This window comes from Magnolia sinica, chromosome 14, assembly GCF_029962835.1.
Source record: "Magnolia sinica isolate HGM2019 chromosome 14, MsV1, whole genome shotgun sequence".
NCBI lineage: Eukaryota > Viridiplantae > Streptophyta > Magnoliopsida > Magnoliales > Magnoliaceae > Magnolia > Magnolia sinica.
Window position 1 is genome coordinate 78,735,722 of NC_080586.1, and position 144,179 is coordinate 78,879,900.

General features: G+C 39.9%; 4 protein-coding genes across 4 annotated transcripts; 2 read left to right on the forward strand and 2 right to left on the reverse strand.

Moving 5' to 3' along the window:
* The first annotated feature begins 10,353 nt into the window (after positions 1-10,353).
* Positions 10,354-32,760, forward strand: LOC131224652 (pre-mRNA cleavage factor Im 25 kDa subunit 2). Its single transcript, XM_058219926.1, has 7 exons — positions 10,354-10,544; positions 14,353-14,398; positions 24,972-25,065; positions 25,234-25,307; positions 29,706-29,792; positions 29,895-30,005; positions 32,166-32,760. Exons 1-7 carry the CDS (start codon positions 10,423-10,425, stop codon positions 32,235-32,237), a joined length of 606 nt encoding a protein of 201 aa, XP_058075909.1. The 5' UTR covers positions 10,354-10,422; the 3' UTR covers positions 32,238-32,760.
* Positions 32,761-41,180: 8,420 nt separating this feature from the next.
* LOC131224653 (acetyl-coenzyme A carboxylase carboxyl transferase subunit alpha, chloroplastic-like) lies at positions 41,181-70,332 on the forward strand. The gene is made up of 11 exons (XM_058219927.1): positions 41,181-41,510; positions 44,240-44,690; positions 48,273-48,347; positions 48,603-48,710; positions 48,832-48,992; positions 51,635-51,749; positions 51,879-52,033; positions 60,144-60,195; positions 60,280-60,348; positions 66,130-66,207; positions 68,483-70,332. Exons 2-11 carry the CDS (start codon positions 44,316-44,318, stop codon positions 69,500-69,502), a joined length of 2,208 nt encoding a protein of 735 aa, XP_058075910.1. The 5' UTR covers positions 41,181-41,510; positions 44,240-44,315; the 3' UTR covers positions 69,503-70,332.
* A 1,129-nt stretch (positions 70,333-71,461) lies between these two features.
* LOC131224655 (pentatricopeptide repeat-containing protein At3g06430, chloroplastic) lies at positions 71,462-80,637 on the reverse strand. Its single transcript, XM_058219930.1, has 4 exons — positions 80,564-80,637; positions 75,102-75,215; positions 74,636-75,010; positions 71,462-72,800 (listed from the first exon to the last, which is right to left on the reverse strand). Exons 3-4 carry the CDS (start codon positions 74,996-74,998, stop codon positions 71,703-71,705), a joined length of 1,461 nt encoding a protein of 486 aa, XP_058075913.1. The 5' UTR covers positions 74,999-75,010; positions 75,102-75,215; positions 80,564-80,637; the 3' UTR covers positions 71,462-71,702.
* A 2,010-nt stretch (positions 80,638-82,647) lies between these two features.
* LOC131224654 (26S proteasome regulatory subunit 7A) lies at positions 82,648-93,732 on the reverse strand. Its single transcript, XM_058219928.1, has 10 exons — positions 93,571-93,732; positions 91,968-92,049; positions 91,572-91,663; positions 91,394-91,471; positions 91,237-91,298; positions 88,638-88,782; positions 86,781-86,999; positions 86,461-86,642; positions 85,754-85,929; positions 82,648-83,067 (listed from the first exon to the last, which is right to left on the reverse strand). Exons 1-10 carry the CDS (start codon positions 93,658-93,660, stop codon positions 82,910-82,912), a joined length of 1,284 nt encoding a protein of 427 aa, XP_058075911.1. The 5' UTR covers positions 93,661-93,732; the 3' UTR covers positions 82,648-82,909.
* Positions 93,733-144,179: the final 50,447 nt, after the last annotated feature.

A 144,179-nucleotide genomic window follows, 5' to 3' on the forward strand; every position in this document is an offset into this window, starting at 1 on the left:
TCTTCTGTTATAGCTAAGGTCTCTATTGTTATTTTTTCCTTGTAGGAATCCGAATGTCTGACGAAGATGATCAGATTTCTGCATCAACAATTAACACATTAGTACACACCGTACTTGAGAATTGATACTAAAACCTCCTAACGTCTGACAAAGATGACTAGATTTTTGCATCAACAGTTAGCATGTTAGCACACACACCATACTTGATAATTAATACTAAAACCACACTGTCGAAATGAGGTTATCTTCATCCAATCACTTGAGATATGGATCATGTGTGGTGAATTATTACTTGGGAAATCAAATATATAGTATATTACTAGGGCTGTCAACATGTCTAGTTGGAATTGAGTCCCATCGGATCCATGCTAGGGCTAATCTAGTTCGTGTTTCACTGGTCTGGATGGAGTCTTGGTCTAATTCGTAAATGCCTAGAGTCAAAAACCTATTATGTCTTTCAATCTATGTTTTAAATTGAATTCAAGAAATATAAGAGCATGTACATGGTTCGGCACTCTCAGTAGATGGATTACATCGCACATCTGTGTGCCCACTTTGCACACAAGTGTGCTAATTTTGGAACATGTATGGTATGTAATTGGGCTCTTCGTATGGTTTATAAATGGAATTTCTTATATATGAGCAACTAGGAAACCTATTTTGTTACTAAAATCATTAATATATATATAACCATACCAAAAGAATAACTAATTAGACCTGAACTGGTCCTGACTGGACTTGGCCTGACCGGACTTTAACTGGGTCTATGGACCTAAACCCAAATAGACCTAATTTTTAATGAGGTCCAAAAAGTAGCACCCAGACCCAACCAATTTATTAAACAGTACCAAAAGAAAAAAACCTGGACTTGCTAAAATTGGGGTGGGATCATCAGGTACCCATTTACAGCCCTATGTTTAGGGGGTTGCTAAACTCCAGCTCCTTATCTGGCCTGCTTGTATGGGTGCAACTTGGGTCGGTTCAACCCCAACCCAAGGGCCTAACTCTAACTTTGGATTGGATTGATGTTGAGTTGTACTTGAATATCTTCAACCCATCTAATTTCCTTAACCATTACAATTGATTTGTTGATTAGAATACTATACTTGGTGTGATTTTCACACGCTAGCTTATGAATTGTGTGCTGAGTTACGTAGTAGCGTACTTAGTAAATTCTATGTGGCCATTTTCAGGCATGAGCCCACAATTAAAGAATATCTAAAGCTCAAGTGGACCATACCACACGAAATAGTGTGAATTAAACGCTTACCGTTGAAAACTTCTTCGAGGCTACAAAAGTTTTCAATTAACGTGATATTTGTGTTTTCCTTTCATTCGGGTTTGTGTGACCTACTAAACATGTTGGGTTGACAAAAAACCAAAAAAAAAAACAAAATCACTATGGTCCTTAAAAAATGTTCCAACCGTGGACATCATTATCCCACTGTTTCCAGTAGTGTGGTCCACTTAATCTTTAGATATGTTTCAATTTTTGTAACGTCTTGAATTTTCACTGTTTTGGATTTCCAAAAAAATCCTTAATTTGTTTAATGTAATTAACTTATATTATCACTTACTGACCATTGGCACTCAACGATAGTTTATACACGGGTGGAACCCGTAAAGAACCGCACCAAGTCCGATTAATTAATCGTAGGAAGCCAACGAATCCACCCGATCACTTAAATATCAACTTTAGCCCCATAATTTACTCACATAGGGCCCAAATCTAACTGACTCATCACTGTAACGTCTCGGAAAAATCCGTACAAGGACCCGAGTACCACCTCAGGCAGAAATTACCTAAGACCAAAACCTTTAGAAAATTAGGTTAATGTTAGCAAATGCTAAACTAGAGTGCTTATAAAATTAGCACTAATCAATTTAAATATGATCTGTAAGACCCAAAACGTGCAGAATCATTGACGCTACATTACCCTGAAATTTAGAATCCATCCTTAAACCCGATTGCTCTTGGGTGCACACCAAAACTCCGTATCGGACCTAGACCACACGTTGAAAGTCCGATTACCCCGAAACTATATGGATATAACCGCATTACTGGACTTGACAACCCCCTCGAAAATCAAGTCTTGATTGTGTTTAGAAATGCACAACTTGAGCCCGGAGCAAAGTGTATGAGAAATGTGAAAATATTTAGAAAAAAAAATCTGAATTTAAATAATCTGAGTCGTGTCGCTTGCGGGCCAAATATAAGGATTCAGACCGTCAGAATCTGACCTAAATATACTCTCGGATCAGGAGAAATGTCCTACACGTGCCGGTGTACCTGTGACCCTGATCGAGTGACCGTGACCGTTGAACTGAAACTGGTCCGCCACGGCTGATCTGTAAATCCGATTGGAACGGAAACTCAGCCTAACCTAGATCCATAGTCAGGGAGCTTAAGTCCGACCGTACGTAGAAAAGGGGCCACCAGAAGTGCTCTGTTAGACTGGAACAGTCCGTATTTGGATATAACCTGAGTATACCTTGGACCTGGGGCCATTTCCATCAAACCTGGGCCTATATAAGGACTTTAAACCCTCTCTCATTCACTCCATACGAATTTGAGAAAAAAAATCATAAGAGAGAGAAGAGAATAAAGAGAGAGAAAATGAGAGAGAACTTGGAGAAGATTCCTGGTATTATACCCTGCCTCTTCCCGTGCTTATTCATCACTACCGGATCGCTATTCCGGCGAATTCCATTCCACTATTGGGTAAGGAATCCTAACCCTAATCCGTTCTAGGGTTTTCATTAGTTAAGGTAACGAAGTAACTAACTTATTTCATGAAATAGGTTGCCGTTGGGCCGTAGATGGAGCGTGAGTGAATGAACTGAGTTCGTTACGTGTCTACCGGCATAAGGTGCGGATTATAGACGTATAGGTTATGGTTTTCAAAGCTTTCAATGTTGGTTAATGATTTATAACTGACGTGGGTGCTATTTTACATGCGAAATGCGTCGTCTGTTTCGTTTTACAAGTATATATGAACTATGTGACATATATGTATTCTATGTATATGTTGTGATATTTAAATACGTATGGAATTTGGATTTGTGCCTAACATGATTATCTGTCGTGGATATATGCTTGTTATATATGCGACAACTCCTTAGCGAAATGACTTGCCCTAAATCACGCCACGACCAATGTACGTTATATATGTTAAAGTGTGTAGCCCAAGTGTTTGTGGAAATGATTAAATGAATATGGAACCCGGATTCATGCATGCCATGATTATCCGCCGTGGGTATATGCGTGTGGTATAAGGGGCAATTCCCTAGTGAAAGGATTTGGCCTAATACATGTGTAAGCAACATACATCATGTACGAAGATGTATGTTGACTAAGTGTTTGTAGAAATGTCTGAATGAGCTAGTTGTTACTAATGAGTAATTTGTTTGAGGGTTGAGATATGAATTTCGACTACCTTAATTATGTATATGATTTCCTCCATGTATGTTACACTATGATGTTTGTTTCATTATAGAATGAATGTGTGTAAATTCATCTTTATGTTGATTTTCATTACATGCTCATATGATAGTAGAAATTGAATTATTGTCAGTTATTGCTTTGACGGTCTCGTATGATTACTTGTGGAAACTGAATGAGGTTGGGACTATGATATAGTTCACGCAATTGGTAATAGGCCCTGATTTGGTGGCTGAGGTTGTTTTCGCCACATTGGACGTGTTAGGTGAACCCGAGTCGTGCTTTGGTCGTTAGCAGTGGTTAGGCCACATGAAGTGCTTGCGCACTTCATGTCGATCGATTCGATGTGCGCTCGTACTAGTCGAGCTCGTCAAGTAACCCGATTGGCCCTATTGTATGTTCACCATGTATAGACGCTACTATTTGAACCTAAGGTACCAACCTTACCAGTGAAACTCCGTTAACCTTGGTACCTCGATCCGCTAAGACTCATGAGCCGGACATGGTGGTATGGGACACCGTGGTCGAGCTGTCGGCCTACGCTGGGGCGACGAGACTCCTCGTAGTGTCCATTGAGCAATATAGACTCGTGAGCCGAATACGGTGGTATGGGACACTGTATTCGAGCTGTCGGCCTACACTGATAAGGTGACGAGCCTTTTGTAGTGACCTTAAGCGTACGCTAAGACTGCGTAGAGGCGACGAGCCCTTACGTAGCAACAAGAGTACACTAGGCCTGCACTGATGAGGTGACGAGCCCTTTGCAGTGACCTAGAACCATATCTTCCTATAAGATTTACTAGGATTGACGACCGTAGAATGAATCATCGTTTGAGAATTGATACAAGGGAGGTACCTTAGATTCTCAATCCTACTGTATGAAAGGGACTAATAATAACTCGGTAATCACGCTCATTCCATCGCACTGCATGTGCCCCGGGTTGAAGAGCACAGAGGGAAGAAAGCATGCCGCGACCATAAGATGGTGTCGCATGAGGGAGTGTAAGCGAGGGCATGCATCATACTTACATTTCATCCTTGCATTAATAAGAGTATCTAGGAATGTCTGATATGTCTGCTTTATCATTACTGCTTGATTGAATTGATAACATGTTAACCTTTGCTCTATTGTTCCACTGAGTTGATCACTCACTCCCACGTTCTGGGACGGTGTTCTGAACACCCACCAGACTCTATCTTAATTGCAGATGACGATGTGACTCAGGAGGCGGAGCCCGATTACTATGACGATCAGGATGAGTTCTCATATATGCAATTCTCCGGTGGTTTCGCTTAGGCCATCCGGATCGACGAGGCTTCAGGGTTATACTTGTAGTGAACTATCACATTTTTTACGTTTTGTATTTTGAAACAATACATGTAATTATTGACCTGGCAATGCATACATACTTTGGGGACCTATGCTGTGTTATAACGTTATACGTATTTGAGTAAGTCTTCCGCTTGCGTATTACAACTGTCCCTGGATTATGTTTTGCTGCTTTGACTTAATCTCATTCATGTTTTATGCATTAATACAGACAACATTTAATCATCATTATCTATGTTGCATAAGTGATGCGTTGGAACTCGTGGGTTGAGTTTATGCTCGACATCCGATTTTCAGGGCGTTACAATCACTAACTAATCAAGACAAGTATAACTAAATTAAAGATCTAACCGAAGCCGAGTCAGATAAGGCCCGGATCTTAACTAATAGACCAAATCAGCCCCGTTATTCTTTTAGCCTAAAACCAATGTGCTAGAGTAATCATATCCAAATCTCTACTTTCACTAGTTATAAATAGACCACACTATAAACATAGCTAATTCAAAATCTAACCATTGCCCACGAGAAATCTCACTACCAAATTCATTCCATAAATGCCTCGATTTTCTGAACAATTTCTAGACTGCTCGTTAGTGGGCCACTAGTTCCAAAACTATACGATAATATCCGTCTTACTGGGATTGACGTCCATCGCGGGAGTCAGACCTGGGTGCTGTCCAGAACCGCTCAACTTGAGCTAAAGGACGAATGCATGAGAAGTGCAAATACCCTAAAGGAATGAACTGAAACTTAAGTGAATTGTGTCGTCCACTCTTATGCAAAGTTAAGAATTTCAGACCGTAAGTTTACGACCAAACTTTACCCGTGGAGTAAGGATATTTTCCTGCTCATATTTGTATAGTCGCGGCCCTGATCAACTATCGGTGACCGTTAAACAGACTTCTAATCATATTTATCGATCGGCGCATCCAAATGGTGGGCCGATCATGTCCATACGTAGATCATCATTGAGGCTAACTATCCTATGATGTATACAATATGTACACCCCGTAATGGACCCTAGAGGTTAGAAAGACCCTCCCATAAAGCTAGTATAGTAAAAACCCAACACTTGGGGCCATTTGCACCAAAATTGGCAATATAAAAGGTGTTTCTTTTAAGCACCCCTCTCTCTATACGAATTTGCCCTAGAGAAAGGAAAGAGAGAAGAGAGAAAAGGGAGAAAAGAAAGGAAGAAGAGAGGAAGGGCGAGTGAAGAAGGGAGAGAGTGTTTGTGTGAGTGAGGGAAATCTTGATGCTTGTAAGGTTGGTATTTTCTCAACCAAACCGGTGACTATTACAAAACCTTCACCAAACCCACCCATGCCAAGAAGCAAAGGTAATAATGATATATTTTCCTTTCAATAGAGCAATTTAGTGTAGATTTTTAGGCATTAATGTTGTCTTTCTTGATTTTGATTTAGGAATTGGCAATTTACCCAAATCCCCAAACCCTAATATCTCAAAGAATGAAAATCTCCCTTAAGGTGCAGACTATTATTCTTAGGTGGTCTATCACCAATTTTATTATGAGTCTAATGAATTTGATTGCTTGGATGATGTATTTGGAGGATCTAGAGAAAACCTAGGAAGAACCTTACCTTTGATCATTTCAATCAACATGGAGTAGTTATGGAATATTGTTGTTGCTCACATATTTGGGTAGAAATTGAATGTTTGCATATTCATGTCTTGTTGATTCGTGTGTGATGTTCCTTATAATATGTTTGTTGCCTCTCTTATGTTTGGGGTAGAAATTTAATGTTTGCATATTCATGTCTTGTTGATTCGTGTGTGATGTTCCTTATAGCATATTTGTTGCCTCTCTTATGTTTGGGCATAAATATAATGTTTGCATGTTCATGTCTTATTGATCCGTGTATGACGTTCCTTATAGCATGTATGATTCATTAACCCTCGTGCATTATGTTCCTATGACGTATGAAATGCTTAGCTTCCTCACTAACTCACACAATACACATGCACCTTTAGTTCACAACATGATTAACTTTACTTGGTAGAGAAACATGAGATTTTATGTTAGAAAATATGAACGCATGCTATTACTTATGCTAGTTGATAACCTTGATTATTGGCATGGTATGAACTACCATCAAAACCCTCGGGTTGCTCAGGAATCTGAGGAGAGATACAGTAGTCCCGTTGGTAGGACTATCCTGAGATTAAACCCATGGATTTGGGTGGGTGTGTATGGGCGACAGTAGTTCGACTACATGGGTTGCTCGTACCTGATGTCGTCCGTCACGTACTTGCCTGAACTCGTATGGTCTAATCTACTTACTGGACAACATTGTCTGTTGACCCTGTTTGCTCACATATGTATAGAACCTGGAACACCATTCAACTATTGGAGCCCATTGCTAACCATTTGAAGCCGATCCACCGACTTGTGAGCCGGACATGGTGGAATGAGACACTGTGTCCGAGCTGTCGGCCTATGCTGGGGTGATGAGCCTCCCCGTAGTGACCGCGAGCGATCCCCTTTTCTCATCACTTCTCATGTGCTTGAAGTCGGGGATGGAGAACTCGACGGGATCAAGAATCGCGGTGCCCTGGCCTCGCACGTTGAGGGGCCTTGACATCGAACCAGTTGAGGGCATTGATACGTGGGGTGTATCAGTTTTCCCAACCTCTTGGATGAATGAAATTAATTAAGAACTTAGTTAATACTACCATCACATCGCATTAGCTAGGTTGGCGACTCGGTAGTCGAGGTCGCAATAAGGGAGTGTTGTTCATACGCGATCGTTAGACGGAGTCGCTTGAGGGAGTGTTGTAGCAAGGGCGTGCATCATATCATCTATCATGCATATGTAGTAACAAGATTAGTTATGTGTTTATGAATGATTGCCTTTTATTAAGTTCATAATGTAATTGTTGCTTGTTACAACTCAAGACTAATAGCACCCACTGAGTTGATCATTCAATCCTACTTTGGGACGGTGTTTTAAAACACCAACCAGACTCTCCCGTAGATGCAGGTGACATAGAGTATGAGGAACTTGGCGGCGCGAGTCTCGATGAGGAGGACGAGCTATCCTACTTTCAGTTGATAGGCGGTTCTCCATCAATTTAGGAGACTAGATTCTAGATCACTGAGTAGTGGGGTCAGCGCACCATTCCTTTGGACATATGATTCTTTTTGTGCTTTTGTTGGGCAACGCCTTATGCGACCCATTTATATTCTTTTGGACCTGTATATATTGATCTCTTTCATTCCAGTATACTAGTTGTGATTGTGCTTCATGTTCCAAGTAATTCCATACTGCGCATTTAAGTCTAATTAAAAGCAATTTGTAAAATCGGTTATAAGTGATACCCGGGAACTTGAGAGCCGAGCGTATGCACGACCCCTAATTTTTAGGGTGTTACAATTTTACACCCTGATCCATAACTCAAGTGGTAGATTGAGTGAAAGATACCTCATTTCAACACTAAGGTCTTGGTATTGATCCTTGGTGGGGGTGGCTAACAGTAAAGTGTGAACTGACAGTAGGGTGCCAGTGGGGAGTATAACAAACTAACAAAAAAAGAAGAAGAAGATATGTTCAATTTTGGGCTCATGCCATAAAATGAGCTGAAAATGGATGGATGACATGGATAAGACACATACATTCATAGTGGCCCCACAATACCATACCAATTGTTTAGTTGAGCTAACCAAGTCTCCTGATTCAAAAAGGAGAACTACCAATGAATATATTATGTTTCAAGAGAGTTTCTTGGTCCATATACCTTGTGCAGCCCTTTTCTTAGTCCGTACACCTTGTGCAGCCTTACTCATCATCCGCCTGGCCCACATCAAGCCTGCTTGGTCTGATGTATTAGGCTTGAGGCCGGGCTAGGCCTAAATATAAGCCTGTTTTTTAATTGGCGAGCCCGATCTATGTAAAAAACCTATCAACTTACATGATCTAGTGGGTAAGTACACGAAAACCTTTACATTCAAAAAGTTTCATTTGGACTCATTGGCATCCACATCACCCGATTGGAATTGTCAATTATAGGTCCAATCCACTCTTCATAGGTTGTATTGAAAAAATTATACTAATGGGATAACCCAAACCATCCTGTAAAAAAAGGATGATTATGACCATCTTATTAATGCTATTTTTACACACTACTGGGAAAGAGTGGACCATAATCTAGATAAGTGATGTAGATGCTAATGAACTACATGCACGGAAATGTTTTCCAAATTTAATTAAGGCTCGTTTCAACACAGTCATGCATGAGGATTTTGCAGATGGGATTTTTATTTCTGCTTTTTTAGTCATCTTAATGAAATGGCTTAGGACCTATTTTGCCTGACAGTAAATGAGGTAGGATTTACAAGTGCATCTAAACTTACAATGCAAAATAAGGTTTATTACATGTTTTAACTTTGATTAGTTTATCCACAACATTTCAGATTTTTTCTATTTTGGATTTTTCAAAAACTTTTGATTTTTTTTTTTTTTTTATAATTATTTTACATTGTCACTTCCTGAATCTTGACACTCGAGGTAAGTCTATACGTGGGTGGTACTAATAAAGAATCACACAAATCAGATTAATCAACCGTAAGAACTAATCCGTCTGATTAATTAAACCACGAATTTAGTCTCTTAATTTGTTTATCTAGGGCTCAAATATCGTCGACCTATCACTAATTAATTAAGACAACCTTAATTAAATAAAAATCTACCAAAAGCCGAGATAAATAATGGTCAAATTTTAATTAACAAATCAAACTAATCCAATTATTTCTTTTGCATAAGAATCAACAGTCTGGGATCGCTAATATTGAATCACAATTTTCACATATTACGAGTAGATTACGCTATGAACTTATATCTATCATTTTTCTAACATACATATCTAATGACTACAATGGCTTAAAAGATTGGTACTATGGAATCAAACTCGGTTTGTATCAAATGGATGGATTCGCGAGTAAACGCATTCCTGTGTAAACAATCTTAACCGTCTATATTAAAGCCCATTAATATGGGAGATTAGGCGCGAGATAGCCGGTTTTTCAAAGGCACGAAAATCCAAACAGTGTATCCCACCTGATGAAAGGCTAAGATCTTGCAAACGTGTTGAACATTGCCACATGTGCCTTGGATGTGCAGCTGAGTGGGCAAGACTCTGCTGCATACCAGACATGTTAGTTACGTTAGTGGTGTGCCATCTAATGGTGGAGACTCTTCCAGCACACATGGGACATTTGGACTAGGATCCCTCTAATTGCAAACCAGCATGACTTAAATATTGCTCGAAAAGATAATACTATCCATATGATCCAGTGAAAATGAAAACACCAACCATCCGATTTTTCCAATGAATTTTGCCTGACTCATTATAAGCCATCCATTTGATAGCCAATATTGGATGACGAAGATTATTTCATCAATGTAATATTAAACATCTTATCCATCCACATTAACACCCACAATTTGGATGGTCTGGATAGCCCAACATCTGTGCCCCATGTGAAGAGGACGAGTCACTACCACTTTTAAAATGGTGCAAGACTAACATTAGAGTCATTTGATTGTATGTAGTAGTATAGTCCGCCGTCGGCGTAAGAGACAGAGAGAGAGATTTGAGTATTTTTGAGAGAGAGAGAGAGAGAGAGAGAGAGATGGTGTCTTCATCGCCGGTGGTGAATACATACCCTCTGTCGAGCTATACCTTCGGAACGAAGGAGCCGAAGATGGAAAAAGACACTTCTGTTGCAGATCGTCTTGCTCGAATGAAAGTCAAGTAAGCTTTTGTCTCTCCAATAAATAAAAAAAACCCTATTTTTTAAATTTTATTTTTGGCAAAACATGCAATTAGGGTTCTTCTTCCTTTTCTAGAAACCCTAAGGGGTCGTATGCCAATCTTACGGTGTATGTTCTGCTGTTTTGCTTTTTTTTTTTTACCCCCCCTCTTTTTTATTTGAGTTTCTTTCATTGGTAAGGAAAAGGAGAGGAGGAATTTTATAATGCGGGACTGGTTTTTTATGTGGACCGTTCATCTGGTGCCCCCCTTGTTATGGATGTGATATCACTAGGGAATCTCTTTGTTTGGGTTATATTAACTCTTTTGGATTAATCGACCGTAAATGGACGTTACCCGATCAGCCAATGATCCATGTTTGGTTAGAAAGAGAGATCGTTTCACTTCTGTGGTACTCAGGATCAGCTGCATGAAAATGGTAGGATAAATGGGTGCTATTTTGAATGGCCCATGATTCACTAGTCATGCTGAGAAAATTTCCTGTCCATTGATTTATTTGAGTTGAATATGATCCATTGAAATTTTTTCCATTTCAACGGTCTGCATTCATCGACATGTGTCATGTGCAAAATCATCTGCTCAGCATAAGTTTCTTAGTCTGTTCCATCTGCAGTAGCACCCAAAACGTGGATGGTTTTGATCTTCCAACCATCTTTGCTTGTGGGCTCCGGTGGGGCAGCACATGTGGATGATCCTGAATTGTGATATGGGCTAAACAAACTCTTAGAAGAATGCAGTGATTGTGTGGAATTTTCCGTTGTAGTAGGTCCTTTCTGGTACATGATCCAATCATCATTGGTTTGACCTGATGAATGTCCGGTGAAGGTGAAGAAGAGCTGATACCGTGATGATTGATGAATAGCTTGAGTACCACATAATATGTATCTGCTGCACATGTGGCATTGATGCCACCAGGTTATCAAATCAATGAGGTTTTGATACCAAAATCGCATGAATGGATGAAGAACACACCAACAAGAATGTTGGAATAGAGGAATAAACAATTTCATTGATATTCAAACTTCTATTTACAAGTACTAAAACAAAAACTTTGATAAATAAGAAATTTGAATGCCTTACCTCCTAGACCACTCCCCTTTCTATAGACCCTAAAAGACAATCCCTATGAATATTTAACAAAGTTCACTCAACTATTAAATTGAGTTCATGTCAATCTAATCTAAGATAGCAACAAAAAAGATTTGGCCCTAAAAATATTAAAAGTAAATCTACTAAATAAATATATATATATTTTTTGATGTACCAAATAATCCCCAATATCTTCAGAAAATCAATCAGCGTATCTTCAAAATCAGCCCCCTCTATCTTCCAAAATAGTAAATGTGGTCTGGTCTCTGACATTTAGCTCCCCATAACTTGCAACAAACACCACAAATTTCAGCACATGGTGGCCCCATGGTGGGCCTGTAGCTTGCATCAGGCATGCATTAATGGTGATTGGAACAATTGATTTAGTGGGACATATTTCAAAAGCCAAGGTGATTGAGTATTGTGGCCATCTGATTTGTGGCCTACAAATGGACAAGTATGAAAAACTTTTGAGGAAGGAAAGTTTCAAAATGTGATTCAGACATGAAATTTGGGCTTGTTTCATCCATGTGAGTTTTTTGGACGATTAACAAGAGAAGTTGAAAATTGCTCCAGGCAGAGCCCGCTGGATTCGTGTGATGGCCCACCAGAACAATAACTAGAAAGCATCACGTCGTAGTAGTTTACATATTGCAAGAGGCTGATTCTGATTCGTTGCAATGAACTATTCTTGATTCATTGCTATTCCCCATGGTAAGTGCGACTATATGGTTGGTGAACATAGGTAGTCCCTACACTGGGCCCTAGTATAGTAAGTGGCGATGTCAAAAACACAATGATCAAGCTATATTAATTATCTGATCTGTGAGCTTCGAGTGGATGATGGAACAAAAGGTTATGGTCCATGCTCAATAAGTTCATTAATCAAAAGGATAACATCATCCTACTACCAATTTGTTTTCCACTGTGCCCATCAATGGGATGACCTGCTTGATGGATAGTCTACATTCCCAACCATGTAGCTACATGCCTGGTGGTGAGTGACACAGAAACAAGTTTGGTTCAAGAGGGAGTGGAAAGCTCCTTGTGCAATACACTAGTTGTTTCCTATGCAGCAATAGCATAAACATCATTATCAATTTGAATCCGGCAAAGCTAGTCTAGGAATCTCAGTTTGTTAGCTCATTCCTAGAACCGTCAATGATTTAGGCTTGTGTTGGTTTGTGCCTGGATTTTGAATTGGCTGGGCTGGGCCTAGTGGGCTCCCCCATTCAAAATTTTAATTTTGCTCTGCCCTAATCCATACAGGTACCAATGGGCCTAATTAACACAGACATAATCTGTACAAGTACCAATGGGCCTAATTAACAGAGCCATACTCATTCTTTTGAAAATTGGCCATCACCTTTATGCAGTACAGGGGCGAACCGGTATTTTAGAAAAGGAGGGGGGCGCATTGGCCCGATACGCACCTTATTGGCACCGAGAAGTGGCCTATGACCATGAGTAGTCCATTTCAATTTTTTCAAATTTTATCTTAAAAAAAAAAAAAAATCTTTTGTCAAGCACTCATTAGATGTGCTGGTAGAGACAATGCAGTGTGTGAGAGTGATCTAGGGTTCAATCTCTAGTAGTGTTACTTTTCCCAAAAAAACATAAAACTAGTTTTTTTCCTTCCTTTTTCACTAGTTTTGTAATTTTAACAGAGGGAGCTTAAAACCTCATTTATATAAGTTTTGGGTGATACTTGATGAATTGAAGCAGTATGAACCATTTTGGGAAGTTGGAAGAATGGGAAAACTCTCTCTCTCTCTCTCTCTCTCTCATCTTCTTTTTATCCTATTTCAGTATAATGGGCACTAATTTATCAAAACATGCTTGATTTGTATTTGATTATTAGGAACTATATATGCTAATTGAAAGGTGTGTCAATTAATATACAAATGTTTATTGAAAGATGTGTCAATTAATATGCAAATGTTATCTTTTAAAAGAATAGAATAAAATCAAGCTTGTTTTAGGTGGGCTGGTGTGTGCACGTCCCTACTAGAGGGGGGACTCGATATTGAGTGCTGATGTACTTGTTTCACTCTTCCCTAAAATGATGATGTGCCCCTACCAGAGGGGAGACTCGATATCAAGTCCTAAAGATGTACTGGTTCCAGTCCTGCTTGAATGGATGATGTAATGCTGATTAAAAAAAGTAAAAAGCATTGAATGTGAAACTGTAACCAGGCAAATAGAAGCAAGTTATGGCAAATGATACCTATAATCTCCTGATTGATACACCCTTTCTTTTCTAGTCACGGTCATAAAATTTTACTATTTTATTAGCATATTTCCAAATCAAAGCCGGTGTGCAAATAGTGGCTCCGAACATTATAACCATATACATAGCGCACCAAATACCAAAATAGAAAGAAAAATTTCTTTTGATAGCCACGACTGAGCTGCACTTACAGTGCAGCATCATTGTTACACAAATTTATATGTATAGTCATTGGTTACCGCCATCTGACTGAGGTTTGAAGTGCAGATGGAATATATGAAACTATGACTAGTTATCACTGTCATCATCATCATCATTTGTTGTGGTTTCCAGTCCAAGGTTTGCAAAAAATGATTGCTAATAAGGCTTGTGTCGGGTGGACAACAGCTGAATTTTTTGCAAGTGGTATATGTTCTAGACGATTTATCAATATGTTGATTAATGCTGTTGGTGTGAATTTGTGATTGCCAGCTATATGAAAGAAGGTATGCGGACGAGTGTGGAAGCAATTCTGCTGGTCAGTAATAACATCTTTATCTGGATTCCAGATTATACAAGTTGTATTATCTCTTTAAGTTATCAGAAAGGCTTTGTTTTCTTAAAACATTTGATATGATGACATTGGTTTCTTTCGGCATGACACTGCTCTAATTTTCCTATATATTCAAGCTGAAACCTGAAGATGCCAGGTTGAATATGTTATTAGCTGTGTATACATTTGTGTGTCTGATAAGTTTGTTTAGTCATCAAAATAGGAAACACGTTCTCAATACAAATCAGACTTTCCTTATGCCCTTTTCGGCTGAAGTGTTGGCAATGTCATTGGCCTCTCTACCCCATGTGGGATTAAGCTCTCTTCTTCCAAGAATGCTTGATTTTGGACCACCAGTCGGTATATGCCCAATTAACACTGATTTAAAAAGAATTACAGGGCCTTGCGCCTCATTAGACATGTGTACCCATGTGTGTGTACAAATTAGTGCTTCTAGATATGGATATGTTGGTGCATATATTGCCTTACTATAATTTACCATTATCATAGTATAGTTGGCCTCACTGTATTGATGCATGCTTAGTAGTTTAGTGCCCGAGTAATATGAAAGGAATATCCACCATGACTATGTAAGCATTATGGAGTAAAGAGATGTAAAGCAATCTTAATACAACAACTTAGTAACCATGTGAAACAATTATTCTTAGAAATCAAATTACTAGATTACCAACCACACATGCTCCGGTTGCACTTCCTATGCAACTGACTGGACTACACATAATGTCTAGGATTAAGAAACAAAGACGTCACAGGTCGGGGTATTAATTTTTTTTCATGCATCCCACCACCAAGGTTTCCTCTCCCTCCCTCCCTCGCTAAGTGATAACTAGCAATTGATTTAAAAGGGGAAAGATACAATAATCCATCAGGATAATGGATGCAAGGATCTTGTAGACGGGTTATTCCAAGCGACACCTTGCTTTGCAAGGGCATTGCCCATGGAATTAACTTCTCTCGATGTGAGTAGAAATGACACTCAAATCAGAACATCTTTTTATAAGTTTGTTCTCAATGGGAGGTTGCTTCCAAGGGGACAAATTCCTCAAAGCCCACGCAATAACATTTCTGGAGCCACCTTTAATGATGAGGACTAGGGAAATTTAAGAGGAAAGGGACATTCCCACTTTAAAGTTACAATCAATTCCATTGGAAGGGCATCACCAAAGACAGAGACTAATGGGTATCACCAAAGACCATTGGAGTGATTGTTGGGCGGATGAAATTCCTCTAGCATAAAAATTCCCTCAACATTACTCAATATCGCCGTGAAACATTATGGTGAAAGATAGTTGTGAGGTTGTGGGAACCAAGACAGTTTGGTCCATCCAATATCGGACAATTGGATCTCGAAATCAAAATGGTAACAATACTTCTTGATTGATTGTATTAAGTGGCGTTTTGTCCATTTTAAGGAGATGTGAGTTTGGGTGCTCTACCCAAAAGGTAGTTTCTCTTACGAGATCTTTATAATAGCATTATGACCGACTACTAATCCCCAACTAACATGGATAAAAGTATGGGACACGTATGCCCCTCGGGTGGAGGTGTTCATGTGACTACAATGTCAAACAACCAAAGGGTAGTTTCTCTTCAGTGATCTTTATAATAGCATTATGACCGACTATTAATCCCAAACTGCCACGGGAAAAAGTTATGGGGCACATTTGCCCCTCAGGTGGAGGTGTTCACGTGACTACAACATCAAACAAAATTCTCATGATAGATGAGAACTATCTAGTAGATGTTGTGGCGTCTAACTTTGAGGTGCAGTTGAGGAACCGTAGATGTCCTTACAACTTCTTCTTTTGAAGCACGAAATATATCATTCGAGTGGAGGCAATAGAACATGGAAGAAGTATTTGGAAGATTTGGATCTCTTACATGTTCATCCCCTAGGATAAGAAATCAAGTAGGAGTAGAGGATTTATTTCTGTTAGATTTCCTTATAGAGATCAAGCTGAATTTGCCATTTAGATTTTTAAGGGGAAGGAAGTGGATGGGAGTATAATCATAAAGTGGGTAGGAAGAACCACCACTTTGTCTCGTTCTTCCCTTGGGTCATAGACTCTGGTCTTAAGTGAAACGAACTGCCCATTCTTCAGAGTAAAAGAGAATATGAAGTTTTTTGACAAATAATTTTCACAAATTGTCCTGTTACCATCGAAACCAAACCATTTCAGGTCGTCGCCAACATTGTTTAAGGATACTCTCAGACCCTCACGGTGATATCCCACCATTAGTTGGAGATCTAAAGTCGTTGGCTCGTTGCACATGCTCTACATGTCCTATAACGATCTTATAGGCCGAATTCCAGCATCATTTAAGAACAAAAATGATCTTGAGTTATTACATCTCTCGCAGAATAATTTGTCAAGTGTATTCCGTAACGGTAACAGTGACCGTAACGGCCACCACCGTTACCTTTACGATACGGGGTGTAATGGTCGTTACGGGGTCTGTAATAGTCTCCGTTTTCTTTTTTGAAAAAAGAACTCAAAAACGTGTATCGGCCCTGTATCAGACCATTATGGCCTTTACGGGGGGCATAACGGGCCGTTACGGAGTTTGTAGCGGCCTTTATGGGTCAATTTTTTCGTAACGGCCGTTATGACATTTATGACCTTGTAACGTGTAATGGTTACTACCGTTACCTTTACGTAATGGCCTTTATGATACATTATGTGTGAAAATTTCAACAGCTTATGGAGTTAACATTCCTTGTAGTGTTGAATCTTTCGTAAAACCACATCGTAAGTAGCATATACTATAAAGTCAACAGTTTCTTACATTCACGGACGAATTATTTTAAGGAAATTTGGGATAGTCCACTATCAAGAAAATGTGGAGATACCAATGTTTCACAACTATTAACACAATCAAAAAGCAAATATGACTGGTAATCTGCGTGGATTAGGTTTTAGAGTTAGATACAGAGTGGGAGTGGGAATGATTTATGGATTCACAAAGGTGGTGCTCAACTGATCAATGGTATCTCTCACGAAACATGTTACACTTCCAATTTTCAATCAGAGATAGGTTTTCTATAATAATTTAGTCTCCAAAACAAAAGGTGAAAACATGAAATATGTGACCATCAACATATAGTTAAATACATTAGATAGAAAAGTATAAATATAATCCTTCTTCCCTCGTGTATCTGTTCCCTTCAGTTATTTTGCTCCTCCTAGCTTCAATTCTCTTATTGTCTCTAAATTAGATCAAATGTCGTAGAGGGAAAATTCAACAAAAGCATTCTATCGATAAATAGAATATATTCTCTCATTACCTTTGTCCAAAGTGCTAAAGTCAAGAAAAGAATTTCCACTCTCACTCCGTATCAAATTCAAAACCCAATTCATACGGATCCTTAGTTGTATTTGCTTTTCGATTGTGTTGACAACAGTGAAACCTTGGTATCTCACATTTCTTTGATAGTGGGGACTGTATAATCCAATTTCTCTTGAAATGATTCATTTGTGAATGTAAGAAACTGTTGATTATATGGTATGCTATCCACGAGGTGGTTTTGTGAAAGATTCAATACTTCAAGGAATGTTAGCTTTGTAAGCTGCTGAAGATCTCACCTGACAAATTATTTTGCGAGAAATCTAATGACCCGGGATCATTTATGTTCCATAATAATGCTGGAATTCGTCCTATGAGACGGATGTAGGACGTATTGAGCATGCGCAATGTCTTTATATCTCCAACTAATCTGGGATATCCCCGTGAGGGTTTGAGGGTATCCTCAAATAATGTTGGCGAAGGCTTGAAGCGGTTTGGTTTCGATGGTAGAAGGAACCTTGTGCAAATTATTTACCAAAAAACTTCCCAATTTTTTTTTTTTCAAACTTTAAAGAAGAAGCACTTTGTTTCACTTAAGATTAGACGCCTCTCTTTGGAATCGGTGAGATATTGGTTTTTGTTTAATGTTTTGGCAAACTAAGGTTTGTGGATGTGCACATATCATAACCTAGCCCATGCATGGGTTGACTCTATGCCCATTGCAATGGGTTCTCAATATGAGGAAGTGTTGGATACACACACACACACACACACACACACACACACACACACACATCGACAACAAAAGTTACTTTTGCAAGGGTGAAAGTCAACATGGGGAAAGTTTTTTTTTTTTTTTACTTGAATTGGGTGCTCGATTTATGCCCAAATAGAAACCTCATCTTGGAATGGGTCAATCACAGCCATAGAATCAGATGGTGGAATCTTTGACATTCTTGTTGTAATTTTGTTGACTCTTTTTCAGTCGTAGAGCCAGCAAATCGGTGCGTGGCTGGGCTTCGACTGTTGGAGATGCATATATGGAGGCTCAGGCTTTTGCTGCTGCAGAGTCCATGGCAAATTAATTGCTGAGGCTGAGGCTGGAAAGGCTTTGGTTGGTGTGGATGCAAGTGAAGCCTCATGGGTGAGAATGAGAAGAATGCTTCTAGACCAGGATTGGTCGGGGTAAAGAGAAGGTTGGAGAAAATAGCAAAAATGTTGGGAATAGACATTGATGATAGGAAGAAAACTTTGGAATCATTCTAAAAAAATGGAAGGAGAATAAAAAACAAAGAGATTGTGAAGGGCAAGTCATAAGCCAAGAAGCATGAGCATTGGGGGATATGGTAAATTTAATTTTGATAGTTAGTTACGATTCAAGGGATATGATTCTTAGATCAATCAGGTTGGGGATCAGGTAGCGGTGATTATAGCTAAAAACCCTACTCTCTTATGATTAGACATGATTCTTAGATCAATTGGGTTGGGGATCGGGTAGTTGTGATTATAGCTAAAAAACCCACTATCTTACAATTATGAGGCAAGGCCCTTGTGGGGTCAAGCTGCAAAGCAGCTTGCAGAAACTGTGCATCAACGATCTGATCTGAAAGAGCAAAGCAGATATCCTGATATTGCAAGAAACTTACGAGGCAATTGAATTGACGCATCTAAGGTCCAATCTCTGTGGTGATGATTTTCACTTGTGGGACTGCTATAGGAAAGATTTATGGGCATTCTTGTAATGGTCTTGTTGATCATTGCTAAATTTGGATGTGTTTAAAGGTTATGTTCCCTATATATTCTATTCAAATGTGTTAAGTGTGGTTCCGTTGGAGCTTATCGGTGGTATATGGTCCAAATGATCCTAGCTTGTGCCAAATTTTTTGGCCAGAGCTAGTTGCGGTTCTAAGAAGGTGGATGTGATGGTGTCTTGGTGAGACTTTTAACATATAATCATCACAAATACGTGGGGTTTCTTGAATTTGTTAAGAAATGGGAACTATCGTTGCATGATCCTTTTAACTAGGTTTTGCTCGTGGATGTGCTGGTGTCTTGGTGAGAATTTTAACATATAATCATCACAAATATGTGGGGTTTCTTGAATTTGTTAAGAAACGGGAACTATAGTTGCGCGATCCTTTTAACTAGGTTTTGCTCCTGCTTCGAATTATGCTTCGGATTCGTACTCTAGCTCCCGCTTCCCAGATGTTTAGAGTTTCCAACATTTTGAAAAGTTTCTCAAACTGGTGCTTTTGTCAAATAACCAGGAGGCTCGGATCATGTGCCGGCTGTAGAGGCTTTGATTGATGCAAATGGGAAAACCATTTTCCAGAGCCTAACAAAGGGCTCCGAGAAGTGAGAAACCAACATCTAATCACAAACCAAATCTCTCTCATCATCCTTGGAATCATGGGGTCCCAAACCTTTTAGATTGCAGAACATGTGGTTACAACAATCATATTTCCTTGATACTGTCAAGGGGTGGTGGGAGTCTTCCCAAATCGATGGAAGGGCTGGGTAAAAAAAAATCATGGGTAAGCTCAGATTATTAGAGGTAAGTTGTGAGAGTAGAACAACTATACTTTTGGAGATGTCAACAGTTTGAAAGAAAATATCTGGATAAAATCAATCTATTTATAGGGAGGAGGAGTAAGACTGTTTTCCCAAGACTGTTTTCCCGAGAGTGTCTGGTCAAACAGAGAAGAGATGCAGCTTAAAATGGAATCCGTTTTGATTGGAAGAGATGACCTGGAGACATTGGGACCCGCTCTCTCCATATTCAGAATTGTGGTGGAGAGCTGGATTATGTTAAATGTCAAATGCTGTTGCTTTGGGTTTGGTGAGGGGTTTTGGTGTTGGTAGGTTTGATTGATAACATCCTACTTCCAGTTCACGAATAACACGCTTGTTTGATGCCTCTAGAACAATGTTGTCAAATTGCATATGCCATCATATATGACCAACATATGTTGTTCGCATATTTTGCTCTAGCCTTAATCATTTTTTTTTTTTTTGAAAAAAATCTAAAAAATTAGGAAAAACTATGCCTTATTACCAAAAGTGATTGGATTGGATTCTTTTACATATGTCATTGCAGTTTGAGACTATTAGACCATCTATAAATTAAGTTATATATATTTAATTATTAATATTATATTTACATAACATTTAACAAAACAATACCCGATTGCATATGGAGTATGCCATCGCATTCTTATCGTACAAAAAAAGTATGCCATCAGATACTATCTTGGAATGCATATGCCATAAAAAATGGCATATGTGATCCTTTCGAAAAAAATGGTATATGTGATTGCACACGACAACAATGCTTTAGAAACCAATGAAGAATCACAGAAGGTGTTCTCTGATGTCTTTGAAGTGATATAGGGTGTAAGGGTTAACTTGAGGAACAATGACCTCGGCATAGTTGGCCCAAAGGGGAAGAGAAGTTCTTATACTAGGTTTTTGGGGTGTAAGGCAATTGGTTTCCTGATGAAGTAACCTCCATTGTACATTCAGTCCCTATTTAAGATGCTGGTGGTTCTACCTAGAAATATTAACAAAATTCAAAGGGACTTCATTTGCAGGGAGGAGAAGAAGAAAAAGGTTTCATCTTACCAATTGGGAGGTGCAAAATTCGAAAAGGGATTGAGAGATTCGAATGGAAATTATCAAGATGGAAAGGGAGGTGCTTGTCTTTAGCCTAGCGCATCACCCTTATTAAATTGACCCTCTCTATTCTCCCATTGTATTTCATGTCCCTCTATAGATGCCTGAAATTGGTAATAGATAAACTCAAAAAGTTGCGAAGGGCATTTTTTGTGGCAAGGTGTGGAGGAAAAACATAAATTTCACCTCTTAAAATGGGAAGAGGTATGCTTACCCTTAGTCGAAGGGGGTGCAAGTCTGAGAGACCTTGATTCTATGAATGTGGCTTTGCTTTGCAAGTGACAATGGAGATTCTTTGTCAAAGAAGGAAAGCTTTGGAGGGAAGTAATAGTAAAAAAGTATGGGTTGGAAGAAAGAGGGTGGGAGATCAAGAAGACATCGCTCTACTGTGTATCGACCATTTGGAAGGCCATTGACTCCTCCCCCCGTCACTCATAGCTGCTTCATCATTTGATCTTGGGAACGGTTCCTGGATAAGGTTTTAGGAGGATACATGGTGTGGAGGAAGGCCTTTGATGAAGGTCTTCTATTCCTCAATGTCTCTATCTTCGGAGAAGAACATCACTGTAGATCGCCGCTACTCTTCCGAAGGAGGAGGGTTGCATGGTGTCCCCCATGTAGGAGGGGCCTTTTGGACTTAGAAGACTTTGCAAGCATACTGGCTTGTCTCTAGCATTATTCCCCTTTTCCGGACTTGTGCCACTCATTGGTATTATCGGCATCCTCTTCCGGCTCTTTCTCGGTAAAATCTTTTTACAATAAGATCCACCCCTTGTGGAATGCCCTGGAGAGCCTGATCATCCCTTTTGCATTTTGTGCCACACACACACACACAGGTTTCTTCCTTTACGTGGTTGGCGGGTAGGAAGCGGATTCGAACGATAAACAATCTTGAGAAGAGGGGAATGACTCTCCCGAACACTTGCCTTCTTTGTATGAGCAATGCCGAGTCAGTCAACCATCTTTTAATTCATTGCCCTTCTGCCAATCAGATATGGATTCACATATTTTGTCTATTCAAGGTGAAATGGACAATGCCACAATCAGTTCCGCAAATGCTTTGGTCTTGGCATGGTGTTCACTTGGTGAAAGATAGTCTAACAATGTGGTGGCTGATCCTTATGGCTTTCCTTTGGAACTTATGGGTTGAATGCAACGCTTGCTGTTTTGACAACAAGCTTAAACCTTGGGGTCAAGTTTTTTAGAAGGCAAAAAGGGATGTAGCTGAATGGGCCATTGAGTGTCTTCACGTTGATATTAATGTAGTTTGCTCTATTTTGGATATGTAAATTCTCTTCAGAGATTTTATTATTTATTTATTTATTTTTGTCTTGACAATTTTGTCAGTCAGGTTCCTAATAAAATCATCCATAGCTCTTCAAAAAATAAAAAAAAATAAAAAAATCAGAAAGGGACGGTGAACGGTGGGAGATGAAGGGAGAAAAATTGGGCCCTCGGTAAATGGTGGTGGAGATTTGGGGAAGAACATGAAGCTTTGTGGGGAGATGTTATTTTCTAGAAATATGGTTGTGCAGGGGGCGTTTATGCTTCGTTGAGAAGTGTGGGATTGAATGTTTGGAAGGAAATTAGTTGTATTGCAATAAGAGATGATCAGGAGGCTTGTGCAATCTCAAACAAAGTCGGTAGCTTGCTTGAAGAGGGGAGTCGCTTTGAGGTAGGTTGCAGTGATATACTTCGATTTTGAAAAGGTGTGGCTAGGGGCTGTTAAATTCGAAGTTTCTTTCGTTCTTTATTCACGCAAGCGATGGATAAAGAGGCTAAAGTTGCAGACTTTTATGAGTCCATTGGGGGCTCCTTTGTGCGGAATGTTCTCCTCAATAGAAAATCAAATGATGGGGAAATGAGGAATTTTGCTTTCTCATGAGCATTCTCCATGAGGTTAGCATTGATAAGTGCTCATTCTCCATTGGGGCCATTTCCTTTGTGTGGAATGTTCTCCTCAATAGAAAATCAAATGACGGGGAAATGAGGAATTTTGCTTTCTCATGAGCATTCCCCATGAGGTTAGCATTGATAAGTGCTCATTCTCCATTGGGGCCATTTCCTTGAGATGTTCAAGATTCAGTTGTAGAAAGATTATAGAAAGATTGGTCTCTAAGGAGTTTTTATGGAATAAAAGAAGAAGATATTTTTCTTTGGCTACAACATGCGATGTTTTTGGTTTGGCAAGTGTTGGTGTGTTGCCATGGTAGAAGAAGACCAGGGGTTTATTGCGATTGCTAACATAGAGTATCCTCGGTTGTTGGATATTAATCTACAACCTTTATTTTGCCTTTTTGTTGCATTGGAGAGGAAATTTAATTGGTTGATCTTCAAGAAAAGCTACATATCAAAATTGGTACTCTTTATTTTGATTTGGTTTTGTCAATCAGCCCTATATTTAATGTGCAAGACTTTACAGTTTATCTTGGGGTATTATGAAGACGAGCATAGAAGTATGAGCTATCCAAATACCCAAGGATCACGCTAGTCCAAGGAAGTCATTGAAGAAGTGTTGGATGATAAAATACAAATAGTTTCCACATGCCAAGAAAGATATCAAGTGGATGAGTCAACGGAGATCCCACAACATGTGGATCTTAGCGGACAATTTCAAGCACGTTATCCCACAGCTCTATGAGTATATCGCCACGAACTCAACAGATCCACATTCTTCCAAGCCAGGGGAATTGATGCAATCACATCTCATACTGTATGTGCAGGCTCCACATGTGTGCACAAGAAGAGGTCTGGATGGAGGCCTGCTTAAGCTCGTGTCGCAGGAGTCCCTTGGATGTTTCCATTTCCTCTTTTATTAAAGCTTTCTTGGTGTTTCTTTTTTTTTTTTAATTAATTTATTTTTTTTAAATTCCTTTTAGAAAGTCCAGTTTTTGTAGATTAGAGATCTCAATTCTCAATGACTTATGAATAGGGTCTAATGGTCGTACCTACATAGAACTTTTCATGTGAAGTTCTCAATAAGAGTTGCTGAGATTTTTCTTGCTGTAGAAGAGGGTAGGGGGTTAGTGATCTCTAGCATAAAGGCTAGAGGACTGTTGAACCCCGCCCCTGGACTTTCTTTTTCGTTTTATCTATCTGTGCATGTGGATATTTGAGCCTGGCTTGGTAAGTATCAATTTGCAATTTATTTGCTTCTAGTTGCATTACTTGCAATATCAAACTGTAGAAATTGCCCCGTTGAGGGGAAATGGTCTTCTTCCCAGTAAAGATGAAAAGCAATTAAAGATTATGAAAACACATTCGAAAATTAATGAAGATCTTTTGAAGGCATTGCAATGCTAGATGCATACTGGATGTTAGATAACAAAGCAGTGTTCACAAACCTTGATATTTGGGTGTCGAGCAAGACCATACTTAAGACCTGTCCATACCTGTAACTAGGCAACATGCCTGCAAAAAACATAGCTGATTCATCTCTTTTGGGTGCATACATGCGAGAGACGTGCGTTTGTGTCTTCTGGGATTGCCTCAAGACTCAAGGAGACTGCTTGATTATGTGTCTGTACAAACAACAAATATTTATTCCTTTGAAGTCTGACAGATTGACTCTCTTTTTCAGGTTCAGGAGCATAACCATCCCCATATACTTCTCTTGCAAATTGGAAATACCTTCTGCAAACTTCCTGGTGGACGTTTGAAGCCTGGAGAAAATGGTGCATATCTGTTTACTTCCGATTGGAAAGTAGAATTGAGAAGGCCCATAAGAATGCTGCTCTTGGGATGATATTATCGAATTTCTTTTTGGAAGATTAAAAAAAATAAATCAATAGCGGTTGTACTCATTTTATTTACTACTTTGTCTACTTGGCTGAAATTTGCAGAAATCGAGGGCTTGAAACGTAAATTGTCCAGCAAACTTGCTGCTAATGCAGCTACTCTTCAGCCAGATTGGCAGGTTTGACTTTGAACTACGCAAAATCATTAGATTACTTTCATAACATGTGTACAACAATAGAGGGAGAGATCACCAATTGAGTTTTACTAAGTCCATCCCTACCTCTCCGTACATGCGTTGGACATCAGTTGGGCTCCACAGTATGGATGACGATCTATGGCCCAAGTGTAAGGCAGATTTAATCTTCAGGTATGCCATGGCTTTTCAAAAATTCTCAATGGTCCATATTCAACATACAAATGACTGGCTTAGTGAGTAGAGTGGGCTGGATGGCCTATTCCTGGGCAAAGTCATCTAACAGTAGGGCCACTCAGTGCATGGCTTGATGTCCCACATAAGTGCCTGGTTGGCATGCATGGCCACGAGTAGAGGTGCTTGTGGGCTTAGTAAAAGCAAAACTAGTCGCCATAAAATTTCATAACATCATAAGATGCCATTTGGTTACCTTTCAAAAAAAGGAAAAAAAAATAAGAAAAGAAAAATAGAAAAGAAGAAAAAAAAGGATACCATTTGGGTTGGAGTTTTTTTTTTTTTGGTATTTATTATATATGTATATGTATACCGTATGAGGAACGATAGAGATGGACATGAATGCATTTGAGGAACTTATGGGTAGTAGTACCAATAGGTAATGAGATCAGGTAAGGTAGACAGATGGTTTGATCATATGCAACAGTGACCAATAAACTTATTAGTAGCAGCACCAATAGGTAATGAGATCAGGTAAGGTAGACATAGATGGTTTTGTCATATGCAACAACGACCAAGAGCCGCTGGTTAGGAGCGAGTTGGTGCAGTTGAAGGCTCTAAAAGAGCAAGGGGAAGGCTCAAAAGGACGTGGGTGGAGGCAGTGTTCGAAATATCGATACTATCGGCCGATATATCGGCCGATATTATCGTTATCGCACCACTACGAGACGACACACTCGCGATAACCCCCGGAAGATACCAAAAAATCTAAAATCTAGATATCGGCCGATATATCGTCGATATCGCACCAAAAAATCCAAATATCGGCTGATATATCGTCGATATCGCACCAAAAAATCCAAAAATTTGAATTAGAAAAAAAAAAGGAAATCGGAGAGTACCTGGCTGTAGCGGCGATCGGAGGTGGGCCATTCGACAGGTAAGTACGATTTTCTTGCCATTTTCTTCTCTTTCTCGGAGATTCCGGCGAAGAATCAGGCCGAATCGATGAATCGTTCCTTTCGGAACGAGATTTGAGGGGTTGCGTGCGTGAAAGATGGATCGGACTGCGTGGATGGGGGTAAAAATGGAGAGGGAAAGTGAAAGAGGGGCGCGGATGGGGAAATCACAGAAACAATTAGAGGAACGGACGAGTCCATCTTATTAGGGTTCGGAAAGTAAAAGAGGGAGAGTGAAAGAGGGAAAGTGAAAGAAGGATATATCGTTTGTATCGCGCCGTCCATCGTTTGTATCGCGCCATCTTATTAGGGTCTCAGTAAACTCACTCGGGCCCACCTTTAATGTATGTGGTCCATCCACGCCGTCCATCGGTTTTTCCATCTTATTTTAACGGTTGATCCCAAAATTTAATCATACCCAAAGATCGAGTGGACCATACCATAGGAAATAGTTGGAATAATGATTTCCACCGTTGAAACCTTTTTAGGGCCCACAGTCATGTTTACATGTCATCCATACCGTTAATAACGTCATTCTTACTAGGATGAACTGAAAACACAAACATTAGCATGATTCAAAACTTCTGTTGGCCCACGAATATTTCAACTGTGGACGTTCAATTATCCCGTTTTCGGCCCACTTAAGTATTGGATACGGTTCATTTTTGGCCTCATATCCTAAAATGCACTCACAAAACGGATGGACGGAGAGGATTTCTCACGAACATCACAGTGGACCCCACCTGGGTTCCCAGCGCAGGAACTTCTTACGGAAGGCTTTCACAGGAAATCTGTGTCCGAAACGGATTGGCTACTCCCACGGGCAGCAGCCAATGGCTGGTGGTTGGTGCTTTGTGGGCCCCACCATGATGTATGTGTTGCATCATTTTTGTCCACCTATTTTTATTGATCATTTTATGTTATGAGAGAAAAAATGAGGTATATCGAAATATAATCTGGACCACATTACAGAAACAGTGTTGAATGAATGTTGACCATTTAAAATGTTTTGGGAGCCATAAAAGCTTTGGATTAAGCTGATATTTATTTTTTCCCTTCATCTGGGTCTTTATGATCCAATCAACAGATTGGATGTCAAATAAACAGTGCAGTGGGCTTTAGGAGGATTTAAATGGTGGATATCCAATCATTATTGTTTTCCTGTGGTGTGGTGCACCTTAGAATTATATCCCTATACTTATTTTTATTAAATCCTAAAATGAACCGTAAAAATGGATGAACGGAATGGATGAAACGAATACATTATGTTGGGGCCCACATAGCACCGACCGTGCATGGCTGGTGTGAGGGAGTTCACCTGCGTAGGACACGGATTAGATACTAACATTTGCACAGCCAGACTGGCTACTGAATTGACGTCACCAAGTTCTGTGGGGCCCACCATGATATATGTGTTTTATCTACACCGTCCTTCCATTTGGCTAGATAATTTTAAGGCATGAGACAAATAATGAGTCAGATCCATATATGGAGTGGACCCCACCACAGAAAACAGTGGGGAGAGGGACGCCCACCGTCCATCTATTTCTCAAATTTTACTTCTTCAGCTCTTCTTTTGCTTTTCAATAAATTGGTTGTGTTTTCATACATGACTATGATATATTTATAAATATCATGCATCCAATTTAAATATAGTTGTATTAGTTCAGTTAAACATCGCATAGTTTAGGACCCTATACAAAGGAAACTTATTATGTGCATATTTTTTTGAGATGTTATGATTTAAAAGTGTGTATTAAGGGCTTTTTTTAACAATCCCCAAAGTTTCATTAAAAAATTCAACCATTTTCTCAATGTTTCCCCATGTTTCCCAAAAAGTGCGATAAACTATGCGATACAAACGATATATCCCATGCGATAACTGATACATATCTGTATCCCAAGGGTGCGATACATAGTGCGATACCGATAGTGCGATACCGATATTTCGAACACTGGGTGGAGGTAGTAAGAAAAGACTCAATGACATACGGGCTAACAGAAGTAATGGCCCTTGATCAAGGTGTGCAATAACGGCTGCCACCATTACTGTTATGATACAGGCTGTAACAGCTGTTACAGTCCCTGTTTTTTTTTTTTTTTGGAAAAAAAAAAAAATACTTGTATTGGCCCCATAACAGTGTTACAGGGCTGATACGGGTCTTTTTTTTTTCTTCTTCATAACAGCTGTTACGGCCATTACAACCTCATAACGTGTAACAGTTGGTGCACCATGCACTTGATAGAGTGAAATGATTAAGGAACATGATTGCACGTAGCTGACCTCAATTAGTTGGGATAAAAGGCTTAGATGGTGATGGTGATGGTGATGATGACGAGGCTGTTAAATAATTTATTCCATGTAGTTAAAGGATGTGCATTGCCTATGATACTTTAGATTTGAAACATCACGGGGCATTGCCTACGATAGAGTGGAATGATGGAACAATATTTGATAACTCTCAATCTCTCAGATGATGATGATGATATATGTATGCATTTCTATAAACACTAGGGCCGGAGAACTGTTGAAATCCTGCTTTCTTAAATCCCAAATTTGTTGGAGCCCACACCAGCACATCAAGTAGTTATTCACCAGGTTCTTACCACAAAATAGAATGTTTGAATCACTTCTTGTAAAATGGGATTCAAAATATGCCAAGCCCAAATGGTTTAAATTTTTTAGCATGTGCCTAGAGCTCCAATCACCTTCTGCACATGGTGTGCCGTACTAGCCTTACGGGCCATAACGGCTGTTGCGTAACAGTAACAGTGGCAACCATTACGCATTACGGGGCCGTAACGACTGTTACGGAAAGACTACAGGGACAATAGAGGTTTTCTTCAAAAAAAGAAAAAAGAAGAAAAAAACAAGAAAAAAGTAGGTTGTAACTTGTAACAGTGATCACAATGGTTGTTACGGCCACTGTTACTGTTACAAAATACCTTTTTCAAAAAAGGGCAAATAATATCTTGATGTTGGGAGCCTTTGATCCCTAGACCTCTCTCTTGCCACTCACCCCTCTTACCGCAAGGGCCACTAGCTTCTTTTTTCATTACAAAATACCTTTTGTATGTTTGCCAATCAGGTTGGTTATATGGCAGGCTAGGACTGGAACTCAAGATTCTGTAATGATAACATTGAATTCTGGTTTTGTTGTTAGGCTAGTTTGCAGGGCCCACGGCCCACCGTGCATAGAATCTATACTCAATAACCTGATGTCTGATCATCCACTGCCACTTGCTGCAGATTGGAGAGTGTGTAGCCATCTGGTGGAGGCCAAACTTCGAAACAATTATGTACCCATACTGCCCTCCACACATAACAAAACCCAAGGTGAAAGGCATCTCAAGTTTAAAATACTGACTACGTTTTTTGATGTTTGTGTTCTTAGAAATAATGTGGGAGTTGCCCTTTTCTTTTCCTTTTGAAATCCAGGAGTGTAAGAAGCTTTTCCTTGTTCACCTGTCCGAAAGGGAGTATTTTGCGGTGCCGAAAAACCTGAAACTGCTTGCTGTTCCACTGTTTGAACTCTACGACAATGTTCAGGTATGGCAAGCCCTCTTACCTTTAACAGCCAAGTCTGTTTTAGGCAGTAAATTCTCAAATAGCTTATCTCCTATATTTGTTTCTTTAATGCTCACATCATGCTTTCCAACCCAGTGACATGCAATCCAAATGATGTTGTGGTATGGGTATGTTTGGTTGCACCATCACGTAGTTCATGATATTTTTTGCCAAAGTAGACTGATGAATCAGGACATTTCATGATATTTGTTGCAACCAAACACAAGCAAACTGATTATTTGAAATGACATTATGATCTATTCATGAGGATGTGAATTGTATCTTGAATCTGTACAAGTGGGACCATGGTCTGGTGATCCAGACAGTTGATCTGATGGGCATCACTGTTAATAGAGCATGCCATAAAACATCCCAATTTGCAATTCTACTCCAATCTCTGGCCTGGAATGGACCGTTTGAGGAAAACCATAATGCTCTACATTCAACAGAAAAATGCCAGAGATATTAGATGCCTTAGATAATCCAATTTGGGAGCTTTTCTGGGACATGATCTGTCCTCAGTGGGCCTGTCAGATCGACAATCTGCATCACCAAACCATGGACACACCTGTACCAGCTCAAGACCTGAAGATGGTATGCATAACCTCAGTTCAAGAGAATGGTATAATTCCTCATTTTAAAATGGCATATCCAAGTAGAATAAACATCTAATTCTCAATGTAGTGCAATCACATTTACTCATAAAACAACAACATGTTTTCATGGAAAAAATGTACGCTGTTTTAAATTTCTAATTGGTTGCTTGCAAATGCACAATTTAACAAATGGCCTGGGTTTTGTATTTGTAAAGCAAATGAAAAGGAGAACTACAAGCAAGAACCAAGGAGAAGATGTGGCCCACTAGATTATTGGGTACTGTGACTTAAGAAACACCTCTGCTTGGAAACTTCACTTGTTGCAGAAAGCCCGATTGTTACATTTCCACCAAATTGACCAAAGCCCTGCAAGCAATGCTTTTCTGCACTTCTTTTTACATCTCCACAAACCGAAAAAATAAAAAATAATAACCATGCCGTGACCCGACAAGATTGGCTATTTATCAGGGTGTTATCAATGCCACCTTAAAAAGGTGTAAGAACTTCCACCATAAAACCAACGATTGACTGCAGTTTATAAAGAGATGATCCACCAAAAACATTTAAAATGGTCATTTGTCTTTTCCTTCGATAATGCAGGCTATTCGATAATCTTTTGTTTTGTCTAGGTTTTCTAGGAGGTTAGGTCAGGCAAAATGCTTCCATGGTTGAGATCCTTTTGTTTTCCTTTTGATAAAAGTACCAGTAGTTAAGATCTCCTGATAAGGGAACACTTGGTATAATCCACTGAGAATGGATCCAACTAGATGCATTATCTGGGTAATGCAAAGATGGGCACACCAGTACATGGAACAAAAGATTCTACATCATTTGACCGACCATTATATATATATAGGGAAAAGGTACTATGCGCTCGACCTCATGAGTCCGTCCCATGAGGTCGAGCTGTGTGGGCCCCACCGTGATGCGTTTCGAACATCTACCCCATCAGTCAGATGCACCATTCCATCGTGGGCCTAGGTCTCAAAAATCAAGTCAATCCGTGACTTGTGTGGGCCACACCACATACAGAAGTGGGGAGGGGCCGTGCACCATTAAAACATTCATAATCATTTTTTGGGCCCACCGAGATGTGGTTTGCAAATCCAGCCCATCCATTATGTGTGTCCCACTTGGATGAGGGTTCAGACCAAGTTTCAGCAGCATTCAAAACTCAGGTGGGCCCCACCAAGTGCTTTTATATGTTTTAACGGTGTCTTCACATGATTTTAGATGGTATGGCCCACCTGAGTTCCGTATACGGCTGATTTTTGGGATATCCCATAATTTAGAGGAGACCCATCAAATGCACGGCGTTGATGGTCGACACGCATCACGGTGGGGCCCACACAGCTCGACCTCACGGGAGCTTATCGTGAGGTCGAGCGCATAGTACCTTTTCCCATATATATATATATATCGTAGTTGTCTTCAAAAACAAACAAAAAAAATAAAAATAAATCTATAACATGCCTTTTCCTCAAGAATGTCAGTAAATTTCCTACACACATCTTTCCTGAAATATGTCACGTGAACCTGTTTGCAGAGATATGGGCCGGTTATCTCCACTATCCCACAACAACTATCCAGATTCCAGTTCAACATGATCAATGCATGAGAATGTGGGAGAATGGTAGAATCATTGTCTCAGGCCGAAATATTCTTAAATCAATCAGCAGATAGGTTCTTCAGGCGGGGTTGGTGGTTTTGCAGGTAGAAATCATATGACAGAAGCTAATTTGTCTTAAGTTTATGATTATGCATTTGGACAGCATGTATCTGTTTGGTCCTCTTGGTTTAGTCTTTATCCACATGTTTTCTTTTTGTAAACTTGCTGACCTGATTTGAGTTTTATACACTCTTGTACGAATGTGGGCCCCTACCTGTTGTGGGGTCAGCTATAGAGATGACACCTAATGTGCTCATATTGAGGTGTAGGCTCACATAGGATTGGTAGAGATGTATGAGTTGTCTATCAAAACCGGTGTAAGATGGAAGTTGGATTGATGATAGTATTGGTAGAGATGTATGGGAATTATGTGGGAGTCTGTAATCAGGAGAGCTTCTGATCAGTGCTTGTGCATCCATGTAATTTTATTTTTTTTCTGAAAAAGAAAAAAAAGGGTCCTGATATTCTAACATGACCTGTTTACTTATTCTTTCTTCCTTGGACCTCTTGCTAAAGCCCATGCTCTCACCTTAATGATGATACCTGTGTGTGACCGGATGTTTGCGGGATGTAGAAGCCTGCCATGTAGATGATCTGCCCCAAGATCAAGTCGTTCTATCCATCCACCGGGAGGGGCACTAGTGATTTGAATATGGACTGTTGTCATCGTTTCACTCAACTGTCATGCCTGGGGGACTGCAGAGTTGACAGTGGAGTCCACCTGATGGATGTTTGACATGTATTAGGTCCACTGTTAGTGTTGTGCTTGAGATTAGTAAAACTCAATTAGTTTGCTTGGTCCATACTCCTGGGCTTATTGATCTATGATTGCATGAAATTACTATCTGTTTGTGTTTTAATGGGTTTATGCAAAGTCACAACAGTAGGAACATGTGCCCGCCCTCAATTGAGGGAGATGTTCCAGATGTCTCCCCAAGTGGATTGTACCTACTCGTGGTCCATTAGTGGGATTCCTTTTCCAAGATACTAATCGGATCACCATCATTATCATCTAAGCCTTATCTCAACTAATTGCAGTTTGCAGAAATCTGCATGAATCCTTGAAAATCAAACATACTATTTTCAACATCACTTTTCTTTACTTCCATGAAGCATTTTGTGCGTGTGGCCAATCCTACCGGTAGGATTGGTTAATGGGAATGTACTTGAATTGTACTTTGAGCATTGTCTGCGTATATAGATCTTGCCTTCTGGGGTTTTTCTTTGAGATGAGATGTTGATTTTAGTCTAGGTTTGAAAGAAAAATGAATTGAATTGCAATCTTAATCTGAGGGGAAATGTCTGGAGAAGGGGGCAAAACAAGAATTCTGTTTTCGACTCTCTTTTATGGTCTTGAGGAAAGATGGATGTTCGGTTGGAAAAATCCACAAAACACTAACCAAACTAGCAAGTAGATAAAGCTTCTATATTGGCAGTCTTCTTCTTCTTCTTCTTTATATATATATATGGAAAAGGTTCTATGCGGTCGAGCTCATGGGAACTTCCTATGATGTTGAGCTGTGTGGGCCCCACCGTGATGTATATCGAACATCAATACTGTGCATTTGATGGGTCCCCTTTAAATTATGGGATATCCCCAATCCCAAAAATCAGCCATACACGGAACACAGGTGGGCCATACCATCTAAAATAATGTGAAGACATGCCTAAAACATATAAAAGCACTTGGTGGAGCCCACCTGAAATTTGGATGCGGCTGAAACTTAGTCTGACCCCTCATCCAAGTGGGACACACATAATGGATGGGCTGGATTTGTGAACCACATCTCGGTGGGCCCAACAACTGATTATGAATGTTTTAACGGGGGTAAGCCCTCTCAACTTTAATATGTGGTGTGGCCCACACAAGTCATTGATTGACTTGATTTTTAAGCCCTACATCTACCATGTGATGGTGCATATGACTGATGGGGTGGATGTTCGACATGCATCACGGTGTGGCCCACACAGCTCGACCTCATGGGAAGTTCCCATGAGCTAGACTGCATAGAACCTTTTTCATATATATATAAAAGCTTTCAGTGTAAATAATAATAAGATGAGGAAAAGTAGAGTTAGCTGGTTGGACCGTGTGCAACAAGGCCAGGAACTGTGCTGGTGCAAGTTGCAAGGTTTTAAAAGGGAAAAGGGGTAGGCCCAAAAGGTTGAGTATTAATTTAAGTTGGATTGATGATTATAATTATAATTGAAGTGGGTGTAGTATATACCCTTATCATACCTGAACCAGGCTTGAACCCCATTATATTATATGTATATATAGAGAGGCCTTATTTTCTGTTTGTGATGAACAAGAAACTTACCTGCTGTGCACCAAGGTTGTAGATGTAGGATTGATGGTTGGTATATCAAGTCATTAATCCAATGGCCCATGAGACATCTCAAATTGAAAGATCCTAGCCATCTGATGTCTTCTCTTTTCTCCATGTAATATGGACTGTTGGTGCCTTTTTTAATAAAATTTAAATTTAAATTTCTCAACCAATGAAGAGATTTTTGGGCATGGTTCATCCATGATGGAGGATCAGATCCATGGCTTAGATAAACCATCCTCGTCTGCCATATGTATGGATTCGGAGTTCCCCTTTTTGGACAAACAGGATTCATTTATTGGTTTGTCTCTCAGTTGTGGCCCGTTCTGCTTTCGTCACTCCTTTTCTCTTTTGATCTCTCTCTCTCTCCTTTTCCCCTTAGGCCTCGGTTGTGGGCTGTTTCTTTTTAGCTTCCTTTCTCTTTCCTCCTTGTTCTGGAGGTTTTCCTTGCTTGTTATTTCCTTTTCAGGCCTAGCTCTGGGTAAGTAATAAGAAGAGTCTTTTACTCACTTGTTATTCAAAAAAAAAATAAAAAATACATTTATAATTAAGTAATTACTTGTCAGTAATAAAAATTAGCATTTTAAAAATCTACTAAAACAGGCTTGTTGCATGTCAATTTGCCATAGCCGTGTGCAATGTGTATGCCGTCGGACCGTTCAACAAAGTTGTCCCACCTTGAAAGTGGGACACCCCAAAGTTACTGTTGATCCAACCATCATATGGCCCACCACATGAAGTTGGAGGTTTTTGGGTGGTTGTTAATTGTTTTCTATGGCATGGACCACCTTATCCTTGGTTAGTCTTTATTTTTGAAAGGTCACAGGGTTTACTGTGGACTGTAAAATTTTTGAATGCATGGCTGTGTATTCCATTCTAGCGGATTAGGTGAGACTGACTCAGTGGTGTATGTGCCTTCCAACAGTTTAAAAAGCTCATTTCAGGGCATGATGCAAAAAATGAAGCAGATCTAAATCTTATGTGGACCATACCACAAGAAACAGTAGTGATTGAATCCCCACCATTAAAAACTATATAGGGACACCGGAATGTTTATGTAACATCCTGGATTTTCACTGTTTTGGATTTCCAAAATTCCTTTAATTTTTTTTTTAAAAAAATTTAATTAACTTATAATATTACTTATTAACCATTAGCACTCAATGTTAGTGTATACAGGGGTGGTACCAGTAAAGAACCGCACCAGTCCGATTAATCAGCCGTAGAAAGCCAATGAATCCGCCCGATCATTTAAACATCAGGTGTAGTGTAACGTCCTGCCCAACCATAATAGTGTCATGGGGCGTCCATGTAGGATTTGCCACAAGACCGTTCATTTAAGCTACTCGTAGTGAGGTATCATAATAAATTAGACCAAGATTTGCCCAATTGATTAGGCCAGACGGGTCCTGATAGAACCTGATGCGGGCCTCCAAGCCAGATGGCCGTTTACACCTAGCGACAGCCCGTATGGGCTACACCGTGACACAGGAAGGTCAGAAAATTCTAAAAATAAAGGGAACCATAAATCTCACTGGGCTTGTGGACCATCGCGGACCATGGATCCAGCGGACACCCAGAAGTGGGATCTGGCACTGACTGAATGCACCCCACCAATGCCAGGACCGAAATCTGACGCTTGCAAATGAAATCGAGATACCAGGCTATCCAACCATAGGTCTCTTCCACCTTCACGGTGGAGGTCTAATGAATTTTTCTACGCCCGTTCACAAACTCCGGGACCCGATCGTGGAACGGTGACCGTTGATTACAAATCGGACCCGTGCGACCAAACCCCATATTCGATCGACTCCAAATTTTGTATGGCCCTTCAACGGGCCATGGAGCACCTATCCTATAAGTTTCATGGCCAGAGGGCCACCAGAAATGCCCCAATTTTCTAAAAAAGATCTAAACCGCTCGTTGGTGGGCCACTAGTTCCAAAACTATAGAATAATGTCCGTCTCATTGGGCTTGACGTCTCATTGGGTCTCGGCCTCACGCATTGGGGGGTCTTGGCCTCGCAATCCGTTTAGGGCATTGATACGTGGGGTGTACTAGATTCTCAAATCTGCTGGATGAATGGACCTAACTAATCACACGGCTAACACGATCATTGCATCGCACTAGTTAGGGTGGCGACTCGGCAGTCGAGGTCGCACTGAAGGACTGTTGGCATTGGCGATCGTTAGATGTTGTCGCACGAGGGAGCGTTGTGGTGAGGGCATGCATCATGTCGTGTTGCATACATGCGCATTAATAAGATTACTTAGACGTGTGTGATTATTTGCTTTTCATTAAGATCATATCAAAATTGATGCCTGTGATAACTTGAGATTAATAGCACCCACTGAGTTGATCACTCACTCCCACTCTGGGACGGTGTTTTAAAACACCAACCAGACCCATTCATATATGCAGGTGACTCGGGACTGGAGGAGCCTGGTGAGGCGAGCTTCGAGGAGGACGAGCTATCATACTTCCAGCTTGATCGGCGGGATTGGGTCACTGAGCAGGGGGCTCAGTCCTATTCTTTTGGTCTTGCTATTCTTTTGTGATTTTGTTGGGTAGCATCTTATGCGACCCATGTATTCTTTTGGACATGTATATATATATATATATATATATATATATATATATATATATATATATATATATATATTTGTATTCAGTCTCTTTTATTTTAGTGGACTTGTGTGGATGTACTTCATGCTCCAGGAGATTCCAGGCTGCGCATTTAGATTGGATCGCATATTAATGAAAATTGGCTATAAGTGACCTCGGGAACTTGGGAGTCGAGTATATGCACGACCCCCGATTTTCAGGGTGTTACAGTTTATTTTCCATTTAACCTGTTGATAAGGTCACATAGATCTAGATGAAAAGACCACACAAATATTAGCTTGATCCAAAACTTTTGTGGTCGAAGAGAAGTTTTTAATGGTCGATTACCACTGTTTCCTGTATTATGATCCACCTGAGATTTGGATCTGCTTCATTTTTTGGATCATGCCCTAAAATGAGCTTTCAATATGGATGGACGGCGTGGATGTACTCACATGCATCACAGTGGGTCGGGCATAGCAACACATGTAAGGTCTATTGCGCCTCATTGATGATCTCGGCCCTTTATTTTTGGACGGCTGCCCTCTATTCAAGCCCGCACACGTCGAAATGCATTCCGCCTCTCACCACCAAATGCAGCTTTTCTACTGTATCGCGGTTTAGAATTGGTTGGCCTCCCACAGCCTCGCATCTTCCTCCCTCCGTCTTCCATACACACCACCGTACACGTGGCATACATGTAATAAAATCCCAGCCGTTCAAATGGTGCGGCCCATGTGGATATATCCAGGAAGTCGGACAGACAAGATGATCTTGATATCTTATTAATGGATATTCTGTCGTTGGATTCAGACCGTTGATATCAAACGTTCCTGCGCTGATCCATCCATGGTGGGGCCCATGATTTTGAATGGTTTGTACCGGTGTTCAGTGCAATCCGACTTTATTATAGCGAAGCCAGCTGATTCACTCGCCTCACACGTGGCAGTTGTATGCAAGGATTGCGGCCGCCCACCAAGATGATCCTAACCGCACAGATGACTTATGTCAAAAAACCAAGCCGATCTGATAATCAGTGCACCACATGTCTACATATATAAATGAACGGCCAAGATAAACTCATCAATTTTCCACATTCTACGAATGCACATGGTCCACCTGATCAGATAACGCAATTTTGAGATGCGGCATGCATGCAGTGGGTATCTCCTGATGAGTAGTTAAGGATCTTTCACACGTGTGCGAAGTTATACGTGAGCCGTGCAAAAACAAGGCGTGGGGGAAAACACAAATATCAGCTTGATCCAAAGCTTCTGTGGCCCCCAGGGAGTTTTCAATGGTAGGTGTTCAATCCCCACTGTTTCCTGTGGTGTGGTCCACTTGAGCTTTGGATATTCTTCAATTTTAGGCTCATACCGTAAAATAAGCTGGAAAAACGGATGGACGGCGTGGATAAGGCAGATAAAGAAGATGGGACCCACAGAGTTTACTTACTCAGTAGGCAAAGAAGAGATGGACACGCAAATCGAGCAGTTGATTGGTGACCTTCACATGGATGGAATCACTTCGCATCTATGACATCTACAACGTGTGTGTTTAATCGAGGGCCAGATATCAGTCCGATTCAAAACTCATGTGGACCACACCATAGGGAATAGCTGACATGGATGGCCACCATTAAAATCGTCCAAATTATTTGTAGGGTCCACCATGGTGTGTGTATATATTAATAAAATCCGTCCATATGAAGCAGTCGACTGGGATGATGGACGGTGTGGATCTTCCAAAAACGTGCCACAATGTCAACTTGTTGAGCCATGTATATAACGACCTTTTACACGCGTGTTGTATATATCTATCTTAATGGTGGCGTAATTGCAGTCCGGTCCGGAATCCTCTACAAATACAACCCTTGTTGTTGAAGCATAAGCAAGTGCAACACGTGAGCTCTGCCTCTTCCATCAAGATGTTTATTTTACATCCACTCCGTCCATCAATTGAACACCGTGGTTTTATCATACGTAAGAAAAATCATATCCGTTCAAAATTATGGTTCGACACACCAAGGAAATAACAATACAAAATCACGGATATAACCTCTAAATGTTGATTTGTGGTCCACATAATTTTTAAATCAGGATAAATTTCAACATATAAATTAATCCTGGTAGTTATCATTTAATAAATGGGTTAGATGTAATATAAACAACATAATAGGTCCCAAAAAGGTTACCAACGTGGGCGTTCCTATCCACTGTTCACGTGGTGTGGCCGAATCGAGTTTTAATTTACTCTGATAATTTTTCAAAAGTCTAATATGATTTTTTCTCAACTGATTAACAGATTGGATTTATCACAGAAATTACATTGGGCCCACATAGGTCGGGCGTTGCACGCTTCATCCTACAATCCATGCAGTAGAGTTTTCCGTTTCGTGTAATGGTGCATTTTGAGGTCGCTTTCTATCCAAATTCCAAAGGATAAAGAGTATTCCTTGCCTTTTCTGCACTGTACACGTCTTCCATGTGTCTGATGATCCAGACCGTCTATCCTAATTCAAAAGAAAGGCACAATCTCAGCTTTTTCTACCTAATGAATCAAAAGTGATATCTGATTGACAACATCAATGGCTCTTGAAGGGTAAGCCCATCTGATCAACGGTTTAGACCATCCACATAACGCCACGTGTACAGTGTAGATTGTGTAGGCAGAAACACTATCTCAACAGACATGAGACTTTGTTGTTCCCTCCGGCGCCTACCGGGCCACCTTCCACTCACCAAACGACTATTCCAGTGGGATTTTCAAATGGGAATTTTAAAAATCCCATTTTGAAGCGTGTCGGGATTCGCGTTATAGTTAGATCTGCGTACCCAATCATTTCCAACAGGGAGTCATTTGATACTCGGGCCGAGTGATGGTTGATACACAGGTACTTAGAAATTGGGGAATCTATCGTTGGTAGTTTATCATTCTAGAATCCGATCGGAATGAATTCTGACAGTTGCTTGGCTTTCGTTTCAGCCGTCTATTAAATGTCCATCAATAACTCATCCAAAGTAGCGAATCTCCTTCTCGGTAATTTCTCGGCCGGAATTTCTCGGATATTTTCAAAATTTGAGGTTTTATTGGATATTATCGGAAAATACTGCCATAAATTAAAATTTTTTTAAAAAAATATTCTAACATATTTTAAAAAGATATATTCCTATAACAATAATAAATATCGTGATAAAAATGCGACACTTTAAAATCTTCCGATATTTTGGAGATACTGCGATAATATTGTTTGGTGTATCTATCGCGATGTATCAAACGGTGAGAACACCCCTCGATCATGACGTGTCTTCCAACGTGTTCTTGAATCAAACCGTCTAAATCAAGGGACCTGTGTTTGGATGGGGAAATCAGCCTAATCCTAACCGTCAATTTTAAGCCATCACTTTCGCGGTAGATGATAAAATTGGATGCCGTGTCATTTTCGGAATACGGTCTGCATTGCTTACATGCGTGCCACCTGTATGATAGAATACACACCACAGTCTTGGTGAATTGACGGACGAGTCCGGTGGTGACTCATCCTCACTACACGTGGCACACATGTATTGATATCCAGACCATCCAGATTACGGAGGAAATTATGAAATTCGTAATCATCAAGAAAATCTAGCCATCCAATCTGTGGTTAGATGGTTAAATATTTAACATTGACCGGTCCAGATTAAACAGAAATTAAGATGGTTAATATCATATTGTAATGTAATCTTAGAGTTTTGATCCATCCACTGTCCGGTCAGATACTTGGACGGCATGGATCTCCGTATAACTATGCCACACGTACGGTGCATGAGTCGCGTCTTTTTTAAGATGGTGGTAAACTATCACGGGAATCATACACTTGTCCGGATAGATCTGTAATTTTCGCAAAATGTAGGGTCTTTTTCTGTATATATCCACAGAAGGAGGATCATGCAACAGGGAAGACGAGCTTCTTCAATCCGCTTAAGCTTCTCTCTCTCTCTCTCTCTCTCTCTCTCTCTCGTGATATTTTAATTTCCACTTTTACCCTCTTCAGAAATTCTATTCCCGCTACTATATAAATCTCTCCTCCTCTCATTTCAATACCATTTCCTTCCAGATTCTAAAACCCCATTTTTTTTTTTCGCTCTCGCGGAGAGAAGGCGATTTCCAACCTCAAAAGCTCTAATTCTCATTTCCGAAGCTTTAATTTCGATCCCAGAAGCACCAATTCTCACTGTTTGGAAGCATTTCTTTTCCGCTCCATCATCAAGATCACAGATCAGAGCTGAAATTTCGGCTATTTCAGGTAATTGAGGCTGTTATTATTGTCTAATGCATGAAACTCCAGGGTTTTTGTTTTACTTTTGAGCTGAGATTGGTGTTTCTAAGCCCCTTATATCGGATTTCATATGAAATGCAATTTTGGACACAGATTAGAGCAGAAATTGTGGTTTTGAGGTAATTGAGACTTCTTTTTTTCGAAGTCTCACATGCAATTTTAGGGTTTTCCTGATGTTTTTGAGTTCAGATTTGTGTATGTGATCTCCTGATGTCGGATCTTCATTGAAATTGCGGTTCTGAGTGCAAATTAGAGTAGACATTATGGTTATTGAGTAATTGAGACTGTTTTTGTAAAATCGAATGCACTCGATTTTTGGCTTTTGTTTTTCATTTTTTGAGTTCAGGTTGGTATATGACATATTAGAAGATATTTTGGTTTTCATGTAACTTATACTTTGTTCTGGAGTCAAATGAATGCAATTTCAGGGTTTTCCCACAGTTCTTGAGTTCAGATTGGTATTTTTGAGCTCCTGACGTCTTATTCGTGCACTTTATAAAAAAAAAAAACACAAATCATAGTATAAATTGTGTTTTTTTTTTTTTTTTTTTAAAAATAAAAATAAAAATGTAATTGAGTCTTTTATTCTGAAGTTGAATTCATGCAATTCTTGGGTTTTTCATTGTTTTTTTTTTAAAAAAATTAAAAAATAATTTATAGTCCAGATTGTTGATTTTGGACTCCAGATTTTGGTTTTCCATAGAAATTGTGGTTTTGGATGCAAATTAGAACACAAAATGCATTTTTGCAGGCAATCGAGATTGCTTTCAAAGTTGAATTCATGCAAATTTTGGGTTTTTCATAGTTTTTAATTTTTTTATTTTCATTATAGTTTAGACTTGGTGATTTTGGGCTCCAGATTTTACCTTTCATAGAAATTGTGGTTTTGGATGCAAGTTAGAGCACAGATTGCAGTTTTGCAGGTAATTGAGATTGGTTTCAAAGTTGAATGCATGCCATTTTAGGGTTTTTGTGATTTTGCAAGACCATATTCTGCTTATGAAGTGATTCTGGAACTTATTAGTTATTAAGATGGTGATTCTGGAACATCTTAGAAATCACGGCTTGGGATGTTAATTAGAGAAGAAAATTATGGTTTTTAGGTAGTCTAGACTTGTTCCAAGTTGATGATGCATGTGATTTCAGTATTTTCGTGCGGTTTTTGAGTTTAGAATGCTGCTTTAATCTCCTGAACTTTGGTTTCCATAGAAATTACATTTATAAAATACAAATCGTAGCAGAAGAGTTCATTTTTCATGTATTTGGGACTGTTTTTGAAGTAGAATGCTTGTTATTTTTGGTATTTTCTGCAGTTTATAAGATCATATTGCCAATATTAAGTTCGCCATCTTTGATTTTCTTAGGAATTACATTTTCCGAATGCAAATCAGAGAGGACTCTTGCATATTTAGTTAATGGGATTGTTTTTGAAGTTCAAAGCATACAACTTAAGATGTTTTGTGCTGTTTGTAAGATCAAGTGGCTGATGTATGCTATTTTTATAAGCATTGCAGTCTTAAACAAAAATTTGAGCAAAAATGTTGTTTTCAGGTAATTGAGACTGTTTTGAAGTTGAATGCAGGTGGTTTTATGGTTGTGTGCTGGATTTTAGTTTTTATTTCTTTTACTAGTGGGTATTGCACATGCAACACACATAGAGAGGCATCTAGACATCCAAGTTACCTAAATAACCTTTTATATGTTTGAAATCGCTTCCATCTTTCAAAAAAAAAAAAAAAAAGTTTGAAATTGCTTCCAATGTCCTTTTAAAACATAAAGTTAATGACTCTCCAAAGACTAATGGCGTGGGTGTAATTCTCCTTATCTACTCATGCTCTATATTGTAGAGACCAAGCTCTTAATCTTTGATTTTCTAAGAATGGCTATAACTTTAGGCATTAATGCTGTTTTAGGGTTCAGATTGCCATTATTGATCTATTGATCTTGGATATCCATAGATTGGTCAAAATTTTCCATATACCAATGATTATTTTGAGCCATGATCTTGAATATGCATGTATTTAGGATGTTATCTGAACAGGAAAGTTGTTCTTTTCCTCCAGATCTTTAATATACAGACTATTTTTTTATTTTTTTTTCAGTGTACAGACCACAAAAGAGGGATTAGTTTAGGAATGGTGTTTCTTGAGCTCTTGATCTTGAATAATCATTACTATTGGAAAAATTTGGTTGCAGGAATGCTGGTTTTAAGCGCCCAATCCTGAAAAGTAATTGTTTGAGAAATTTCAAGGGTAGCAGATGTGTTTTTGTGTTTTTAATATGTGAATTTATTGATAGAAAATGGTGATATTCAATAATTGTGGCCACAAGTAAATATGCAATGTATAGGACTGGTGTTTTTTATGGAGAAAAGAGTGAAAAAAAAAAAACATCTATGCTGGACCATTCTCGAGCTCCTGACCTAGACCATCAGTTTAAATTTCCAAATTCATCACTATATCAATTAGTCTTCTTTTATGATAGTACTTTTCTTTTCAGTTTTTATTTATTTATTTTTAAATAATTGGCTAATGACCCAAATCACTGGGTTTTTTCATTTCATGGAACATTTATCTTGCTCAAGTGCTTTTTCTAGATAATTTACAAGCTTGTTCATGTATGTATTTGTTAAGCTCATGATTTTTTGTTTCCGTGTCATATTTTGAACTTCATGATGGATGGTTTCATCACTTCAGGAGTACAACACTTAAATTTCAGTTCGTCATCTGCAAAGAGAAGTTCTCAATTCTGTATAGAGGCTACGGTTTTGAGATGAGTTCTCTATCCATTTCAGTTGGAGTTAACGGAGGACGAGAAGGTCATGTTTTTGTATCTGGATCACACATTTATCCTAGAAAGGATTTTCTTGCCATTGATCTTCTTAGAAGTTCCTTTAAAGGAAGCAATGGGGTGTGGCTGAAAGGTTTGGAACGATCTAAGGTTAGAAGTGTGCGTAAGGTTCGTGTTTTTGCAAAGATTAAAAAGGGGAAGAAGCATGATTACCCATGGCCTGAAGATATTGATCCAAACATTGAGAGCGGGCACTTGAGTTATTTGTCACATTTCAAGCCTCTCTCAGAGAAACCAAAGCCAGTGACTCTCGCTTTTGAGAAACCCTTGGTTGATTTGGAGAAGAAGATAATTGATGTGAGTTTTCATTTGTTCGTTATTCATTGTTTACATGTAGCTTGTAGTTTCATTTGGATTTTCTGTTTGATTTGAACTATTATTCTTTGGAATTTGGTGCATGTTACTATCTTTTCTAATCCACCACTAAAACAAATCTTAAAAAAAGGCCCATGAGACAACCTCAAAGAAACAAAGCTGGGGAACAATGTATTCTTTTCTCTTCCATGGTTCTCTCTCAATATGCATTGTTTTCCATCTAATCTTCTTTGCATTGCTATAAGGATATGGGAGATATTTAACACATACATGTAACTATGGAATGCAAGAATCTCATTAAAAAAAAGGCAATATACAAGGAGAATTTCCCTAACCGGCATGATAGGACCTTGTTTTAGCTTATGAGATTCCTGGTTAGAGGAGGGAGGTCTCCTAAGGCAATAAGTACAAAATAAACACAGAGAGAATGTCTTTTCCAATGAGCTTCATGTTATTATTTTTTACACCTTGTCCTTCCTCTATTGGACTCCTAGCGAATCCCAAGACCTGCATGCTTATCCTACCTTCCAATCAAATGCACCTATAAATGCAAGCTGCTTGCAAAGGCCCCCTTAATGACTTACATGCACCCTATTAATGTAAACCCCTTCTTATTAAAAGATTTCCTATCATTTCTCCCCCCAAAAAATCAACCTTAGTCTCAAGGTTGTTACTAAGGGCCCATTTGGTAACAACAAAAGTTCAAGCCCGAATAGTTGTCTTGGCTGGGCCTGTCCTGGTCTTGTCTGGTTACAACAAGAAGAAGAGGAGGAGGAGGAGGAGGAGGAGGAGGAGGACGAAGAAGAAGAAGAAGAATTGTGGGCCACCTGATTTTGAAAAATCTAAATAGTTGGTATGTCTTTCCATCCTGCTGGGAGGAACCTGATTAATGTGCTAGATTCAATATTTAGACAATCCTATGGGCCCTATGCACAATGTTTGGTGCATCTCCATCCCTTCCGTTTCATGTCGTGTGTCCCACCCAAGTCGTGTGAATCAGGATGATATTTGATCCGAGGGCCTACAATCACAATTTGCATGTGATTGATGGATCAAACGTCATCTTTGGGTTTTCTAGTAACCTACTCCTTGTAGAGACAAAGGATGACCTGGCTAACTCTCAGAAAGGGTATAAGACCAGACTAGTTGTCCCCAATTTTCTTGGGATCCTAGCCCTAATATTTATCAGCACCCAACTTATTCCCTAATCGCCATAAGCCTGGACAAGGCAGTCTGGTCTTCAACTTTTCTTGCTACCAAACAGCCCCTAACTATCACCCAGGTCCCATGCGACATTATTACCTCCGTCCTTATTGCTGACTGAATCACCTATTAGAAGAGAGAGTTTTTGAGTATTGCAATAGGTGTGTGCTATACTTTCATCACACTGTAAAAAAAGTTCTTTATATTGTCACTGGTTGATCGTGATTGACATCATCCTTTTAGATGGCTACTTTTGTTCAATGTCATACTTCCGTTCATGTGACTTGTCTTGGATCATACTTCCAACATTTTGTTTTATATTGAATGGCTGTAATTGTTGATGTAGAACAAGAAGCTATTCTTCCCCTAACATGCAAGTCTAATTGCACTTGCAGTTGTCATAGAATCAGGACAAAACATATGTACCTCATGTTGTAGCTTGTCCTTAAGACCACTAATCAAACAACTAACGGAATAAGACTTTAAGCCTGTAATTCAATTAGTCAATCTCTTAAATTGCACCAAATATTCTAGGACCATGGTAGTCTCTTTCAACTTAGCGGCACCCCCATAAAGTCCTTGTGCATTAGTGGTCCAAGACGCACAAACAATGCTTCTATGAGCTTATACCATGTCAATCATCATCATCATCATCATCATCTAAACCTTATCCCATTTAATTGGGGTGGGCTACCACAGCTCTTTTCCAATCATTACTACCACCATATTACCTCTTTTTCCATGTGGAAGGAAACCAATGTTACCAGTTGATACTCTGGGGTTCTGCTGAAGGCAAAGAATTGTTCAACTTGATACATCCATCTGGTTGGATCGTTTCTGTTAAATTGTGGAAATTCTGTTGGGATAAATTGAGTCTATATAGCCCTGTTTGTATCATTCTTCTGGCTTTTTGGCCTTGGATTTGGATGGTCTACTGATGTATAGGTGGAAGCTTCCTCCATGCCCAATTCCTCCATTTTTCATCTTCGATTCGGACTTCAAATCGGGAGCTGGTATTATCACTGCTATCTGATAGACACGTATGCCTATTGAATCTCTCTTTGAGTTAGGTTGTAAGAATTGTCAAAACTTTACCTCTGCTTTAGGAGTTTCTTGCTGTCTCCCACTTGTCATGGCCCAAGAACATGGTTGCTTTGATACCAAACGGTAGGACCCTGTTTTCATGGTTACTTTTCCCAGTTCAAGGGGGGTAGGCCTCCTAGTGCAATAAGCACAGAGCAAATACAAAAAGGATATATTTTTCATTGCGCTTCGAGTTATTATTCTGTACAGCCTTCATATACTTTCTCCTCTATCAAGACTCTCACTAATCCCCACTAAGTGCTTGTCTACCCTATCTTTCAATCAAGTGCATCATGCTCATCATGCATATCCTATCAGTGCAGCTTCTCACACACACCCTCAGTAACTCACTCACACCCTATTTACACAAGCCATTTACAAATAAAATAAAAATGGATTCCTATCACGGCAGAGTTCCCTTTAATCCGTAGTGGTAGGATTCATTGTAGCTTACCTTTAATCGATAGTGGTAGGAATTGTTGCTTATCTAGTGATGCCAGTATCTCTTTTTTCCTCTTATTTTTGTTTGGACAGGTATTAATAGTGATATTGATAGCTAGGGATCTGGCTTTTACTCTTATACCATTCACAACATGAAGGACCCTGATTAATCCATAACAGCACATTAATATGTTTGCTGTCGACAGGATAGCAACTTATGGTGCACAGCAACTGGACGATGTCCCCTACCCCATTGAATGAAGTGTCAAATTTTAACATGTTGCCCAGATTTCTCTTTTAGGTACCTTGGTAACCAATGTAGGTTACTACCTGGTGTAAGAATATTTGTCTAGCTAAAACCTCTTTAAAGCATCTAGAATCCTGTTTCTGCCACTTGTGTTGCAATTCTCTCCACTATCATCCCACTTCTTACCCACCCACACCCATACGCAGAGTCAATGCTTTAAGATGTGTTGAAGGTAATAATTGCTAACAATTCCAATCACTCCTTCCCAGGAATGGCCATGCTATTATTAATTGAATTGAACATTTCCCCCCCTTAAATTCTCAAAAGCAAATTATATCAGTTTGTCTTCCACATAATTGTCTCTTTTATTTGGACATCACTCTTTCTTTATGAACATCTCCTTTTAGCTTTGTGCAATTCTGGCAGTTATATTCAATGTCACAAAAGTTAGGGCTTGTTTGGGACAGACTATGCAACTGTTTTTTATTATTTATTTATTTTTAACTCAGGATAATCTTTGTTACTACTTATACCTTGGTTTTTTTTTTTTTTTTTTTTAATTTAATTCTTGTCTTGATTATTTTTTGTAGGTGCGCAAAATGGCTGATGAAACTGGACTAGATTTCAGTGATCAAATTAGTTCGTTGGAAAACAAGTATCAGCAGGCAATTTTCCTAAAGCTCCTCTTAATTATGACAATTATTATATTATTATTATTATTATCATTATTATCATTGTCACTGTGTTTTTGGAGTTTGAAGAAAAAACCTTATTTTATTTTTGTGAAACTAAAGCTGTCAATTGCCACCCACTCCATTCATGGATTGAAACACATGCATAGCAACTACCAAAGGTATTTACAAATGCCCCTGACATAAAGTACAGATGACCGATGTACACTTTTGAAATTTCACTTTCAGGCTTTGAAGGATCTATACACACATCTAACTCCCATTCAACGTCTGAATATTGCTCGGCATCCTAACAGGCCAACATTTCTGGACCATGTATTGAACATTTCAGATAAGGTATTTTCATGCCTTTACCTTTTTTTATTTTAGCCATTATATGATGTGGCTATCTACATATTTTTCTACTCTTGAGTACTTGAAAGAAAACCCACTTACCCTTTTTTTATATACTTTAAAGTGGGTGGAGCTCCATGGAGATCGTGCAGGTTATGATGATCCAGCAATCGTGACTGGAATTGGGACCATAGATGGTAAAAGCTATATGTTTATTGGCCATCAGAAAGGAAGGAACACAAAGGAGAACATTGCGCGCAACTTTGGCATGCCAACTCCACATGGGTATGTTTCTAGGTGTTGGGAAACCACACAACTTTCCCCTCTATGTGCAAATCAATGAGATTAACAATATAAAAGATTTAGTGGATGAAAATCACTTCTAACACAAATAAGCAAATCATCAAACATGTAGGATGCAAGAGACACCAAGATTTTTTTTGTGGAAAACCCTCCAATGTAAAGGGAAAAACCATGGGACCTAGTCCGGCACAAATCCACTATAATCAAAATAATGAAAGTACAATCATTAAGAGACCTCTCTTGGATATCCCAACTACATCACCCAAAAGTGGATTACAACCAACATGAAAGAAATGAATTTCTCACCTACTAGGGAGTGTAGAAAATCCCCAACACAACCCTTGGAGAAGACAATCAAAGAAACCGGCATTGTGGATGAATCCTCACGAACCCAGATGCGAAGATTTCAATAGTAAAAGCCTCTTGATCTTCTCTTCTACAAATCCCCTTCTTTTTCTTTTTTTTTTCTCCAAGAAAGAAAACCCCCAAATGTTGCTCTAACTCTTTCTTTATCTAAACAAAAAGACCCTTTTTTTCTTATTTTACTTGCTTGGCTAAAAGACCAAAATACCCCTCAAACACATGTGACAATAAAATACTTAAGCCCACACATGTGGGTCCCACTCAACATGAGGAGGGACCCCAACACTAGGATCCTTGAATAAATGAATAGAAGCACTCTAGAGAAATTTCAACATAGAAATAAAAAGACTTTTGAATGCTTCGCGAAATCATCATTTAAAACTTACGAGAGAATTTTAGATTGAATGTTTAGTTTTTGAAATTTTGATTGAGCCTTGGTCGAATTTTATTCTATCTACTAGAGTTTGTTTTTGGTGTTTTACGCCTTTTCTTGTTCCTGTTTGGAGTCCCATGACACCTGGATTTACATGTTTTTCTTCTCGAGTTTAAGAGGGTGTTAAGGATGTAGATTTTCGCCTAGAGAGCACTAGGGATCAGAAATCTCTATTTTTAAAAAATTGAAGAATTCTCTCAGAAGTCAGAACTTCATAGCAGGAGTCTTCAACCCTAGAACTCAATTCCGTTCCTGTTTCTGAACATTCTATTGATCCCATCAGCAATGACCAATGTTGTCCAAATCATTATCATATTGTAAGTTGCAATATGGGTCGAATTATATCGAATCACGAAACATAAGATTTTTTTGTTTCCTTAAAAATTTGAAAAACATCTGAAGAAAATATAACTAACTTAGATAAAATAAATAAATAAATAAAAATAAAAACTCATCAATCATCTGTTTCCCATCAACATGCACCAAGAAAAATAATACATATCATGATATTATGAATTGAGAACATGTATATGGTATACATATCATGATAGCAAAGGATAGTCATTTCTTTCCCTTTATTTATCTTTCAAGAAATTTACCTTAAAAGCATACAAGAATCCTTTACTAATTAGAATCATGTCAGAAAAAGTGGTATTCAATTCCGTTGACCAAATAATATGATATCTTGATTTCTTTGTTTTGCATTTTTTAATATAAAAAATCCCCATATCTCTTCACTCTCTCTCTCTCTCAAAAGGCAAAAAAGAGGAATTTTTAAGAGGGGAGTGCCTTTTACATGTTTTAAAAGTCAACTGTTTTAAAATAGAAGAAAAAATAAATAAATATTCAGAATTTTGATAAATTCGGGCTCATTTGCATAATCCAAGATTATTGTATGTTTCATACGATTTGATATGATAACCGTATGGTTTGCTGGATAATTTTATGGTTATTTTGGATTTGCGATTTGGTGTACGATTTGAATTGTACACCCATACAATGCAATAAGAATTATATGATTTGTTTCGTGGATCATAGAATTTGTATTACAAATTGTACAATTCTGATAACAATGGCAATGACCGCTAACATGATTCCATTAAAAATACCTTGAACTCCACTTTTGTAGTATATCTGTCCTTTGTCAGTTCTGAATCTGGATGACTTAAACACAACATCTGCACTAGTTAATTCCTACAACTCATTAAAGATAATTACACTTTCTAAATTCTATTATTTTTCTATAAACCATAGTTTCCGGGTTAGAGTTGGTTAAGTTCATTGTTCATAATTCACAGGGGTGCCATCCAATTCAGTAGGTTCAATTTGCCCTCAGCTTGTTCAATTTGTGGCACCACGTTTTGTTAGGTTTACTCTATTTCCTCAATTAATTAATCTGATTCCATAGACTCTGCTTTGGATCTTACAAAATGTCGTCTTTCAAATATTCTCAAGCTCAAGCCTTCAGGCTATCTTGTGAATTAATGTCATGGTAGCAGATTTAGAGCTTTGGAGCTCTAAATAAACAAGTGGATTTTGGCAAATTTAAGATGGGGCAATTGTGATCCAATTTCCCAATTCAGAGAAAATGGCAAACTGATTTGTGGCAAACTGCAATCAATTTTCTTGATTATAAGTGCATAAGTTGATTGGGCAATTTGGTAACTTTGACCAAGATGCTTCTTAGGCATTGCCTGCCTTTTAATCTACCCTGGTTCATGCTCCCATTCTGTGCAACTAAGGCTCTAACAGTAATATAATTTACTAACTATGTGGTTATATTTGATGGAAGAGAATCATGCTCCCTAAAACATTGGCTGCTGTACAGGTACCGGAAGGCTAAGCGTATGATGGAATATGCAGATCACCATGGGCTTCCCATCATTACATTCATTGACACGCCTGGTGCATATGCTGATCTCAAATCTGAGGAACTTGGTCAAGTATATTTCTGAATGCTATTCTTATGTTGTTTTTTGTTGAATGCATCTGTATGAAATGGACTTTAGTGATATATCTCAGTATGAATGCATTTGGGGCATATATGATTCATGCTGATATTCAACATGCAGGGGGAAGCAATAGCACATAATCTGAGGACCATGTTTGGCCTTAGAGTTCCAATAGTTTCGGTAGTAATTGGGGAAGGTGGTTCTGGTGGAGCTCTTGCTATTGGCTGTGCCAATAAATTGTTCATGCTGGAGAATTCTGTCTTCTATGTTGCCAGGTGATTTTCCTGTGTATATTTGATCTTATAGAGCCTTTGTTAGTAACTTCTATGTACTTTTTCTTGGCAACTTTGTAGCTTAAAAGTTCTTTTTATTTTTAAAATAATGTCAAGCTGATTTCTGAACTGTTTTATCTTAAATTCTTAATACTCCTTTTCTGATAATTTATTAAACTATATGTAAATTATATGGCATCAATTTTGAGGTGTGATTGCGTACTCCAAAACCATGAGTTATTGGTCTTTTGACATTTTCTTCTCCTGCATCATGCTTCCAGGTTCCAAATATGGTGACTTAGAAATATTGCAGAACGTTAGTAAATATTATTAACTTGAAAGCTGAAGCAGAGCATTTATATTCTGCTCAGAAAATCTCATAAATTTGTGGTCTGTTTTACTTTTAAGATTGCCAATAGAGAGTTCTATATTAATAGCTTCAGTTGAATAAGATTTATTGATCGCATTTCAAGAATCACGTATCATGAGACTTCTTGTTGAATAAAAAAGAAGCGCTAGTTCTCTTGATGAATAATGGTATTTTGGAGTTTTCCTCAGTTGCCATTGAAGCTGGTGAGGGAATGGTGGTCATACTTCTTGATAGAGGGTTTGTTAGGTTTCATTTTGTTTCAGAAACTCAAGCTTCTAAAAGGAAAGATTAATAATGGAAGAATGAGGTTCTTGGAAACTGAGAAGTGGAGTTTGAATCACTATTACGTAATATCCAGGCTATAGATATTAAGGAGGAGAGTATGGAATTCTTAGATGAGGAAATAGTTCGGAGGGCAACTTATAGTGTAGCTGCGTAATGTATAACACTCAGTTAAGGGAAGATGAAATTAAGTAGAAGCAATGATTGAGGGTGACTTGGATAAAAGAAGAGGTGAAATACAAAATTCTTCCATGCAATAGCTAGTGCCTGTGCTAGAGCAAACAAGATCACAAGTGTAGTGGTGGATGGGGAAAAGGTAGAGGACAAGGCAAAGGTGTGTGCTTCAATTGTGAATTTTTATGAGATCCTTCTTGTCGGGGAATGATGGGAACAACCGAGGTTAGATAATCTACTCTTCAATCAGATTTCAAAGGAGGAAAATTCTTTGGAAAAACCATTTTTTGAAGAGGAAATGAAGGTGGCAGTTGAAGATTTAGGCAGTGATAATGCACCTGGACCAGATGGATTCCCAATTGCATTTTTTTACCAGAAGTTCTAGGAAAGCGTAAAAAGGATTTGGTGGGCTTTGTTAACGAATTTCACAATAATATTTACCTTGCGATAGAGTTAGGTACTACTTTCATTGCTCTCTTTTAAAAAAGTGAGCAGAGTGCTTGAGATGTTTCAAGCCAATCAGTTTATTAGGGAGCCCTTATAAATTCTAGCAAAGATCCTATCTTCCAGAGTCCAGGTGTTATTAGTAGGTGTGCTTTCTAAAACCCAAGAAGCGGTTGTGACTGGAAGACGGATATTAGATAGTGCATTAATTGTGTAGGAATGCATTAATTCCCATCATAGGGAAGGGAAGAAACAAGTAGTTTGCAAGTTAGACATAGAGAAGGCTTATGATCGTGTGGACTGGGATTTCCTCGATTACATGTTAAGTTGGTTGGGGTGTGGGCAAAAATGGAAGCTGGATAAAAGTTTACCTTAAATCGGCTAAGTTCTAAGTTTTGGTTAACGGATCTTTGAAAGTTTGTGGTAGCGGAACCCACTTCCGCCTACCCGTTTGTAGTGGTGGTAGAGGCTTCTAGCAAGATGTTAGACAGAGGCTTGTTAGTGGAATTTACTGAAAGTTTTAGGGTGGACAAATCGGATTTCTAAGTTTCCCACCTCCAATATGCATAAGACACTATTCTCTTCTGTGAGGTGGATGAAAGTAAATTGGATAATTTAAGAAAAATTATTACATGTTTTGAGGTAGTCTTGGGTTTGAAGGTGAGCATTAGCAAAAGTGAGGAAGAAGTAGGCAAGTTTGCTAGTATTTTTAGTTGCCGCGGGGGTTCATTTCCTTCCTCCTATTTAGGCCTTCTGTTGTGCATAGGGTAAGCCGGCAAAACATTTATTGGATAAAGTTATTAAGAGATTTGAAGGCAAGCTTTTGAGTTGGAAAAGTAAGTACCTTGGGTGGAACATTGAGATTAATAAGCAATTTCCAATCTTTTGGTTTATTTTGTCTCTTTTCATATGTCTGATGTTTGTATTGGATAGGCCAGAGAGATGAGGTGGGAATTTTTATGGCAGGGAGCAAAAGAAAAGCAAAAGCCTCATCTCTTGAATTGGGAAGAGATGTGTAAGTCGCTTGAGGAATGAGGGGTGGGTTTAAGGAACTTGGAGCTAATGAACTCTGCCCTTCTAGGAAAATGAATATGGAGGTTTGGTTCGAAACAAGGTAACTTATGGCAGGAAAGGGGGTGGGGAACAAAGGCGTCATCCTTTAGAAGGCTTTAGCAGTGTAAAGTCTGTGGTTGTGCTATGAACGAAGCTTATGGAAGGTGTGGGTTTCTCTTTGGGAGATGGCTAGAGCATATGATTTTGGGAGGATGTTTGCTTGGGCAAAAAGGCATTGAAGGAAGTCTTTCCAAGGCTATCAAGAATTTCATTAGAGGCAAATGTAGTGGTGGCTTGTTGCTTCTCCTTTTTAAGGTATGAAGTGAGTTGGGGCCCTCGTAGGATTTTTAAAAAAAATGAAGAAATGGAAGACTTAGTAGGGCTTTTGGAGCTATAGTGCAGTGTGAGACCAGTGGCAGGAGAAAGGGACAAGATGGTATGAACCAAAGAAAAGTCTAGGTGATTCTTTATGAAGTTATGTATAGAGTACTCAGTGGGTCTTTATTGGGAAGTCAACTCAGTACTATTGTGATGAGGACATCACGTCACGCACACCCTTACATATGTATCAGAGGAGGAGGCGGGCTACACCACTTTCCCTGTGGCTAGGCGAGTACCTGTGATTGTTTTGAAGGCCCCATATGCATGTGCGAGCATCTGGAAGACCCCACACTGGGAAGATGCACATGGGCTGCTTTACGGAGTGATTCAGACCGTTGGATTGAAGGGACGCGACGATCGGACCATTGGATCGCATGGATCACATGATCGGGCCATTGATCGTTGATTGTTCACGTCATATTTTAGGATTTAGTTTTTGATTATTTTATATTTGGACACATTATGAGTGTTTTAGTTGATTTTATTTAGACTATGGCTATTTTCGTTAAAGCTCACAAGACGGGGATTTTTGTAAATTTTGAAACTTCTTGGATCTATAAAAATAGGAGGGCATATGACCTCTCCCTTATTGAATTTCGTGATAAATTTTTTTTTTTTAAAAAAAGAGAAAAACTCTTGCTTTCTTTTCCCATCTTCATGCGATTTGAAGATACTTCCATGCGATTTGGAAGGAAGATTGGTGCGAGGCTAATCTTCATCAACGGAGGTGCGAGGTTTCCATTTATACCCACACCATCTTCTCTTTTCTTCCCCGTCTAGGTATTTTCTTCAGATTCTTAATTCTCTCATCCAAAATCTTTGTCTTCTCTCAAACCCAACTTTTCCATACCCATCCACAATCCAAACCCTAATCGACCTAAACCCATCCTCCCATGCCACATGTGTGACCATACGACCACACGTGTGAAACCCACCTGCGCCTTTTGGTTTCCCACCATCATTATATCAAAACCCCTTTCTTCTATCCCCGAAACTCTAACCCTAAACCTAAATTTCCTAAATTTCATACTTTCCCAAATTACCAAAACCCTAATTTTCACCCTAGGTTGTATTAGGTTTCCTATTTTGAAATAGACTATATCTTATGCTAATTAGATGTCCCTAAATCCATTAAATCCTAGTTTCTTTTTATTTTAATGATCTTGAGTTACGATGTTGGTAGCTTACGCTAGGATTATGCATAGTTTTCTTTTGATTTTCATGATATTTGTGATGATTATAGCGATGTTTGTGTGTTTTTTATTAAATATCTTAATTCAGTTATTTGATCTCACATGTTACTCAGTTCATGCATCGGTCCTGCATCATATTGCTTTGGTGTGGCATTATGGTGCCCCTTCTAAGGTTGCAGTTTTGACGTAGCTAGTGGGAAGGAATAAGTTGCCAATGGTTGACAATCTTCTCAAGAGAAAGATGGTGCTCTAGAATGTTTGTGTAATTTGCATGCATAGTGACGAGTCTGTTGTTCATATCTGCATTCATTGCCCATTTTCCAAGGGATTTAGGGATCACTCCGTTGGCATCGGTCATGCCGGGTTCAGTATAGAGTTTTCAATTGGCTTGGCATGGAGAGGTGTGGGTAAGGTTGCAAGTGTGGAGATTGGCGGTGTTGGTTGAAATGTAGTCCTTCGGGGGGTGAGCAGTGGTGTTTAATAGGGCTAAATTGAATCTAATGGATTGGCTTGTAATTGCAAATGTAATAGGCGGGAGTTATGAATAAGTTATAATTTTTTAGGCTTTGGACTTTTTGAAATAAAGTCTTCACTTCTTTTAAAAAAAACATGGATGGAGGTAGTAAGAAAAGACTTGATAACCTATGGTCTAACTGAAGGTCTAGTCCTTTGATAGAGTGGAATGCATAACACGTTTCATATAACTGACCCCAATTAATTGCGAAGGAAGGAAAGATCAATGTCTGGGCGGATATTGGAGGTGTTTAATCGGGCTAAATTGAATCTAATGGATTGGGCTATAGTTGCAAATGTAATAGGCGGGAGTTATTCGTTTCTTATTTTATGGTCTAAGTTATAATTTTTTAGCCTTTGGCCTTTTTGTAATAAACTCTTCACTTCTTTTTTAAAAAAAAAACATGGATGGAGGTAACAAGAAAAGACTTCACCTATGGTCTAATTGAAGTTCTAGTCCTTTGATAGAGCGGAATGCAAAACATGATTCATGTAGCCGACCCCAATTAATTGGGATAATTATTAGATGACGATGATGATTCATTTGAGGGAATTTAGAAGTAGCTCCAATATGTAATAAGAGGAGGGATAGTAGACTTAGATGGTTTGGCCATGTGCAGCTGAGACCAAGAGCTACACCGGTTAGAGAGAGTGGATTGGTTCAAGTTGAAGGCTCCAAAAGGGCAAGGGAAAGGCCCAAAAGGACGTGGGGGAGGTAGTAAGAAAAGAGTTGGTGACCAATGGTTTAATTAAGGATATGGTCCTTGGTAGGGTGGAATGGTGGAAGTGGAATATGAATTGTGTAGGTGACCTCAATTAGTTTGGATAAGGCTTAGATGATGTTGATGATGATTGTAGATAAAACATATCATGACAATCACATTGATAAGACAATCATAACCATTTGATTACACCTTTTGAATTTGAACTTCTGATCATTAGATGCCTAACAACAATTTTTAGGCACTAATTACATGATTAGGATCATCCAGATAGTGTCACTTTTTGGCTATGCTCTGTCCAGAGCCCTACTATTTGGACACTTAGGAGTTGGGATTGACTCACACGTATGGCATATGTACAATACATGGTTGCCACCATTTCATGAGTGGTGGTGAACACACATATGAGTCTAATCCTTCATTTTTAGCCAGATCATCACATTTCCCAAACAAATGCATATCATGTCCATATTTACACATACTAAAGACCAGAAGTTACCATATACCCATGACTGTATGAAATTTTAGATCTTGTAATTTGCACTTGGATTTTTATCACATCTCTTATTGCAAATTATGTTGACTGGTAAACTATAAAGTATCCTTCTCCAACATGCTAACCATGATGTCTTTTTTCTTTTCTTTTTTTTTTGTTAGCTTGTTAATACACACCCAATTGTTAGTACACCCCATTGTTAGCCACACCCCACTTGGGAATCGATACCAAGACCTCAGTGTGGAAACGAGGTTATCTTCACTTAGTCTACCACTTGAGCAATGGATCGGTGTGTAACCATGATGTCCTCAGTTTCTAGGTTTTATCAATTTTCTTTAATAAAAGGAATGAAACAAAAAAGGAATTTCCATAAAATATTTTTATTATAGATCTATTCCCTCTGTAAGTATGCAAATCAATATTGCTACTAGTTGTAAGTACATTCGACTCCTTCGTACTTAATGCTATTTTTAATTCTGTAGTCCTCTCTCTTTTCCTTTCACCCCTTTGTAATAATCAAAGAGAGCAGGGCAGCTAGTTTCCTGTTCTGGGACTGATCAACTGAATTACATATTTGGATGTTGATGGAATTTGCTTGTGACAACAATCCCATTTTTGCATTTTCAGTTTATGTTTGTTCATCTTTATCCTAGAGCAAATCAAGTTACGATCAAGTCCATCAATGATGCAGGACAATTAACCACTTGCTTGTGGCGAATTAATCCTTTAATTTCACAGCCCAAGCCCCACATCTCATGGGTTAGGACCTTGGCCGACCCCCCTCGTGGGCCCCAAATCACATGGGTACCGCCTCACACGAACCACCCGCCCCGAGTGTGTCCTTGCATCCCACAGGCTACCCCACTCGAGCTCGGTGTGAAATGCGCATTAATCACCCCTGATGAGGAGTCTCGAACACGAGACCTCCCCCGTGGGCTCTGCCCACCCCGAGTGTGCCCTTGCATCCCACAGGCTACCCCACTCGAGTCCGGTGTGAAATGTGCATTAATCACCCCTGGTGAGGAGCCTCGAACATGAGACTTCCTCTTGGGCCCCGCCCATCCCGAGTGTGCCCTTGCATCCCATAGGCAACCCCACTCGAGCCTGATGTGAAAATGCCCCCGCATTAATCACCCCTGGTGGAGAATCTCGAACACGAGACCTCCCGCTCTGATACCAATTTGATGCAGGACAATTAATCACTTGCTGTAATAGCTCGAACTGTTAGAGCATGATGAATTAATTTCTTTATTTCATAGCTCAGGCCCCACATCTCATGGGGTTAGGACCTCGGCCGAACCCCCCTCGTGGGCCCCAAATCACATGGGTACCGCCTCACATGAACCACCCACCCCGAGTGTGTCCTTGCATCCCATAGGCTACCCCACTCGAGCCTAGTGTGAAATGCGCATTAATTAACCCTGGTGAGGAGTCTCGAACACGAGACTTCCCCCGTGGGCCCCGCCCACCCTGAGCGTGCCCCTGCATCCCACAGGCAACCCCACTCAAGCCTGGTGTGAAAATGCCCTTGCATTAATCAAATAGTATCCAATCTTGCCATCTTTCCTCGTGAACCCCCACATTCTCCTGCTAGAGCACTTGGGCTTCTATTGAAGTTGTTAAACAGAGGGACATCTTTATTCTACCAGAGCTATTGCTTTCATGTCACTAGTCATAAAAAAGTTGGTAAAGTTGAAACCTGGCAAGCCCAGCCTTTACTCAGATGCTAGAACCAATTAACCGCACATGGCATACATGCAAGCTAGGGACTTCCCAAATCATTGCCCCATTGTGGAAGGAGCCTATTCCGAAAATCATGCTGTTTAGATGATCCAAACCATCCAATTAGTTAAATCAAATGGATGGTTAAAATGAATATGGTCAACAGTCCAAGTTTAATGGCAGAATGAAATGGCTAAAATATTGTTACGGTGTGATATGAGGCATGATCCATCTGCTATGACAATTTGGAAGGTCCAAATCAGCATGCATGTATACCATGAGTATAGTGGATGGGTTGTGGCACATTAGTGGGATCCATCTGACCTGATAGCATCTTGACCCTAAAATTATAGTTCTTTAACTCTCTTGGGTTGGAAGTGCATGCCCTTTTACCATTTCCTTATATATTTAAATATTGCAACTTCTTTTGGGTGCTAGAATTAGAAATGAATGCATTGGAGGTTATTTAGGAGCAGCGCCAATAGTTAACAGGATCATGGAAAATAGACTTGATGGTTTGGTCATGTCATGTGTAATGGAGATCAAGAATTGCACCGGTTAGGAGTACAAGTTTGTACAAACAAGTTGAAGGCTCTATAAGGGCAAGGGGGAATGGCAGAAAAAGATTCATGTAGCCAACCCCAATTAGTTGGGGTAGGGCTTATATAACGATGATGATGATTGCAACTTTTATTTCATGCTCAATTTGGATGTTCTGATGTTTTATTTGTTTGTTATTGAGTTCTCTGTTTGTTTTGAGCAGCCCAGAAGCATGTGCTGCAATCTTGTGGAAGACTTCCCAAGCAGCACCTAAGGTATTTAAACCATTTCACTTTGCAGTCTCCCTAGAATGAGTGTTTCTTTGTTACTCCTAAATGTTGCGGTACCTTGTTTTTTAGGCAGCCGAGAAACTAAAGATAACAGCAGTAGAACTATGCAAACTCAAAGTTGCAGATGGAATAATTCCGGTAAATTCTTTGACTTTTTGGTTACTTTCTCATGCAAAATGTTGTTTTTAGCTTGTGAGATATGTTTGTGGTAGGTTATGAACTCTCCTGCAAAAAGTTTAATGGGTTTGAATTCCACTTTAGGCATGGGTGATACAAAAGGGGTTTGGACTGGTGAGGTCAAGATCATCGGCCTGTGTGTGTAGTGGGCTTCAACCTGAAATAGAGTTCCATCTGATGTAGTGTCGCTGTTCAACATGGGAAGATTGTGGAGACTATTGTTCCACAAGATAAACCCTCTGATATGCCAGAAGATTTGACTTTGTCTGCTTCTTGAATATCGACAAAGAGAAGAAAGCTGCGGAGATGCTGGATGGCCAGAAGGTAGGGTTGCAAAACATAGGAAGAATAAAAGTAAAAAAGTTAGTCTAGGAAAGTGGGATTCAACCCGAAGTTGTTGAGGTTTGGGAAGAGAGGAGAAAGATGGAAGAGACGAGGAGAAAGAACAATCAGTTGGATGGCGTGAAGTTGCCCTGGTGTGCTGATGCTTCACTTCCTTTCAGAGAGATCTGTAGAGAAATGGCTAGTTCTGGAGGCTAGGGGGTGTGGAAAAAAATTATGGAGGGGAAGACACTTGTGGTGGTGGGCAATGTTTTAAATATCAAAGATATTGGCCGATATATCCCACAATATATCTTGTATCCCATCTATGTGATATGAAACACATAGGTGGTGCTGATATATCCCACAAATTCGATCCAGTGAGCATTTTCAATTTCTGATCCCTTTTTTGTTGAAATTATATTAAATCAGTGTCAAATGGTTACAAATCTTTGGTTTTTCATATTTTGCATGAAAAATCATGGAATTAGAGCTTTGATTTCGATATCCATTCGTTCTTCGTGTTCTCCATGTTTTTGTCAAAAATTTTCTTCAATCAGTTGTCAATGGAGACTAATTTCGAAGTATTTAGGGGTATTTAATGAAATTATCATCACATACACTAATTTCAAAATTTGAGTGTAGGTTGTCCGATTTCGGAAAAAAATAAAAAATTTCCCAGTTTCTCCCAAATTGCTTGCAATGTTGCACTCCAAACATGAAATCAAGCATGTATGAGGGCTGATGACTGATGTACTGATATGCTAAGTACTTGTCAATTTTCAGAAAATAAAAAATATTTTTAAATTAAAAATTAATAAAATATTATTTTTCTTCGAAATGTCCCTTCAACCAACTATCAATTGATACTAATTTCAAAGTATTTAGGAGTGTTTGATGAGATGATCATCACATACACTCTAAATGTTATGTATTCAATTTGAATATAGTTGCATTAGTTCAGTCAGACATCACATAGCTCAGGATCCTATACAAAGGAAACCTATTATGCACACTTCTTTTTTGAAATGTTATGATTTAAAAGTGTGTATTAATGTCTTTTTTAACAATTCATGAAGTTTCATTGAAAAGTTCAACAATTTTCCTAGTGATTCCCCATGTTTCCCAAAAAGTGCGATTAATTACCCGATACAAACTATATATCCTGTGCGATAACCGATATGTATTTGTATCCCAAGGATGCGATACATAATGCGATACTGATATTTCGAACACTGGTGGTGGGTTCCTTGCCGCAATCAGTCGTGTCTGTTGAAGGGGTGCATCATCAGGAAGGTTAACTTCAAGAAAGTGACAATGGAGCTGCAAACATGGGCAAATATAAAGTGGATTTCAGTGTTGCCGGTGGGGGTTAAAAAGTGGAAGAATTGAATGAGACAAAATCTGGCAGTGCATGAGAAGGGATTCCAGTGGTAATTTTGGGATCAGTTGACTCACAATTTGATGGATCTAGAGCCTTGGGCTTGGGTACCAATTTGAAAGGATAGAGAAAGTCCATCAGAGTCGAAGAAAGCCGTTGATGTAAAGATACATCTTGATTTAACATGGCTCTAGCTTGATCCCGTTTTCAGTGGTTCTTCTCAGCCTATGATGCCCCATTTAAAGAGATCCATGAGCCAAATGGTCAGGAGATCTACTCCGTGGTTATTATCATGTGGTGTTAAATCGAGGGATCAATAATGGCTGCTCAGAGGAGAAATGGTTCAATAATGCCCATTCACAGTGGGATCCATTGAGAAATGAATTCCTCGTCAATGGCTTTTTTTTTTTCTTCGGAAAAGTGGGAGTGTACCACCTGAAATTTATATGTATGGATAAAGAGTTGTGAAGGGAGAGGAAATAACCAATGTTCCATGCTCAAAACAAATAAAACTGAGACAAATGATGCCAAACAAACAACTCAAAATGCAATTAACTCAACCACCATCTTCAATGGCTTTTTATTGCATTATTTCCATAAAAAAGTTGGACTAGTTCATCGTCATCTTCTTGCTACTGGAAGATGTGAGAGTGCTCAATGAAAGTTGGGCCCACCCTGGTCTGGTGGAGTTTCTTTCGTGCTAAAATGAGGGGTTTGGATCCTCCATACAATCATCTCCGTTTCAGTTTTGGGGGTGCCGCTTCATGTGTTGTATGCGGATCATTTTGTATCCATGGGTTTGTGTCAAGAGACAGAAATGGACATGAAAATCTTTGAGCTGGAGGTGTGGAGATTTCAAATCCTCTTTGACAAGATTGCGAGCCCTGATTTGGTGGTGACGCCAATTGTTGAAGGCAGGGCCTCCGTTTGAGACGAAGGGAGTTGACACAACCAAATCGAAAAAGCAAACATTGATTTAGATACACACCATTTTCTTGAGTATCAAACCATTAAATTTCTTCATGGAAGCAATGAAAAGGTAAAAATAAGGATTTTAGATTAATATCCAACAACCTACCAGCCACTATGCTAGTAATCACAATCAAACCCGTCTTCTTCTACCAGTGCAACACATGCCAAGGGGAAAGCACATGCTTAGCCCAAGAAAAATATCTTCTTAAAAAAAAATAAATTCTATCATAACTTTTTAGAAAGAGTCTTTACATGATGTATAATCTTTCTTATAGCAAGTGAAATCCCTAATATAACCCTAACCATCTATTTCACTAAAATACCCTTGAATTCCGTCGCATCCCTATAGGGTCTGTAAATTGGCCATAACTCAAATGGCATCGGAATCGCAAGATCACATCCTAGAATTTCATTTTAAGACTTCCTCCTTTCCTACTTGAGGTGCATATGCAGTAATGATGTTAATTTTCCCTCTCCTAATATGGTTTAATTGACATAAACCTATCACTCATTCTCTTAACCTCACCATTTAACCTTCAATTCTTCGTCTAGACCTATTCCTACCCAATTCCTAATGTTATCCTTTTCCGTAGACGTCAACTAGCCTTTGCCAATCTCTTTTGCTTTGCTCCTTCCACTTCATCTCTTGTAGCTTGCTATATTAATCCTTCTTGCATTGTATCCACCAATTATGTGCTCTCGCTGATAAAGTCCTCACTTTTCAAGTGGTGAGGCAAATTTCCCTTGTCTAGACTTTGCTTCTTTACCCACATAGTAGCACCTCTTGCGGTAACCTCTTCAGTGGCAACATAGATTTTATTTTCTTCTTTTAATGAAGTTTATTTATACTCCAAAAGAAGAAGAAGAAGAAGAAGAACATTTATTCATCAAAAAGAAATCTACAGTATAGTTGATCTAGTGTAGCTAAGGTACTGTTGAGCAGTAGTAGCTACATGTGCTTTTATGGTGGGACCTGAATACATGATGTTCGAACACCTCATTCCCATTTCTTTTTCCCCTTAACAAGAAATCTTTTCAATGTTTGAGAGTTTACCATGTATTGCTGTGACTGCCACTATAGCTCTTCCACACTTTTGCTGCAAGTGGGTTGGCCCACAACTATCGATTGAAAGATATGTAACTTGGACACTGACACATGTCAGTATTGGACACAGATATGAGGTGTTGGACAAAGTGGCTTTTAAACATCAGATTCACTGACATATTCATACAGATATTCAAAATTATGACTATAATAATTTAGTAATAAAGTTTAATGATTTTTCATAGGTATTCAATAATTACAAAGCACCAGCACATGACTTTGATGATGTTGGTTATATGTAAAAGTTCAATAAATCATCATCGTTATCATGGCCCATTCACAACCATTTGGGTCAGCTTTTTTAAGCTTGTTTCTGTAGAAATTCCTTTCTGACCTATTTTTATTAAGGGAAGAAGGTGTTCGTAGTCAAAGTCCTTTAGGTTTTCATCTTGTCCTCATTTCAGGCCAGTCAACCCTAATCAGAGTTCCCTTTCTGGGATTGGTTCCTGCTTTTCTCATCACATGACTGAACCATTTCAGTTGGGTCTTCATCATTTTATCTCCAATGGTGACTTCTCCCAGGTTGCTTTGAATGACCTCATTGTTAATTCTATCCTTCCTAGTCCTCCCAAGCCCATCTCCACATTCTTATCTTCGCTACATTTGTCTTCTGTTCATGTTGATTCTTAATCAGCCCTACACTTTGTCCCATATAACATAGCCATTCTCATAGCTGTCTCATAAAAATTCAATAAATAAAAAATATTTATATGTAAAAAGGTATACCAAAGATTAAAGGAAAACATAAAACAATTAGTTTTCTATATGTGACGTTCAGGAGTGTCTGGCACGCAAATACAGGAATGCTTTGACATGACACAATTCTGAAAGTTGTGTCCTTGTTTCATAAATCGAAGGTAATTTCTATCTTTTTAGGGGCATATTTGCAACAGAGGAAATTTCTGAACCCACTCGTCAGAAAATGTACAATTTGCTTAGTGTCGGTTTTTGTACAGTTGGGTTCATGTTCTGTGATCTAAACCATTCATCCACTTGGCATCAAAGTGGTTGGATAATGCTGCTTTATCTCCAACATTGGTTGATCCTATCCTTTTGATTTTTGTCCATTTTTGTTGAATGGGAGCAATTGCTGTAGTTCTTCTCTTAATTGTCTATTTGTAGGCCACCAAGCTTGGGATCTTTCAATTTGGAAGATTTGTGTCATCCCTCACAGATAGTGTTCCGTCAGATTGATGGTTTAAATCATTGTTATCATCCGCATGTACAAATTCCCATGCATCGGAGCAGCACTTGACAATTCCTCTTTGCTGCTTGCTAAGTTTTTTCTGTTTTGACACTACTATTTTGTTGCTTGATTTACTTCTCCCAGTTCATGCAATGCTGCTGCTATGCCTATCAACTTTCTGCTATAAGGTTTCGTTTTGTAAATTATGTTTGTGCATATTAACCGTAGCACTTATTTAACTAACAGATGTATGCTTGATTTTGCTTTAATCTCAATTGGGGAAATGTCCAATGTATGATTGAGCATTTGCTTGTCTGAAAATTTTGTGTTTGGCCAACCTTTTGGTTGTCCGAGTCGTTCATATGGTGGGCCCCATAGTGGACAAAGATACTCCAAAAGTCTCCCGTTAGGTGATCTTAACTGTCCAACTGGGGCCTGCTAAATCACCATTTTCATCAGATGGCTAGGATCTTTCAGCAGTGGAGAAATGAGGGCATGAACCTTCCCATGATGAGCTCACCAGATCAGTGGCTTAGACCAAGGGAAGTGGGTGCCACCTGTAACTTTACTTTGTTGACAAAAATAATGCCATTTCTTTGATTGAGCATCTTGTATGGCTGTTATATATATATATATATATATATATATATATATATATATATATATATATATATAAACTTCTTTTCTTATGCTTCTGTTTGCTGGAGTTCTTCTGATTTGTGATTAATAATTGATGCCTTTTTTATTATTCTTAAATTCTATTTCCACCTTATATAGGAACCTCTCGGAGGTGCACATACCGATCCATCCTGGGCATCCCAACAAATAAAGCTTGTAGTAACGAAGGCAATGGATGTAAGCATATTTTCTTCACCATAAACTTTCTGTTTTCCTTTGTCGCTGTTTCTCTTGTGTGGGTTTGGAGAACAAACTTAGCAGCTTTTGGAAGTGCTATTGACACCCACCACCATTGCTACTTCCCATCATATGCTATTACAAAGTTGTAGTAATGCCTAACCACAACTGGAAAAGAATGGGTGTACTTAAGAGTCAGGGTTTGTGTCAATATCCATTCCCAATTTTAAACCTTCCAATTTCTCAACAAATTAACAGGTTAAGGATAAGGATGGACCTAAATATTCCTGATTGAACTGAAGTTCCCTGTAATAATCACACTACCCTTATCGTAAATATATGGCCTTCTCTTTTGAGATAGGATCCTCAACCCGATGATGTGCAGAATATAATTGGCTTTTCAGTTTTTGTTGCTTTTTGAGAGCCACAAAAAGTTTTGAATTGTAATTATCAAGTATTTTAAAAATATATAATAAAAAAAAAAAGCGCAAAAGCAACAGATATTAAGCATGATATACATAAGAGAGAGCAACTATAATAATAGATCCGCCAGCCTACTGAAGAACCAATGTTCTCGAAATTCAAAAGGTGAAAGTAATATGAATAGTATAATGAGGATAGTAATTTGTGATCTAACTCTAACTATCAACCAACTCAGTACTTGATTAACTCTACCTAACCATTGGTTAATCCAACTCCATTTGGTAACAAGTAGTAACCAAAAAACAGCCAGCAATTGCTAGATCAATTGTAACTGTCTACTGTTGGGGCCCACATGATTACATGATTTACATCAAGGCCAAATCTCATCAAAACCATGTACCCTGCTAATAACTCGTTCATAAATCCTCAATTATTGCAAGATCATGGTTTCATCAGGAAAGTAACTAGAATGGCTGTCCAATGCTTCTACCAATTTCGCTGCATTTCGACATCAATTGAATACCAAAAGTGGGCTAACAGTGAAGTGTGAACTGACAATGGGGTGTACTAACAAGCTAACAAAAAAAAAAAAAGAATACCAAAAGTGGGCTATTTTTTGGATAATGAAAATTAGCTTGGTTGCTGGATGTTAAGATCTAGTAACTCTTTTCCCAACATCCATTTGCTGTTGCTTCAGCTTGGAAGACCTCTTACAGTGTAATGCTTTTAAGTTTTTGCAAGTGGAGTACATGTTCATTGATCTAGACCATTGATCTGTGGACAGACCATGCCCCAAAAATCTCGTTGATAGGATGATCCAACCTCTCAACTTGTGGCCTGCAAATGGATGGTCAAGAAATGCTACGATCCATATTCAACTCAAAATAACCCAAGATTGATTGATAAAATCTTCCAACCCAGGAGAATTCTGTGGCATGGCCATCCACAGCAGATCACATAGACTAATGTACTAGATTACTGAAGCATGGAACTGACCCATACAAACTAAAACTCTAGTATACAGCACATATCATCAGCTCCAGGAGACCCATAATTCCTCGTTTCCTTTTTACATTATTTTTATGTATTTATGTGGTCTGGTAAATATAAAAAATCCAGTTTTGGAGTTATTTGAAAATTTAGGTACAGATGGTATTTTTTTGAGACTAGCAAACATATTATTGATTTATGAAGGATAAAAGATCTTATTGAACAGAATACTTTGTGATTTGCCCTTGAGTTTGTTCCACAATGACCCAAAACGTCTGGAAAGAGTCATAAGTCTTTCCTGATACAAAAATAAAATAAAAATAAATCCAAACCAAAAACCTATTCTCCACTACACATTCTCAACAATTTGTGGATGCTTCCGATGAAAATTGGAAATTGGAAATTGATTCCTTCATGGCAATGGGAAATGCTAAGATGATTCATGTGCAGATAGATTGAAGGGGCGATTTGTGGCACACTTTCAAGATACTAGGTTATTAATCAAGTGGTTTCCACCATGACATGCCATGGAACAAGGTAAGGTCACTTCAGTCATCAGGTGGATCACACCTATACCGTTGATGAGTGGTCTGCCTTACTTTTATGCCAAGGCATAATCATTGTGGTCCTGAGCTGGTGAGCATCCAGGATATGTCACACTTGTACCAGGTTGACATGTAGCCACAAATCACCTGTTCAATCTTTTCTCATGCAAATCACATTTCTTCATGACAGTTCAATACAATATTGTGGAATCCGGATTTTCATACCCAAACTAACTATTGTTCATGCTTTCTTGCTCTATCTGACTTGAAAAATTCCCATTCATTGATGCATAAAATGATATCTTCATCCTTATCAGGAACTGGCTGAGATGGATACTGATAAGTTGCTCCAGCACCGTAATCACAAGTTCCGAATCCTCGGAGGGTTTCAGGAAGGCATCCCAGCGGACCCTGAGAAGAAACGTAGGATGAAGGCATCGGATGTTGCTGCCAGGTCATCAGCATCAACTGTCAGCATTGAGGCAGAGATCGAGAACCTCAAGAAGAAGGTCCAAGAAGCAAAGGGGCCATCATCAGGGCCAATCATCTCTGACAAAGCTATCGAGAAACTTCAGCAGGAAGTCGACCAGGAGATCACTAACGCTTTCATTTCCATGGGCCTGCAAGAGAAGCTAGAATCTCTGAAACTGGAGCTGTCCAAGTCATCTTCTAATCGGCCTGATCAGCCCCTTAATCCTGGGTTAAAGGAAAAGGTTGATAAGCTAATGCTGGACTTCAAGAACCGGTTATCTCAACCGGGGACCCACCTCAGGTTAAAGCAAAAGCTTGAGACTCTGACCTTGGTTAATAGGCTCATTGATCAGAAAGCAAAAGGTGAGAAATTGAAGGAGGAGGTAAATCAGAAGCTCCAAAAGGAGGTGAAGCAGAAGATGGAGATATTGAAGAGGGTGCGAGAGAGAGTGGCAAATGGAGAGCCTTTGGATGAGGATCAGAAGGCAGAGGTTGTGCAGGCAAAGGCAGAATTAAAGAAGGCTCTGGAGTCTGCTAATCTGAAGGTTGTGGGTTCTGGGAAAAAGGTGGCGGCAACGTCACCGCCAGATATGGCAGACAAGATAGCAGAGGTAGAGAAAGAAATTGAGAGGGAGATTGAGAGGGCCATTGACTCAACTGGGTTGAGAAGCAAAATAGAGGAGCTGAAGCGAGAGATTGGGAAGGGTTCGAGTGGGGAGAGGGTCGGAAAATTGGAAGAGGAAATTAAAGAGGGGATTGTGGCGGTAATGGATTTGAAGGCATTAAAGGAGAAGGTGGAGACTGGTCTAACATTAGAGGCAATCGGAGCAGATGGGAGTTCGGGGGCGGATAATGGTAGGGGGTGAATTAGAAGTTTTGTAGTGGAAAGTTATAATGTTTTAGATGTTTTTGGAGTTTACTTTTTCTCTCTTCTTTTTTTCCGAGGAATTTATAGGATCCTGTTCATCTGCAAATGCATACTCTGCTGATATGCAGGATTTGGTCCATGTGGGCCATGGTTTGGTGATCCAAGCTGTTGCGATGTGATGGGTCTAGCCTATGGTTGGAAGATCTCAAACCCCTTTGATATCATAGCCTACATAATGATGGTTAAGAATAATAGAGGTTTGCTTCTCCACACTTCATGACACCTTTACAGGCACACCAAATGACAACCTAGCAAATGTAGGACATCTAAGCCGTGCATGAGGTGGCCATCTAATCCGTGTATAAGGAGGTGGCACAAAATATCAGGCTGGACAACTCATTAGGTAGGTCATTATCAGTTAAAAAGCAAACTTGCCAGTGTTCTTTGTACACACCCTTTTTCCACCTGCCTGTTGAGATGCATGCCTGAATTTTGCACCAGGGCCATCCTCACAGTGAGTCCTCAGCATGCCATTTTTCCTGTTTATCCACTTGGTGAGATGCAAGCCTGATTTTTGCACAAGGTCTTCCTCACCGTGAGGCCCAGCTTTTGCACGGCTTAGGTGTCCTGTCCACATGCCAGTTTTCCTTGTGTGTTGCGTCTGAAGGCATATGGGGAAATCAAGGTGAATCTCCCATCAATGGACAGCAGCTTATCAACTTAGTGGTTTGGATCGCTGAACCAAGGGCCTTCATGACAGTATCTCTGCTCACACAGCAAACGACACTTTTAGTGATGTGCAGAATTATAATCTCTTCTTCTTCGTTTTTCTTTTGTGCCTATTTATTGCATTCTTTTTTTTTTTTTTCCTCTTATTTATTTATTTATTTATTTTTATTTTGTGATTAGAGACATTAATATCTGGAATGTATGAAAATTTGTGTTAGAAATGGGCTTGAGACTAGAAAACCTGCAATTTTTTAAAATATATATTTTTAGCACTGGTCGGACATTTTCCTTCTCCAATTATAGACGACACTATGAAAAAGGAGGATGCAGAACACAGTAGCAGAATTTTGTAGTTGGTGGACCATTGCAAATGTTTCATTTTTATCCATCCAAACCAATCCGGTCGTTGGATTATAAAATAGGCGTAATCTCACAAGACTTCCAAACTCGGAACCGTATTTTGTTATTTTTGGCTCACAGTACATATAAACCGGGAACCATAGTTTGGACAGTTTAATTTCACTTGCATGCCACGCAAGCAATTTCTTGGTGCCTGCATATCATCCATCACACTACGCCAGAGCATCAAAGTTTCTCCTCAATGCTAGATCCGAGCTTTCCATCTGGTTTGGAATAATGTTCAGATCTGTTTCCAAAATCAGAAGGTTTTACCGCTCAGGTGACCCACAATGTATAAACTGAAGAGTAAAAAAAATTCCATCTGTTTTGGAAGTCTGTGGGCCACCGGAGGTTTGAAATGACCGGATTTTTCAGCCAGAATAGTACAGACCACCCGATGAAAAAGCTCAGATATCACACACCCATCGGAATTTGGCACGTGTCACTGCATGTGGATGTGTGGAATTAGCAAACCTCTACATCCATGGAATCAAAGCACACTTTGAATACAACGCATTCTCATCAATCCTTACTAAAATTACATAGAAGCACCTATTTAATCAAATCAAGAATATGTGAATACCCAAATTCATCTATTCCAGCAATGACAATGTTGATTTGAATTCTTGTGAAACAAATTCATTATAAGCCAACAGCTAATAATTTTCAAAATATAAAAATAAAAACTTACAGAAAACGAAAGCTAATCAAAGTGGAGAAAAACTACCGATCTCGATAAATCGTAGCACCATTTTACATGTTACAAAAGCACTCCGAAGGATCTTTGGGCAGCGGGCATCATTTACATAAACATTTCTCAAAATTGAGACCGTAGTTCAACAGGTAGACCGGGTGCATTTCAACATTGAAATCTTCAGTTCAAACCCAGCATATCTAAAAGACAGGCAGTAATTGGCAATGAATTCGATGTTTGAACCAGTAGCCAAATTACCCGCTTTTTGGAAATTCCTACTCCTGTGATGAGTGTAGAAAATTGGAAATTTTCTCACAGAGTCATCCATCATCCTAAAATAGTCCTCCATGTTGTCAATCAAACATCAACCCAAAACTCAACCATTACCACCCATCTTCTGTTTCTCCTGCTCCAAATCATAGATTTTGTCGGTCATGCCTTCCTTAGCATACGCCTCGATCATGATTGAAAAAGTCGTCAAATCCGGCTGGAAATGCCTATCCTTCATACGCGTGAAGACCCTCTCCATCTCCATCAAATCCTCCGCCTTTGCACATGCAGAGATCACCGCATTATAGAATGAGGTATTTGCGGGTATCTCCAACCTCTCTGCCAGTTGGATGCTGCTGACCACTTTATGGAAGAGACGTGCATTGCTGTATCCATTGATGACGCAGCAAAAGGTCTTGGTGTCCGCTTTCATCCCCTCAGCACGCATCTGATCAAACGCATACTCCATGTGCTTTGCGTCCCCAACATCAGCAAATGCCTCAATCACGTTATTATAAGTTGAGGTCGTCCATGGAAACGCCAGCTTGCGCATGTATTCCAACACGGCCGTCATTTTGTCATACATATGTTTCTTCCCATATGCGCTGATCAGGATGTTGAACGTGCGAGTTTCTGGCTCAATCCCAATGCTGCGGAACTTTTCGTACCATTTCTCCATTGCTTCAATCTGACCCTTATTGCCAAACAGCCCCAAAATGATATTCATCGTCCAAACGTCGGGTTTGCACATGCTACTCTCCAGCATCCCAGACAACACTTTCTCCATCTTGTCGAATTTCCCCGCCTTGCCATAGCCACCCAAGACTATGTTTTGAGTGACTGTGTTTGGAGTTATCTGGCGGTCAGCCATTTCTTGGAAAAGGGTGTTGACGAGTTCAAATCGGGATGCTTCCACACAAGCCTTCAAGAGCGTGCTGTAGGTGAAGACATCGGGCTGGCAGAGGGGAAGAGTCTTCATATGGTTGAGGACTGCAAATGCATCTTCGAGGAGGTTATTCCGACAATATGCTGCTAGCAAGGCCGTGTACAGTGCTGCATTGGGTTCACAACCTTCTTCCACCATGGTATCGAAGAGCTTATGAGCACGATAGGGCTGCCCTGATCTTCCAAGGAGAACAAGAAGTTTCATGTATGTGCCTTCTCTGGGTAGATAGAACGGCTGCTCTCTGAGCATCTCAAACACCTGTGTGAAGTTAATTCATCAATTTGAAATTCAAGAATTCTATTACTTGGAATTTTTACAACTAGACAGTAACATATCCTTGAATAATCTGAGTAAAAGGAAGACATGCCACTGGTGCAACCACTCAATTGAAAGCAGTTCAGCACTAAAACATGGTATAAAGAAGAAGAGGTTTGCTACACCCACACGCGGAGTCCTACCATTCACATGCAGATGCAAGCACATGTGCCTATATGGTACATGCGTGCAAGGTCCAAGCTTTCCATCACACTATTTAGATCTTCTGACCTTGAAGTCAAGAGCCTTTCAATCAGCTGGGAAACTTTACAAAACAACCAGAGGGGCATCCATTCATTTGGTATGTGGTCCACCAAGGAATGAAATGGAAGATTTAAAAAGTGTAGCCTGCAGATGGACAGCTTGGATCTCAAACACATGTGATGTTCGCACGTGTGCTTGCGTGTGGATGGGCAAGGCATCACATGCATGTGGGCTTAGCTATATTCTATAAAGAAATGAGAAAGATGAGGCTTTCAATCATGGGAGATTGGGACCTTTTAGTCAACCATAATTGCAGTGCATTCAAAAAATTATCTCACGTATTGAAAATCCAGTTCAACATTAATGAGATTTTTTTACTGAAATTTTGAGAAGATGGCAAAGGCCCGCTTGGGCGTGCCAAAATGAGAACAAGCGAATGGCAGAAAGGGATTCAATTAGCCAACCCCAATCAGTTGGGATAAGGCTTAGATGATGATGATGAATTATCTTTTTTGGTGTATGATTGTATTCAAATCTCTTTTCCCCTTAGTATGCATGTACACGTGTTGTCTACATACGTGTGCGTGCGTGTGTAATGAAAACTTGAATTTTTGAAAGAGAAGCTACAAATAGAAAATACAAGGGAGTTGAAAAGAGGGGAAAGGAGGCCACGAGTGATCCTCCTCCATTCTTTTATATGTCCATTTAGCTGCATGTATCTAAATCCCATTCATGAGTGCCGCATACAAAGTTGTCAAAGAAATCCAACACATTTTGTTGGCTACAATGATCAGCATTATGAGTATCAATAGTGGTATTGAATAAGCACAACCACAGATTCGCATCAAAGGGCAAAGAGAGATCCCGCTGATTGCAAATCTCAATAGGAAAAAAAAGAAGAAAAGAAGTACAGGAGCTCTAAAGGTTAGAAATGGAACGAATCACCTGCAATTATCTTCTTGAATAACAAACTAAAGAAAAGTAAGATTACAAGACAAACTAACCTGTACGACCAGATGAGAACCTTGACCATTGTGACATTTAAATAACCTTAGCTATATATGTCATCTAAAGAACACAGTGAATCATTACAATCAAATATCTAGCGTTTTACATTTCTTGGAGTTTTTTAAATAGCAAGATACAAGGGGAACATAGTTAGCTTGGGCAAGCATTTTTTTTATGGAACTGTCCACCTTTAGTAATATGAACCATTCATCTAGTGGTCCCTGCCATGGATGGACAATGCTGCAAAAGAATCCCCCCATTGGACAATCCTAACGACCTAATGGTTTTCCTTCAAGTAGGTGGGTAATAAGAAAATATCATCCATCCATCCATATGTCATGTTGAAATGTTCACCGATCAGATGGATGGCTGGGATTGTTCAGTGGAGAAGATTTTTAATCCATCACCCATCAATGTTGCAACCCCATCAGATGAGCGCTCTGGATCGTTAAAAAGCGTAAATTTGCAAATTGCAATGAGAAAAGCAAAGATGGATAAGAGCATTTCTGCTGAAAATTATTATACTAATAATTAAAACTAAAAATATAGAAATATGCGTATGATACCTCAAGAGCATCTTCCCACTGCTTCTTTTCTATCTTTTCTGCTAAGGTTTCGGTTACAGTGCTAACCCATGCTTTGGCAGCCTTCTTATTGTCCATCTTCTTCTTCAAGTTCTTTATCGGCGATCTTGGTGAGTGAGGGAGAGAAGTCTCTGATATTCCAGGGAACTCACCTTCCTTCCAATGGCGCTTTTTAGTGAGGGGCGGCACATGTTTGGGGCCAGGTGGGCCTGGGGAGGATGGTGCATGCCTTTTCAGCTGAGAACCGAAGGCACAGAGAATAAAACTAGTCTTGATCTTGAAATGTTCATTCCTTTTTATGGTGGGATGAGAGAGAGAAGAAAATGAAAAAGGACACCCAGACATTGCTTGAAAATCCTGTTGAAGGTGATGAAAGTGATCTGAGCTTATAAGAGTGGAAATGGAATATGGCAAAATTAACATTGGTTTGAAGAAAAGTCACTTTTACCTTTGGATATTTTCTGGTAGTGCCTCAAATCCATGCCATTATATGCTGAAGACTTGAGAATTGTCAACTGATCAAGCTCAAGTCTTGTGGTGCTCCCGTTTCCAAACTAAGGCCCTGTTTGCATGACAATCTAGAAATTAGTTTTTGGGAACTCAATTATGTGGAAATGCATTTTTTTTTTCTTTCTTTCTTCTTCTTTTTTCTTTTTTTCTTGTTTTGAGAGGTATGTGGAAATGCAGTCTTGGGAACACAATCTCTAAGGGCCAGTTTGGGACGGCGCAATAGAGTGGATTAGGAGGGATAGGATATGATTTAAGGTAATGATGGCACTTGTTAGTGGTTGTCCATGACTTCCACCGGTTTGCAAAATCCCGGGACAGTGTGGAAAGCATGTTTGGATGGATCGGAATATCCTGGGACTAACTGAAATATCCGTATGGGTTGGTGGATGGGATTTGCTTATCCTGCAGCTGAAACACACGGTCTGTTTGAGAAATATACCAATCAGATGTCCCAACATGGCAAATCAGCTGCCGAGCTCTACATGTAAAGACAATCAACCTGACGGTTGTCATCATCGATGGATCATGATAAATAGGGGTATAAAGACGAGAACCCCTGTTTCGATTTTACGGTTAAGCTAGCCTAACGCTCAAATACACATGCCGTCAAAGTCCCATGAATCTCCAGGGACCCAACACCGGGGTTTCGTTCACCGTCATAGGGAGATATACAACTATAGGAAGATCTCAGAAATTGGGCAAAATTCATTGAATCGAAGAACGAAATTACAATGCACATACCTTTCCACGCCAATCTCCCTGAATTTGCAACAACCCCCTTTCCTACTCCACACACAATACAAAAACACCTTAGGATGAAGCAAACGATGGCGGAACTATATAGGCGATCATCGTCCATCCATCAATCCTCATGCTTGGATGGAGGGCCTGTAGACGACGGGACCGGACATTGGTCGTCTTCATCAAGTATGGATAGCGAATACAGGCGAGGGATTCAACGGGATTTGGAAATCTCCTCAAATCCCTCATCTTAACGCAGGGATGGGCTTGAGGAAGACGGGATGGGACGCAGTTCTTATACCAGACGTGCAGATGAAAACCCACTTATATGCATGGGATACAACGGTTCCGCGCAAAATTATATCCCAAAGGGCGCGTGAGATTTGGCCGTGGGATCGCGTGATCCCATCCCACCTATTCCCATCCAAACCGTCCGTCCAAATAGGCCCTTATCAAACAACTAATACACCATCTTCTGTTTGTTGTATTCAATATAGTGGTCGTAATCTACCAAATCATGCTTGATTTGTGTTTAATTAGAGGTTATTTGGTTGGCTTTCAGCAGGTGTAGCTGACTGATGACATTCTTATCAAACAACTAATACACCATTGAATGCATGGTCAAAATATAAATTATGATTTTTTTACATTTTTTCTTATTTTCCCAATAAAGTTTCAATTTTTTTTGGGGGGGCTAAAATGTTTTTGGCTTATATGAGCACATGTTGTCCAATATGGTTCAATATGCCTTACCATATAAATTTTGGGCCTAGCTAATACGCCCCATTATATCGACATTTGAATCCTTGATTCATGGTTCTAAATATCGTTTGAGTCATCTTTTGGTGGGTAAAGAAATAACAAACCAAAACAAATTGAAATGATACAAATTAAGATGAATCACACCCGTTTCGATTGCCAAGCGATTTTCACTCCGAAACCGGTATTTAAAACCATGGGGGTTATGCCCCAAATCCCTTCCAGATTAGAGGATCCCAGCCCCCAACCAAAGATTAGTCCTTATGAGATATCTGGACTTGCTACATTGAAGTAAGTCTCAGAAAATTCTATGGTGTTGGTAACTGCATTATGCTGCATTGGCCTTTCATAAAATGATCTTTTCAAACATTGGCATCCAAACAATATTATAAGGAAAAATAGAGAATGAAAACAATCATCCAAGCAACATTCTTAGATAAAATAAGTTCTTAGGGCCTGTTTGGACGGACAGTTTGGATGAGATTAGGTGGGATGGGATCACGCGATCCCACAGCCAAATCTCGCGCGCACGTTTGGGATAGAGTTTTGCGCGGAACCGCCGTTTCCCATGGATATAAGTGGGTTTTCATCTGCACGCCTGGAAAAAGAACTGCGTCCCATCTCGTCTTCCTCGAGCCCATCCCTGCGTTAAGAGGAGGGATTTGAGGAGATTTCGAAATCCCGTCGAATCCCTCGCCCGTCTTTACTATCTGTACTCGATGAAGACGACCAGCGTCCGGTCCCGTCGTCTACAGGCCCTCCATCAAAGCATGGGGACTGATGGATGGACGACAATCACCTATATAGTTCCGCCATCGTCTGCTTCATTCGGGGGTGTTTTTGTATTGTGTGGGGAGTAGGAAAGGGGGTCGTTGCAGATTCAGGGAGATTGGTGTGGAAAAGTATGTGCGTTGTAATTTCATTCTTCAATTCAATGAATTTTGCCCAATTTCTGAGATCTTCCTATAGTTGTATATCTCCTTATGACAGTGAACGAAACCTCGGTACCGGGTCCCTGAAGATTCATGGGACTTTGACGGCATGTGTATTTGAGCGTTAAGCTAGCTTAATCGTAAAATCGAAACAGGGGTTCTTGTTTTTATACCCCTATTTATCATAATCCATCGATGATGACAACTGTCAGGTTGATCGTCTTTACATGTAGAGCTCGACAATTAATTTGCCATGTTGGGATCTCCAAAGATTCATACATCTGATTGGTATATTTCCTAAACTCATGCATTCCCAAACAAACCGTGTGTTTCAGCTGCAAGATTGGCAAATCCCATCCGCCAACCCAAACAGATATTTTAGTTAGTCCCAGGATATTCCAATCCATCCAACATGCTTTCCACAGTCCCGGGATTTCACAAACCGGTGGAAGTCATGGACAACCACTAACAAGTGCCATCATTACCTTAAATCTTATCCCATCGCTCCTAATTTACTCTATTGCGCCATCCCAAACTGGCCCTAAAAGAAAAAGTGATGGCTTTCCCCTTCTTCAAATTTTCCAAAAATTGTCCACTCACTCTACTTCAATTTGCCAAATCCCACTCAAAACTTGTGTTTTAAACCTCAAAGTCCTACATCTAATTTCAAATGAATTTCTAAGTTTCTTCTATTCACGAAATGAGAAAAAGAATTGAACCTATATTGTGCAAATGCACGGCCCTCATATCATACAATTCCCCTCTCTCCAACCAGTGCTGTAAAACCCAGATCACAATCTAACTGTTTTTGTTCGCATCACGATCCAACAGTAGGATCAACCGGTTCGACCAATGAAGTCAACATAAATCATACTTAAATTAAATATAAATACAAAAATAATAAAAACCACCCTGATTGAAAATTCCTAACCCATCAACAGGTGGCCCAAAAGTAGACGGTTAAAAAAGTTACAACAATGGTTCACATTCATCAGAGAGAAGGCTGAAAATTCTCAAGCTAGGATCTTCCAATCTAGGTGATTTTTACTGCATCGACCATTTAGGACGAGGCCCGGAACTTGGATGATGACCCCACACAGAAAACCCAAATAATTGGACCATCTAACCATACACCCAAGTGTATAATTCATATCTCAAACTCAAAAAAGAAAAAAGAAGGAAAGAAGAAGAGGGAAAAAAAAAAAAAGACAAATAGAAGACGATGACGACGCATTTGTTATGTAATAGCTTACGGTGTGTTTGGGTGCACCAAATTTCATTAAATATCATGGAATTCGCACTGAATTAGACTGACTACTCATGAAATTTCATGACATTTGGTGCAATCAAACACACCCTTAGGGATTGTTGGATGCATGTAAGTTTCTAGGTTGTAAAGTCACATACATATTGCCTGTTTGAATGTAAGTTATAAGTCATTTACAGGCAAGTCATTTTTTGTGTTTGGGTTAAAGCTGTAAGTCAGTTACAAGTCAGCAGTTGTGTATTCACACAAAGCAGAGCTTGTAGTAGGGAATCATTCCAAAATGTTATAATCCCATAAAGAAAACTTCTTAGCACAAAATAAAGCATTTTGTTAAGCCCATTTAGATGAATATTTGAGCTAATTCTTATACTAAACCAACTATCAAGTAGGCCATAAAAGTGGACCCACGTATTTTATTTTTTTCAATGTAATGCGGAGAAGTAACTTAATATAAGCAATCAGTAAACTTAAAATATTAATAATAAATCCAATATGCAAATGATAGTTATTAATGTCCACTCTTGGTCATCCTTGACGGGCCACCATATGAGCCGATTTGTGGGGTCCACTGTTCCCTAAGTGGTCTCATGCGTCCACTTTTCACTACGTGGTCTCATGCAAACCATATGACAATTGATAGAGCCATCAAGGCTTGATGTACTTGGTGTTTGGTTTTCTACATGAATAAACCCATGATTATAATCACATTTAGTGGGACCCACTAGACCAATGATTGGCTCATGTCGGCTCCACCCATACGTGCCACATCGAGGGCTACACCTTAGGCAAGTATCAAATCGTCATTTAAAGAGGCCCATAATCGTGCAAACCCAATGTGCTCTTCTCAAATGAGCTAAGGAAAACACATCTAGGATGGGCCTACGCATCCATCACCACTGTGGGGCCCACAAGCTTTGTAATGAAATGGACGGCATGAACGGGTCGTTGCAGGAACAGGGACTGTTACATGCTGTCCCCATCCAGATGTGGGTTTCAAAACACAAGGATTTGGTTAATGGGCCTTTCTTCTATGTGCAGGCATTGGATGGCAGATGAACAACAATCATTGTTGTTCATCAACCACAATCGATGGGATTTAGTGGTGAACACCACGGAATGAAATGGAGGCCCCACAATCTGGCCTGAAATCCTCAAAGCCCAAGCAAACACATCCAAGCCGAGTCCGCAGGCCCATTTTCGATTCTTCCTTCTTCCCCAAATCTCACAACCCAAACACCACTCCCGTCCTCTCATCTCCTAATCAGACATTCACCACCGCACTTCAATTTCACAGCATCCGGCGACTGCAAGCCATCCATCATCCCCCAGCATTGACGCCGTACTCCGGCGGCTGCTGACCCACGTCTGGCAGTGACCTTTTCAAGTTGTTTTGGGCAGCCATGGCTGCCGGAGCACGTGCCGGTCTCAGGAGCGGCGATTGTTTTTTAGTTGCCAGCGGCCACGGTGCCAATGCTTTTCATCTCCCCCCTCTTCTCCTCTTTTTTGAAAAATTAGAACGCTGGCTTGTAAGTCACTTACAGGGAATTGACTTCTCACCCCCAACCCCATGAAATTTCCTGGCAGTTATGGCTTAAGTGACTTAGATTTGATTTCCTCAACCAAAACACCACTTACAGGCATCCAAACGACCCCTTAAAAAGAAGAGAAGAAAAGAAGGCGAAGAAGGAAGAAGATACATACTCTTACAGCTGGAGTAGAGGAGAGGAGAGGAGAGAGAAACCATTTTAACAGATATCAATCCTCATCTCTTCCCCTATTTGTAGCTTTCTCAGTGTTTATTATTATTATTATTATTTTATTTTTTATTTTATTTTGAGTTTTTACATACAGCGTCCTCTCTTCTTGCTATATGCTATATAAAACCCTCAGTTTTTTATATTTTCAAGTAACCCCTCTTCATTTTCATATACTTTTGCAAAACCCGCTATGCTTAGGTTCCGGTAGAGCTGACGTTGAAGGGACCTTTGGCAATTAATTTTGACTACTTACCATTAAAATGACTCTTTAACCCTTTTTCTGGGGATGACAAATTTTCATATTTACCCTATCTAAATATGAAAGATTATCCACAACATTTGGACAACTTAATCCATTATTTAGATGCTTGGATCAAATTCTATAGACCGCTCATTAATGGACAGTCTAAATCATGTGGCCATACTGGGTAAGATGACTGAGCGATTTGGATGCCAACCAAAATGAAATCTCACCTATATCTACAAAATTAAGGACAAAAGTGTCATTTTATGGCCAACTGCACCCGTGAAGCCGATATCGGATTGCAGGTTACTCAGTAGGCTCTTATCTTACCAAGTAAACTTAGTTGGGGCACTGTGAATGTATGTGGTTTATCTACACCGTCCATCCATTTTTCTAGCTCATTTAAGGGGTTGAGCCCAAAGTTTAAGTATATACAAAGCTCAAGTGGATCATATCACTGAAAAAGTGGAAATAATGACTTTCACCGTTGAAACCTTTCTAGGCCCCACAGTATTGTTTATTTGTCATCCAACCTGTTCATAAGATCATACAGACATGGATGAAGGTAAAACAAAAATATAAGCTTGATCCAAAACTTCCGTGGCCCCCAAGAATTTTTCAATAGTAGAAGTTCAATTCACATAGTTACCTGTATTGTGGTCCATTTTATCTTTGGATATACTTCATTTTTTGGTTCAAGACATAAATTTAACTGATAAAATGGATGGACGGAGTGGATTAAATACATAAATCATGGTGAACTCCACATAGTTTACTCAGTACACTAAGCGTACTGAGTTACTCAGTACGCAATCCGCTTCCCCATGAAGCTAACCATAGTGTATTAAGACCATGTATGAAAAAGGGACAGGTTATTCAAAATTACTAAAATAAAGAGGTTTTTTGGCATGCAGTAAAAAGAGAAGATGGTTTATGTCAAAAACTCAGGACCTCGGCATTATTTCAAAAGACGTGCAAAATTTGTGCATTTTTTTTCATAGTAGTAGTCAAATTAATGTATCCAAATTATCATAACTAGTGTAGATATATTATGAACCAAAAATTAATCTTATCTAATTATCTAATTATGAAATTGGTGGAAATTTATTTGACGATTAGAATTTTAAAAAATAAAATAAAATATCCAAAGGTCCTATTTCCACTAACAAGTGTCCATGAATCAAAGGTTCTGATTGCCAATCTGATCATCCATCAAACTGCCGGAGTATCGAAGTTTTCCTCCTAGCGCAACTTGAATTACCTGTCCACCACGATTTCTCAATGCCAATGCCTGCGTATCATCCATCAAACTGCCGGAGTATCAAAGTTTTCCTAGTAGCGCAATGGGGCACAGGACAGGCTCCTTACTGGCTACGAAGCCGCATGGTGGTCTGCAACCGGTTTCTTTTTTCTTTTTTGTGAGAACCGCAAGAATATATAACGGAGACGGATCAACCATCCGTGTTCTCTTTTTTATTGCTCTGTATTGGGGAATATGGTTTGAATCCATGATTGTGTCTTGAGTTGGGTTAAGCTCCGATCATGCGCCCAAGTCCATCGAGATTACTCTAATCAATGCCCATCACATGCAGATGTTACAACATCTAACTGCAACGGGGCCCAGAGTACTATAAATGGTACATCCATTCCATCCATCAGATTAACCTGTCAAGTGCAGCTGCAGCCCAACACTTAACTCACACATCAGACTGCTTAGATGTGCAGCTAGAAAACTAGATAATGCTCCAACAACAGGATTTTAACCCTATATAACGGAAACGCTCTTTTTGTGTAACTATTTAAGTTATTTTCGTGACCTTAAGAAATTTGGGGTTGCCAGCCAGTACTAAGGAGACCAGAACACCATCTGCTCTTGTAAATCCAACTAACGGCAGTTACAGATATCCAAAAAAACAAACCAAACAAAGAAGGCAGGCAAGGCCCCTTTTACACACGATTTTCAACTGATGAATTGGCAGCCAACACATTGCGGGGCAAACAGGATCAAGTCATGAAAGGCCAGGGTAAAGCAGTAAGCAGTCTCGGTCAGTTGTAGACCATGTACTTGGGAGTTGCACTAAATTTCTGATATCCTTTGATGACCTTGTTGACTGCATCCAAGAAATCTTTCTCCGTCACTGTCTTTCTCCGTGCTCGGATTGCATACATGCCCGCCTCAGTGCATACACTCCTGATGTCCGCCCCTGTCCGAATACATAGCCAAAGTTTTTTTCAAAAATAATAATAATAATAATAAAAGAAAGAATAGAAAATGGTAAAATACAAGTTGTCCTACAAGGTTGTTTTAATGATTCCTTCAATTTTGATGGATGAATTCAATTATCAAGTCTTCCTCAGATTTAAAATTGAGGACACAGAAAGTATGACATGATGTCTGCATGAGTAATAATAGCAGAAAAAGCCCTGATTCTTGGTGTCATTTCTGGTGTCAGTGTAAAATCATTGCCCAGGCATTGATGATGCTGGATTGTGCCATATATGCTTGCTACAATGCCTTATGTCATGTGCACGTTGTGTTCATGAAGCTATACATGAGGTCAGATAGGTCCACATAACCAATCTGCACATGAGCATGCATGCACATGCACAGGCGCGCACATATTGTCATCACCTTCACCACCTTTGTCATTGTCTTAGTCTTTCTCCCATCTAAGTGGAGTTGGTTTCTAAATAATAGATTGGCAAAAGTTCTACAAATAGCTGCCTGACAGAAAACCACCTGTATTTTTTAATGGGCTATTCGAACCGGCCATGGCAAAGACTCAAATTGACACCACTGGCATGACTGCATGATCGCACCCAATATTGAACCCCAGCCAAACTATAAACGCACATCTGAAAGGGTGGGCCATGAAAGGCAAAGAGGCTAAAAGCACGAATCACACCAGGCATGAAAGGTAATGCTCTGGTTGGATGCTCAAAATCATAGGTAGCCCACCAATATACATGTTACCAACACAACTGGCATGCTAAGATGGCAAGGCTCCACATGAAACCCTAGCACAACACTATTCTGGACCACTCGCATAGAGAATTTGCAAACAATTGGCGTATAGAGCACAGTGCCTGACCTTTAAAAAAACATAAAATAAAAAATAGAGCACATAGTGCCTGAAGAGTCTGTTGAGCCATGACAGAAGATGTCCAGTATACATGGAAAGAAAGCAATCCCGGAATAGGACATTATCTTCGTCAAGGGAGACAGATTAAGGGTGTCAAACAAGGATGGGACAATGTTCTTTAGAGAGAGTGGTTAAGGGAGTTTTGTCTTGCAACAAGGTTACTTGGGTTATATAGCTTGATACAAAGAAAGGGTGTTTGCCAGTTGGGTCTTGCTATGAGTTCATAAGGGAGAATATAGTACTAAGTATCATCTTTCAACAAAATCTAGAGGAGCTGTTTGTGATTGACCCTTTTGAGTAGTTTGGGCCTCAAGAGAAGTACCAAATATCATCTTTCAACAAAAACTTTACGAGCAGTTTGTGATCAACCCTTTTTGAGTATTTTGGGTCTCAGGAGAAGTGTATATCTCTTTGAACAAGTTACATTGAAGGGTTTGTAAAAATTTATCTCCATGAAGTTCTTCAATTTCCTTCTATTCCTCATCATTGAAGGGTTTGTAAAAATTTATCTAAATTAAGTTTTTCAATTTCCTTCTATTCCTCATCTTTGAAGGGTTTGTAAAAATTTATCTCCATGAAGTTCTCAACCAAGCCTTCCTTCTATTCCTCATCACTGAAGTGAGTTCTGGTGTCAAATGTTTGTATCTACCAAAAAAAGCCTTAACTAGAATCAAACACCTCATTCTATAACTTCCTCAGCTTCTTATGTTTTTCGCTAGAACAAGCGAAGTTAGTATCCATTATCCAATGATGACACTTCTCTAGATCACATATCATGTGTCAATACAACGAGTGAAGAAATGAAGGCCTGGTAAAAGCTTAGTTGCAAGATCCTTCTAAGTGGTGTTCCTGCTTCAAATCCCTGCTTAGACCTCTGTTTCCTACATATTTATACTTGTTTACATTTTAAAAGAGTTGCTTACCTGCTGCTATACCCAAATTTGTCGCTGCTTCGCTTCCCACTTCATGCAACTATAGATGAAAGAATGGTCCAAGGGACTATTCATTCAATTAACCAAAAATAGGTGAAGACTCCTATGTGTTTCGCACAATTTAAAAAGGTGGGCAGCTAATCCTACTCACATGTGGCACTCTAATGTACAGCTAACCAGCTAGACCATCCAAACTGCAGGTGCCATTGAAGATGGCGCATATCTCTAAAATCATATTGATCAAGTGATAGTAACCATCCAATTCACAGCTCTTAAATGGATGACTATACTTAAAATAGTGAGCTTTCCAAATTCAAAGGGAAAAATCGGACAATATTATCTTCTCAGTGAAATTTTTAGGATATACTCAATCCATGGTGGGTTCGGCAATTTGAATGGTCTAGATTGAAGCACAACTACGGCATTCAAGTACACAACTAATACATGTCTCCACCATTTTTTTAAAATTTGCAAACTAACACCCACAATAACAATAAACAAAAAAGGTTCATAATCCATTATGGGTGTGTAATATAAACATCAAGCTTGTACCCAATGCATTCACAGAAGGTGTTGAGGTAAGTATGTTGTCAAAAGGTACATTGAATGTACAATAATTCAAGTCTAAAGACTTCCCTCGAAAAAGTCAACAAGACAATGCATTTAATGAATTGACAAGTAACAACAGGTCAAGGTGTTGGCTGCTGCAAATAGGTCGAGGCATACAACATAACACAGTTTTGTTCAAAAGATTTTATGATGCAGCAGCAACAGAGAAAAGAACGAGAGATGGACTCTTAGAAGCATTTGCTTACCAGTGGAGTTGGGGCAGAGGCGAGCAAGAAGCTCAAACCGGATATCCCTCTCACAATTCATTGTCCGTGTGTGGATCTTGAATATCTGTGTCCTGCTCTCCAGATCAGGCAGACCAAACTCAACCTTACGGTCTAGCCGTCCAGGACGCAACAATGCTGGATCTAGTGTGTCGGGCCTGACATGACAATAAAATACAAGGAAAAACAAAAGGGCAAATGGTGAGATGCATCATCAGCTTGTAGGTAAAAGAGAAACTTATGATTTTAATTTAGAACTCATCAGAATTCGAGCATGAAGGAAGCTATAAATAATTCCAAACTTCTATGAAAAATAGAAATTTCCAGTTTTCTTCATCAATTGGGCTACAGACTTGGCTCCAACCAAAATCATAATTTATAACAGATTACCATGAGTCCTAACAACGAGATTAGAGAGCTTGAGAAATTGTTGAAATAGATGGAATCATGGGAAACGGCTAATACAGACACTTCAGTCAAATCCTAGACAGCTTCTGAAAAAAAAAGTTTCCAGTGGAAAGAGATACAGCAGATACACTTCAGCATCAGTGTTAGGCCAACATGCTCCCCAACAATTGACAAAACAGTTGCATGATTAACAACAGGATAGAGCAGAGAAAACATGTGATCCAGGCAAACACAAGAACAAACAACAAATAGAAGGTTACGTAACAACTAATGCTGCTAACCTGTTTGTTGCCATCAAAACTTTGATGTTTCCTCGAGCATCAAAGCCATCGAGCTGATTCACAATTTCGAGCATTGTACGCTGAACCTCATTGTCTCCACCCACACCATCATCGAACCGAGCACCGCCTATCGCATCCACCTCATCAAAGAAGACAATGCAAGCCTTTTTTGATCGCGCCATCTACAGCACATAGAAAAGTTTGGTAAATGGTAAAAGCAAAAATGGATTGGCAGATCATTTGAACAGAAATAACTGTAAGAAAACCATCTTTTTCTATCTTTGCTTAATAAATTCTTGAAATGTCATAATAGTAGCAACCTGGAAAAGCTCGCGAACCATCCGAGCCCCCTCTCCAACATATTTCTGAACAAGCTCACTTCCAATAACACGAATAAAGCAGGCATCAGTTCTGTTGGCTACAGCTCTAGCTAGTAAAGTTTTGCCTGTTCCTGGAGGACCGTAGCAGAGCACCCCCTTTGGAGGATCAATGCCAAGCTTCACAAATTTCTCTGGATGGAGCATGGGGAGTTCCACAACCTATAAAAAAAAATAATAATAATAAAAGACAGCATCACAACAATAAGGAAAGAAGTACAATAAAGTGTACCTGGAGTGGCATCTATAAATCATTCAACAAATATCCTAAATCTAAAAACCTAAGTGGCTACTTGATTGTTGCAAGGAAAATATAAACCGGTAAAGACAGCCAAATCAAAGTTTTCATTTTTTGTCTAGTGAAGAAACCTTGGTGAGAAAAGATTCAGCTAAAAATTTGTTCTTTTTCTTCACCAGGGAGCAATGACCAAAAAGCACCCCTAAACTCCCTAGAGGCTCATTGATTTCTGCCTCAATATGTGAACAAGATGAAACTCATATCATGCTAACTAACCACTAGCCTTGAACATTAAACAGAAATGTAATTTTCCCCCTTTTTGTAGGCCAGGACTCAGGAATCTGGAGCGACTCGTCCTAAACCATGTATGGACATGGAAAACTAGGGTGAGACTCACCCTGAAGCAGGAATAGCTGGTTACCCAACCCAGCCAGTCGACGGCCGAGTAAAGTTTGACACCGGTGGGTCTTAGGTTGACCAGCCTGGTTTGAGAACTATGCTTCTTCAATAATCTTCATGTAAAACTTTCCACAACAAATCATTTTTGTGCATAAGATTACTCAATTACTTGAAGGTGTACTATTGCTCTTTTCTTAAGAAAGACAAGATACCGTGCATCAATAGCGTCTTAATTCACATAGGTTAAAATCCTGTCCAGAACATCTCTTAGGAATATCTTTCCTAGTGGGCATCTTTTGAGGAAAAGATAAATATTCTCAACATCCATGATCTTTAAAGGAAATTAGCATAAGACATTGCAGGGAAAAGAATACTTCAATGCAGATTATCCAAGTGACTGGGCAAAGTTGACCCGGGTTTGTTCTAGGCCCAGTTTGTGAAGTATGCATCTTATAATCTGCATGTATGACATTAGTATTTTAAAAAAATCATGTTGAACTTTCCACGTTAGATCCTTTTTGAGTATGAGATACTTGATTACTATTTAATCTTCTTAAGACTGAAGAGAGTCTTTGCAGTAATAGTGCCTTAATTCCTGTATGTTAAAATGTTGCATCTCATGGAAGATTTGTGCCTAGTGAGCATCATTAGGGCATCAACATCCATAAATTTTTTTAATTGACATTCCCATCAGATACATTGAAGGGAAAATAATATTGACTTAGATTATCGAAGTGCTACTATTAGGAGATTCGAAGTCAAGATACTTGGTACAAACCAAAGAAGAATATGCAAAAGAATCATCGTACTTGAGCTAAAAGTTTTACACCATCAAATGTAACTGGAAGCCCAGACCAAAAAGATTAATGTTAATACATTAGTTAAAGTCATCAGTTTGACTTGAGAATATTATGAGTTATGACTAGTTCAATCAGCAACATATTGTCTACATGTCACTAATGTTTTACATAATAACATTGAATATGTCTTGGTATGTGTATATGGCTCTAACAAAACACGTGCACTTGTTGTCTTGGTAACATGTGAATGTGAATGTTATATCACATTTACAGCACTGGGTCCACCAGGTGCTTATACTAGAATGGGGAAAAAAGTTTATGCAAAAGCATTCTTATATGAGAATTATAATACTCATTACTCACTTCTCGCATCTTTTCAATCTGCTCCTTACACCCACCAACATCGTTGTATGTGACATCTGGTTTTTCTTCTACCGTCATCATGGTAACGCTCGGATCGATCTTTGGAGGCAAGGGAATTTGAATTTGGTATTTATTTCGATCGACCCTGCAACACAAAAGCACAGTCATCAAATAAAAAAGGATCAACAAAACAAGAACCATTTTACACCCATAAATAATAAATAACAATAACTGAAAAGACTGGTCCAATATTCAGACAATCACAGTGTAATCTTAATATGAACAACTTTTAAAAGAAAGTAATTTAAAAAGTCAACTATCATCAGCATAACCAAAGGAAATCCAATATTCAGAACAGCACAACGTAATTTCTACTTTGAAAGCATTAGCTGAATGCATTCTAGAATTGCCTTCAAAACTAATTCATAAAGGTTTTCTTTTTTAATGTTAGAGTTCCTTTTGGTGAATCACTATCTGATCCATCTACTTCTAATCTAGATAAAGCGGGCCTTCATGAGAAAGCATTCACCTTGATTTTTCATTTCAGTGCACTTTTAGGGCCCATTAGGTTGCATCTAGCAACAGCAGAATTAATTCTCAAGAATATTCTCCGGAATTGTTTTTTGAGAATTGAATTGCTTATGTGAAGAAGTGCATGTTTGGTAAACATCCATGAGAAAAACAATTTCCACATGAAAATTTCAATGGTGAGCATTGAATCCCCACTGTTTCCCATGGCATGGCCTACTTAAGTTCTTTGATCTACCTAATTTTGAGGGGTCAAACCCTAACATGCTATGGCAAAATGGATAGATGGAGTGGATGTTGCACAGTCATCACATTGGGCCCCCACAATGCTAAAGAGGCAGAGGTTGGGTTATAGGAAAGTCACGTCCTTCCGGCTTCTCCGGAGATGAGATTCGTTAAGCCCATGCACATGTGCAATGCTACTCATGTACACACCACGTGTTTACCATCACTGAGCATAGGTCTGAGATCCAATCAGTCCATTAGAAAGGCACCACTTTATTGATGCCCTAGCCCAAGAATCAGGTTGAGACACTGGTCAGGTGGGCCACAGTTTGCAAAACAAATTTACAGCTCTGAAACACTTGGCTAAAGTCTTCTAACCCATCCACCTATTTCCAATATTGTGGCCCACCTTTTGAGTGGACCAAAATGATTTTAGGGAGAACATGGTTGGACCAACCGGTGGATATACTTGATCTTGGACCTGACTACATGCCATGATGGCACATGTGTGGAGGTGTTCGTCTCTACACTCATGTGCAAACCTTCCAACAAGAGAGAGAGAGAGAGAGAGAGAGAGAGAGAGATCTTCGATTTTGTGAGTGCTTTTTGTGAGTTTGTAAAAAATGGAAAAAAATAATAATAATAATAACAATAAATTGTAGGAAACAGGGGTTAGGTGCTACAGGAAAAAAAACGGCAAAGTTGGAAAATTATTTTTAAAAATTGATTAATTAAGTGACTAACCAAACACACGTAAAGACTAAAAGTTATTTTCAGAATCAAAATCACAAATAAATAAATAATAACTTTTTTTAGCAAAGCCAAAAAGGCCCTTATGTTTCGATTTTGCTTTAGCGATTACAAGTGGTGACTAGTGCTTCAAGTGATGTCAATTTGTGCCTCTATGATGGCTAGTCCCAAAGCCAGGGTAAAAGAGTAAGGGTGTGATGTACGACAATTAATCACTTGCTCTAAAAGCTCGAACTGTTAGAATATGGCGAATTGATCCATTTATCTCATAGCCCAGGCCCCACATCTCATGGGCTATAGGACCTCCGCCGAACCCCCTTCGTGGGCACCAAATCACATGGGCCGCCCACCCCAAGTGTGTCCCCGCATCCTACGGGTTACCCCACTCGAGCCGGGTGTAAAACGCGCATTAATCACCTCTGATAAAGAGTCTCGAACACGAGACTTCCTCCGTGGGCCCCAAATCGCATGGGTCACCCACCCCGAGTGTGTCCCTGCATCCAACAGGTGACCACACTCGAGCCCAGTGTAAAAATGCCCCTGCATTAATCACCCCCGGTGAGGAGTCTCGAACACGAGACCTCTCACTCTAATACCAATTTGATGTAGGACAATTAACTGCTTGCTCTAAAAGCTCGAACTATTAGAGTATGGCAAATTAATTCCTTTATCTCATAGCCCATGCCCCACATCTCATGGGTTATAGGACCTCGGCCGAACCCCCTTTGTGGGCCCCAAATCACATGGGCCGCCCACCCCGAGTGTCCCTGCATCCCACGGGCTACCCCACTCGAGCCCACTATGAAATGCGCATTAATCACCCCTGGTAAGGAGTCTCGAACACGAGACCTCCCCTGTGGGCCCCAAATCGCATAGGTCACCCACCCCGAGTGTGCCTCTGCATCCAACAGGCGACCCCACTCGAGCCCAATGTGAAACTGCCCCTGCATTAGGGTGGTGTCAATTGTAATTGCATGTTCTATCATGAAATATCCAACTAAATCTAAAACATTGGAAAGCCATTTCCAAAAAAGAAAAGGGAAAGGAAGTAAAAGAAATAAAGATAGGAAACTGTAAAGTAGAAAATTGAACTGACCCGACACGCATGCCTTCTTCTATATCTGTTGGCGAAACTTTATCTCCCAAGCCAACGACAAACTGCAGTCATCAGAAAGAATTAGGTCCATCAATATGTGTTGAGTTTCTTATGTTATACCAACCTGAAATAACAAAGCATCGCATAGCAAACATACCTTGGCAATTTGTTTAACATTTATCACATACTTTGCATCATCAGAGTTCTGATTTATTATTTTTGTGCATCTCGCAACCTGCTCAAAACATGAATAAACATATATGTAAGGTCGAACAGCATGCCATGTATTCATAACAACAACAACATCAATAACAGGAAGCACTCTTAAAGATTACCTGAAGAGGCTGCTCCTCCTGCATCATTTGTTTATCAGAAACAAGATCCCATTGGCTGGGTGCAGCTAACCCAGTGTCCGACTCTTTTATTCCTGTTGTTTAAATGAAACCAAATTTTCCTATTCAAAAAGTGTTATAATGCAGAAAGGAGACTAACAATTTTTTAATTCTTTGGAGTAGATGCTGAGAAAAGCCGATAATGATGGAGAAAAGGAGAAATGCCTCCAAAAAAACAACTTGTAATGAAACTTCATGATATCAACTGACACGATGAAATGCCTCAATCATAGAACTAACTACATAATGATCTTCCATGCTCCCTAACCGTTCTAATGCTCTTAATTAAATAATAATAATAATAATAAAAAGGTGCCAAAATAAAACCAAGAAACATACCACACAAGTCATTAACCTTCTTGGCCATTTCCTTGATTTCCTTCTCCACCTTCTTTATGCTAGAAGAGTAAGGTCCCAAACCCTGCCATCAAACAATTCCAAGTGTCACAAAACATGAAGCAGCCACCTATTGAACACTGAACACAACGCCCTTAACCCACACAACCAACAAAGTGAGAGACAAAGAGAGAGAGAAGCAAAAGCTTACGCATTTGAAAACAGAATAAAAAGCCATTATGAATCAATGTGACAGATCCAAATCTATAAATAATAGGTTTGGGGGAAGCTGGAAACTGTGTTAAGTGTGCTTTTTAAAAAAATGAGTGGTGTGTCAGGCCCGTGCAGTGGTGCAACACAATGGCAACACTTCGAGGGCCCCAGCAGCAAGTTACCATCGCGGGCCTTCCCCCCACAAGAAATCAAGTGTGCATACATGGATGAAATTCTTCAAATATAACATGAGTTGAAAACTTGAAATTCCCTTTGAGGATAGTATAGTACCGATTGTTTCAAAATTCATAACCATCTGAATGATCAATTGAATGGTAGAAACATCCAGCAACTGAATTTTTTTTAACATTGGCCCATCCATGAAGTACCCCATCATTGAGCTGCTTTCCGGCAATCCCACATCCAACAAAATCAGTTCCTAGACAATATAGACTTCCCACTAGCTTATAGGGTTGATGTGTTCGGTTGATCATATCTTTATTATGAGACAGCTTGGGAATTTCGAGCTTCTATTTCCATTTACTCGAGGTGTCATGGGAAAATCTTATGATACGTTGGTGATAGACCCCATTCAAGGGTAAAATCTCCTCCTTTCTTCTCCAGACTGGTGATAAATGGTGATTCCAGTTACGCAGAGCTCATGGGAATCAAAGTCCAGGTCATTTAATGACATTTTGAGGGCACTCTAGTTGTTGAGGCAGACTCTAGGCTGTCCATGGCATGGGCTAAAGGCAGCACACCCAATTCGTAAAGGTAGGACAGCCGTTCTGTGAAGTGTGATTCCCTTTGTTCATGATATCACCTAAATGGAATCTTTTCGGGGTGGGTTAGACATGTTACTCAGGAAGCCAATTTATTTGCGGAAATTTTGGCAAAACATGTCCTTAGGCAGGTACTGCATCCCAAAATCTCCTGTCCATTGCCCTGATAGATAGTGTTTCTTTCCTGTCTTGTTTAATTTATTTTTTTTAATGCACAATCCAGAAACAGATAGAATCCATCATACAAAACTCTTTAAGTTATTTTTTTCTTTAAGATTTCATCTTTAGGGCCACAATCAACATCAATACAGATCAATAAGAGAAAAAACTAGGGAAAATTCTACTCCAAAAGGACGCCTCCAAGAACACGAAAATCACCAGAATTTCTACAATCTAAATCTGTTGCCGTGAAAACAACAACCTACAGTCAGGTATTCTTCAATCTAAAAACAGATCTAAGGCTAATATCAATACTGGCTGAGATCACCGATGCTTATATTCTAAAACAACAATAAGTACCAATTGAGGAGAAAAACAAACCCTAACCCTAACAGGACATCGAGATTTTAAAGATGGAAAATCAATGGAGAATTAGGGTTTTGGAACCGTACATAGGTTTTGAGGAGTGCTATGTCGTCTTCATCCAAAGGAGGAGGGTTTTTCTCATTGTTAATATCTACATCTTCTGGTTCGGGCGCCATCGTATCTGTCTCTCTTCCGATCCTTTTCTTTTTCTCTGCTCTGCTCTGCTCTGCTCTGCTCTGCTCTTCCGTCTTTTCTCTTCTTCTCGGGTAGAAGGGTCCGTGGAATATATTTATATAATGAGATAAAGAGTAGCTTGCTAGAATGGACTTCGCTGGCCTGATTAACGAGAACAGATCGCTACGTGGTATAAACATACATTACATCCACACCGTCCATCTGTTGCCTCGTCACATTTTCCACATGCAGTTTAATATTCAATCAAATCCACGAATTATGTGGGCCACACCATAGTAACGAGGTAAAATCAGACTGAAATCGTCTACAACACCTGTTCAACGGACGCGGATTGCGTCCTACCCCGCCCGGACGGTAATCCGTCCGGGCAGGGCTCTGTGGAGCCCACCGTGATGTAAGTGTTTTATCCATGCTGTTAATCACTTTTCTCAGATCCTTCTAACGTATCATCATAAAACTGAAGCAGCTCCGAAGCTCCAGTGGACCACACCAGAGGAAGTTGCAGTGATAATGACACCCACCGTTGAAACCTTTCTAAGGGCAACTGTGATGTTTTTTTTACCATCCAACCTATTCATAAGGTCATGTAGACGTGGATGAAGTGAAAAAACAAATATCAGTTTGATCCAAAACTTCTCCAGCTCACAAGAAGTTTTTAGACATTCAATCCCCCCTTTGTGGTCGACTTAAGCCCCGTGCCTACTTTATTTTTAAATTAATATTTTAAAATGATCCTGGAAAAACGATGAACGGCGGGGATAAAACACTTACATCACGGTGGGCCCCACATAGCCCTGCCCATCCCGGCGGGGGTAGGGCACAACCCGCGTCCCTGTTCCACGCAGCTGCCGTGTCATATGTAAATCCACTGCGTACATCCGGCGATGAGGTGTATATATATATATAGTCTCATGCTCACCTATGTATATGCGCACCTTTGTACACGTGTTATGGACGTCTAATCCGAACGGTTCATGTGATGTGGAATCCCATGAAATCTCAGGGGAAAACTTTTCACCCTGATCTAAAATACTGGTGGGCCATAGAAAATAGAAATGTAAATCAAGGGAGAAAACTGTTTTCAATTTTTATGGCCTACCAAAGTTTTAGTTCGAAGTAAAATTTGGGCCTTCAGGGTTTCATGTGGTGCTGCTTCACATGAAGCGTTCTGATTTTAGAGTCACATCACATATAATGAGTTCTCAAAAAAAGTTCACATGAGTTATGTGCGAACTTATGTGCATCGGGTACATGAGTCATGCTCACCGGTATAGGAGTACATGAGTCTAGCTTGGCACAGCTCGGCTCAGCCACTTGCTGACCCAATCTCGAACTCAGTTGGGCTCGGTACTCGAGCTTGACTAGCCAGCTCAACTTGGTTTAATCGGCAACTTGGGCCGGTTTGAACCGAGTTCACCTATACGACATTTTCACAAACACATGGTCTTCACCTTCAAAATCTCACTGTATATAAAAACAACAATGATGGTTTTCTGGCATTTTATCAAAAACCTTATAAGCAATATAAAAATTAAGAAAAAAAATGGTATTTGTTTCATACACATACCTTCCTTGCCACTAGCCACACTTCATTGAGTCATTTCATCAAACACTTGGTGAGCAATTGCAATATCAAAGTAACTGAGTCACCGAACTGAATTGATCCGGGTTCGATTCAAGTTAGGTTCGATCCGAGTCGAGTCGAGCTCAGGCAAGCTCGAACTCAATTCGAAATTTTTTCGAGCTAAAAAAATCAGGTCGACTCGGTTCAAAAGGCTCAATCTCAGTTTCGAACCAATTCGAATAAATTTTTTCGAGGCATGTCGAGCGAGCTACCGAGCTTTTTTTTTTAAATATATATAAAATAATATTTTTACACACACACACACACCCCCACACACTCACACGATAGTGGGATTTCACCACCTATGGATACTCGAACCCTTAACGAGGTGTTGAAACTCCTGAGAGTCTGCTCGTGTATAGCTCTACTCACTGGGCACCTACACATATGCGCACCTTTATACACGTGTCATGAGCGTTTAATTTGAACGGTCCATGTGATGTGGAATCCCATGAAACCCCAAGGAAAAAAATTTCACCCTAATTTAAAATTATGATGAGCCATTGCAAAGAGAAATGTAAATCAAGGGAGGAAATTGTTTTCAATTTTCATGACCCATCAAAGTTTTGGATCGAAGTAAAATTTGGGCCAGTGGGGTTTCATAAGGTGCTGCTTCACATAGACTGTTCATATTTTGGAGTCACATTGTATATAATGAGTTCTCAAAAAAGTTCACACGAGTTCTGTGTGATTTGGTGCGCAGCTGAGCATTCGATATATGAGTCATGCTCACTTGCGCACCTACGCACATGTACACTTTTGTACAGGTATGCGTGTGTGTGTGTAAAACTCATTACTTTAAAAGCACAAATTGTTAGAGCATGATGAATTTATCCATTTATATCATAGTCAAGGCCACATCCCATGCATTAGATCCTCGGCCGAACCTAATGTAGAGCGGGTCACGGACACTTACATGGCCAAGATGGATCAGAAAAGGCCCGGTCGACGACAGAAGTGATCCAAACCATCGAACCTTAAATCGGGCGTATCTTACAATCCGGAATGAGTTATCTGACGTAAAATATATGATTTTGGGGTAGAACGAGCTACTGAAGCCAACCAACCCAGCTACGCCAGGTTGCACAGCCCGGAATTGCGAAAAACTCCTGGATCGATGGTCGTTTCCCCGTTTTAATTTCGTTTTTACTATAAATAGTAAGTTTAATTTTGATTATAACTCTTCATCCGTCGGGCTTTAGGAGTTGCGCCCAACGTGAAAAGAGCTTAGAATAATTAGGAGAATGGTTTGGTGAAGCCAAATAGGACACTTACTATTTTTGGCCGAAAACCTTGCGCACTAGTAGACATCACGACCGTCTATAAATAGTAAGTTTACTATTTATAGTAAGTCGCGGATTCTAGGAGTTTGAGTTGTAGTTTGATTCTAATTTCTTTCCCATTGCTTGGTACCCCTATTTAAAAGGTTGTGAACTCGTTTTTAATCATCAATTAATCAATTTCAAATTTATTAGAATTTATTTCTATTTTCTGCTTTCTTTCCTTGTGGATTCGAGAAGTCTCTGTGAGGAGTCCAGAGAAGCTCCGTGGATTCGGAGTAGTTATCCTCATCACGTTCATCCCTGCGTCAGAACCCTTTATTAAACCCCACATCACATAAATTCCGCATCACTCGAGCGGCCTACCTCAAGTATACCCTTGCATTCCACAAGGCATCCTAAAAATGCCTAGGCATTATCTTTCTTACATAAAAAGAGAAAAAAAAATGAAGTAAATGATATGTAAAGGAATCCCAGGGAGATCAATTTTGTATATTTGAGAGAAAAAAAAAAAAAACTCAAGGAAATCTTGAAAGAAAGCTTGCAATTCATATATTATCGTATGGTGAATTTTTATTTGAGAGTTCCATGGTTTTTCCTTCTATGATTGAAAAACAAAAATTCATATAAGAGTATTATTTTTCTTTCTATACCCTCTAATATTCATTATATTTTATGCTTGTTGTTATGATTATTGTAATTTAGTGGGTTGATTTGTACAAATAATATACCGTATGTTTTTGTAGAAGTTTCTAAGTAGTTTATACAGTGGAAAGGGTTCAACATCTTACCAACAGAAACTTCACATGTCAACTACTCCACATGGTATACCCCACTGAGTAATGCATTGGCATGGCTCGTCAAAACATAAGGAGGCTTTCTTGATGGGCTAGGAAGATTTCATTTTCATATGCATGAATAGAGGTGTACACGAGTCAAGCTTGGCATAGCTCGACTTGGCTTGGCCACTAGCTGACCCTAGCTCAAACTCGGCTAGGCTCAGTCCTTGAGCTTGACTAGCCAGCTCGGCTTAGTTTAGTGAGTAGCTAGGGCCAGTTCGAGCCGAGTTTGCTTGTGTGTCATTTCCACAAACACATGGATTGTGCCTTCAAAATCTCATTGCATGTAGAATGGCAGCAATGGTTTTACGGGTATTTCATCAAACACCTTGTAGGCACCTTATAGGCAATGTCAAATTTTTTTTTAAAAAAAATGTATTTGTTTCATATACATACCTTCTTTGCCTCTGGCCAGCACTTCGTTGACTCATTTTGTTAAACATTTGGTGAGCAACATCAATATCAAAGTAAACGAGTCACCGAACTAGTTCGATCTGAGTTCGATTCAAGCTGGGGTTCGATCCGAGTCGAGTCAAGCCCAGCCAAGCTTGAACTCAATTCGAAATTTTTTCGAACTCAAAAAATCATCTCGACTCAGCTCGAACTTAGTTTCGAACCGAGTCAAATCGAGCTTTTTCAAGTCAAGTTGAGCGAGCTAACCAAGTTGAATCAAGCTTTTTTGAGTTGAGTCGAGTGAGCTAACTGAGCTAAATCGGTTCGTGTACAGCCCTATGCATGAAGTTGTTTCATCCACGGTACTATGACTCTGGGTATAGATGTAGCTAGCCCGTCTGGTACTTTTTTCCCTCTTAGTCATTATGCATGGCACTCCTCATTCGTCCTATGACTTATGAGTCCAGTCGATTCAACACTTGAGTGGGCCACCTGTAAAATCGTACCCACACCTCTAAATTCAAGTTGTACGGCACATATGCATGTTTGGAAATATTGTGATTTTAGGTAATTCTTTCATCCTAAGAGGGATAAATATGAATTGGATGGAATATAAATTCCATGATAGATTCTACACAAAACTAATGGTTAGCATTGCAAACTTTGCAGGGCCGGAACTTTCTTACCCTTTATGCCTAATCTGGACATGTGGGGCCCAACTATTGATCCGTCGGCGTTCATCGTTGATTAAAAACGTCCAAAAGATCTTTTCATTTGGTCAATTTAAAACTTTCCAATATCAACATGTAAGTACATGGTTAAGAAAAAAAATGCACCAACAGGCTACATTCAATAGATAAAAGGCAAGAGGTTTGATGGTTAGGATCTTGGATTGGATTTTTTTGGTTTTTGTTAATTCATGATGTGGGCCTCTAGATCGATGGTTTGGATAAACTAACCATGGTCCACATCTACAAATAAGGAAACAATAAGAGAAGTCTATGGGCTTGTTTGATTTTTGAAAGCTTGTATAATTATCCCTGTAAATGGGTAATTATTATCATTTCACCCATTTGTAAATAAACAAATTTGTGCTTGGGAAACTGGTTCAAAAGAGTTAGTTTAAACTTGTGGACCCCAATGTGATGTGTATTATATATCCATTCTGTCCATCTGTTTTATCACAGTATTTTGAGGCACGAATTGAAAAATGAGGTGGATCCAATACTCAAGTGGCCCACACCAAAAGAAACAGTGGCCCCAAGAAGTTTTTAATGGTAAGTGTTCGATTTCCTTTTTCCCATGGCATGGTCCACTTGAGCTTTGGATATGCCTCATTTTTTGGCTCATGCCATAAATTCAGCTGGCATAATGGATGAACGGTGTGGATAAGCAATATGCTTCACGGTGGGACTCACAAATATTTTATGGCCTTCTCCGTTTCTACATATATGGCCCACCTGCACATCAATATCAGAAGCAACTCTCAATACAATGACAAATCTCTCTCTCTCTCTCTCTCTCTCTCTCTCTCTCTCTCTCTCTGCCCCCTTCTCTCATAATAAAATATATATTACCCCAAACAACCAGGGTTTACATAAAACTCCATTTAAAATTACAAAATTGCCCTTTGGACAGGGGGCATGCCCCCAAACCCCCAAGGGGCGTTGCTCCATAACCCCTAGTTAGCTTATCGTGGAGCTTGACCCATGAAAGTGTTAGTTAGATGAATAATATACTTATGATGTTTAGGCTCCATAGCATTAGTAACGTAATCTTGAAAAAACTTCATATCTTAATGAAAAAAACACAACACAATAAGGTCGTTATTCATTTGGAAGACCATTTATGAAAGTTACAGAGGGCTATGTGTCATGCCCCAAACTCGGAAACCGGGCTCACAAAATTTTCGATCGCCGAATCCGGTGTTGACAGCCTCCATAGTACCCCATTCTCGGCTCCCAGTGTGCATACACCAGATTCCGATCCTGAGATCCTATAAGGAGGTTTTTCCAACGTACATTTATCTCACAAGAAGCATAACCACAAGTATACCCAAATCACAACATCATCATCACATATCAACTAATATAAACATTTGAATACAGTGCTGAAATGAGAATACATACATCAATAATCAAAGCTCTAAAAGATAACTGCATGCTCCAATGGATGGACTTCAACGGTTGAGATCAATCATGGAGGGTAGGATTGGATGGTAGGAAGGTGGGCCACACCAAGCTCTTTCTCATGGAGAGCTTGGACATCCACCTCCCATGGTTGCTTGGGAGAATGAGAGAGAGATAATGAGAGAGAGAGAGGTGATGGGAGAAAGGGATGGTGGAGTGACATGAGACGTAAGGTGCTTGTTGACTTTAGGGTACTTGTGTAAGAGAGATGTAAGGCTAGGGTATGGCTTGCTTGTACTTGACTTTGATTGATGGATTGATGTGACATTTGATGTGATTGATGGGACATTTTCTTGGGATTTGCAACGCATGACATTTTCCTCAAACTGAACGCGGGCCCACATCTCCTGGCCCAGGTATCGTCTCGGCACGTAATATGCGGCGACGGCACGGTCGCTAGGATATAAGTCTTGAGTCGAGCCGACTATGAAATATGGGATATGACGCAGGGTCACACGCAACAACCAATTACAAATCGCGAGTTGCCGAAAATATTCGACTGGGAGGACTGCAAAAGCCTATTGAACAGTTTGAGCTAGGATACGGGGTAGGATATGGGCCTCACAGCTCTTCCCTCCTAATAAAAATTTCATTTTCGAAATTTACTATCATGCAGGACAAAGCAAGGGAAGAGGAAGCATCGACTTAAAATAAATCTATAAATAAATAGTGCTCTCTAACCTGAACCTCGCGCTCTTAAGATGCCTCATCAACGCTGTGATGACCCCAATAATCATGAATCTCGAATAAAAAATGATCGAAGCTTGAATACTAAGCAGCCTCACAATCTCAACGGTAGGGAGTTATGTCAGAAAATTTATAAATTATTCGCACTCGGGGATCGGACCATTCTAATTTCTTAACAATCATAGAGTGCAGGGTAGCTATCAGCAGATATGTGATGTTATCCTCAGGTATTCCCAAGTTATGCTCTGATACCAACTTCTATCACGCCCAAAACTTGGAAACCGGGCTCACAAAATTTTCGATCGCTGAATTCGGTGTCGACAGCCTCTATAGTACCCCATTCTCGGCTCCCATCACGCACACACTAGATTTCGATCCTGGGATCCTACAAGGAGGTTTTTCCAACGTACATTTATCTCATAAGAAGCATAATTACAAGTATATCCAAATCACAAGAACAATATCATCATCACATATAAACTAATATAAACATTTGAAAACAGTGCTGAAATAGGAATACATATATCAATAATCAAAGCTCCAGAAGATAATTGCACACTCCAATGGATGGACTTCAACGGTTGAGATCAATCATGGAGGGTGAGATTGGATGGTAGAAAGGTAGGCCACACCAAGCTCTTTCTCATGGAGAGCTTAGACCTCCAACTCCCATGGTTGCTTAGAAGAATGAGAGAGAGAGAAAGAGAGAGAGAGAGAGGTGATGGGAGAGAAGTGATGGGAGAAAGGGATGGTGGAGTGACATGAGAGGTAAGGTGCTTGTTGACTTTAGGGTACTTGTGTAAGAGAAAGGTAGGGCTAGGGTATGGGTTACTTATACTTAACTTTGATTGATGGATTGATGTAACATTTGATGTGATTGATGCGACATTCTCTAGGAATTTGCAACGCACAGCATTTTTCTCGAACTGAACGCGGGCCCACATCTCCTGGACTGGGTATTGTCTCGGCGCGTAATACGTAACGTCGGAACCGCGGCGATGGCGCGGTCGCTAGGGTATAAGTCTCGGGTCGAGTCGACTCTGGAATACGGGATATGACGTAGGATTGCGCACAACTGCTGATTACAGATCGCGATTACCGGAATTCGACCGGGAGGACCGCGGAAGGCTACGAAACAATATGAGCTAGGATATGGGCTTCACACTATGCATAACCATCGCCTCATCTAATTAATCCTATGAAAGCAACACAAAAGGAAGAGCTCAAGGCCTCACACCAACATAATCAACACACAAATCTTTTTTAGCTCAACATTACCTATCTCATTTTTAGCTCCAAGTTACCTATCTTTCATACATCATAGACACCCATACCAATTAGTTTAGCTTATATCGCTCTCTTGTCCAGCACCATGCTTCAACAAGCTTAGATTTAGTATAGTTCAACTTATTTTAGTTTTTCATTTTTGTCTTGCATATCGTTGTAGTAAGTTGATTTAAATATCCTACAAACTCGTTGTTGGATCCCCTTTAATCATTGATTGAATTCCTACTTAATGATTCTCCAGGCACAACTTGCTAATTAAACCCACGACTATTAAGATATCTCATGACCATCCATGTTTGGAGTACTATTTGAATCATGGTCATTTCGCCAGTTTAAACTACCGTTAGTAATTTATTCTGATTTAAAAAAAAAACTTTTTTGTTAATTATACTTCATCTATATTTGAATTAATAAAATCGACATGTACTATTTTTTAGTTTTCTATCTTTATATTGCTTTTGTTGATAAATGTGACCAAACTATCATTATTATTAAAAAAAAAGTCATTGTTTACAAGGCAAAAAGAATTCATCTGAAGGACTTACTCTCCCTTCACAAATTATCTCATCACCTTGCCAATCGGTGGTTGAATAGACAACTGATCTTCTCAAATCCATTTTAATTGGTCTATCTCAACACTTAGGGTCTCAAGGAGTTCAATTTGATTCAAGTTGAATAGAACTCTAGCACGCTCGACATTTAACATACTCCCACATGTTTAATTGAAAATCAGCAATCTGTTACACATGTGACCACGAGTTCAAATCGAATAGAAACACAAGTGGATCACACATGTGCATAGAATTTAAACTATTAATTTTTATTATTATTACTTTGATTTGTTTTCTACATATATGGCCCACCTAATGATCATCTAGCCTCGGTTTTCACATATAACATATAAATTGTTGAGATCGGTTGACCATTGGCGCTAATTTTATAAATGAGCAAGGCTTTTGATGGATCCCAGATCCACTAAGGTCAGTAGATCCTTGAGTAGGGAGCCCACCATGATGTATTTGCCTTACATCACGCCATCTATCCTGTTGGGGGGAAGAAATCCATTCTCAACCATACATACAACAATATCATAATTAAAAGAAAGCGAGAAAAGGCAAACTACAATACAAAGATTTATATGGTTTCCTTTTAGTACATAAACATATTCACACCAATCCACTATTCTCAAAGGCAAAATAATTAAAGAAGCAGCTTTCAATACAATAACGGCTCTCTGTCTTATGACAAAATATATATTATCCCAAATGAATTAGGGTTTGTATAAAATTCCAAACAAAATTACGAAATTGTCCTTCGGGCAAGCTCAGAAACTTTTGTTGAGCTTGACCCACAAAAGTAGTGGATGGATGAACATTACACCTCCGATGGTTAAGTTTCATATATCCTAACAATCTCCCACTTAGAAACTAATCATAGCCAATCTCCTGCTAAGAAGCATTTATAAAAGCTCACACCTACGTAAGTAAGGTCTCGTTTGTTAAATCTGAAGTCTAAAGCGTAAATATGAAGTCTAAATCCTGAATCTGAAATCTGAAGCCTAAATCTGAAATGAAGTCAAAAAACTCGTTTGGTAATTATGGTTGAAGTTTGAAAATTTAGTACTGAATTTGAAACAATCTGTTTGTTAACAAACATCTGAAATGTCTAAAATATGTTAATTTGATACATTTATCCCTATCTCTTGTTTGAAATTTTTTTACATTATAAAGAAATTATTTTTTATTAAATAAAAATAAAATTATTCTATTTAATTCAAATAAAATATGAAGTACTTGATAGAAAATTAAAATATCATTATTCACGAAAGTCAAGGTGTGCTCATGTACGTTTCCAGCACAAGAACTTCCTATGAAGACGAGCTATATAGCTGGTGTAGATACGTGTTGTGCGAAGACGAGCGCGGACGCTCCTCAAGGTCTGAGTTGTACGAGCGGTTCAAAGGAGATCAAAGTTACATGTTCCCTACAATAATGTATTTATTATATCCACACCGTTCATCAAATTTTTGAGATCATTGTAGAGCATTATCCAAAAAATGAATCATATCCAAAACTAAAATGGGCCACAACAAAAATAGCAGCGGCATAATGATTTTCACCGTTAAAAAATTCACAGGGCCCACTATAACGTTTATTTTCCATTTAATTTATTCATAAAGTCAAAAATATCGAGATGAAGAGGAAAAACAAATTTCATATTGATCCGAAACTTCAGCAACCCCAAAAGGGTTTCAATGGTAAACATTCAATCTCCCACTGCTTTTTCCAGTGTGGTCTAGTTTATCTTTAGATCTGTCTTATTTTTCAGCTCGAGCCTTACAACAAGCTCACAAAATGGATGGATGGTTTGGAAATAACAAATACATCATGATGGGACCCACGAAACTTGCTGACGTCAGTACACCAGCCAATCCGCTTCCCAATTCCGTCCCAGCCCGGCCGCGGATTCGCTACTGACAGGTTGAGTAGCAAGACCGGCTACTGAGGTAACGTCACCGAGTTTTTTAGGCCCCACCATGATGTATGTTTTGTATCCACGCCGTCCATCCATTTGGAGGGATCATTTTAGGGCAAGATCTAAAGAATGAGTTAAATCCAAAGCTCCAGCTGACCCCAGCACAGAAAACAGTGGGGGCAATGACGCCCACCATTAAAAACTTTTAAAAGCCACGAAGTTTTAGATCAACATGATATTTGTGTTTTCCTTCTTTCATGTCTTTTTTAATCTTTTGAACAGGTTCGATTTCAAATAAACATTATGGTGGGCCTTTGGATAGTTTCAATGGTGGGAATCACTCTCCCCACTGTTTTCTGTGGTGAAGTCCACTACAATTTTTTATCTACCTCATTCTTTGGCTCATGCCCTAAAATGATATCTCAAAATGGATGGACGGTGTAGATACAACACATGCCCATATAACTTGGTGAAGTCCTTCAGTACCTGCTCAACCTGACAGTATCTAATCCGCCTCCCCCAGCCCATCCGCTTCAAACGCGGATTGCGTCCTACCCCCGCCTGGATGGAAGGGTTCTGTGGGGCCCACCATGATGTAAGTGTTTTATCTAAGCCGTTCATCATTTTTCTCATATTATTTTAATATGTGATCATAAAGATGAAGCAGGTCCAAAGCTCCAGTGAACCACACCAAAGGATGCTGCGGTGATAATGACATCCACCGTTGAAACCTTTCTAAGGGCCACTATGATGTTTTTTTTACCATCCACTTATTCATTAGGTTAGGTAGATGTGGATGAAGTGAAAACACAAATATCAACTTGATCTGAAACTTCTCCAGCTCCCAAGAAGTTTTTAATTGTGGACGTTCAATCCCTACCTTGTGGTCCAATTAATCATTGGACCTGCTTCTTGTATTAGCTCTCACCTTAAATGATCTGAAAAAGTTGATGGACAATGTGGATCAAACACATAAATCATGGTGGGGCATAAAAAAGTTTCACAGGTTAAAGGTTGATTTTGTATTTCGCATACAATTTAAAAGAAAAAATTATCGTAGTTATTTGAAAAAAGGGAACTTTAGGAAGCAAAAATTTTTTGTTTAATGAAAAATCACAAAGCGCATTCCGCGTTCACCATTAAGCCAGACTCTTATCACGGAAAGAATTCAGTGAAAAACCACTTAGCGCTTTCCGTCTTCCGCGTTAATAATGCATTAACAAACACCACTAAACATGGAAAGTTTTCCCTATTCCGCGTTAAGTGTAAAAATTCAGCGTTAACAAACACGGCCTAACTGACGTTAATCTCCTCCTAGTCTTCAAGTTTGAGTACCAATATAAATTGATCATGACTTCAGTTCCTCTCCGTGACCACCTTGGTCAACACATCCATTTTTTCATCTCATTTTAGAACATGATATAAAAGATAAAGGAAATCAAAATCTTAGGTAGACCGCATCACAAGAAATTGTGATGGTTGAATACCCACTGTTAAAAACTTATTGGGGGTAATCGGAATGTTTATTTTCCATCCGCTCATTGATAACATCACAAAGGCCTGGATGAGAGGACCACACGAACACCAGCTTGATCCAAAACTTTTGTGGCCCACAAAGTTTTTAATGGTTAATCACCACGGTTTTGGTGTGGTGTGCTCCACCTGAAATTTAGATCTACTTCGTTTTCGGATCGTGCTCTATATAAAATGTTCTTTCAAGACAAATGGACGTCATGGATGCAACGCAAATACATCATGGTGGGCCTCAAAGTCAAGGATCCACCCACCATGGTGGATTGGGAAATCCACCCGCATGGAGGGCCAAAGGTACATTTAGCACGTTCGTGTCCTTCATCGTCACCACCACATGTGGCATGCTTTGATGGCATCGGTCCTGATATTCATTGACCCAGTGGGCCATCAGGAGAATGAAACCCATGTTTAAAATTGCGCCAACCAATGGGTTATGATTTTCAAATTAATCTTTTCACGCTTATGGTCTTTTCAAGTGGGGCCCACCACATAAATAGTTTTGATTTCCCTGGAGATGGTTCTAGACACATGGGCCATTGTCATGTGTTTGGTGGAGATGCAGGAACTACTGTACCATGGTGACAGGACTGTTAATGGGCCAGGCCTTTGCGCAGGACCTAATTTTAAACGGGTCAGGCCAGGTCACCAGTAGTTGATGTCCAAGCCCGGCCCAGTTACATCCCTGCTGGGCCCACCAATATGATGGAGCTAACCTCGGACACATGGTGTTGCTGTATGCAGAGAAAAAGTAGCAATGCTTGGTTATTTATCACCTGTGCATCTGGTGGGCTACTAGATCAACGGCTTTGATCACCCAAAGGCCAGCCCAATTTGTTCCTAAGCTACGGACACACGCCCAATCCATCCTAAAGGAGCTAATCAGAGGTGACGTCCAGCCATCTGGCTCACTTCCAACCCTCACCAAAATAACACCTACCAATCATAGTGCACTCCGGTGGTACTCTATAGTGGCCCCACATGGCGTGTGGACCACATCCAACCTGTCCCAAAGGTGCGTCCCACCATGATTTGTACAAATGTGAAAACTCATGCAATCCAAGAGTTGTACCCCACCGTCAAAGTGTGGGGCCCAAAAATCTTGCTAGTCCAGTAATTAAGTGGGCTCTAAATGTGGTTTTTGGTCTGTTTTATTTTGGGTTTATTGTTAGATGTCTTCAATCTTATTGAGATAAAGGGACTCTTGATGTCATTGAGAGACCGCGTAATATAAGTTATCGAGATAATTCGAAAAAAAAAAAATTGAGTTGCTTGCTGGACAATTTTGGAGTTGCTACTTGATGCCGTCGAAGGTGTCTTCGATGTTATTGGCTGGGCTTCGGTGGCTATCGATGCCATCGAAGGTCTCATCAACGACGCGCGTAGAACTACATAAGTGCGTAATTTGTTTCTAATTCGGTCGTAATAGTCTATATATCGGGTGTAATCGGGATTGGGGTTCTCTAAGTGAATGTTAATATGTTCCGAAGGTATTCCTGAACAATGCTAAGGTTTTGAGAAATAATTTTAGGGTTATTTAGATCAGTAAATCCATCCCATCTCTTATAATATCATTTTCATAGTAAATTGCTTAAAGCTTTGTGTCGTGGTTTTATCCGTCGGACATTTTTTTAAAGGTAAAATTCATGTGTCCTCTATGTGTTTTGTTTGCGTTTGATTTCACATTGTTTGATTGAATTTGTATTTGCTTTTGCAAATCTCATCGTTTATTTCCCACTCCTTTAGGTTGGATTTTATTTTCCTAGCCTCTCATGGGAGAATAAAAAATCAAGGCATATTTGCTGCTCTTGAAACTTCAACTAAGACCTTTGGCTATAATACTAAATCAAACAACCACTTAATGTTAAAGCTGGTAACCATGTTAAATCAACACTTTCTCTCGAAGCTTAAGGCCTATAGAGATGGCATATCAATGTATAGGAAGGGACATTAACAATTCCTAGTTATGATAGGCGACTCATATGAGGCACGTGCAACTGATCTGAGTCAATTTGAACCTGATAGGATCAGTACAGTTGACTGAACCTAAACGAGTGGGGATGAGTTACCAGATTTAAAAGAAAATGAAGACAGATTTATATTCTACAGTGATGTGCGAAAGAGCTCGACAATGAAACAAGCATCAAGCACCATCATTTTCACAAACTTGTTGCCCACCTGGGGGCCAACATTGTCGGAGTACCAATTTAGCGCTTTATCCTCCAATTCCTCCTCTATGGCCTTGAGGTAGTGCTCCAACTTATGTTTGGTATTGCGGGAGAGGAACGAATGTAGGTACAGCCATTTGTTCTCTTCCATTCCTTGTAGGCTCTTCTTGCCGTGATGGTATGGGCCGATCTTGCCGTGATGGTATGGGCCGATTGACACGACCTGAGGCTCATAGGCAACCTCTTTTATTTGCCGTATTGTTTGTGGGACTGTGTAGATAGTAGGCGGATCTCCACTTCTGAGCTTGGAAACGGATGTGTTGACCAATTTCATCATGGAATCGGCTAGTGCTTCCCTACATGGGGTTAGGCATCTCTGTAGAGGGGAGGTTGGCCAATGTGTTCGCTTGTTCGCTTCCTCTTCTATTTTAAGCATATCATCCATCATCAACGATGCCGCTATAAGCCTTATGAATAGAAATACACTGATTTTAGTCCTCGCTGCCGGTGGACATTTCTCATCACCTCACATCTTATTTTGAAGGGAAATTGATCACACTCGCCTTGAAGTTTGGGCAAATTACCTAGAACGCTACGACAGTCCATATATTTCCAGAAGGGCTTTCTGACGGCTTTTGGAGTTTGTTTCGGACGAAAATGCCCCTGACCTTGGTTTAGTAGTTGCACGGTTTTCTAGGGACTAAGAAGTTACGTAGTATTTAATGCTAGTAAAGTGATGTGTACGGAACCCTTTTTTGCGCGAGGGCAAGGACTAAACTCGTGGGGCCCACATTGATGTATGCGTATAATCCATGCCGCCCATCCTTTTTACCATGTCATTTTAGGGCTAGGGCCCAAATATCAACCTGATCCAGAGCTCGTGTGGGTCACATAATAGAAAATAATGGTGACAATGGAACTCAGTGTTAAAACTTTCCAGGCTCATCGTGATGTTTGTTAGAAGTGGACTATAAGACCCGTATCCTAGTCTGTTCGTGGTCCTCCCGGTCGAATTCTGGCAACCATCGACCTGTATCCGATGTTTGCGCGTGATCCTATGTCGAGTCCTGCATACCGAAGTCGGCTCGACCCGATACTTGTACCCTAGTGACCGCGCCGTCAAGGCGGTTCCAACATCGTGACTCACGCACCGATCCGATACCCAGGCTAGAATATATAGGCCTGCGTTCATTTCGAGAAAAACGTCTGTGCGAATTCCGAGAGAATCCCTACGACCTATCCCATCAATCAATCAATCAATCTCATCAATTAAGTACACATCACACCTTAAGTCAAGTACAAGCAACCCATACCCTACCCTTACCTCTCTTACACAAGCTACCCCAAAGTCAACCCTTACATTACTTCATCCATCACTCCACCCATCACCCATCACCCATTACTCCACCTCTTATCATCACATCACTTCTCTCTCTCCCTCATTTCTCAAAAAATCTCCTAAGCAACAAAAATTCCAACGTCCAAGCTCTCTCTCTCCCAAAGCCAAGTGTGGCCCACTTTCTCACTCACTCATCTCCCATCTCAACCATTCATTCATCATCTACCTCCATCAAAATTGAAGGCAAGAAGCATAGGAGTCTAAGGAGCTAAAGTAGGAGGCCGATAGGTGGGTGATTCACTGTTGATTTTTATTTAATGGCCCACTTGTGATGGGACCTAATTTGATGTATGTGTTGTAACATATGAGGGGCCCATAGTGGCAGGGTCCCTCCACTACACTGTATCTCTCTCTTTCTCTCCCTCTCTATTTTTTTTTTATTATGGCCCACCTTGAAGAATGGATTAGATTCACACCATGGGCGGTGGAAATCCCACCATGATGTGTTGTCCACACCGTCCTTCTCACATGGACCTGGATGAAGGAAAAACGCAAGTATCAGTTTGATCCAAGCGGTGGGCCACGTTGATATGGACCCACCATGATGCTGTGTCATATCCATGCCGTCCAGCGTCCTTGGATGCTGGACGTGGTAGCAGTGGGGTGTGGCTAATAGTGTTGTGTGAACTGACGGTGGTGTGCACTAACCAGCTAACTTCAAAAAAAAAAGAGTGTAATATATATATATATATATATATATATATATATATATATATATATATATATAAATAATATTACTATATATGTATGAGAGGTGGGCCACACGTGTGGACCCACTACGATATATGCCTCAGATCTGCACCGTCCATATCATCAGACTCTCTGGACGGTGGCTTTTTATTATTATTATATATAAATCATGTTATATTATATTATATTATATGATATCATATCATATTATATTAATACACACACACACACACACACACACACACACACAGAGCAAGGGAGAGAGGGAAATGGGGTGGCCCATGTACGTGGGATGGGTCTTACCCACACTGCCCATCCATTCATCTGGCGAGCTTGTATTTGAGCCACGTGCGTGGAGCTCACCGTGATGCATGTTCGCACCCATGCCGTCCATTTACCTGGTGGGACCCGCCATCGCTGGATGGTCAACGGTCTCAAGTGGGGTTCACACGTGTGGACCACACGTGATGTATGGGTCTTATCCACACCGCTCGTAGGCTGGGATGGTGGCCTCCTAGGATGCATGCATGCTATATCCAAACTGTCCATCTATTTGGCAAATTTATCTTAAGGGCTGAGACCAAAAATAAAGCAGATCCAATATCAAGTGGACCACACTGCAGAAAACAATGGAATGAAAGCCCACCATTGAAACCCCTTTGGGTACAGAAGTTTTGAATCAATATAATATTTGTTTTCCCTCTATATCCAGGTCTTTGTGACCTTATGAACAGTATAGATGGGAATTAGATGCTATGGTGGGCCCTCTAAATTTTTAACCATGGAAATCATTATCACGACTATTAAATGTGGTATGGTCCAGTTGATCTTTTGATATGATTCATTTTTTTTTTAAAATTTTTTATTTTATGATACTCTATATTGATCTCTAAAAGTAGATGAATTGTGTTGTACTCGGCCTATTCAACTCGGCCATTTGACTCGGCCCATTTGACTTGGTCCATTTGACTCAGCCTATTTGACTCGGCCCATTCGACTCGGTCCATTTGACTCGGCTTATTCTACTCGGCCCATTTAACTCAGCCATTTGATATGACCTGATGTTATATATATCGGCCCATGAGTGAGGCCCAATGTGATGCGTATACGCCCCATAAGCAAGGCCCATGATGATGTATATTAGGCTCTTGAAGGAGGCTGTAGGCCCATTATACGATTGGCCCTATGAGCGCCATTCATATCTTGCACCGCATAGCCTTGGTACGACTGATTGCATTCATGTACCCATCAACATGATTTCTCATTATTCTGACATTGCATTCTGAGCACATTTATACTACGCACACACTTACACCGCCCTCTAAGTTTTTTATAAGCTTATGCACGATTGATGCGTGTAGGTGACGCCCGGACGCAGCCGTAGCCTCGCTATAGTTGGAGTGTGCAACCAAGCTTCAGGAGTTTCTGTTATTATCATTATCTTGTATTTCCCTTCATAAGTATTGTACTCAAAGTTTTTTATTATAGTAGATTTTGTGATGGTGTTCTTGTGGTTGTTGTTTGTGGATTATACTTATGGTTATTCTCATTACGAATCAAAATCATGTTAGAAATTCTCCTTATAGAATCACAGGATCGGAACCTGGTGTATGGGTGCCGGGAGTCGAGAATGGGATACTAAGGAGGTTGTCAGCGCCAGATTCAGCAATTGGAAATTTTGTGAGCTTGGTTTCTGAGTTTAGGGCGTGACATGGACACTGCCTAAGTCAAGACTTTTTGGGCCCACGCCGAGCTGGCCGACAAGGTGGATGGAACGGATCTCCCCATTGTTGGCCTCAGGCTATTGTACCAATGATTATCCTTTCATTTGGTAGTAAAGGAAGTGAACATGTAATAACCGCGACCCATATCACATGACAACCACGACCCATATAACATGACAACCACGACCCATATAATATGAGCACCTCAACCCATGACAACTACGACCCCTACCACATTACCACCACAACCCTTACTGCATTACAACCGCGACCCAGGTTGGGTCATGGTTGCCATGTTATATGGGTCGTTGTTTTCATGAGGAAAGAGTCGTGGTTGTTATGAGGTAAGGGTTGTTATTTTCATGCTATATAGGTTGTAGTCTTCATTTTATAAGCCTTGGCTATTGATATTTAAGCCCTCACGAGCTTTGAATTGGGCTAATATTTGAGTGCTAACCCTAAAATGACACTACAAAAAGGATGGGCGGCATGGATTATTCACGACCCTTACCTTATGAAAACCACGACCCATACCGGTGTCGTGGTTGTAATGTGGTAACGGTGGTGGTTGTAATGTGGTAAGGGTCGTAGTTGTTATGGGTCGTGGTTCTCATATAACATGGGTTGTGGTTATCCTGCTATATGGGTCACAGTTATCCTATTATATGGGTCGTTGTTGTCATGGGTCGCGGTTATCATGTTATATTGGTCGTGGTTATCATGTTATTGTAAGTGCTATAGTTTCTATCCCTATGTGTTGTCAAATTTGTAGTGCCAAAATCACTATTATACTCTGTTATATATAACTTGCATAAGTGAAGCTCTCTCAAGGATCAACATACATAAACAAGCAAAGCTCTCAAGTACAAGACTCAGGATCTTGAATGAAAGAACTGATCACAAGACAAGACTCTTGAATGCAAGAACTGCTCACAAGACTCAAGCTGAAAAGAAAAAGAAAGTACAAGGCAAGACTCAAGCTGAACTCAAGACTCAAGTTGAAAGTCAAGCTGAACTCAAGACTCAAGCTGAAACTCAAGCCACTTTCATGATTGAGCTACTTCAAGGTTTAATCTACATCAAGACTTCAAGGCTCATTCTTCATGGTCTCTTGTTTCAATGTCCATACTTCATGATTGAGGTTTGTTTGACCATAGGATGACCTTAGAAGTAGGTCATTTCGGATACATAAGTCGAATGTTATTTTACATGTGATTGGTCTGTTCTTCGACCATATAGGCTAATCTTCGACTAGTCTAGACTTAGGTTCGACTAAACATTTCCTGGATCGATCGTAAGTTTGTTACAAATTAGGATAAAATCTGTAGCCTTCGACTAGTCACGGAATGCATTCGACCGTCGTAGGAAGCAGTGTTTCGCATCTTCGACCGGTCGTAGAATCTACGACTCGAAGTCGAGCGAACCTTCAGGACCTACGACCGGTCGAAGGTGACTACGACCCGATCGTAGGAGAGCTACGACGATCGTAGAACGTCTGCGCTTATCCCGCCTAATCTTTCAAATATCTATGGCTTGACTAGTCGAAGAGCACTCTAGACGAGTCGAGACCTGATCTTTTCACCTATAAATAGTGCACGAATCTCGAAGAAATCATCGATTTAATTATAGTATTCAAGCCAATCTTCGTCGAACTTCGAGAGATAATTTTGTGCTCCATCTAAGCTAAGTGTGCTTATTTAATATCTTCTTTCCTTAGCTTTATTTTAATTGATTTTGTTTCGGCTATTCCAATCCGATTTGAAAAGAGGAATTGTTATTCCCTTTCTTTGGAATCAAAATCAATTAAGGCAAGCCCTGTTTGGTTTAATTTAAAATCTATTAGAATTAGAACCATTGTAATCGAGTCTTGGACATTGAACTTGGACATTCAATCATCTACTTTGATTTGGTTCTACCTCGCTACAACGAAGAAGATATTCGTATTTTACATATTGTAAATTCCTTTCTATTATTTTGGTTTCTTTCAAGATTTGCGGAAAAATCTTGTTATATTGGTTATCCGAGGAAAGCCAGGAAACTCAGAAGTGGGGGTTTTTAATTGTGTAAGCCCACATACAAAGACACAATTGTAAGGGTTTTGGGTGAACCTGGGAAAACCTATCTTTAGTGAACGCTAATATCCCTTGTGTGAGGATATTAGGAGTGGAGTAGCTTTTTGTGTGGCTGTTGGATAACAGTTGGTGAACACACAGGCGAACCACTATAAATCCTTTGAGTTGTGGTTGATTGATTTATTCTTTTAATTGTTTTTATTCTTTTTGTGGGATGTATGTATGGTGGTGAATGTTGTAATTATTTCAAGCTTTGTGAGAATGTTGTAATAGCTTAGAATTTACTTTCTGCTATTCCTTTATAAGCTTGTTTTTCAATTTCATTTTGAAAGTTGTTCCAGCAAGGTTGCCCTGCCATTTTTATGGTGTATGGCTGTCCCTAGAACAATACATCTTTAATTACAAGTTATTTCAATTCAGTTCATATTTGTTTTTGTATTCCTCTTCGATTTGAGACTTGATACAAAGACCTTTCTAGAAATAAGGTTGTCCTACCATAAACTCTGTTTTTGGTGTAAGGTTGTCCTTAGAATAACGTTTGTATCAACCTCTCAAGATCTGAATTTTGAGGTTGTTTTTCTTTCCTGCATTATTATTTAATTTGGCTATCATTTTCTTTATTATTCCGCTGTTATAAGTTTTTATTTGGCATTGTCCTATTCACCCCCCCTCTAGGACATATAGCTTGGCCTTTTCAGTTATATGGGTAGCTAACAAGGTGGATGGATCGGATCACCCCATTGTGGGCCTTAAGCTATGGTACTAATGGTTTGGTAGAAAAGGAAGTGAACACGTTGCAAACTACGAATCATGTAACATGACAACCACGACTCATATAACATGGCAACTACGACCCATGCAAACCACAACCTAAATGGGCCCACATTGATGTATGTGAATAATCCATGCCGCCCATCCTTTTTGTTGTGTCATTTTAGGAGTAGAGTCAAATATCAACCACCACCCTTTGTGGATGAAAACCACGATCCATTATGCATGTGAACCATGACCCTTCAAATGGATGATGGTTGTCATGTAGCAAGGGTCGTGGTTGTCATATTATATGGGTCGTGATTGTCATGTTATATGGGTCGTGGTTGTCAAGTTATATGGGCTGTGGTTGTCATGTTATATGGGCCGTGGTTGTCATGGGTCGTAGGTGTCATGTTATATGTAAGGCCCTTATCCTAGACTGTACCGTTCCGTATACTTATACGATTTTTTCGATCAAATTTCGGTAACCCGCGACCTGTAACCAATGTTTGCGCGCGACCCTAAGACAAGTCCTGGATATCTGAGTTGACTCGACCTGAGACTTGTATCAGTGCGATCGTACCGTCGCCGCGGTTCCGATGTTACGTCTCGCGCGCCGAGGCAATACCTTGGCTAGAAGATGTGGGCCCGCGTTTAATTCGAGGAAAATGCCGCACGTCGCAAATCCCGAAAGAATCCATCACATCAATCACCTCATTCTTCAAAAGTACACCCATTACTCTCCCCATTCCCAAGTACAAAAGGTAATCCCAAAAGTCAACTTTCCCATCACCTCACCATCCTCTCTCCCATCACTTCTCTTACACCTCTCTCTCTCTCTCATTTTTTTCAAGCTCCTCTTTCCAAGCAACCCACGTCCATGGCTTCTAAGAGGAGAAGCTAGTGTGGCCTACCTTCCTTACTCCCATCTCCACCGTCCATGATCCAATCTCGACCGTTGAAGTTCGTCCATTGATGCTCTAGGATACTTTGGCGAAAGAAGGAGGAGAAGATCATAAGTGGGTGTTTCTTATTTTCTCTCTCCCTCCCTCTCTTTCATTTTTTTTATGTGATGATTTGGCCGTGTGGCCCACCCGAAGGGACCCCACCATGAAGTATACATCTCATCTATGTTGTCCATCAAGTGGGCCCACCTAACATCCCATAACCCACAGCCAGGCGTGGGAGAACACAAATATCTGATTGGTCTAATTTGGTGGGCCACATCCATGTGGGACCCACCTTCAAAATGTGAGTAACCAAATCTTCCAGCGTCCCTAGACGCTGGACACGGCCACGCTGTGGAGTGTGGGTAGATTGTGGAGTGTATTGCCGGCAACAATACAAAAAAAAAAAAGAAAAAAAAAGGAGTTTTTGGGTGGGCCACTCATACAGGCCCCACCCTACTATATCAATCCAATCCACACCATCTATTCCATTTTCCACATCATTTTAGGCGTTGAGCCAAAAACTGAGGCCAATCCGATTTTCTGGTGGGCCATATCATAGCAAACAGTGTGCCTACCGTTTAAATCAACTCCGATGTTTCGATACGCCAAAATATATTGAATATTGGGCTTGTTTGGCTTGTCTTGAGCCGTAGCGACTAATGGTGAGGTCGGATTCCCCTGATGCGGGCTCCACACATGAAAAACCTTAAAAAAATACATTTTCTATAAAATAAATAAAACAAAAATGAAAGGTGCAGCCTTTGCTGCTGGCAGACCTCAGGACGGCCACGCGCTGGCGTCCTGTGCTGGACGTTAACGGGCAGGGACGTGGGTCCCTGCTGTGGGTCCCACTATGATGTGTGTCATGTCATCAACACCGTGCATTTAGGTGGGCCCCTTAGGTAAGTGGGCCACCCCGAAAATCAGCCTTATACGTGGCTCAGACGGCCCACATCTTTGGAAACAGCGGGATTGAACATCAGCCATTGAAACCCTGTTTGGGTATCACGGAAGTTTTGGATTAATATGAAATTTGTTTCTCCTTTTCATCCAGGCCCGTGTGATCTTATTAACGGGTTGGATTGCAAATAGACATTACGGTGGGCCCCACATGAAACCCACCCTAAATTATATGTTTTATACACACCGTCCATGGCTGTGGACGGTGGAGCATTGATGTATGTGTTTTATTTACACCGTCCAGCAGCTACTGGACGGTGGGGCCCATCTTGGCCTATGTGTTTTACCCGCACCGTCCACTCCTGGACGGTGGGACCACCCCACGTGTGGGGCTGATGCGTGTGCATGGGTGTGTGTGTGTATATATGTATATATTATATATAGATTTTTTTTTATATTATATCATATAATATATACATGATGGTGGGCCTTGATGAGACCCACCATAATGCATGTGTTGTATCCAAGCTATCCATCCATTTTGAAAGCTCATTTCATTGCGTGAGCTAAAGAATGAGTCAGATCCGTAGCTCATGTGGACCCCGCCCTTAATGCATGTGTTGCATCCAAACCGTCCAACCACTTGGCAAGCTTGTCTTAACAGGCTTGAGACTAAAAATAAGCCAGATCTAAAGTTCAAGTGGACCCCACCATTTAAGGTAATGGACAATGACGTCCACCGTTCAAAATTTCTAAGGGCCATGGGAGTTTCCTATTAAGCTGATATTTGTTCCACTTCATCTATCATTACGTTAATTTATGAACATGTTGGATAGGAAACATATGTTATGGTGGGCCTTAGAAACTTAAATGGTGGAAATCATTATCACCACTTTTATTGGGGTGTGGCCCATTTGATATACATAGGGCCCATTGGTGTGGCCCATTTGATGTACGTATGATCATGTGAGGAGGCCCATCTTGATTTATTTTGTGGCCCATTTGTTGGGCCCACTTTGATATATTTTGTGGTCCATTCGAGGTGCCCATCTTGATGCATGCACTCTATATTCACATCATCCAGCAGCTACTGTACGGTGGGGCCCTCCTTACTATATGATATTATATGCGTTGAATAAGCATACCGTCCATATGCAGTGCGGGCCAGCATGATGTATTTATTTATCCTTACCGCCCAATCTCTGGCCGTGGGATGTGGAACCCATGTGACATATGTATTTCATTCCATGCAGTTCATCTGTGTGAGGCCCACCTTGATGCATCCGTTGTACATATGGATCCCACGTGATATATATGTTTTTATATCCTTACTGCCCAACTATTTGGATGGAATGTACCGTGATGTATTTTTATTCATGCCCTCCAGGGCAGGTACCCCATTATGATATATATCAGGGCCCATGGGTTGAGGCCTATTGAAATGTATTCAAAGCCCATTTGGTAAGGCCCATTGTAATGTATTTGGAACCCGTGAGCAGAGCTCACCTCATATGTTCCACCCTAACCGTCCAGGTCATATAGGGCCAGCCTCGATGTATATTTTATTCACGCCGTCCATGGGATGTGTGACCCACTAGATGTATGCATCCTATATCCACACTAACCATCTGGTGGGGCCCATTTGCTGCATGTGCAGGGTCTACCTATTGTGTATTTGTGTGGCCCATTGATGCAACCCACTTGACGTGCATGAGCCCCATTAGTGCGGCCCATTGATGCAAGGCCCGTTATGATATGTTAGGGGCCCATGGTTGAGGCCCATTAGGATGTGTTTATGACCCATTTGGTAAGGCCCACAGAGATATATTTTTGGCCCATGGATCGAGGCCCATTGCAACGTATTTCTGGCCCATATGTCGTGTCCCATTATGACACGTTTCTAGCCCAGTTATCGAGGCCCAATTTGATGTGTGTAAGGCCCATTAGTGCGGCTCATTGATGTGGCCCATTTGTTGGATTGACGCCCATTAATACGGCCTAATGATGCGACCACCGTGATGTGCATATTAGGCTAATGGTGCGGCCCAATATATCGACCCACCGTGATGTGTAAGCCCACGTGCTGCATGTGTAAGGCCCACCTGTGATGACTATTTGAGGCCACCTTATGTTTGACTCTATGTGAACCACTGCTTGAGAGTAGTGTTGGTTGAATGCCCACATTTTTGGGTAATGATGGTTAAATGCTCGCATGGTGACCTTCCTTTAGGCCTTGTTAGGCCCATTCTCTTCGTACGTTAACCCAAATAAGTGGGCCCTCATTCACCATAGACAGATAGCTCCTGCTATCAAATTGATATGACCACGGCCGAGAGCCGATCTTTACATTATTGTTGATTAGTTGTCCATCTATGGACCCCTCCTTTATACATGTTAATTATCGGTACCGATTATCGAGGCCAATCCCGAGTGTCGATTCCAAGTATTAAGGCCGAATATCGAGGCCGATTGTTGAGGCCCGATGTGATGTATATGCAGCCCGTATTTGAGGACCGTTGTGATATGCATTCAGGCCTTGTTTAAGGTCTAATATGATGTATATGAGGCCTATGCGATGAGGTCCATTGGGATGCATTTGAGGACCAGGCTATGGAGCCCATTATGATGTACTTGAGGCCCATGAGCAGGGCCTGCCTATTGTGTATGTGTCCCTTGAGTAAGGTCCACTGTGTTGTATATCATGACTTCGTGTGAGGCTATGGGCCCATTATATGTTTGGCTCTATGTGGGCCATTTCTTAGGGATAATGTTGGTTAAATGTCCACATTGTCGAGGTCGATTGTCGATGCCAGTTGTTGATACCGGTTATGAGTATGTGACAGCATAGCATCATGATACATGCCCATACGCATCATCTGCATGTTTGTTATGAGATGTGGTTGATCATTGCATATGTCATTGAGCATGTTGTTATGAGACTCCCTGATAGGCTGAGGTTATCTCACATGAGCACGCGGTATGCGCAGGATTGATGCATGACTGGATTGTATGACTCATGCATTTCGCATTATGATTATTGTACGCCTTAGCGACATCAGGGCCGTAGCCTCCACAAGCATATCGTGGATGGCCAAATGGGACACCGAAAATATTTGGTTCTAGCATACGGGCGTCATAGATGTCCCTGGGTGAAAATTCCTAAACCTCCGTGGCCAGGAGACGCCCCAACATCGAGACCGAGTGGATACATGAGCGCCCGAGTGCCGAATACCAGGAGGCCGCGTCTCCCATTGTGTCGTGGTCGGTTAGAAGGGAGTGTGGCCTTACCCGCCAGAGGGTAGGGGGCAATACTAGGCTGAGTTTGACCAGCTCGTAAATGGGTCCGCTATCGACGTGCCGGATAGGTATTTGCAGACTATTGGCCAGGCGGATAGTGAGGTTTCTTACGCTCACTTGGACTGTGCGGCTAGGAGAGCGACAGTGCCATTTGGAGTGTACTAAACCCTGGTGACAATCCCAGAGAGGAACTGTACTGATATGTGGATTTAGTAAGCAGGAGTTGCATACTCATTCATGCATTCATTCATTCACTATCCACTCGGGTTGGTGGTGCGCAACTATTTGTTATGTGTGTCCTCGCAATGGCTAGGATTTCGGTTGGGGCGCGCGACTAACCTGAGATCAGGAGTTTACCACATTGGGTTTGACTATCCAAATTTAGGTATGGGACTGGTTTGGATAGAAGTCCCTTGTGATGGACCTCATAGCCTGCGATACTACGTACTATCATCCCGACTTCACACTCCAGCATGGTCATTCCATTTGCACCGCATATTGCATTACATTCATGGCATATGACATTTTAGGTTACCGTGTTTCTGCATTATATGGTCTAGATACGAATGACGCTATTCGTGAACTCATCAGGATTTGCATATTTCATCGTATCCTCGACATCTGATATTTGGCTCTTTATGACTCTTCATTTGCATAGCTGTTCTATATTGTGTATTCTGATATTGATTGACTCATGGACTTGTCCGTAATTTTACTTACTCTGTTATCATATGATTTATGATCTTGTTAGTATTTATGTTTACTCTGATAATTCATGATATTGTCCTTATATCTGTTTATTCCGATATTGCACGATTTATGGATTACCAGTATTTCTGGTACTGTATGATGATGGCATTGTATCGAATACTTGACACTTATCTTGTGCACACACTTACACCACCCTCTAAGCTTTCTATAAGCTTATGCACAATAGATGCGTGCAGGAGATGTTAGGTTGCAGCATTGTTGAGCTTGGAGCGTGCAGCGGTCTTCTGGAGCTTGACTTTCGATTTACGTATTTTCTTCTCAGTATTGTACTCAAATGATTATATTAGTGGATATGTGTTGTTGATGTTGCCTTTATGAATTGGGTGGTCTTGTGGTTATGCTTATTACGAGTTAAATGTACAAAAAAAAATTCTCTTTGTAGGATCCCAGGATCGGAATCTGGCGTATGGACGCTAGGAGCCGAGAATGGGGTACTACGGAGGCTGTCGGCACCGGATTCGGCAATTGGAATTCCTGGGAATCCGATTTCTGGGTTTGGGGTGTGACATTATATGGGTCGTGGTTGTCACGGGTCATAGTTATCATGTTATATGGGCCATGGTTGTTATGTTATATAGGTCGTAGTTATCATGGGTCGTAATTGTTATGTTATATGGGTTGTGGTTGTTATATTATATGGGTCGTGATTGATATGGGTCATGGTTGTGATGTTATAAGGATCGTGGGTCCTGCTGTGATTTGTAGGGCCCACCATAACCTTTATTTTCCAACCAATCTGTTCATAAGGTCACAAATACCTATATGAAGAGGAAAAATAAATTTCATGTTGATCCAAAACTTCTGTGACCCCCAAAAGGGTTTCAATGGTAGACGTTAGATCCCCCGCTACTTTTTGCAATGCGGTCCACTTTATCTTTAAATGTCTTATTTTTAGTCTCAAGCCTTAGGACTAGCTCGCCAAATGCATGGACGGTGGGAGCTGGAGAAGTTTCCGATCAAGCTAATTTTTTTTTTCACTTCACCCACGTCTACACAGTGGGCCCCACAGAGGGCGGGGTAGGACGCAATCCACGTCCGTATACCACACGCCAGCTATATAGCTGTTGTAGGTACGTGTCGTGTGAGGAGAGGAAACGGATTGGCTACTCCCCCTGATGCGCCTCTAGCTCGAGTTGTACGAACGGCTACATGGGCCCCACAGTGATGTATTTATTATATCTACACTGTTTATTTATTTTTAGAGATCATTTTAGAGCATTATCTAAAAAATGAATCATATCCAAAGATCATAAGGACCACACCACAAATAGCAGCGGAGATAATGATTTTTACTGTTAAACAATTCGCACGACACGGGACGTGGACTTCCTAAGGTGCTGGGAGCTTAGGTGGGGCCCACCGTAATGTTTTATCAGGAATCCACTCCATCCATCCGTTTTGTGAGCTAATTTTAGGATATTAGACTAAAATTGAACATGATCCAATACTCAAGTGGGCTGTACTAAAGGAAAAGTTAGTTAGGGAAAGTCCTACTGTTGAAACTTCCCTGGGTTCGACAGTGATGTTTACATGCCATCCATACCGTTAATAACGTCATTCCTACTGGGATGAACTGAAAACACAAATATTAGCATGATTCAAAACTTCTATGGCCCCACGAATATTTCAACTGTGGATGTTCAATTATGACGTTTTCGGGCCACTTGAGCATTGTATACTGTTCATTTTTGGCCTCATGTCCTAAAATGAACTCACAAAACGTATGGACGGTGAAGATTTCTCACAAACATCCCAGTGGGCCCCATCTGCGTTCCAGATGGGGCTTTCGCAAGAAACCCGCGTACGCACGACACCTACCTACAACAGCTATGCAGTTGGTGTGGGGCGCGGATTAGCTACTGCCAGGTTGAGTAGAGAGAATGGCTATTGAAGTGAAGTCACCAAGTTCTGGGGGCCCCACCATGATGTATGTTTTACATCCACACCTTCCATCCATTTGGAGAGATCATTTTAGGGCAATATCCAAAGAATGAGTTAAATCCAAAGCTCCAGTGGACCCCAGCGCAGAAAATAGTGGAGACAGTAACGCCCACCATTAAAAACTTCTAGAGGTCAAAAAAGTTTTAGATGAAGCTGATATTTGTGATTTCTCTTATTTCATGTCTTTTTTAACTTTTGAATAGGTTGGATTTCAAATAAACATTATGGTGGGCCTTAGGATAGTTTCAACGGTGGGAATCACTCTCCCCACTGTTTTCTGTGGTGGGGTCCACTAAAGATTTTTATATACCTCATTCTTTGGCTCATGCCTTAAAATGATATCTCAAAATGGATGAACGGTGTGGATACAACGCATACATCATAGTGGGGCCCACAGAACTTGGTGACGTCACTTCAGTAGCCGACTCGCTACGCAACCTGTCAGTATCTAATCTACGTCCGCTGGTGTGAGGTGCACCAGCCAATCCGCTTCCGTCCCGGATGGATGCTGATTGGGTCCTACCCCCGCCAGACTCTAGCTCGGAAATTACTCCGAGCCGTTCATTGGATGAGACCTGAATTGACATGAATCTAATTGAAAAACATCACAGCTAACACGTTTGAAAGTGGCCGAATGATCTGTACCACAGGGTTTGATCTAAATGAATTAGATTTGTTAATGATGCATGTTGCATCCAAGAAATAATAGTTACTGGGACATGATTAATGTTGTGCCAATCTCTATGTGGCCCACCATGATGTATGCATTAGATCTGTCCATGATGTTTCCACGCTTCTGTAGCCTTTGATCCATTTACACTACCAAAAATGGATCGTAGTTATCATGGGTCGTAGTTGTCATGTTATATGGGTCATGATTGTCATGTTATATGGGTCGTAGTTATCATGGGTTGTGGTTGTCATGTTATATGGGTTGTGGTTGTAATATAGTAAGGGACGTAGTTGTCATGGGTCATGGTTGTCATGTTATATGGATCGTGATTGTCATGTTAAATGGGTTGTGGTTGTCATGGGTCATAGTTATCATGTTATATGGGTTGTGGTTCTCATATGATATGGGTCGCGGTTGTTACATGTTCACTTCATTTATTACCAAATAAAAGGATAGTCATTGGTAGCATGGTCTAAGGCCCACAATGGGGTGATCTGATCCATCCACCTTGTCGGCTAACTCGTCATGGGCCCAAAAAATCCTTACTTGAGCAATGTCCACTTCTAACAAACATCACAGTGAGCCTGAAAAGTTTCAAGAGTGGGAGCCACTGTCACCATTATTTTCTATTATGTGGCCCACACGAGCATTGGATCAGGCTGATATTTGGGCCCTAGCCCTAAAATGACATGGCAAAAAGGATAGGCGGCATGGATTATACACATACATCAATGTGCACCTCGATGTATGGCTAAATTCTTAGGTCGTGGTTGTAATGCAGTATGGGTCGTGGTTGTAAGGTGGTAAGGGTTGTAGTTTTCATGGGTCGCGGATGTTATATGGGTTGTGGTTGTCATGTTATATGGGTCGGGGTTGTCATGGGTCATAGTTGTCATGGATCGTGGTTGTCATGGGTCATAGTTGTCACGGATCGTAGTTCTCATGTTATATAGGTCGTTGTTCTCATGTTATATGGGTCTTGATTGTCATATTATATGGGTCGTGGTTGTCATATTATATGGGTCGTGGTTGTAATGTGGTAAGGTTGTAGTTGTTATGGGTCGTGGTTGTCATGTTATATGGGTCGCGGTTGTCATGGGTCGTAGTTGTCATGGGTCGTAGTTATCATGTTATATGGGTTGTGGTTCTCATGTGCTATGGGTCGTGGTTGTTACATGTTCACTTCCTTTATTACCAAATGAAAGGATAGCCATTGGTACAATAGCTTAAGGCCCACAATGGGGTGATCCGTTCCCTCCACCTTGCTGGCCTACTCGTTGTGGGCCCAAAAAGTCCTAACTTGGGTAGTGTCCACTTCTAACAAACATCACAGTGAGGTTGGAAAGTTTCAACAGCGTGTTCCATTTTCACTATTATTTTCTATTATGTGACCCACACGAGCTCTGGATCAGGCTGATATTTGGGCCCTAGCCTTAAAATGACACGACAAGAAGGATGAGCGGCATGGATTATACACATACATCAATGTAGGCCCCACAGGTTTGGTCTTTGCCCATGCGAAAAAAAAGGTTCCTTACACATCACTTTCTTGGCATTAAATAGATGTAACTTCTTATTCCCTATAGAACCGTACAACTTCTGAACCAAGGATAAGGGCATTTTGGTTTAAGTAATTTTCAGAAGCTTGTTAAAAGGCCTTCTAAGAATATATGGAATGACGTAGCTTTCGAGGTAATTGACCTAAACTTCAAGGCGAGTATGGTCAATTTCCCTATTTTAAATCCGTTTAGATTTCCTTTGATGCGGATTTCGTATTGCACTTGCTAGTAGCAGGGGCTCCATGCAGCCCACCCTGATGTATGTGTTTTATCCATGCTGACCATTTTTTTTCATATCATTTTAGGATCTGAATATGAATCCAAAAACGTGAAAGATTCAAAGCTCAAGTGAACCATGTAAGACTCGTTTCCTAGTCCGTATCATTCCATAGGCTTTCGCGGTTCTCCCGGTCGAATTCCGACAACTCTCAACCCATATCCGATGTTTGCGCGTGATCTTAAGCCAGGTCCCACATACCGAAGTTGGCTCGAACCGAAACTTGTACCTTAGCGACCACGCCGTCGCTGCGGTTCCAACGCCGTGACTCGCGCACCAAACCAATACCCGTACCGGAAGATGTGGGCCCACGTTTATTTCTATAAAAACGTCGCGCGTTGCGAATTTCGAGAGAATCTCTACAATGTGTCCCATCAATCAATCAATCAATCAATGTCAAGTACAAGCTATACCCCAAGTACATCACCCATCCCTCCCTTTTCAGAAGTCAACTCTCTCTCTCTCTCTTCTACCCATCCCTCTCTTACAAGATTTCAACCCAACCCATACCTCTCCTTACAAACACCACTCCATCCCTCCCTTTAATCCATCATTTCTCCTTTTCTCTCATGTCTCACAACTCAATCCCAAGCCACTAAAATTTCCATACGTCCAAGCTCTTTTCCAAAGCCAAGTGTGGCCCACTTTTCCTACCCTCTCATCTCTCATCCCCACCATCAAAACCCCATCAACCACCATTAAAAGTTGAGCATAGGAGCATACAAGCCTAAGGGAGCAAGAAGGAGGCTAATAAGGTGGGTGATCCACCGTTAAATTCTTATTTTAAGGCCCACTTGTTGGTGTGACCCATTTTGATGTATGTAATGTTGTGAGGGGCCCATAGTGGCAGGGTCCCTCTATCTCATCGATTTTTTTTTTCTCTCTCTCTCTCTCTCTCTCTCTCTCTTTCTTTGTATGATGACGACGACGAAGGGGTGTGTGGCCCATTTGGTGTGTGTGTGTGTCCCACCATGAAGCATATATTATCCAAGCCATTCACCTTCATATGGGACCCATCTGATGGATGTGATGGATCTACTCCATCCAACCTGTTAGCGGGCCTGGATGGGTGGGAAAAACACAAGTATCAAGTTGATCCGAACAGGTGGGCCACGTCCATGTGGGACCCACCATGATGTCTGTGTTATAACCAGGCCGTCCAGCATCCAGGGACGCTGGACGTGGCCTCAAGGTGAACTGACGGTGTGGGGCACTGACGTGCAAACCACAAAAAAAATATCAACTTGGTTCAAAGGACTTGGGTGGACTGCTCATGTAGGCCCTACCTTGATGTACAAATCAAATCCACGCCGTCCATTCCATTCCCCAGATCATTTGAGGCGTTGAGCCAAAATATGAGCCCAATCCGATTTCTTGGCGGGCTATAGTATAGAAAATATTAATTTTTACCGTTAAAAATTGACCAGGACACACCTTGAGCCAAAACGTACTCAATATCGGTCTTGTTTGGTCGGTCTTGAGCCATGAAATGCAATGGCTGAAGTGGATTACTTGATGCGGGCCCCACCTATGGAAAATTGCAAAAAACATAATTTTAATTATTTTTTTTTTACAAAACATGCAGCAGCTGCTGCTGAGGACGTTAGCAGCAGCGACCTACTGCGCTGTGGGGAGGAAGGCCTGGGACTGTGGGTCCCAGCCATGATGCGTGTGTTTTATTTATGCCATCCATTCATCTGACGTGGGCCCACGCTGATGGATTTCATCCATCTAAACCATCCATCCAAATTTCGTGGGGACCACAAGCGTTGTATGGGTCTTATCCACATCGTCCGAAGGGCTGGGACGGTGGGTTCCACCCCCTGATGCATGTGTTGCATCCAACTGTATATCTATTTGGCAAGCTTGTCTCCAGGCTTGAGACTAAAAATAAGACAGATCCAGTTATCAGGTGGACCACATTATAGAAACAGTGGAGTTGATCGCCTACCATTAAAAACCTTTTTAGGTCATGGAAGTTTTAAACCAATATAATATTTATTTTTCTCTATATCCAGATCTTTGTGACATTATGCATGGACTGGATGGAAAATAAATTCCATAGTGGGCCCATTGGAATTTAATCATGGAAGATCATTATCACCACTGTTGTTTATGGTTTGGTCCAGATGATCTTATGAGCTGGTTCATTGTTTGGATAATGCTCTAAAATGATCTCTAAAGATGGATGGATGGTGCGGCCCACTTGTTGAGAAGTCCACCATGGTGTATTTGGGGCCCATTTGACTCGGCCCATTCAACTCGGCCATTTGACTCGGCATATTTAACTCGGCCCATTCAACTCGGCCCATTCGACTTAGCCCCAGTTGATTCGGCCCATTGTTTTGGCCCATTTGATTAGGCTCGATGTGATATATGAGACCCGATGTTGAGGCCCACTTGGATATAAATGAGGCACATGTGATTAGGCTCATCTCGATGTATTTGCGGCCCGTTGTTGAGGCCCGCCTTGACATATATAAAGCCCATTTGAGGAGGCCCATCTTGATGTAGTCATGGCCCATTCGTTAAGGCCCACTTTAATATATACGAGGCCCATGTGATACGGCCATTAGGTGTATTTGTTGCCATGGGTTGAGGCCCAATGGGAGATACATGAGGTCCATCGCAATGTGTGATTCTACCATGGTATATGTAATAATGTTTATGGCGGGCTACGCCTTGGGAGCAATGATAGTTTGACGTCCACATTGTATAGATAATGTTGGTTAAATATCTGCATTATCACTCTCCCTAGGGCCCATTGATAAACCCATACTTGTAATGTGTAGGCCATCTAGGCCCATCTTCGTTATGAACAGGGCCCAACACCACATAACTTGTTTAGTAGATCTACGATTCATGCTCATACGCATCATATGTATGCTTGATATGAGGAGTGACTGGTCATAGCATATGCCTTTGGGCAGATTGTTTATGGGCTCCTTGATAGGCAGAGTTGCCCTTCATGAGCGCGTGGTACACGCAGGACTGTTGCATGACTGGTAGTGTGATTCATGCACTTCACATTTGTATGACATGATTACTATATGCCCTAGCGATATCAGGGTTATAACCTCCACAGGCACATCGTGGATGGCAGGATCGGATACCGAAAATATCGTTACTAAGCATCGGGGCGTCATAGATATTCCTGGGTGAAAATTCCTAAAACTAATAGTACCAGAGGATGACTCTAACGTCGAGATCGAGTGAATATATGAGCGCACGAGGGCCAAATACCAGGAGGCCGCGTCTCCTACTGTGTCATGGTTGGTTGGAAAGAGGTGTGGCCTTACTCGTTCGAGAGTAGGGGCAATACGAGGCTGAGTTTGACCAGCTCGTGAATGGGTCCGCTATTGACGTGTTGGATAGGTATTGGCAAACTATTGGCCAGGCGGATAGTAGGTTTCTTATGCTCACTTGGACTGTGCGGCTAGGAGAGCGGCAGTACCATTTGGAGTATACTAAACCCCGGTGATTATCCATAATGAGAACTATACTGATATATGATGAGGATTGACATACTTGAACTGCATCTCGCATCGCATGATCTTGCATGGCCGAGAGCATTCATATCTTGCGCCGCATAGCCTTGGTACGACTGATTGCATTCATGTGCTCATCAGTATGATTTCGCATTTCTCTGACCTTGCATTCTAAATACGCTTATATTGTGCACACACTTACACCACCTTCTAAGCTTGCTATAAGCTTATGCACGATTGATGAGTGCAGGTGATGCCAGGACGCAGCCGTAGCCTTGTCGCAGTTGGAGTGTGCAGCCGAGCTTTTGGAGTTTCTGTTATTTTCGTTATCTTATATTTCCCTTTCATACGCATTATACTCAAAGTTTTTGATCATAATAGATTTTGTGATGGTGTTCTTGTGGTTATTGTTCATGGGTTATGCTTATGATTATGCTTATACTGAATTAAAAATCATGCTTGAAATCCCCCTTGTAGGATCGCAGGATCGGAACCTGGTGTATAAATGTCAGGAGCCGAGAACGAGGTACTACGGAGGCTATCAGCGTCGGATTCGGTAATCGAAAATTTTGTGAGCCCGGTTTCTGAGTTTGGGGCGTGACAAACCACACAATGAGGATTGAACGACCACCTTTAAAAACTTATTGTGAGCCGCACAAATTTTTATCAAAGTGTTATTGGAATTTTCCCTTCTTCCATGTCCATATCACCTTATCAATAGCCTGGATGTCATATAAACATCACGGTGCGTCCCAAGAGCATTTAATCTCGTTGACATCATTATCACCACTTGGCAAGTAAACATCACGGTGGGTCCCAAGAACGTTTAAATGGTGGCATCATTATCACCACTGCTTCTTGTGGTGTGGTCCACTTGAGCATTGGATCTACCTCCTTTTTGGGCTCCTGCTATAAAATTATCTGTCAAATTGGATGAATGGCACGAATAAAATACATACATCACGATGGGTGTCACAGAGCCCCTACCAAGACCAAGTCCTGCCCCTCACAAGATGCAATCCGCATCCGATTTTCTCCCTCTGGATGGACTCGGTCCAAGCAATGGCTCTATGCTAATGCAAGTACCCCACCAAAAACAGCAATGATAAAGACGCCCAACATTGGGGCTTTCTTAGGCCCACCATCATGTTTATTCGCCATCCAACTGTTCATGAAGGTCACATGGACATCCAACTATTCATGAAGGTCACATGGACGTGGATAAAGGGAAACCATACAATGTATGATCACCTTATCCAAACTTCTGCCAGTCCCATGTATTATCACCTTATCCACGGTGGGCCCTATCATTTTTAAGGAAAGGATATCATAATCATGTGGTTTGTTACTGGGAAAGATAGTATGGTTACCACAAGTTGGGGTACTTTTGCCTCCGTGGGGTTTTTTTTTGACAAGAGTACGTAGAGCTGACTAACTCGCTCGACTTGACTCAAAAAAGCTTGATTCAACTCAATTTAAAATTGAGTTCGAGCCAAGTTAAGCTGATTTTTGGAGCTGGAAAAAATTTCGAGCCGAGTTCGAGCTTGTCCGAGCTCAAATTGACTCAGATTGAACCTCAACTCGAATCAAACTTGGATCGAATTAGTTTGGTGACTCGGTTATTTTGATATTGACATTGCTTACCAAGTGTTTGATGAAATGACTTAATGAAGTGTTGTTTTGGGTGCATACATTCTCCGCGGATCAACTAGTGGCGAGGATTGTATAGATACGAAACAAATCACTACCAAAAAAAATCTTTACATGATAAAACTACCTTTTAATTTTGATTTTGATGCTACCTATCAAGTATTTGATGAAATACCCATAAACCGATGCTGTTGTTTTGTATTGTGAGAAATTGAAGGTGTACTCTATGTGTTTGAGAAAATGTCGCATAGTCTCGAACTCGGCTCAAACCGGCCCGAGCTGCTGATCGAACCAAGTCGAGTTGGCCAGTCAAGCTTAAGGACCAAGTTGAGCCGAGTCGAGTTGTGCCAAGCTTAACTTGATTCAACTCATGTACAGCTCTAAGAGTATGTTGTTCTAGCCTGGTGCAGGGGACCACCGTAGTACTAGTGGCTTATTTTTTTGCGGAAGCGGATTGCGTATTGAGTAAACTCTGTGCGGCCCACCATAATTTATGTATTTTATCCACTCCTTCCATCTATTTTAATTTACAAGATAATTTTAGATATTGAGCCCAAAACCTAAACATATCCAATACTTAAGTGGACCACACCATGGGAAAAGTATGAATTGAACATCTACTTTAGACATTATTGGGGCCACAAAAGTTTTGGATCAAGCTGATATTTGTTTTTTCCCTTTATCGATGTTTGTGTGATCTTATGAACAAATTGGATGACAAATAAAAATCACTGTGGGCCATATGAGGGCTTCAACTATAGATATCATTATTTCTATTGTTTCTTATGTGGTATGGTCCACTTGAGGTTTGGATATGCTTAAATTTTGGGCTTAATGCTTAAAATGATCTGGAAAAATTGATGGACGGCGTGGATAAACCACATACATTCATTGTGGTCCCAAAAGAATTGACTTGGTATGATAAAAGCGTACAAAGTAACTCGCTATGCAATCTGATTTCATTTTCTGTGGGTTAATTGAGAGCGCATATTGGGTGTTCCCCAGAATCAGCCATGTGGTTGTGGCCTGGACCATGGGTCCCACTTCAATGTATGTATCGAGATCATTTTAGGGCAAGATCCAGAAAATGAAGTAGATTAAAGTTTCATTCATATGGACGACATAACATGAAACATTGGCTATTGACTATTAAAAGCTTATTATAGAGTAAAAAAGTTTTGGATATATATATATATATATATATATATATATATATATATATATATATATATATATATATATTGCTTTTCTTTAATTTATGTATGTATGACCACTGGTAAGTTTTTAATGGTGGGCTTTCAACATACTTAGGATATGTATGAGAAAGTTGTGCGTAGATTTTTTATAAAAATGGCCCTAAAATTGGACTTTTAATAGTCTTTGACGCTCTTTTCAATTTTATTTATTTATTTATTTAGCTCTTTAAAAGGTTTAAATTGCCCTTATGTTTGTACTACTACAACTACAGTGCTCGAAAAGTTAAGATGACCATTTCCAAATATATGGGGTAGGTCTCATTAAATTGTTATTGGGCTCACTTCACAAGAGATCTGATCTGTTCATTTTATTCAGCCAGGCCTACAACTCTAGAAAACGCTGAGTTAATTCCAACTCAAGTCCTTTGTGGGCCACAAATGTTGTTAATATTAGGCATTCATTCCCAATGATTTCCTTTCCTATGGTCCACTTGTGATGTTGTTTTTCTTCAAACTTGGGCATGTAGGAGAGGCCCATTTGTCCTTTTTTGTTTTCTTCTTCTTCTAGAGAGGACTACACACACTTCGAAAGTTTTGATGGATGGAAGGTAGTTATGTGGGGCTGCTGCTCTCTCCAGCGACTCTTCGATGAACCACCAATGTTATTTTCTCGTTGTTTTGGGTCCGACATTAACTGTCCAGTTAGAAAACGTTAAAAATAATGATAATAATAATTTCTTGTAAAGGTTTTGTCTCTAGCTCACTTTTTCACTCTTCACGGCCATCGTTCTTTTTGTGGGGCTGCCACTACTCAATGGCCTTCCGTCTACAAGGTTAGTTGTGATATTTTAAAAAGTTTCATGGACGCATAGGTCTACGAGTGCTCGTTCACATATATATTTTAGGGTAAACTCTTAATTTGTAGAAAATACTATGTAAATGCATGCGCATGTATACACACTTACTCACATATACCTTGTAAGGATCTTCAAGTCTCATATATCTTCATACACTCAATTAGTCATCAAACCAATTGTTGAAACTACTTAACATCACTAAGTTAAGATATTTGATCGTTCACTTCAATTTTGAACCACCCGATTATAACAAATTAACTACAAGATCTTCATATCCGCTCGTAGAAACATCCATACGTGAATTTGATCCGTTCATTCTATACATTATCTATGTACAGGCTTAACCTACTGTCAGAATCCTAATCCAAAAATCCTACTTTATGTACATAACATGTACATGCATCTACACATCCTGAGCCTATATATCAATATTGACTAAGTAACTATTAATTCATACCATTGATATAACTCTTCATGAATAGATTAAGATATCCAACCATTGATTCTGATTTTGGACCATCACATCATTATAAAATCTATTAAGAATACAATTAAGACATTTACATATGAACATCCATGATAGTAAGCCTCTTACCTTGACCCTAATACATAAATGAGTATTTTACACCATCGTAGTCTAATCTCAACTGCTATTAAACTCATTAAGGTTAGTTTAAGAATTCTACATTGCTCGCCGTAGTGGAATTTCACCATCGATGGGTACTCGAACCCTTGACCAGGTGTTGAAACTCCTGAGAGTCTACCACCGGACAAGAGTAAGGACCCAACTTGATCGGACTATATATCTTAGATAATGGGACCTAATTCATAAGATTCATTGTCATTTAGATTTTGCATCACGTTAGGTGGATGATCCGTTCAAAATTACGGGACAAGACAATATTATATGATTCGGGACAAATTTATCGGTTTATAATTCCTGTTTGGATACATCTAGGCTATTTTTGAACTCCACAAACATCCAGGATTAATTTAACCAACTTATATTTTCCAAAACTTAAAAAAGAATATGGTATTCATATGTACATTCTATACCCTGCACCCTCACTCAATGAGAACAAGATCCAACCTTTGAAGTTAGAGATCACTGCTACACTTACACCCAAACAACTCCTGTAAGCCTCGTGGACCCTTCAATTGCGATCTTAACTCAATCTGACCTTTGGATTTAGAATCCAACCACTAATAGTCGTTGATCTATAATAACAGATTTGGACGATCCAAACCAGACGATTGGTAGCCACTACAGGCCATGGACCCCATAGAGCTTAATTAGACGTTTCACATGAAGGAGATGTCTCTTTCACGGGATGAAATGACCAACAAACCCTTGTTTATTTTTAGTAGAAGTGGTAAACGGGAAAAAGGGTACATGTAATTAGTGTTTTTTTTTTAAAAAAAAATAATTAATATATAACAAAAATTTCAAGGTTTAATTAAAAAAAAGATGTTTTCCTCGTTTTAATGCATCTGCCGTGTTGACTTTTGGACAGATTTAGTGGATGGCTGTAATTTTGCCTCTTTATTTCCTAATAACAACGAAATCCTAACCTTAAGACCTGTCAAGTCATTCAATAAATGATTGGATGCAGATTTCACGGTGACCGCTAACATCTGTGGTGCAGGATACCGTGGGCCCACCGTGATGTATGTGTTTCATCTATGCCATCTGCTGGCTCATTTTAGGCAGTTAACTCAATACTTGGTAGACTTTCAGGAGTTTCAACACCTGGTCAAGGGTTCGTGTATCTATAAGTGGTGAAATTCCACTAGCGTGACTGTGCGAGGGTGTGCGTGCGGTGTACAAAAAGAAAAAAGAAAAAAAGAGAAAAAAAGGCATGTCCAGAGATCAAGTGGACCACAGCATAGGAAACAGTGGGGGTTGGACACCTACAGTTAAAAACTTCATCCAAGCCGCGAAAGTTTTGGATCAGACTAATACTTGTGTTTTCCCTTCATTCATGTCCATGTGACCTCATGAATAGGTAGGATGACAAATAAATATCACCATGGCCTTTAGGAAGAATTTAATGATGGTCATCGTTATTCGCATGGTTCTTGTGGTGGGGTCCATTTGAGCTTTAAATATGCTTCAATTTTGTGTTCATGGCCTAAAATGAGCTGGAAAAGTAAATGGATGGTGCAGATGGACTTCGTGTATAAACCACAGACCTCACCGTTGTCCCCACAGAGTCATATCTGTGATGGAATGCCAATAATAAGTTTGTGTGTGGAGCCACCATGGAGTGTCTTTTCCAACCTAACATACCATGAAGAGAGAAAATATACCAAAATCAGCCTGACATCATATACAGGCGCACACACCGTATAAACTTGGCAGTCTTGGGAGCGATTATACATTACTTCATTGGTGTGATCCGGTTGAGACATTTGTCGGGCTTACCTTCTGCACAAACGGTGCAAATAATGGTTTTCACTTAATGGAGGAGTAGATTTTATGTAAACAACATGGGGGTTCTATAATACTTCAGTGTTTCATGCGAGGGAGGTGTTTTACAGTAGGGTCAAATGACCAAGAAACACTCGTTTATTTCTCTTCAAGTGTGGTAAACTTGAAAACGTTATTGGTAATTGTGGATTTTAAAAAAGATATCTAGGGTTTAATGCAAGAAGTGTCTTTTCATAATTTTAATGCATTTGCTGTGTTGGCACTTCGGTGTAAATGTATTTAGGTGATGTACAGGTGGACGTAACTTTTATTCATTTTAGTTTTTTAGTACTTGATGACAACTAAGCTCCTACCTTATTAATTGTCTTGTCAGGTCATCCAATAATGATCGGAAAAGATTGCACGGTGTGTAGGGAAATTTTGAAATCCGCCGTGGAGGAATCAAGCAAAGTATACAACTACACAACCAACTCCAATAAGAATAATTCGAATTTTATGTACAAATCTAAAAAATTACATGCAATTGTATAACCAAGTCTAAATAAGAACAATCTGAATTTTACGTGAAGAAATCCCTACGGTAAAAAATCACGACACAAAACGATGAATAATGCACTATGAAAGCCGAAATTACAAGAAATAGAGTCTCAGCAATTCGAACAAGCCTTGAATCTCTTTCACAAGCCATATGTATGCCCTTGAACCCTTAGGAACAATTAAAAAGCCATAATACACTTCTTCCTTGCCCTAATCCCAATTACTCCTGATATATCATTTATTACAATCGGAAGAGGAAACAAATCCCGCACATACGTGAATTTGTGCACATTTTCGATATGACCTTCGATGGTATCGACAACCCATTGAGGATCAGTCGATGGCATCAAACTCATTCGATGTCATCGAGTAGCAATAACAAAACGTTCTAGCAACCAACGTGAATTTTCTGGACTTTTTCGATGGGATTGAGCATATGTTGATGGCATCAATATCTATTTGATGGCATCGAGTGGTCTGTTGATGACATTGACATACCTTGTTATTGATAGATTTAAGATATCAACAACAATCTCCACCGTGTCTTCAATCTTTATTTTGTATAACTCCTTATAAATTATTATATCTAATTCTGCATTCCATTATAGCTCTATCATCGCTTCTCGTGCACATTCCATGTTCCATTTACACCTTTGCTAAGCCTAGAGAAGTTGCACAGAACTTGAACTTCTCTGTGCGAACCACCTTCATAAGCATGTTAGTCGAATTCACGCTTGTGTGACTATTCTCTAGAGTTATGCCTCCTTCCTTAAGCACCTTTTAAATAAAATGATGATGCACATCAATATGTTTAGTATGTGAGTGATAAATAGAATTCTTATTTAAATTGATCGTGCTTTCGCTGTTACAATTGACTGACATGACCTCTTGTTAAAGCTCCAACTGATTTATCATTTCTATTAACCAAACACCTTCCTTGGATACTTCTGTTACTGCCATATACTTAGCTTCAGTTGTGAAAAAGAGCTATCACAGACTGAAGCTTTGACATCCAACTGATCGCTCCACCTGCTAGCACAAACGATTAATTGGAAGCCGACTTTTTATTATCCATACTGCCTGTGTAATCTGAATTCATATAGCTTACTAATTTGTTCCCTTACTTTTTAAATGATAAGACGTAGTCCTATGTATCTCAAATATATCAAAGTAGCCATTTCACTGCCTCCTAGTGTTGGTTGCTAGGGTTAGATATGTATTTGCTAAGAATACCCACCGCATGTGAAATATCCGGTCTTATATTGACAATTGCATACATCTAAAGCTGGGCATTGGACCAAGTCGGATCGGATTGGGTCCAACTCGATTCGGTCCGAAATCTACATGAGCCGACCTGAACTCGATCCTATCCGAGACTGAGTCCGAGACATCCAACTCAAACCGATCCGATGCACAGTCGGCCTGACCTGAATCGAGTCTAACTTGGTCAGGGAAACTGAGTTGGATCAAGTTGGGTCTGTGAGTCAAATTATGAGGTATGTGTTATATCCAAATCATCCATCCATTTGTAGAGTTCGTCTTAAGGCTTGAGCCAAAAAATAAGACAGATCTAAAGATCAGTTGGACCACACTGCAAAAAATAGTGGGGGATTGAACATTTACTATTGAAACCCTTTTGGAGATCACAGAAGTTTCGGATTAATATCAAATTTGTTTTTCCTCTTTATCCATGTATTTTTAACCTTAATAATAGATTAGATAAAAAATAAACATTATGGTGGGCCCTACAAATTTTTTAACGGTGAAAATCATTATCCTCACTGCTATTTTCGGTGTGGTCCATTTGCGCTTTAGATATGATTCTTTTTTTTTAAATGCTCTAAAATGATCACGAAAAATGGATAAACGGTATGGATATAATAAATAAATCATTGGGGGGCCCATGTAATTTTGATCTCATTTGAGTTGTTTGTACAACTCGGAGCTCAAGGCGCGTCTTCGCTCGTCTTTGCATGACACGTATCTAAACCAGCTTGTCTTAATGTGCTGGGCACAAAATGATTACAGGTTACAACCTGTGTTGATGATGGGATGCAGATTAGATACTAGCAGGTTGAGTTGGTGTTACCAAGTTTTGTGGGCCCCACTATGATGTATATGTTATATCCACATCGTTCATCCATTTTTAGATATCATTTTAGGGTATGAATCAAATAATGAGGCAAATAAAAATCTGTAGTGGACCACACTAAAGAAAACAGTGGGGAGAGTGATTTCCACTGTTGAAACTATCCTAAGGCCCATCATAATGTTTATTTGAAATCCAACCTATTAAATAGTTAAAAAAGACATGAAATAAGGGAAAACACAAATATTAGCTTGATCTAAAACTTTTGTGGCCTTTAGAAATTTTCAATGGTGGGCGTCATTGTCCCACTGTTTTCTGTCCTGGGGTCCACTAGATCTTTGGATTTAACTCGTTCTTTGGATATTGCCCTAAAATGATCTCTCCAAATGGATGGAAGGTGTGGATACAAAACATACATCATGGTGGGCCCCACAGAACTTGTTGACGTCACATCAGTAGCTAGTCTCACTACTCAACCTGTCAGTGGCTAATCCGCGCCGTGTTGACGTGCTTTGCATGCAAGTGGTCTCTTAGTAAACTCTGTTGGGGCCCACCGTGAATGCATATGGTTTATCCACGCTGTCCATTCGTTTTTCCAGATCATTTTAGTGGTTAAACCCAAAATTGATGCATATCCAAAGCTCAAGTGGACCATACCACAGGAAAAATAAAAGTATTGATTTCCACCATTGAATTACTTTGGATCGGATCGGATCAGTCTAGATCGGATCCATTCGGTTTGGATTTCGGTTCGGATCGGTATAGATTTACCATGATCTGAACTTGATCCGATGAACGGTTGAATCTAACTGATCCAACTTGAACCGCACCGATCTAGGCCTTCAGTTCGATTCGGATTGGGTCGAATCCACCGGATCGGATTAGAAATGCCTAGCTCTACATACATCAAGCTTCCAACCGCACTAGAATAAGGCACATGAGACATATCTTACTTTTCTTCATCTGTCTTAGGGCACTGTTTAGAAGATAACTTAATATGAGCCACGTGGCGAACGTTAACCGGCTTTGTCTAATTGATTACATACTTCATTAATACCTTCTCAAGGTATTTTACCTGAAATAACTATAACCTGCTCATCTTCCTGTCTCAACGCATGTTAATGCTGAGAGCCCTCTTTACAACCCATATATCTTTCATCTTAAATATCCTTAATAGTTGAGCTTTAAGTATGTTGATCTCAGACAAGAAATGACTGGCGATAAGCATGTCATTAGCATATAATACCAAGATAATGAACTTCCCATCACTTAGTATTATGTAATAGATACAATGATCATACTCACTCCTGCTAAATTTTTGACTCACCATGAAAGAATCAAATTTCTTGTACCATTGCCTAGGCGAATGTTTTGGGACATACAATGATACTTGTAACATATAAACCTTGTTTTCAGCCCTTTGTATTTCGAAACATTCTATTTCCTTCATGTAAATCTGCTCTTCCAAATCTTCATGGAGGAAGGTAGTCTTCACATCCATCTGTTCTAGCTCAAGATTTTATTGGGCAATCGACGCCCATACGAATCTGATAGATACTTACTTTACTACTGATGTGAATATCTCAGTGAAGTCTACACATACTCTTTGAGGATATTTCTTCATTAGTAATGATGGCAAATGTGACATTTGAGTCATCCTCGTATCTTGTCTATAACTTGGGATCCCATGGAGGATTTCTTATCACAGGTGGCTTCTCTACCTACTCATGTACCTGTGTTTATGTCTCAATATTACCCCGTGTCTCATCTCTGTTTAACTGAACGTCCATAACCAACTTTTCGGCTTCTTTGTGCTCATCTTTATGGAATAAGGATCCTTTGTCAAATTTGATATCGTGACTAAGATTTTCCATGCAGTTTGGTCGTATAACATATACCCCTTCACACTATTACCATAGCTAATAAAGACGTACTTTTTAGCCCTTTGATCCTGCTTATTTCTCTTAATCGATGGTACACGAGATTAAGCATCGTAACCAAATACACGCAGTCCCGAGTAGTCTACTTACTGACCACTTTACAATTCTTTTGAAATTTTACATTCAGTGGCTATAGAAGGGTATCGATTCACCACGTAACAAGCCGTGTTAATGGCCTTTTTCCACAATTCTTCGCCAAACCCAATATTACTAATAATGCATCGGGCCCTCTTCAAGAGAGTCCAATTTATTCGCTCAGCTACACCATTTTTTTCTGGTGTGTGGCGTATTGTATTGTGCCTTACAATCCTTTCATCTTTACAATACTGATTGAATTCCCCATAAGTGAATTCTCCATCTTTATCTATCCTTAACACTTAACATATTTTTGCCTTAATTGTTTTTTAAGTATCGCCTTCCACTGCTTAAACTTGGTGAAAACATCAGATTTATTTTTCATAAAATAAAACTAAACTTCTCATGAGTAGTCGTCAATGAATATAACAAATCATGATGACCCTCCATATGAAATTATGGGCACCGGCCCCCATACATCAGAATGCATATAATCTAGAACTCCTTTACAAACATGCTTCTCAGACTTAAAAGTTAACCTTGACTGTTTACCATATATGCAGTGTTCGCATATACTAAAATTAATGCTTTTAAAAACTTGAATTAAACAACAGTCAGAAAGTACCTTCATGCCCCGCTCTCTCATGTAACCTAAGTTTGTATGCCACATACATGCAGATGTGGAATTCGTTACAGACGTTGTAACTCTACCTGATGAAGTACTCCCGATCAACTTGTAAAGGTTTCCATTCCTCTACGCCTTCATGAGTATGAATGTCCTCTTTAAAACTTTAAGAATACAATCAAAACTAGTTAATTTGTACCATAGTGCCTCGAGTGTACCTAGAGATATCAGGCTCTTCCTCAACTCAAGAATGTATCTTACTTTGGTCAAGATACGCTCCAGGCCATTGAACATCTTGATGCGCACCGATGTAACACCAACCACATTCAGGTTTATTTAAAAGAAGGATATTTTCATAATTTCAATGCATTGGTTAAGTAGACTCTCTGAAAAAATGTATAAAAGAAGTGTGACATTTTTAGAGTATATTTGTGATTAGGTGATATATAGGTAGATGTCTGTAACTTTCTTCTTTTATTCCTTGATGATGACTAAATCCTAACCCTATGACTTGTCAGATCATTTAATAATTATTCCATGCAGATTTCATGGTTGTAGCCTACCTCAAAGGTGGCAAGACTCTATGGGGCTAGTGTGATATATATGTTTTACCCATGTTGTTTACACCCATTTTTGGCACACCCTCACATGCTAATGACGTGCCACCGTATGTCGGTACTACGGGCTAAATATGGATAAAATCCTACCCATGTACTAAGAATATTGTTTACAATTGGCCTGCGCATGGTTAGATCAAACGATGTAGGAGGTGCCACATGATAGCCGTGCTATGTGTGGTATAGATCAACTTTAAGAGGAGTTAGATATGTACACATGAGGGAGCATTAAATGTTGTAGTTCTATTAAAAGTACTCTATGCAAAAACAAGTGTTTCATTGAAGCAAGTATCTTTCTCCACAACAAATGCCAAAATTCAATCAAAACATATCTCTATTTAACATTAAATAATAGGGTCATGCCAAAAACACTCTTTATGGATGCCAAAGCCAATGTAAGAACTATAACCACTTTCCAACGCAAGAGTTTAGGAGGACTCCAACCAACTCATGATTTGAAGAAGCAAGAGTCTCTCTTAAATGAATGGCCGTATGCGATAAGTTATGCTGTGGAAGAATTAAGAAGATTTCTACAACCGGTCATCCAAATCCTTCACGATGTTGAAGACTACACGATGCCACCCCTTCCTAAAAGCTTATAAAAGGAACACACAATAAAGAGGTCGGGGCCATATGTCAAATACAAATATATATTCTTTACATTTATCTTTTTGCTTATCCTATCATAGCATAGCCTAGTCTTATTATAGATCGCTACTATCCGGCGCTACTGCTACAGTGCCGTAAGATTTGATTAAATGTCTACAACCCTAAGTTACTGGATTACGATCAACTGAGTTCTTTTGTAAGCGATCATATCTCTCTAGTCACATCTTATTGATCATTCGCCTTGATCATTTATTCTTACAGGCAGATCAAGTATCTATCTCATTTGTTTATTTTGACTCTCTATCGCTTGTAATGGGTCACATATTCAAATATTAATAAAAATGGCATTGCTTAGCCTTTTTTTAAATTTATTTGTCCATCTTTATTCCTTTAAGAATTAAATCTCAATTACTGGTTAAAGAAAAGTTTCAAAGTCATGAAGTAAAAAGAATCCATCAGAGAAGACTAACCCTTACCTTTTTGCAAATCTTCTAATCGGTGATCATAATTGTTGGATGACTCGATAGCTGAATTTTCAAATTTGATCCTATGTATTTCCTTCAATATGGGGATCACTAGTTTTCAATTAAAACTGAGTTGAGTATGACTTTGGCACGCTCATTGTTCATAATTATACACAAAATTTGAATATAGGCCTTCGCTCACACGTGTGGCCTTGTGTTTGATTGAATTGCACAAATACACGTCTTTCATCCATTTTCCAGCTTATTTTAGGTCGTGACCCAAAATTAATGCATTTCCATAACTCGATATTGAACCACACCATGGGAAATAGTAAGGATTGAACGCATTGCATTAAAACCTCTTGTGGGCCACAAAAGTTTTGGATCAAACTAATATTTATATTTGCCCTTTATCCTAGTCCACGTAACATTATTAATTGGTCGGATGACAAAAAAAATGTCACTGACATTTTTAGCCCTAAAACAGCTTCAAAGGTAGCCGTCATTATCCCCATTAGTTCTTACGGTGTGGTACACTAGAGCTTTGGATATGCTTCAATTTTGTGTCTCATGGCATAAAATAAGATGACTAGATGGATGTCGTGGATAACACATGCATCGCTATTGTCCTCACATAGTCACGCTAGTGATGGGATGCGAATGATAAGTTTGTGTAGGACCACCAAGGTCTATTTTTTCGTCCAACTTGTTAATTGAGTGTAAATCACCAAGGTGATTAAAAACAAAAATCAGCTCTAGCATGGGAAGCCAGCAATAAGTTTACATGTGGAGCCATCATTATGTATGTGTTCTATCCATGCCATCCATCTATTTTTCCAGTTCATTTTACATTATCAACCCAACATCAAAGCATATCCAAAGCTCAAGTGGACCACAACGCAGGAATCAGTGGGGATAGAATGGCAACTATTGGGGGCCACTGATGTTGTTTGATCTAGCTAATATTCATGTTTTCAATTCATCGAAGTCTACGGGGCCTTGTGAACTGATTGGATGACAAATAAATATCGTTGTGGGCCCTCGCAAGCTGTCATTACCCTCACGGTTTCTGTGATGTGTCCCATTTGAGCTTTGGATATGCTTAATTTTTTGTGCCATGCCCTAAAATGAGCTCGTAGAATGGATGAATGGGTTGGATAAAATGGTACAACATATTTTTCCCATCAGTCCTGCGAGTGATGGGATGCCAATAACATGTTGGTGCGTGGAGCCACGATGGCGTGTATTTCATCCAACCTGTAAATCTTGTGTAACTCACCAAGATGAATAAAATAGATAAAAATTAGCCTAAAATTATACTCAGGAAGGCCACACTGTATGAACTTAGTTTTGGGAGCAATCTTACGTTACTCCATTGGTGTGGCCCGTGTGAGTATTTTGTTGGGCTTATCATCTGCATATATTGTGCAAATACTGGTCCTCACCTGATGGGTGGTGTAGATATATACACAACATGGTGGACCCCACAGAACTTGGGTGTTTAAGGTGCAGGTGTTTTTTCATGTGGTGAAATGACCAAACTGAAATGGTAAACTCGAAAAAAGGCTACATGTAATTGCTGTTACACACACACACACACACACACACGCATGGAAACGCTCACCTGCGAACCAGTTCGTACCTGTTACATACGAACTTTTTTGAGAACCCATCATACGTGATGTGGATCCAAAATCTGAACTGTTAATGTGAAGAAGAACCTCGTGAAACCTTAGAGGACCAAGTTTTACTTTGATCTAGAACTTTGATGGGCCATGAAAAATTAAAACAATTTCCTCCCTTGATTTGCATTTCCCTTTGCTATGGCCCACCAGAATTTTAGATCAAGGTGACATGACACGTGTGCAAGGGTGCGCATGTGCATAGGTGCGCAGGGGAGTATGACTATATATATAAACAATCAAAACTGTCCAATTTAATGGAAAAAAAAAGTTATTTTCATCGTTTTAATGCATTTGCTGTGTTGTCTTTGGACAAATGTACGAAAGAAAGTGTGATAGCATTTAATTTTGTGATGACTAAATCTATTCAATTAGGTGATATACAGGTGGATGACCTGTAATGTTTCCTTTATATTCCTTGAGGACGACCAAATCCTAACGCTATGATTTGTCAAGTCCTTCAATATAAGCCACATCTTAAAAAATAAAGCAATGACAAAATTCAACTATGGTCCATGAGTGAACTATTTTTGCCCAAGGTGACCCTCATGTTGAAGCCAATTTTAGATGCACATTACATGTATGAAGATATGAAGTATGGAATGACGTGATGAGGTCGATCATTGTCTTCCTCAGAGAATAGCTACTCCGAAAACACGAAGCTCTCTGGACTCCTAACAAAGCTCCTCTAATTCACGAGGGATAAAAATAGAAATAATTTCTAATAAATTTAAAATAAATTAATTGATGATTAAAAAAATG

Coding starts and splice junctions, on each gene's coding strand:
- LOC131224652 (XM_058219926.1), top strand. CDS start 10,423: ATGGTGTCTTCATCGCCGGTGGTGAATACATACCCTCTGTCGAGCTAT. Junction 25,308..29,705: donor CTCTTCAGCCAGATTGGCAG/GTTTGACTTTGA, acceptor CACTTGCTGCAG/ATTGGAGAGTGTGTAGCCAT. Junction 29,793..29,894: donor CACACATAACAAAACCCAAG/GTGAAAGGCATC, acceptor TTTGAAATCCAG/GAGTGTAAGAAGCTTTTCCT.
- LOC131224653 (XM_058219927.1), top strand. CDS start 44,316: ATGAGTTCTCTATCCATTTCAGTTGGAGTTAACGGAGGACGAGAAGGT. Junction 44,691..48,272: donor TGGAGAAGAAGATAATTGAT/GTGAGTTTTCAT, acceptor TATTTTTTGTAG/GTGCGCAAAATGGCTGATGA. Junction 52,034..60,143: donor TCTGTCTTCTATGTTGCCAG/GTGATTTTCCTG, acceptor TGTTTTGAGCAG/CCCAGAAGCATGTGCTGCAA.
- LOC131224654 (XM_058219928.1), bottom strand. CDS start 93,660: ATGGCGCCCGAACCAGAAGATGTAGATATTAACAATGAGAAAAACCCT. Junction 91,299..91,393: donor ATGTTAAACAAATTGCCAAG/GTATGTTTGCTA, acceptor TGATGACTGCAG/TTTGTCGTTGGCTTGGGAGA. Junction 88,783..91,236: donor GAAGAAGGCATGCGTGTCGG/GTCAGTTCAATT, acceptor TTTGTGTTGCAG/GGTCGATCGAAATAAATACC.
- LOC131224655 (XM_058219930.1), bottom strand. CDS start 74,998: ATGTCTGGGTGTCCTTTTTCATTTTCTTCTCTCTCTCATCCCACCATA. Junction 72,801..74,635: donor AGTGGGAAGATGCTCTTGAG/GTATCATACGCA, acceptor AACTTCACACAG/GTGTTTGAGATGCTCAGAGA.